The 144,179-nt window shown below is 39.6% G+C and overlaps 1 protein-coding gene across 4 annotated transcripts; it reads right to left on the bottom strand.

Moving 5' to 3' along the window:
- Positions 1-40,329: 40,329 nt before the first annotated feature.
- Positions 40,330-120,805, bottom strand: GOLIM4 (golgi integral membrane protein 4). Of its 4 annotated transcripts, none has more exons than XM_082839724.1 (16): positions 120,252-120,805; positions 77,616-77,690; positions 74,810-74,859; positions 73,110-73,163; positions 71,641-71,791; positions 67,501-67,583; positions 66,593-66,676; positions 63,030-63,188; positions 60,515-60,847; positions 58,410-58,651; positions 57,645-57,724; positions 55,679-55,788; positions 52,568-52,735; positions 52,173-52,241; positions 42,364-42,444; positions 40,330-42,024 (listed from the first exon to the last, which is right to left on the bottom strand). In XM_082839724.1, exons 1-16 carry the CDS (start codon positions 120,436-120,438, stop codon positions 41,875-41,877), a joined length of 2,076 nt encoding a protein of 691 aa, XP_082695850.1. In that variant the 5' UTR covers positions 120,439-120,805; the 3' UTR covers positions 40,330-41,874. The 4 variants fall into 4 exon arrangements, with proteins under 4 accessions (XP_082695850.1, XP_082695849.1, XP_082695852.1 ...); XM_082839723.1 differs by having other exon boundaries at positions 57,642-57,724; positions 120,252-120,804; XM_082839726.1 differs by lacking the exon at positions 66,593-66,676.
- Positions 120,806-144,179: the final 23,374 nt, after the last annotated feature.

The raw sequence follows: 144,179 nt of genomic DNA, 5'->3' as shown, positions 1-144,179 counted from the left end.
CCAGGGAAAATGGGAAAAGGGAAGTAATTTTCTTCATAACTGTCCTAGGAGCTAGAGGTAATCTTGTTGTTCTACCTAATGATTATATTAGACAGTTGGTAAATTATAGGTTACAATGAATTTGTTATCATAGCAGTAAAAAAAAAAAAAAAAAGCAAGTTAAGCAATAATAGGAAACAAGGATTTAACTTTGGGATCCAATTTGGAGCACAAATAAGTGACATATGAGCCTAATATTTCATTCATCTAGTAAAATATCTCCAGGCTTGGTAGTGATTAGACGCAGAGTCATTTCCTGGCCCCTGTAGTAGATAATAGCTCTGACACTGTGTCCTTTAACAAAGCACCAGAGGAACAGCTCAATATACTCCAAGAGGAACAAATCACACCTTGTCCAGCCTACACGTGTCCTGGATTCTGCCCACGAAAGCACTGACATAATCTGATCTTATTTTACTCAAGAATTCTCATGGGATCTTAGGATAAGAGGTTATTGTTTTATCCTGCAAACTATTTATATTCTTTAGAAAGGGAGTTATGCAAACTCATGTTAATGCATAACTGGGAACAAATTATGAGGCCTCTTAGGAACTCAATGAATCTTAGTTTCTCACAGAAAGGAAACCACTTGATTATCCAAAGAGATGATCTAAATGTTCTGTTCCCTGATCCCACTCTGATTTGTGACTACCTCCTAATTCCCTAAAGCTGCAGTTCCTTAACTGTGTGCCATCTCAAGGTGGCAGAAGATTTATAGGGGAGCTGTGGAATTTTTACATTTTTAATGGAAACACAGTGATACTGAGCATCTGTCAGACAGCCCATGAATGACAAGCTTGAAGTAATTTTCAGACCACACAACATTCCTTTGGATGAAATCATCTTTTAGAAGCTGGGGTTCTGCAGCAAGTACTGCAGAAAAACTAATGAGGAACAGGAAGTGAGGATAGTGGGATCCAGTCTGACTCCAAGGTTTGAGAAGTTGTGCAGTACCCCACAGATGCACACATCCCATTAGGAGGTAATTGTGGTTATTCAAGAATGATATAAAATAATTTTCTTTCAATTTATGTGTATTACTTTTTCATGTGGCTACTAAATTGCTAGGACATAAATACTTATGAAGTTGTTTGGATCTAACTACTTACACTTTGAACTCTCAGGTACTTATTTTGGCCTAAGGATGCTGTGGAAAAAAAGAAATACTGAGACACTAAGGGCCCCATGAGTAGAGAAAGTTTGGTAGCCTCTGCCCTGCAGCCCTCTTCCATCTTGTCAATATGGCTCAGGTCAATATTTTATATTCAAAGCCATATCTATCACAATACGCTGCCCGACGAGGTGGGTGTTCCCTTTCATCGAAGTAGAGAAAGTTAAAATAAATTTTAGGTCATTAAGATCTTGTCAGCCTACTGAGAATGCCTGCTATAGTTCGTGTTAAATATTTATCACCTGAGGACAGCCATCTGTTCTTTCCAATTCTCATTTGGCCTCCGTCTCCTCTCTTCCTGCCAAAAGTATTAGATGCTTGATGGTTTGATTTCCAAAATCAGGATGCTTTGGGGTTGCCTATTGTATGTTTATTTATAGCAATATTTATTCTGTCTGACTTGCTTTCTGCATTTCTCAAAACAAAACATCCACATCTCATAAATGTACTATTAAATTTCTAATCATGTTGCAAGCTACAAGCACTCTAAAATAATTATTTCTCCTTTCTGCTTAAACTGGAAAGCTGGAAAAGAAATATTCAGACTTTATCAGTCACACATGTTAGTAATAAGGCACAGAAACTCCAAGTTATAATTGCATATTGGGAATCTGGGGCTTTTCTCTATTTTCTCAATATTCATTCTCTCTGGGAGAACCCCTCTGACCTTACTGTTACCACAGGATAATATCTGTGAAGATGGCTCCCAAATCTCTCTCTCTCTTATCCCGTCTTCTGAATTGCAGCCACACATTCTAAATTGCCTAGATATGCCACAGCCCCCTACCAACTTTCCTCTCATACTGCTCTTCTTTCCTCCTTCCTTTGCAACCAACTCAGGCTCAAAATTTTGGTTACCTTTTCCTCCTTATTTCTCCTTCCCAACAACCAAAGGATTTCAAGTCTTAGCAATCTATCTCTTCATCCGTCCTCTACTCCCACGGCAACTTCCCTGGTTTAGGCTTTTATTGCTTCTTACGTCAGTTCATCCTCCACAAAGCAGCTAGATCATTTGCTAGATTCAAATCGGCCCGTGTCGATTTTCCCCGGCTTTATTGAGATACAATTGACATAAAACAGTAGGTAATTTTAAGATGTACAATATAATGATTTCGATATATGTATTTATTGCAAAACGACTACCACAATAAGGTTAATCCACACACGTCACCTCACATAGTTATAATTTGATGCACGCGTGCACGTACGTGCGCGCGTCTGTGTGTGTGGTGAGAAGTTTCAAAATCTATTGTCTGAGCAATTTTCAATACAGTATTGCTAACTATAGTCACCATGCTATACATTACATCTCCAGGACTTAAGTCATCTTATAACTGGAAGTTTGTACCCTTTGACCTTCACCCATTTCCCCCACCCCTTACCCCCTTGCAACCACCAATCTGTTCTTTGTTTCTAGGAGTTGTTTTTTTAGATTCCACATAAAAGTGTTACCATAAAGTACTCATCTTCCTCTGTATGACATTTCACTTAGCATAGTGCCCTCGGACTTCATCCATGTTGTCACAAATGGAAGGATTTCCTTCTTTTTATGGCTGAAAATACTCCACTGTTTATATATACCACATTTTCTTCACTCATTCATTGTCAATGGACCCATAAGTTGTTTCCATGTCTTGGCTATTGTAAATAATGCTGTCATATCACATTTATATTTTAGATTTTCTTGCCTTGATCTTGCATGATTTGACCCCTGCTTATCTCACATGTTTCATCTCACACCTCTTATCATCTCCACTACTAACAGCTCTGGCCTTTTTCCAGCTGCTCAAATATTCATCCTCCCAAACTCAGAGTCCATGTAATGATACTCCCTCTACCTAAAAAATTCCTACTTTGTTCTCCCTCACCTTTTCTTTGTGGGATAGTGTTAGGTTTAAACTGACCTTTGCTTAAATTCTATCCTCTTCTATAGGAGTTATGGATGCGAGGCAACGTAAACCAGCTCCCATTCCCCCACCATTGCCCCACTCCACCTCCAAGAAAGAAAAAGTGCTCTGTTTAAGTTTTGCTCCAGCTGAGTTCAAATTTGGAGGCCACCACAGCTTAAATATAAAGCTCTCATGGTATAATGACCCGAGTTAGCCACAACAACAACAAACCCAAGTGTAGGTTGATTGTAGAAAAAGAAATCTTAAAAGTACTTAAAGAAAACATGAACAAAATCTTTTACTAAGCTTTTAACGGGAAGATCTGCCTTACCATGCTCTGTAACTTAGCAATCAAAGAAGAAAATAACGACACATTGTCTTAGTGAAATATTTGCTTTGAATATATATTAAAGTATCTCCTTATTTATTCATTCATCACCTTATATTACTGAATCTCTACTGTGTTCTAGGCCTTTTGCTGGCTCCAGAGCCAGTTCATTTTGAGGCAAGGGAGCTGGCCCTCTGTATTCTAGTATCAGTCAGTGTGATTGGCTATGGGTTGCCCCAGGGTTGGAAGGCTCAAGTGTAACTTCCCAGACAAGATGCTCTTATATCTCAAAGGTCAGTATTTGGAGAAGGTTGCAGTTTTGAGTGCTTAGCAATCCAAACTCACAACAGCTGTGGGATGAACACACCAGCCTTGTAAAGGTACATGGGACACTAACAGCTTTCACTACAAGGTGTAAATGAAAAAGCTGAAATCTTGGAAGCCCCGAAACGGTACACTTCTGGGGTAGGCATGGGTGTGATTAACATAAGCATTACTGCAGGAGTAAGCAAGGATGTATTGTATTGTGCAGAACTAGTTTTAGCTCATTTTAACCCAGTGTGGCAGCAACAGGAGAGATGGCATCCCCAAATTTGAGTGAACTGTTTCTATGGTCGTCTCTCCTTGAGACATTTGGAAGCAAATCTGGGTTCCTTAGGTTGGGTAAGCTCCTGGGGTTCTTGATTCATTGGGAAACAGTTAGGGATAATAAACTTTTTGAAAACCTATTACATGACGGTTCAGATGATTTCATTTAAAAAAAGAGAAAGGGCATGAACATACTTGTACTCTTAAGCTAGAGAAGAGTGCTTACAAAATGTGGGTTGCAGAGGAGTTAGTTATGGGCAGGCTGCAGGAGCCGCCCTCTAAATTTCTGTTTTTCCCTTCCATGTGGGGGGGTAAGAATTAAAAACCTTAGGAAGGAAAAATAGTATCAAGTACCAGGAAGTGTGAATCTCCAGGCCTAGAAATAGTATAGGAAACGCACATGAAAAGGCTCACTAAGATAATTCTCTCCATTTGAGCCAGGACTGTTTACATGTCAAACAAAAACTAATGAATATTTATGTAATTTAATAAAGATGATGTTAAATATTTCAAAACTAGAAATCTCAGAACCTCTTCAAAATTCTCAGATTTACCTTTTTTTTTTTTTAGCACTAATAGTAATATTTGAAGTTTAGTGAAAAAATACATAATTTTTCTTAGGTTCATTATTATTGTTCTTGCTGTTACAAAGCCTTGGTTTTGATGTTTAAAACATGTGGTTACTAGATAACAAATAGCATGAACACTTAGATTTTAAATTTTACTTATTTCTAAATAGATCATAAATTCACATTGTTTTATGTCAACTGTATCTCAAAGCCAGTTCAAAATTCAGAAGGTGCAACATGGTAAAGAGTGAACGGCAGGGTTGTGCCCGAGATGGCTCAGGCTGGATCACAGGGCTGCTGTTGAGTATCTCCTCCCAACTCTCCATGTATGGACATCACATTCATGTATTGGAGTGGATGCAGTGGGAGCATTTACACTACAGAAATTGGCAAACACTATAAATCTAATCCCCCAACCCCAGAACACCAAGGTAAAAGACTTCCCCCCTCCTCAATTTTCTACCCAGCCTCCTAATTTTGCTCCCCACATACAACTAATATTATTTGGGATTATTGGGATGTCTTCCCAAACATAATTTGGAATACCAACAATATATTACATGTAATAAATATATACACTTACTTATTTCTCCTTTTGTAACACAAACAGTAACATTTCCTACATGCTGTTCTACCCCTTGATTTTTCACTTAACAAAGCACATTGGAATCATATTGTAGTGGTGCATACAGTGTTTCCACTCTTTTTTTATGCTAGCAAGGTAATCCACTCTATGGGTGTACCATAATTTTTATTTAACCCAACATATTGCATCTATAGTCATGTGTATTCTAAATTTTGATGGAGAATGCCAAATCATTTTCCACAAATGTTCCAATTTGCACTTGCCTCAGTGGTGTCTGAAGTATATATTTATAATTAAAATGCATAGCTATCCTGTCATATAGTCATATAAATGTGCTGTTCTGTGTTAGAGAGAAATACTGTTTTCTGTTATTCCTCAATAATTACAGGACAGATACAGATTGCTATTGTTTCAGTAAGTAAAAAGCCTTCTTTGACTAAAAATCTCTTCTGCAACTTCTTTATTCTCACTGGTAGGGCTTTGTGCAAAATGGCTTCACTAAAGCCCTTAGGAAAAATATTTATAAGATTTGACACAAGAGAAGTCTTTTTTGTATTCACTTCTCCGAATTCTTTTTCTATCTCGTTAATTGCCACACACACAAAAAGTATGAAATGATGTAGAGAACTTAAGTTAGGCAGTGATTTATCAGAAGGAGCAGAAACACACATTTAAAATGCTCATCTTTAAAGTAAAAGAAGGAACAAGTTTTTAAAAATGACTTTACTGACAAAAGAATCAACATCTGGCTTTTGCAGGAGCAATCCCATAGTGAAAATAAAATCACTCACCCTTTGTAGCTTTAAACAACAAGCTTCTATGCCTAGGGAGAAAAGGGCATTTTCTAGAGAAGCTTTAAAAAATAATAAGTGGAAATTACTCATGTTCCATTCTTTTAAAAGTCTTGTTTCTTGAAAATGAAGTAATTAATGCACCATTCCTAATATCCAAGACCTTAAATAATTCTTCACAAAGTTTACTAAACAATCAAGACTGAAGTGCACGTTAACCAAGAAAATTAAGAGAGAGAGAGAGAGAGAGAGAGAGAAAGTGGGAGAAAGACTGCACTTCATAAAGTATCATTTAACTTGAGGACCTCAAGCGGGCAAAATGCCAATGCAGTTGTTAGAATAAGCTTTTCAAAAGCTACAGGCAGGTAACCAAAGAAAAGATACACAAAATTTTCTTTAAATGAAATAAGGTGAAATGCAAAGAGGGAGAAGTCAACATTTCACAACCACCAGTAACCTTTAGCTTGTGTCATCTAAGCCTCTGATTCCACCATACTAGGTGCTTCAAAAATCTGCAGTAGCTATTAAAATGAAAAAGTAGACAACGATGCTCATAGCATTAGCTAATATAAGCTGCTGCATTTCTTGCATCTGAAGGCACTTGCATAGATGCTTAAATGAAACCCTCTGTTCTCACGATCATGCTTTTCGTTGCACTGACTCTGGAAACCTATGGTCCAGCCCTCAGGACAAAGGTTCCCTTTACACCTGTATCTCACAGGATTCCTTTTACTGCAGTGTGTGTCCATTTCTTGCCTTCTGTGTATAAAACTGTACTTATAAAAGTTTATTTGGAGCATCTGAGCCATCAAAAGAAGTTCAGAAGCAGCAAGTTGAAAATGCACATATGAGGCTCAGATACGCTTCACGGAACTCTTCAACATAAAGGTCACAGTTAAAATATGTGGTGAGGCAGGATGAGGGGAGGAGAATAATGAAATAAAAATTACAAGGGAGAGGGAGCCAATGAACAAACCAGGAGAGACCAAGGGGAATTTGCTACATTGGAAAGCAGCCGGCAGAGGCAGCCTAGCAGGGAGTCGTCTGTGGAGGCTGAGCTAGTGCTCAACCCTCTCTCTGCTTCAGTTCCCCCATCTGTAAATGTGGGGGGGGGGGCTGTCTAGATCTGATACCCTATGCGCTCTGATTCTGTGCTTGTGTGGGTGTGTGAAAGGGAGGAGGATGGAGCTGAAAGGCATGCCTAGGAATACTAATTTCCTCCTTCCCCTCTGACATGAGCTGAAGCATAAATGATGCTGCTCCCCAAGCCTTCGTCCCCATGTCCTAGCCTTCTTGCACTGAGGTGGAGCCACTGGCCTAGATCCGGCCAATGAACTGTGAACAACCCCTGTGTTACTTACAGGCTGAAGCATAGAAGAGCCCAAGGATGGCCTTCCAGTTGGCTCCCTCCCAGAACAAATGCCATAGCCGAAGTCCCTGAATGAGGAAGTTGGGGCAGAGGTCTCTACCGACCTATATGAGATATGCAGTATGAATGAGAATAAATCTTTGCTATGGTTGTTGCATATATATCAGGCATACCTCATTTTATTGTGCTCTTCACTTTATTGCATTTTTTATGAACTGAAGGTTGTAGCAACACTGCATCGAGCAAGTCTATCAGTGCCATTTCTCTGACATCTTTTGCCCACTTAGTGTCTGTGCCATATTTTGCTAATTCCTGCAATACTTTGAACTTTTTCATTATTATTATGTGTGTTATGCTGATATGTGATCAATGATCACTGATGTTGCTACTATGACTAGACAAAGGCTCAGATAATGGTTAGCATTTTTCAGCAATAAATTATTTTTTAATTAAAGCATGTACATTTTTTTAGACATAATGCTATTGCACACTTAACAGAGTACAGTATGATGTAAACATAACTTTTATATGCATATGGGAAACCACAACATTTGTGTGACTTGCTTTATTGATATTCACTTTATTTCAGTGGCCTGGAACCAAACATGTAATATCTCAGAAGTATGCCTGTATATATGCATATATATATTGTGTGTATATGTATATACATATATATGTATGTATATGTATTTATATGTGTATATACATGCATATATATGTATATAGGCAGACACTTATCTTACTTGATAAGACAGCAGAACAGTAAACAATGGATAAAAGAACTGTTTGAACATATGTGAATGAAGAGAAAGGAAACAGAAAAAGAAGCTAAGTTACATGGTAAATGAGGAAATGACTTGTAGAAAGAGACCATGAACAGAATATTCTAGAAAATTGGTCAGACCTGGTGGGAACCACTGTTCTGTATGCTATCAAGGGACCCCCAGGGTGGACCCCTGTAAATCCACCTTGGCAGAAAATCCACAAAAAATAAATAAGTCTGAGTTTAGTGGGGGAGGAGAACATTAAGAACATTAAATGGTTAATCATCTTGTGTTTCATGTGTTGGTTCAGAATTCAAATGTCTTTTTTTGTTTTTTTAAATGTTCATTCTTTCACTCATTTCCAGCTGAAGCACAGTAACCACGATATTGGCATTCAGGGGAACGATTGCACCTCAGGGGAACCTGTTCAAAATGAAAACTCAGAAATGGGGTGGTGAGAACATGTCTTCAGAGACCTCATCTAAAAATGCTAAATATAAGAGGACAAGGCTAGCTTTTGGGGAAAGAATCACTAAAAAAATTAGTGTTACTTCAAAAGAGGTGTTGCTTCCACACCGTGAGCAGTCATTTTCTCTGTCTAGGAGGAAGTTGGAAACGCAGATCTGCGGCGTAGATACAGATAGATCTGGAACTCTTCAACAACGAAGGTCACAGTGGGGCAGACGCTCTTGTTTATGCAACACCCATTCTGATACCTATCTTGCTTGTCTTGTGCTATAGACCAGGCACCCTCTGGCTAGCATTCCACATGCGGCCTGGTTCCAACAGCAACGAGAAGCAGCTGCCAGTCACAGGAAGAAGTTTTACTACAGCCAGGCATGGTGGAGAGGTCCCTGGTCTTCTAGGATAGCTGCAGCTGAGTTTCCGGCATCCCTTCCTCTGCATCCTGCAGTATGAGTGATAAGAATGGTGACTATGGCTGCTATTGGTCTTTTCTGCTGGCTTTGTTGCTGCTGATTTTACATCTCAGCCTAGTTCCCAAGAATCCTGGAGCTTCTGTGAGTTTCCCAAGACTGTTTTATGAGTCTCTTTATGTTTAAATTAGTTGGAGTAGCTCCTAGTCTGCAGCTAGGAATAAATTACCTAAGGAAACAGTGAAATGAGAGATCCAAGGTAAAGACATTGGGCAAATTGCTAAAGCAATATCTGAGAGGAGGAGATGAAGCAGAAAAGTCTAGAGTGCTTGTCCTATCCCCAGGTGAGATTCAAGTTTATACACTATTCTGTCATTAGAGAGAGGATGGGTGTCTGGTCCTAGTTGGTCTCTGGCTGGCTATCTCATCCTCTATGTCCCCTGTCCCCCTCGCTTGGCCCAGGAGAAGACAGTCTGCAAGGCTGTAGACTTGTCAGGTGCTGTCAGGTACCCTTCTGCACTTGTTACTGATAACAGCAGACTGGCCATCACTGCTGATTACAAGATCTCTGCTCTCTGCAGCTCCCTGGTCCCAGAACTACTCCTCTTCTTTTTCCCTGCTCCTCTGAGCATTTCTGAGCCTTATGTGGGTCCCAGAAATTCTCAGGGGCTTCTTCCATGCCTCGTTTGTGTGAGGGGTACCCTTCAAAGCTGCTCTCAGACCCAGAGCCCTGGAAACTCTGTCCAGCTACTGCCAGTGTGCCATGTGCAATCCAGAGCCATGGGAACTGGGAACTCTCTGGAGGCTCGTCACTTCACCAGGAAATGGTCAGGCAGTGAGCACCAGACTGGACATTCTGTTTGAATGATAATTCCATTGTCCCCACCCCTCCTCTTTCGTGAATTTCAAATCAAGTTGGAGAAGCCAAAAACTGATGCTTGATGTAGACTTTAAGAAGTCTCGGGGGCGGAGTCAAGATGGCCTACTAAGAGGATGCGGAATTCACGTCTCCTCACAACTAGGGCACCTACCAGGCACCAGTGGGGGACAGGAGGAATCCCCAGCGGCCAGGTAGGACGTGGGGTGTGGTGGGAGTGAAGAGGAAGAAGTGGAGGTGGGATGGGACTGGCGGCCCTAAGGGGCAGCTCGGGGAGGGGAAGGGATCCCATGCCCGAAGACGGAAATTGGGGAACCACTGGGAGGGCAGAGGATCAAAAGGGAGCGTGGCCAGGTTTCCCCTATCCACTTGGGACCCCAGGAACCTGCTCAGATTCCGGGCCTGATGCTCTACCCACCGAGGCCCCCTCCAGGCACGTGGATCCTGAGGGAGTGGGAGGGTGGGAAGGGGGAGCAAAAGTAAAGGCCAGACCTACAGGGACTGGCACCCCTGAGGAGTGGCTGGGGGAGGGGAGGAGTTCCTACACCCGGAAGGACCCACCCACGGTTAGGGGTCCAGCAGCGAGGGGGAGACCCTGGGGGAGATGGTGGGGGAGGGGTGGGAAGGAACGGAAGGGAACGGGGCCAGCTCTTTCCCTGTCCACTTAGGCACCAGGAAGACTGTTGGGCTCCTGGGCCTAATCCTCTGCCCTCGGAGCCTCCCTCCTGCCGTGCAGAGCCTAAGTGCCGCCCCACACCCCCACCCAGGGCCCCACCTCTACCCTCGGAGACCCCCTCCAACGCTCTGGGCCTAAACCCCACCCACACGCCCTCACTCAGGGCCCTACCTCCAAACTCCAGAACCCCACACTCCAGAGGCCCTCCTTTCCATGCACTACCTCTCCCTTCCCCAGGTCCTAAGCAGAGGCTCCACCCCCAGGACCTTTTCCAGCTACCTGGGTCCTGAGCCTAGACCCCACCCCACACTCAAATGTCACCCCCCCCCACCTGCCTAGGTCCCACCCCACCCTAAACCCCACCCCTGCCTAACTTCCACCCCTGCCTAAACTCCGCCCCCAGAGCCAAGGCTTTTTTTTTTCTTTCTTCCTCTTTTAGATTGGTGTTCTCTTTTATCTTCTTGATTCATTGCTATTGATTCGTTTAGTTTTATTTTTTCTAAGAAATCATTTATTTTTCTAATTTTATTTTATTCTTTATATTTTGTTATTGTTCTCTTCCTTTGTCTTGTTTCCCTCCTTTTCCTTTTTCTTTTTCTGTTGTGGTTTTATTTTACCTTGTTGCAGTTGTTTCAATTGTAGTTTTATTTTTCCTAATATATTTTTTTATCTTTCTAATTTTATTTGTTAATTCTTTGATATTGTACTGCTCCTTTTCTTCTTTCCTTCTTTTTCTTTTTCTTTTTTTTTTAACCATGCCATGAAGCTTGTGGGATCTTGGTTCCCAGGCCGGAGGTCAGGACCAAACTCCTGTGGTGGGAGCTCTGAGTCCAAACCACTGGACTAACAGAGAACCTCAGACCACAGGGAATATTAATAGGAGTGAGGCCTCCCAGAGGTCCTCATCTCAGCACCAAGGTTCGGCTCTATCCAACTGCCTTCAAACTCCAGTGCTGGACATCCCAGGCCAAACAACCAGTAAGACAGGAATACAGAACCAGCCATCAAAAAAAAAAAGGAAAGAAAGAAACTACAAAAAAATGAGTTACAGACGAAGGAGCAAGGTAAAAACCTACAAGACCAAATAACTGAAGACAAAATAGGCAACCTTCCTGAAAAAGAATTCAGAGTAATGATAGTAAAGATGATACAGAATCTCAGAAACAGAATGGAGAAAATACAAGAAACATTTAACAAGGATCTAGAAGAATTAAAGAGCAAATAAACAGTGATGAACAACACAATTACCAAAATTAAAAATACTCTAGAAGGAATCAACAGGAGAATAACTGATGCAGAAGAATGGATAAGTGAGCTGGAAGATAAAATGGTGAAAATAACTTCCAGGGAGCACAATAAAGAAAAAAGAATGAAAAGAATTGGGGACAGTCTCAGAGACCTCTGGGACAACAGTAAATGCACCAACATTCAAATTATAGGGGTTCCAGAAGAAGAAGAGGAAAAGAAAGGGTCTGAGAAAATATTTGAAGAGATTATAGTCAAAAAGTTCCCTAACATGGGAAATGAAATAGGCAATCAAGTCCAGGAAGCACAGAGAGTCCCATACAGGATAAATCCAAGGAGAAACACGCCAAGACACATATTAATCAAACTATCAAAAATTAAATACAAAGAAAAAATATTAAAAGCAGCAAGAGGAAAACAACAAATAACATACAAGGGAATCCCCATAAGGTTAACAGCTGATCTCTCAGCAGAAACTCTGCAACACAGAAGGGAGTGGCAGGACATATTTAAAGTGATGAAAGAGAAAAACCTACAACAAAGATTACTCTACCAAGCAAGGATCTAATTCAGATTCAATGGAGAAATTAAAACCTTACAGACAAGCAAAAGTTAAGAGAATTCAGCACCACCAAACCAGATTTACAACAAATGCTGAAGGAACGTCTCTAGGCAGGAAACATAAGAGAAGGAAAACACCTACAATAACAAACCCAAAACAATTAAGAAAATGGTAATAGGAACATACATATCGATAATTACCTTAAATGTAAATGGATTAACGCTCCAACCAAAAGACACAGACTGGCTGAATGGATACAAAAACAAGGCCCATACATATGCTGTGTACAAGAGACCCACTTCAGACCTAGGGACACATACAGACTGAAAGTGAGTGGATGGAAAAAGATATTCCATGCAAATGGAAATCAAAAGAAAGCTGAAGTAGCAATTCTCATATCAGATAAATTAGACTTTAAAATAAAGACTACTACAAGAGACAAAGAAGGACACTACATAATGATCAAGGGATCAATCCAGGAAGAAGATATAACAATTGTAAATCTTTATGCACCCAACATAGGAGCACCTCAATACATAAGGCAAATACTAACAGCCATAAAAGGGGAAATCGATAGTAACACAATAATAGTAGGGGACTTTAACACCCCATTCACCAATGGACAGACCATCCAAAATGAAAATAAATAAGGAAATACAAGTTTTAAATGGCACATTAAACAAGATGGACTCAAGTGATATTTATAGGACATTCCATCCAAAAACAACAGAATACACTTTCTTCTCAAGTGCTCATGGAACATTCTCCAGGATAGACCATATCTTGGGTCACAAATCAAGTCCTGGTAAATTTAAGAAAACTGAAATTGAATCAAGTATCTTTTCTGACCACAATGCTATGAGACTAGATATCAATTACAGGAAAAAAACTGTAAAAAATACAAACACATGGAGGCTAAACAGTATGCTACTAAATAACCAAGAGATCTCTGAGGAAATCAAAGAGGAAATCAAAAATTACCAAGAAACAAATGACAATGAAAACACAATGACCCAGAACCTATGGGACGCAGGAAAAGCAGTTCTAAGAGGGAAATTTATAGCAATACAATCCTACCTCAAGAAACAAGAAAAATCCCAAATAAACAACCTAAACTTACACTAAAGCAATTAGAGAAAGAAGAACAAAAAAATCCCCAAAGTTAGCAGAAGGAAACAAATCATAAAGATCAGATCAGAAATAAATGAAAAAGAAATGAAGGAAACAATAGCAAAGATCAATAAAACTAAAAGCTGGTTCTTTGAGAAGATAAACAAAATTGATAAACCATTAGCCAGACTCATCAAGAAAAAAAGGGAGAAGACTCAAATCAACAGAATTAGAAATGAAAAAGGAGAAGTAACAACTGACATTGCAGAAATACAAAGGATCATGAGAGATTACTACAAGCAACTCTATGCCAATAAAATGGACAACCTGGAAGAAATGGACAAATTCTTAGAAAAGCACAATCTTCCAAGACTGAACCAGGAAGAAATAGAAAATATAAACAGACCAATCAGAAGCACTGAAATTGAGACTGTGATTAAAAATCTTCTAACAGACAAAAGCCCAGGACCAGATGGCTTCACAGGCAAATTCTATCAAACATTTAGAGAACAGCTAACACCTATCCTTCTCAAACTCTTCCAAAATATAGCAGAGGGAGGAACACTTCCAAACTCATTCTAAGAGGCCACCATCACTCTGATACCAAAACCAGACAAAGATGTCACAAAGAAAGAAAACTACAGGCCAGTATCACTGATGAACATAGATGCAAAAATCCTGAACAAAATACTAGCAAACAGATCCAACAGTACGTTAAAAGGATTAAAAGGATACACCATGATCAAGTGGGGTTTATCCCAGGAATGCAAGTATTCTTCATTATACACAAATCAATCAATGTGATATATCATATTAGCAGATTGAAGGATAAAAACCATATCATTTCAATAGATGCAGAAAAAGTTTTTGACAAAATTCAACACCCATTTATGATAAAAAAAAAAAACTCTCCAGGAAGTAGGCATAGAGGGAACTTACCTCAACATAATAAAGGCCATATATGACAAACCCACAGTCAATATTGTTCTCACTGATGAAAAACTGAAACCATTTCCTCTAAAATCAGGAACAAAACAAGGTTGCCCAATGTCACCTCTATTATTCAACATAGTTTTGGAAGTTTTAGCCACAGCAATCAGAGAAGAAAAAGAAACAAAAGTAATCCAAATTGGAAAAGAAGAAGCAAAACTGTCACTGTTTGCAGATGACATAATACTATACATAGAGAATCCTAAAGATGCTACCAGAAAACTATTAGAGCTAACCAATGAATTTGGTAGGGTAGCCAGATACAAAACTAATGGACAGAAATCTCTTGCATTCCTATACACTAATGATGAAAAACCTGAAAGAGAAATTAAGGAAACACTCCCATTTACCATTGCAACAAAAAGAATAAAATACCTAGGAATAAACCTAGCTAAGGAGACAAAAGACCTGTATGCAGAAAACTATAAGAAACTGATGAAAAAATTAGAGATGATACAATCAGATGGAGAGATATACCACGTTCTTGGATTGGAAGAATCAACATTGTGAAAATGACTCTACTATCCAAAGCAATCTACAGATTCAATGCAATCCCTATCAAACTACCAATGGCATTTTTCACAGAACTTCAACAAAAAATTTCACAATTTGTATGGAAACACAAAAGACCCCGAATAGCCAAAGCAATCTTGAGAAAGAAAAACGGAGCTGGAGGAATCAGGTTCCTGGACTTCAGACTACACTACAAAGCTACAGTAATCAAGACAGTATGGTACTGACACAAAAACAGAAAGATAGATCAATGGAACAGGATAGAAAGCCCTGAGATAAACCCACGCACATATCGTCACCTTATCTTTGATAAAGGGGTAAGAGTATACAATGGAGAAAAGACTGCCTCTTCAATAAGTGGTGCTGAGAAAACTGGACAGCTACATGTAAAAGAATGAAATTAGAACACTCCCTAACACTATCCACAAAAATAAACTCAAAATGGATTAAAGACCTAAATGTAAGGCCAGACACTATCAAACTCTTACAGGAAAACAGAGGCAGAACATGCTATGACATAAATCACAGCAAGATCCTTTGTGACCCACGTCCTAAAGAAAGGGAAATAAAAACAAAAATAAACAAATGGAACCTCATGAAACTTAAAAGCTTTTGCACAGCAAAGGAAACCATAAACAAGACGAAAGACAACCCTCAGAATGGGAGAAAATATTTGCAAACGAAGCAACTGACAAAGGATTAATCTCCAAAATATACAAGCAGCTCATGCAGCTCAATATCAAAAAAACAAACAACCCAATCCAAAAATGGGCAGAAGACCTAAATAGACATTTCTCCAAAGAAGATATACAGATTGCCAATAAACACATGAAAGAATGCTCAACATCCTTAATCATTAGAGAAATGCAAATCAAAACTACAGTGAGGTATCAACTCACACCAGTCAGAATGGCCATCATCAAAAATCTGCAAACAATAAATGCTGAAGAGGGTGTGGAGAAAAGGGAACACTCTTGCACTGTTGGTGGGAATGTAAATTGATATAGTCATTTTGGAGAACAGTATGGAGGTTCCTTAAAATCTAAAAATAGAACTACCATATGACCCAGCAATCCCACTACTGGGCATATACTCTGAGAAAACCATAATTCAAAAAGAGTCATGTACCACAATGTTCATTGCAGCTCTATTTACAATAGCCAGGACATGAAAGCAACCTAGGTGTCCATCATAGGATGAATGGATAAAGATGTGGCACATATAAACAATGGAATATTACTCAGCTGTAAAGAGAAAGGAAATTGAGTTATTTGTAGTGAGGTGGATGGACCTAGAGTCTGTCATACAGAGTGAGGTAAGTCAGAAAGAGAAAAACAAATACCGTATGCTAACACATATATATGGAATCTAAGAAGAAAAACTGTTCTGATGAACCTAGGGGCAGGACAGGAATAAAGACGCAGACATAGAGAATGGACTTGAGGACACGGGGAGGGGGAAGAGTAAGCTGGGATGAAGTGAGAGAGTAACACTGACATTTATACACTACCAAATGTAAAATAGCTAGTGGGAAGCAGCCACATAGCACAGGGAGATCAGCTCGGTGCTTTGTGACCACCTAGAGGGGTGGGATAAGGAGGGTGGGAGGGAGATGCAAGAGGGAGGAGATATGCAGATATATGTTTGCATACAGCTGATTCACTTTGTTATACAGCAGAAACTAACACAACATTGAAAAGCAATTATACTCCAATAATGATGTTAAAAAAAAAAAAGTCTAGTTTGAAGATTTCCTATACATTTCCAGTTGGCATATCAATTAGTACCACCTCTGTGGGAGATAATTTAGCAATATTTACCAAATTTTAAAAACACATGACCTTGAATGGCAATTCTCCCTTTAGGAATTTATACTACAGATACATGAGTTTTTAATGAAATTATTCATTATGGGATTGCTTGTAACAGTGAAAATTTGAAAACCACCTAAATGACTATCAATATGACACTGGTTAAATAAAAATTATGGTAAATCATGAATGGAATATAATGAAAGTATGAAAAGTAATGATGTGGCTTTTCATGTACTGATGTGTAAAATCTCCATGATATATCTAGAGGGTTACACCAAAACCAATAACACTGATTGACTGTGCAGAGAGGAAGTGGGGGGATAATGTTCAGAAGAGGGAGGAAAAATTTTCACCAGATATTCTTTTATACTTCTTGACTTTTGAACCATGTGACTGTAAAACCTACAAATACATTCTTTATATTCAAAAACATTTGTTTAGTTTTTTAAATAAACCTTTTTTTCTAAAAAAAATGTGTATATATATATTATATAATTTTATTTAAAAATTGCTCCAAGTTGAGCAATTATTTTGGAGTATCTACCTTCCCCTGAAGCTACGATTGCTTCGGTTTTAATGAGAGAAAAGCCTCAGGGCAAAGAGAAGCAATTATTAATTCCTCAGAATAAGCACTTACTGGTACCAGTTTAATGTTTTTAAAAATGCCATCTCTTTTCATATGGTGACTAGTTGGGATTTGCATCACTCTTTACTCACATCTTTGTGTGTTAAGTGTTTCTCCTTAGTTCATCTCAATATTTACATTAAAACTCTTTCTAAACCTGTCATTCTACAGTTTTTGTAGATTCCACAAATTATATCACTTACATATTAAATGACAGCCACAAGGCAATCTTTTGGTGGTTTTCAGACAATTAATAGCAGCTCTCAGTTTTATAGAGTGTTTAGCATGTACCAAGCAGGCTCTAGACCTTTTGCTATATTTGTTTGTTTAATCATTACTATAACCGTATTAAGCAAGTACTGTTATTAACTTTTTCCAGATGAGGAAACTGAAGCACAGAGATGTTCACCAAGGTCCCCAAAATAAGAAGTGATGGAAGGAGGATTCAAACCCTAGATCCTGCTCCAATAATGATGATGGTTATGATAACTAATACCTACGGAGCACTAACTATGTATCAGGCACTGTCCTAAAATTTTTTCCATGGATTAATGATGTTTTGAGGAATTAACCAATTTAATCCTTACACCAGTTCTGTGGGTGGGTACTGTTATCCTCCCATTAGATATGATGGCATTGTCTTAGTCAGTTCTGGCTTCTATAACAAAACCATAGACTGGGTAGCGTAAACAACCAATATTTATGTCTTTGAGTTCTAGAGGCTGGGAATTCCAAGATCAAGGTGGAGGCAAATTTGGTGTCTAGCGAGAGCCTGCTTCTTGGTTCACAGATGGAGGTCTTTTCATTGTGTCCTTACATGGTGGTGGTGGGGGGCAGGGCATAAACATTCAGTCCATAGCAGGTGTCAAGGCACAGAAATTTATCACATCCTTAACCACTATGATATAGTGTTTCATCACAACCAAATCCATGAAGCAAATAAGTTTATCTCCATCTTTCAGTGAAATTTCCTAGTTCGCATGTAGTAATGAGTAATGGAGACAGGGTTTGAACCCAGCCCTGTCAGCCTTCTACAATCCGGGCTCTTCCCATGACACCACTGTGCCCTCCTTAAAGAAAGGTCCGTGGAGCGCACAGCAGACCAATGGGGGTCTTGCACCAACCAGCTGTTTGTTTTTTCCACGCTGTCTAACCTCTCTTAGCTTTAATGGGCACAGTTTTGAAAGGAGCGAGGAGAACCAGAAGGTCTCTACAAACACTGACAACCCCAGAAGTTTTGCTACCTGACTTTCCCACTCCATCCGTTCTCTAAGTTTAGAAATTCTATACAAAAACCATCTGCATTAACTTCATACTCTGACACTATGAGACTCGGGGAAAATGAGTTCTGAGCATTTAAGAGGAAAGTTTGAAGTTACAGAAGAGAATTAACATTTGGCCCTGGGTTCAAACCCTGATACACCTGTGTATCAGCTGTACCCTACTCAACACCCCTCCACCACCACAGTCCTAGGCCTCTGCTCATGCTGAACCTTCTGCTTCAGGCCTTCTGCCTCCCTTTCTTCTTTGAGGGCCCAAGTCTGTAGGATTCTTCTAGACCCTTTTAATTGTCTCCTCTGTGAACCCTCCCTGTTCTCTCCTCTCTCCATACTGGAAGCAATCTTTCTTGCATCTGGTTTAATTTTCTCTCTAAACACTAATGGAGGTCAAAAGCATAGAGATCACTGCCATTTCATTTATTTTGGGCTATCATTCAAACCCTTTTTCTGGTCAAAAAAAAATTTTCATTATCTCAGGTCATTTTGCCTGCTACTCTGGAAGCCCATCTTAAGTTTTTACGTGTGAAACCTATAACGAGGTTATTTCCTTAACAAGCAAAATAATCCCACTTCCTCTGACCTTTTCTAAAAGGGCATTTTCCCCCTATTAATATCTTGGTTGTCCTCTGCCTCTCTCCAACTTTTCTCTCTCCCCCTCCCTCTCAAACCCTCTCAATCTCTCTCCCTTTCTTTTTAAATCTGTAAATTCAATTAAATTTAGCAAGTATTTGTTGAAGTCCAGCTAGGTACAGGACTCTATTAGTGGTATTATAAAGATTAAAAAATTTAGAAATCATCTCTCCCCTCAGGGAATTTAACAATCTACTTGGAAAGAAATATGCAAAAACTAATTATGACACAATACAGTCTAAGACATGTTTGGGGAACTGGAGATTAATCTTTCAAAACAAATAATGCAATACACACACAAAAGCCATCTTAAAAACAAGCTAAAGAAATGTATAAAACATTGAAAAATAGTTACTAATTCTACTAAAAGAGAACTCAAGATACAAATTAGTTATAATTTGAAAGTTCTTCCAACTTTAATAAAACAGAAAACAAGTCCATTGGTATTGTTAGTTCAAAGAACTAATCAGATAAATTTATATCTAAAAGATAAAGTGCCTTTCTTCCATAGTTATTTAAGCAAAAAATTAGTGTAACTTTCATTTATGGCATAAAACTTCTTTGTTTTTAGGTTGGCCAGGAATTAAGCAGAATTTTAATGGACCGCAAGTGCTCTATGACTAAGTTCATAGTATAATGTTTGCTTCATATGGAAGGGCTTCCAAGGGAGCAGTACAGTGAAATGGTGAGAAGGTATTTAGCATCCCAGGGAGTCCAGCAGACATTCTTTACTCTAACAGGCCAAAGACTAGCATATTATTTCCCCAGGCTTGTATTCTCACATTCTAGAACAGGCAACTTTAAAATCTTTGGAATCTAAACAATGGTAGAGACTTCAGTGACCCATCTTGGCCAGAAGTATGCTCTCATACATCAGATGAACCCTCACTGAGGCTAGTCTCCTTCCCTGGCAGTGCTAAAGGCAATTTCATTCATTTCTTTGTTTCAAATGAGTTCTTCCATATTTTATAACCACCACCACCACCACAAAAAAACAGGTCTTATACACCTGTTAATATATTAGGTGAATGACATAATCAGTGTATTGATTTACTTTTGTATTGAAGAAATAGAAATAGTCCAAACGACATTGTCTAGCATTTCTAGCAACTCGTATTATAACATTTTTGTTGTTGTTGTTTGTTACCAAGATCAGAACATGTCTCAAACATTAGACAGTATGCTTATTGAAATAAATCAAAATAATACAAAAATGTGGTTCAAGCACACACATGTAAACATAAATAATTATACACATATATAAGTGGAGAAAGAAGCATCAGAAGAAGAGAGGTGGTCTTTCCACCCACCCCTTACTTTACGAACAAAATCCTACTATCGTATTGGCTTACATTTTTTTTTCTTAGCATAACCAAAAGCCTACATTTTAAAATATCTCACACATTGCAAAGTTACTTAATACAAAACTTAGTGTGCAACTGTTCTACTGAAAACAGTTTTGGAAAATGATTGTCACTATACCGGTGTTATTTACCTGTCATGTCAATAACACACATATTTATAATGTTCCAATTCATCAGCTTGGAAATTCCAAACAGCATTTAAGTGAAACATAGCAGAGCTCTCACATTATTAACAACAACAGAAAACATAAATATAACCCTCTCTTTCATCCAGGGTGTCCTTAGGAAGATTTGCAATGCATTTTATTATTATATTCACACAAACTATGCAAAAGGAAATTTAAAGTAGAATGTAGAGGTTTGATTTATTTCTACTCCTTTTCAACACTGTCTTCCGATGTGGTTTTGAAATAATGAGTAACACTATATTTTAGTCAATAAAACCAATATTCTGGTTTTACAAAATGAATTTTAGAAAATTTAAAAATACTCTAACAACAGAAAAAATAATACATTGGCTGGGATTCTGTGTGAGTTTCAAAAATTCTGTCAACAGCATAAGTATATTTTAGGACTATGACACAAGAAGAATTTTATTTGGCCTATGAATGTATTTTTATCTCTACATGTCTTATTTTGAGGAACATCAATAGAACAGTTTGCTTTAGCCAGACATTTTTTTAAAGAAAAATAAAGTTTGGGTTTTACCCTCTTTATAAATGAAAAATGCTAGCTGCAGAAATTTCGTATAATACAGAAAAGTAGAAAGAAAAACAATTGCCCATAAAACCACTATTAGTAATATTTTTGGTATAATTCCTTTTGGTTTTTTTAATGAATAATTTTTGGTTTGGTGTTATTTGTCCCCCATGGTTAGAATAATACAATTTGGTATCTTTTTTTTTTTTTTTAGTAGTTTTAAGTACAAGGAGAAGGACATTAGAATGATATTTAAAATCCCATCTCAATAAGTTCTGCCTCTGACTTATTTTTGTCACCTTGACAAATCACTTAATTCTCTAAGCCTCAGTTTCTCATCTATAAAATGGGGATAATACTGACATTTGTCTATTGTGATCTGACCTGAGTATATGTCCTCACAATTTTCAGGTTCTTTTTGGTGAATGTTGGTAATCTACCATAATTAGAACTCCTCACCAACATTCTGGCTGTCAAAAGATCTGTAGCAATGAGAGCAAAGCTCAGACTGATTTCTGTCAAACATACGAATATTTCATGATGACCAGGAATACCAGTTCTCTATCTCTTTAGGTAACCTCCCAGCAGTTTTCTTGGAAGTTACACTCCAAGGCAAAGATGTTAACACTATTCTAAGATGAGGATCGACTATCCTTCTAGTGGGAACAGATGATGACATCTAAAACACTACTCCGGAGATGTTAGGCTGCTGGGCTTTCCAGGTTTAATACATCGTTCATGCAAATTTACAGGTGAATATAAAGTATTTCTAACTGATCAACATAGTTGGAACACCACTCATTTCACCCATGAGAAATAAGCACTAATATTCCTTATGTTAACTAATGAACTCTCTAATAAAAAAATCACATAGTGATATCTGAAACCTGGTATAGATAGCCCTGCAGTAGAGATTCCTGGTTAACGTCTTTCAAATATTACCAATCACCTCTGGATTGTGTATTTCCGATCTGAATATTGAATTGTTGACCAAATGTCTTTGGATTAGAAGTAAAAACCAATATACACACTTACAGTCCACTGTCTAGGATAAAGTATTTTAAAGAAACTTAAGGACAATTAAAAACTATCTCATATACTGTCATAAAGATTGAATGAAATCACTTAATAAATACTTACTGAGCTCCCAAAACTGTGCCAGGCACTATTCTCGGCTTTGAGAATATGGAAACAAAGGAGAAAAATTCCACTGTCATGGATACTATATTGACAATTAGTGCCTAGGCATTATGTTATCAATAAACTATCTGTAGAATGAATAAATGATTGATGTTTTTGTTCTTTGTTGCTATCATGAATATGTTGATGATGATGATGTTAATAATTTATTATGCACCTATTGTATACATAGTATGACATATGTATATAGATATATATAGAGAGATTATATTTAGTAAGAATATATATATTTATTTTAACATGAGCATTTTTTCTAAACACTATTGTTAATTACTACGTAGTACCCCGAAGTCTGAAGGTGCAGCAATTTGCTTAACCATTCTCCTATCCTTGGCATTTAAGCTGTATTTAATTTTTTATAATAAAACTAGTATTGTTGGACTTCCCTGGCGGCACAGTGGTTAAGAATCCGCCTGCCAATGCAGGGGACACGGGTTCGAGCCCTGGTCCGGGAAGATCACACGTGCCGTGGAGCAATTAAGCCTGTGAGCCACAACTACTGAGCCCGCGTGCTGCAACTACTGAAGCCCATGAGCCTAGAGCCCATGCTCCGCAACAAGAGAAGCCATCGCAATGAGAAGCCCGTGCACGGCAACAAAGAGTAGCCCCCGCTCACCACAACTAGAGAAGGCCCGCACGCAGCAACGAAGACCCAACGCAGCCAAAAATAAATACATTTTAAAAATATTTTAAAAAACTAGTATTGTGAAAAACAATAGATTTACTTTTATTAGATATCCTATGAAAAGCTACTTAATAAAACTACTGTAAGTCTTCTTTCTTACTCTCAACCATATTTGAATTGACGTACTATTGATGTCTGAGGGCCAAGCAGCTCACCTCTCTGGAAATGTTGTCATGTGTCCATACTAGATTGATATTGCAAATTTTAGTTTGTAAAAGGATAGCTTTGGCAAAGCCATGGTGAGGAGTCACATGCGCGGACACTTAGAAAAATTAAAAAAAAAAAATATATATATATATGGTGAGAAACATCTAAGTATAGGATCCTCTTCTGTTGCTCTTCCTCTTCCTACTCATTCTTTTTTTATTTCTAAGTAGTGTTTCCTTAGAGAAGATTCCCGAACCCTAACTATCTTTTCCCACAGATGGTCCCTCTAATACCAAGAGGCTCTGGGTGGTGCAGCTCCAGCAGCAGACATCCTGTACCACAGCCTGGGTCTGCCGCAGAAACCTTTCCCAGGCCACGTTTCAATCAGTGCTCGCAGCCTTTTCTGTCACTTGGTAAGTAAGTGAGTTACAATCATTTTCCAACCTCGGAATATACTGCCTCCAGAAGCTGAAGTGGCTTACCAAGCATCACGAATCCTTCTAAATGGGGAGAGGTGCAACATATAACCATTTGTTCTTTATTTCTGAGAGGATATCGCAACATGCCCCAGGCCACTGGGGTCCTATAACCTACACTGATGAGGACAACACCCTGAACCTTCATAGGGTTTATTTCCTCTCTACCTTCCTTTTGGGTCTATTCTAGTTTGGAAAGGCAGATAATAAGTTTTATTTATTTGAAGATGCGTATATTTTCCATAATTTAATATCTCTAAAATCATCAAGCAGTTTACAGCAGATGTGATAAGAAAGCATTGAAAACAGACTGAAACATGCTAAGGATAATATCCAATTAACCACTGGAGGATTAAAGTCTGAGAATGGGGTCAATTTTGGTTTTTATCTTTCCCGAGAAAGCAAAGTCCTTATATCTCTAATGTGCTAGAAACCGTTTTTCCTCCAGGGGGTAGAGAGCCATTAAACTCTCATTATCATCTTATAAAATTGGGAACACTTGCTAGAATTATACGAGGGGTACTTCCAGCAACAGGGAAATCTGCACTTAAATGATCTTATACCCATAAATGAATGGGACTTACAATAAACCATTTTCCTGAAACAACCATAAAAGACTCTTAGAATCAAAAGTCACCATGATGAAAATGTAAGCAAAATAGGCAGACTGTTCTAATGATCTTTAGGGACAGACCTAATTTCCTCCTGAGGTATTGTAACATATTAAAACGTTAATGGGATATCAGTCACCCTTAGAAACCTTTAATCCCAAAGATTTGTATTACACAATTAAGGCCCTCAGTAAAGAATTGAACATCATCCATAGGCATTTAAATTGATATAGAAGTGATAATTCCCTCCTTTGGTTTTTATGTAGTTTCTTTTTAAATCTGAATGAGGATGGGGATGCAGAATCCATTGTTTCTAAGAAAACATTTAAATCCATTTCACAAACATGTTTTGTTTCACAAACAGTGGTCCACCTAGACCCTCAATGTGTTCCAAACATTTTTTGCAAGTGCTATACACTATCTCCTTCCTAAGCAAATATTTATTATCACCCTCAAGGATCTAATATGACATATAATAAGTTGGGTGACCATACATTCATGTTTGCCTGGGACAATATTGGACACTTTAGTCCTGTTATTTTTTTCATAGCAACTCTAAAAAGCACCTGCAGGAAGTAGATGTGGTAGAAGAAAATGAAGACACATTTAAGCACATAGGAGAAGGATGCAGTGTGTAGCCTTTTCCTGGTTGGAGACATTGTGAAACTGTAGCTCCGTTATTATCTGGCCCACCATCCTCCAGCGACTGGTAGAACCTGGCTTATCGCAGGTTTCCCAGCTCAGCGGCATCTTAACAAATATACAGAGCGGATGACAACTATAGCAGCAGGTATTGCATGCCTTAACCACCTCGATTCACTTCCTCCTTAAATATTGCTGGTCAATGCAAAACAAAATGCACTGCCCAACAGCCAATGGTGGAGTTGCACTCATGCAAGATTTATGGTCACTCAGCCTTCATTTCAGTTCCCCTACTAGTCTTGGCTGGATTTGGGGAAGAAAACATTAAAATCAGGGTAATTCAACTGCTCTGGTTCGGTATGTTTTTGTCTGTGGCAGTAGGTGTTCAAGGAAGTATAGCTGGTCTGAGAAATCGATGGCAGTAGAAGCTTCCTCTTTAGAGACAAGAACCCATGACCAGGGTATGCTCAAGGTGACTGTCCTATTTTGTCTTATTTCCTATTTCAGTGTTTTGTTTTTTTTTAAAGTGGGGTAAAAAACAGAAAGTCCAGACTTTTATCGTGACCATTGTCAGAAGACCTCACACAGGGAAATAAACCCACATGATATAAAAAAGAAAAACAAAACAATACAATTCAAATTCTTCAAAAGTTTTTCCATTTACTGATTTTTCTGATTAACTTTTAACAGGAAACTCAACTCCAGAATAAATTATTATACTATTCAAGCAAAAACCACTCATTACTTTGAAATAGACATACGATTCCTGTCAATAAGAAAATCAATAATCTTCACAAATAACTTATTACTACCAAGTTATCCAGTGTTCTCTGGAAACCATTTTCTGGAAAATATTTGGGGCCCAAAAGGCTTTCCAATATTGTCCCGCATTATTATTATTATTATTTTTTGCGGTACGCGGGCCTCTCACTGTTGTGGCCTCTCCCTTTGCGGAGCACAGGCTCCGGACGCGCAGGCTCAGCAGCCGTGGCTCACGGGCCCAGGAGCTCCGCGGCATGTGGGATCTTCCCGGACTGGGGCACGAACCCGTGTCCCCTGCATCGGCAGGCGGACTCTCAACCACTGCGCCACCAGGGAAGCCCCTGCATTATTCTTAAATATTTACATGTACTAGTTTTTCTTGTAACAGTAGCTAACACTTATACCAAGCTTCCTGTGTCCAGGCATGGTTCTCAACACTCTTCATGCATCTACTCATTTAATCCTCCTAAAAGTCTTGGGAGGCAGGTACAAGTATTACTGCCTTCATTTACAGATAAGGAAACAGATGCAGAGAAGTTGACTCACCTGGCTAGTCAGTAGCAGCCTGTAATGCCCCAACCTACCAAACTGCCCCTCTCCCTCTATAATATAGTATATCTTTATTTAAAAGCTTTTCAAGAAAAGTACTATATCTTTTCTGTTTTCCTTTTGCCAATACCTCATGTCCTTCTTTATGTACTGCAAGCAATCAAGAAGAGATATGATAAATATTTTAATCAATATTAATCATGTCTCAGATAAATGAAAGTGATATTCCATAAAATGGTGCTTTGAGCATAGTAAAAGTTCAATAAATATTTGTTGGCTCTTTCTAATAAAGTATATGGAGACTATGCCAATATTTCCTAAAAATAGTAAGTATTATTACTTTCTCATTCTTTAGCCTGATAAAATTCAATAAAAACTAAGCAACGCACTTCCCCCCAAAAATTACTTAACTGCCACTTCAAGTACATGAGCACCAAAAATATATTCTGAGCCACTTTTCCGTTGCGGAGCACAGGCTCCGGACGCGCAGGCTCAGCGGCCATGGCTCATGGGCCCAGCCGCTCCGTGGCATGTGGGATCCTCCCAGACCAGGCCACGAACCTGTGCCCCCTGCATTGGCAGGCGGACTCTGAACCACTGCGCCACCAGGGAAGCCCTGAGCCACTTTTTTGAACTGTTAATTTATTCTTTGCAGTTGTTGAGATATTGGGTTGAATAATTGAATCGTGTCCCCCCAAAATTCATATTTACCCAGACCCTCAGAACATGACCTTATTTGGAAATAGTCTTTGCAGATGTAAATAGTTAAGATGAAGTCATACTAGATTAGATTTGTCCTTATAAGAAGGTGGTGTGCCTACCCAGAGACAGAGACAATACAAGGAAAACACCATGTAATGACAGAGGTAGATTCTGTAATGATGCACCTACAATGTAAGGAAGGCCAAGGATTACCGGCCACCACCAGACGCCAGGAGGGAGGGAAGGAACAGTTTCTCCCTTAGAACCTCCAGAAGGAACAACCCTTGCAGACACCTTGATTTCAGACTTCTAGTCTCCAGAACTGTGCGAGAATAAATTTCTATTGTTTTAATCCACCCAGTTTGTGGTAATTTGTTATGGCAGCCCTAGGGAACTAAGGTAGACACTAAAGTCAAATTTTAGTATTTATTCATTATTAGATAGAAATTTGCTGTTGCTTCAATTGTTATCAGCAAGGAAAACTATTTTATAAATATCACTGTTTTTATTCCTGTTGTAAACATACATGGTCTTAATTTAAAATCTAAAATGACCACTTTTTGAAGCAGTATTTAAGTTTTTTAATAAGCTTAATTTCTGCCAGTTAATGATTTGTTGCTATATAGTGATGTGAACTAGTTCTATATTTTTTCCATTAACAATAGATTGTTTAATTCCTGCCTAACAGATAAAGCTTTGGGCTTCTCATATTTACAATTCATTCGATAGAAACTTTAGTCAAAGGCAAGTCAGACCTACCCCATTTTTTCTTCAAAATAATGACCTTTCCTTCTTGGTTGTTTTTAAAATATAATACAAGTGCTTTGGAAACAATTTCAAAAGGTACATTTAATCAATTTATTAATTAAATGTTAAAATTATTGAATAATGAATTTTGGGCAATTATTTTAAACTAAGTTGACAAAAAAATTGCTCAAGTCAGTTCTGACTACGTGAAGCCATTTGTAATTATACAAAACACTTTAACCATTTGTTCTATTTACTTGCACAAGTCCCAGGAATATTTCCAGTTTGAAATAAGGACAAAGAAAAATTATTCATATTTAGATTTTGCTTCTGATACTACTTGGCAAGTGCATTTAAATTCTGAAAATACAACTTAAATATACTTTAATATAATGACAATGTTAATTGAAACCTAGAACTACTAATTATTTTTCTTATTTTAGCAATTTCTTGGCTCTTTAAGAGCTACCACTTAAGAGGCTGAGTGCCATTTCCAAGCAACAGGGAGAAATACATGATTTTTCAATTGGTATAAAAGTAATATTTACAGCTGAAATTTTTTTCAAATTTTTCATTTGGGACTTAAGCGTGTATGAATCACTAGAAAAGCTTACTTGCTGTTGGCATCACCTATAGATTTAAAGACATACAGGCACTGTATCCCTGGGGAAATAACACAGAGAAAGTGATGAGAGAAGAGTGTGAGATGCAGGTGACAACTAGTTCTTTACTCTAACTATCAAAATATAAATTACAGTTCATTAATTTTTCATATGTAAGGTAAAGGAAGTATTAAAGAGGTAGTATTATAACTGAATGATCTCAAATTGTGGGCTGGTGACGTCCCTATGTGCAAAAGTTTTGCTCTCTAAAAATTTCTTCTCAAAAATCTGAATTTCCTTTTTTCCCCCTTCTATTCCTTTATTCCAAAATACCTGGACAAAGCCATGAATGAATAAATTTTAAAAGCAGGCTATACATCAACAAAACTGAATGAAGAACAATTATATACATCAATATGGATGAATGTCAGGTGTATAACATTGAACCAAAAAAGCATGTCAAAAAACTAGGATGTACAATCATTTTAATAAACCTCAAAATAAGTAGAACCAAACAATTACCATTTACAGACTCGTAATTCACAACAATACTGTTTTTAAAAAGGCAAAATAGTGATATATGTTCAAAAAAATTGTGGGCTGGGGAATATACAAAAGTAAATGTTGTAGTCCCTCTTAATTCATCGATTCTATATGTGGATGAGCTTGTCGAGTTACCTCTTCATTAAAACAGATTGTATGCTTATATCAGGCTCTCTGATATAAACAAAATTAATGCTATACTGTGAAGTTTTTCTGGAATATATTTACTAATGTCTATGGCCATCTTAAATGGCTATCGAGAGCTCTATATTAAATGAGGAAACTCTCTAGAACACAGACATCATATAAAAATTAGTACTGATCTCCAGCCATAGGATGTTTGTTTTTCTAAGCTATCTAAAAACAAAGAAGTATAACATTAAGATTCCTTCCAGAAGCCGGTTCCTGGCTTAATGCAAATTTTGTCTTATTTGTTACCCTTACAGTATCAAATTTTTAAAAACAGTACAAAGGTCAAGAAACCATGGGATGTTGGCCAGTGGTCAGCTGGTCCTTCACACTGAATCCTGCCTCACAGAATCTTGCCTTTACCAGGCTACGAGGTAAGAAGAATAGGTGGTGGGATGGCAAGGAAAGGGGCCTCAGCCAAGCTTGCCTCTGAACAGGAAGCAAAGGTCAGTTCAAGAGCTGAAAACAGGGAAATGCCAAAGGATTAAAGCCCACATATGTCCCTGCTGTGCTATGTGCATATGCACAGGTTTTTATTAATTCAGATGTCTGTCCTCAAAATCAGGAATATTTATAGACGTGGAGCCCAAGGAGTAAAAAGCAGAGGAAAGTATAAAAAGCTGAGGAAAGGAATCGGAATCATGGTCTCCATTCCATTAGCTTTGACCTTGCCCATGTGCCTTCCTACAGCTCTGAGACAATGGAAGCCAAGATACTATGAAGAGGCAGAATAGAAGAGGCTCCCAGGGGTTGTTAAAACCCACACCAAAGTAGGGGTGCAGGACAAAATTACTAAGTAATCCATTTAAGAAATCAAGGTCTGCAATCCACTGGGATAAAAGTACTACTCCTAGACTTTGCAAAGGGTTAGAATCTTTGAACTTTAATGCAAATTTTTAAAAAATTTTTAATTATTTTTTTTTTTTACTTTACTCACAGCTAAAGGCAAACAAGGCGAGCAGGCTTTAGGCAAATCGATCTGCTCCCTCCTTCCTCCTTCTCCAGCCTCAAGGCAGCCAGCATTCTCTGGCTGTTCACGTAGCAGCATTCCAACCCCAAACCACCAGGATTCAGTGACACACATTTAGTTACCTGAGATTTTGGAGGTGGATAACCAACTTCATCCCGACAGAACCCTGTACTAAACCACTCATTCCTCATTGAGGACTTGAAGCCTTCAAGTCCTCCTGTTCAGTTAAGGACATTTCAAATCTTAGTACGCTAGTTAGCAAAAAAAAAAAAAAAAAAGAAAAAGAAAACCAAGGAGGAAAAGGAAAAAGAACAAGTGAGGATTACCTGGTATATAGTTCATTGAAGTTATAGCAACGCTGTGAGATGTTGGACCAGAAAGACTCCGAGAGACCTGGTGAAGGTTTCCAGCGCTTTCAGACACAGATGTCCCTGACCCGGGCTGTCCTGTGGTGTAACCAACCGGCAGAATGCAAAAGTCAAATGTGTACGTTCATGTCAAACTCCAGTGCATTTTCAAAGTGAGAAGCCAAGATTTCATTTTGCAGTCCCCTCGTGCGTGGCCCCAGGCGTAATTTGAAAATGATCGTTTTCAGGTTCAACACTGACGTTTCTTCCCTTTCTAAATGTACGTTATAGCTAATTTTCCTCCCAATTCAGTTTCATTCTTATGAAGCATGGTTTGTACTCTTTAGCTCCCTTAGTAATTTTGTCTCACTTCAAAGAACCTATTGCTCCGGCTTTTGAAGGAGGTCGTGGGGAGGATGTGATCGCTGTTTGACCCGGAAGCTGGACCCAGAAGTCGGCGGCTCCTCACCCCCTCCCCGCCCTTGGAAAGTACCTTCTGCCCAGCTTTCCCACACAAGGAACTGTTTTCCAGGACGCAGCTTTGAGAAAGCAATGTGGTGTTGAGACCATCCGGACTGAAAACGTGACTGAACCCAGTTAAAGCCTCTATATAAACTTTTTTTTTTTTTTTTTGCTGTACGCGGGCCTCTCATTTTTGTGGCCTCTCCCGTTGCGGAGCACAGGCTCCGGACGCGCATGCTCAGCGGCCATGGCTCACGGGCCCAGCCGCTCTGCGGCATGTGGGATCTTCCCGGACCGGGGCACGAACCCGTGTCCCCTGCATCGGCAGGCGGACTCTCAATCACTGCGCCATCAGGGAAGCCCTGTATAAACTTTTAAGATTCTGGTGGTTCGGTGCCGAGATTGCTCATTTTGCGGCCGCCAGAGACAAGCCTCCAATGTAAGTTTCCTTGCTCATTAAAGCTGCCACTTACCGATCTGGAGTGGCAGTCTCTCCCCGCCCTCTGTGTACAGGGGCCAGTTTCAGATTTCACCCCGGGGTGGGGTGGGGCGATTCCCAGAATTGTGAACCAACACCTGCTTTTCTCTCAGGATTAGCAATCTTTTTGATAGTTTTTGCAATCTAAATGCCAGTTTAGAGATTTAAATGTATTGACCTACGCCAACTTAGCCGCGAAATTTGCATCAGGGTCACTGTTTTCCTCCAGGACGTGGAGAAGTTTCTGGTCTTGGCCTGAACAGACATTAGGCTGAACAGCACATGCTAGTGAATTAGATCTTGTGCCCAAGGTGTGAATTAAGAGCAGGACTGGCTGCCGGTGAGACAACCGCCATCTACCCACCCCCCAGCCCTTGCCCAAAATAACAGAAGTGAGAGGCTGAACGAAGTAGCTGTGTTGCCTGCCTTGTGATTTATTTCTTAGTATTCACTTGTATTTTGCATGATTTATATTTCTATACATATAGCATATTTTCCCATGTCTATAAAGCTTTAGGAAGTGCCCTGGTGAATATGTGAATAAACTCTGCTTAGACGGTTAGGTCCCCAGATGCCCTGGGACGCCTTGGGGGTGAGTGAATGGTGAGGAATTCAACCAGAACTGTTTGTGTGGCCATGCCCTTCCACTGAGACTGTTTGCACGCCTTTTTCTTTAGCTAGGATAATCATCTCATTTTCCCTTATAAACTGTTGGTTTTCCGTAAGGCAAATTCATAGAAGTGAAATATTCCTGGTTATTTTAACATAAGGATGTGGATGGTACAGATCAACTTAGATCACTGCTCAGTTCTCTTTGGCCAGAACAACTGCTTAATTTATTCTTCTTCCTCCAAGCAGAGTGCCAACCAGAGTGTCTCAAATCATTGGAGATTAAAGAATTCATGCTGGTTTTTAGACCTTTGGATATTTCACATATAAGACTTTCATCATTCATCAAAGGAAAAACACGATAAATTCAGGTTTAGCCTTCTGGCCTCCAAACTCAGAAATAGTTCAGGGTGTCCATGTCCTGTCTCTTTTTCCGTGAGTCTTAAATGTAGAGGGAGAGAAACTTAAGAGTTGAGTTTGTCAGATGAGGATTCAGTGATCGCAACCACAGCATGAAGTTTTCTGTTATTATTCCCATTTTGTGAGTGGGCAAATGGAGGCACACAAAGATCTAGAAATTTGTCTAACTTCAGAAAGCTAGAGAATGGTGCAGCCAGTGGTCAAATTCTTATCTGTCTCCTTGCCTGGTGGCAGGAAGAAGCATAGGCACCCGGTTATATTCTCCCAGTGTTTTAACTGTGATTTTCTCACCATTAGTGCATCATGATAGCAAGATACTGAGTCATGACCAACACTGCCATGGAATAAAGTAAGAGAGGCATGAGTTGTTTCTTGAAACTTTTGTTTCATTTATGTAATATAAACACACATATTCATGCATACTGTTTTGTGATAGAGACTGTCTCTATTTCTTCCTGTGATCCTACTCAGAAATGAAACTAATTAAACTGCCAAACTACTCTCTTTTGGGGATTCTTTGTTATTCTATAAAGACTGCAGTTTATGGGTTTGAGAAACATTGTTTTGAGGCAAAGCAATTGCATTATGAGTTTTTTTCTCCAAGTGCAGAGATTAATAGAACTATTAACTCATGTAATTCCGCACTGTAATATTCTGAAATTCCCCAGTGTGAATCTGCAAAAGACAGCTCTACCTCACTATTACAGTATTTATAATTTACTTTAAAATACTTCCGCATAGACAATGTGGTGAGTTTATATATGTGGACATGTGCATATGTACGGTGAGGGGAGGTTTGTTAACTTAAGAAATTAACGCTGGTGGTATGCTAACTGTGAATGCTCCTCTCAGAGATGGTGGATCCGCCCTTGAAAGAATCTAAGCCAGTGACTTCCAACCCTAGCTGTACATTAGCCTCTGAGAATTTTATAAAGAATTAATAGGTATAATATTTTATTTTTAAAATTATCATACAATAAGATTGACCTTTTCCTTTGTTGTTGTTGTATAGTTCTATGAGTGTTAATACATGTACAGATTTGTATACAACTCTCACAATCAGAACATAGAAGAGTTTCTTCACCCAAAAAACTCCCTTGTGTGTATTACGACCCCTTCAGGGTCCAGTGCCAATCTTGATTTGTTGAGAGGTTTTTAAAAAATACCAATGCCTAGGCTCTGCCCTCAGAGTTTCTGATTAAATTAGAGTGGGGTTGGTATTGGGGTCTTTATTTCAAAGTTTCTTCGGTAGCTCTAATGTGCTTCCAGGGCTGAGAAGCTGGTGCCCTTATCAGCCCACACTCCCGAGGCTGCTATCACAAGATCTTCCACTCACTTCAGCTCAAATCTGCAGTATGTGTTTAGTTGGGATCATGGATATTAAAGAATTTTTTTTTTCATTGTAGAAATGAATGGTGCTCAAAATATGTGAGTGACCTGGAAGAAGTCTTGCCCAGGCACCTCCCCCCACCCCCCACAGAGAGGACTGGGCACCTGGTGAGCCCATCACCCATTGCAGAAGACCATGGGCCTCGTCAAGGAAGATTGTCAGGTGCAGGATCTGACCAGACGTTTAGCTGAATTCTGTCCCTAGAGTATTATAGGATGTGCATGAGCAAATCCTTTATGCCTCATGGCTGTCTAGAGTGCCTAAAAGGATAGGTATCTGTGACTTCACTGAGACTTCAGAGAAGTTTGATGTCTGTCTCTGCTTACCTCTAATTGTTTGCTTTGCAAATTTGGTCTGAGACTTGATTTCTTTGTAATTTACCATCCGATACAGAGACGTTGGGGGAAAACATTACGCTTTCCAACTTCTAACTTTTAAAGCAGTAGTTCTCAGCCTTAGCTGTACATTAGAAATGTCTGGGGAAATTTTAAATCCTGATACCCAGACTACAACCTACTACAATTATTTCAGAGTCTCTGGGAGTGGGATCCAGGTATCACTATTGATACTTTTGAAATTCCTCAGATATGTAGCTAAGGCTGAGAACCACTGTATTAGAGGCCACTGATATCTGGCAAAAATAATCTAATAATTTTGAACAAATAAATTGGCTTAAATTTATTCAACTTATTAAGTTGAACTCTGTCTTCCCTCACCTGCACATCTGGGCCTGGCTTCCAGCTGAGCAACTGGCTGGATGTAGCTGCACATTGCCTTCACCACTGGCCTCTCTGCTTGGAGCCATAAATACCCTTAGAAGATGTATTAGTTGTCTACTATTGTGTAACCATTTACTCCAAAATCTAAAATGATAAACATTTATTATTTTGTAGTTTGTGTGAGCCAGGCATCTAGGAATGACTTATCTGGGTAGTCCTGGCTCAGGGTTTCTAGTGAGGTTACAATCAAGTTGTAATCTGAAGGCTTGACAGGGACTGGAGGGTCCACTCTAAACTCACTCATGTGGCTGTTGCCAAGAGGCCGCAATTTCTTGCCACATGGGCGTAGGTCTCAACATAAGGCTGTCTGAATACCCTTATGACATGGGAGCTGGCTTCTAAGAGACGGCACAGAGGAAGCTGCGTTGTCTTTTTTGACCAAATTTCTGAGTCACACACCATCAACCCCCTTTAATTTTATTTGCTAGAAGCCAGTAACTAAGTCTAGCCCACGATCAAGGGAAGGGAAACTAGACTCCACCTTTTGAAGGAAAACTGTCAGATCTTGTGGACAAATCTTAAAACCACCACAGAAGATAATTGGATAGGGCTAAGGGAATATAAAATGTGCTTACATTGCCTTTATGAAAAAAAAAGTCGAATTCCACTAGGATGCATCAACTTAACAGTAATCAGACACCTACAGAATGCAAAAAACTCTCGGAGTTGAAATCACAAATTTCATGATTGTTAATGTATTAATGGGCAGCCACGGCAATTGCTTCCCATACGTAAGTCTTAAGAAGGAGAAAGAACACACCAGACCAAAAGAAGTCATCTCATCTTGCTCAAACCCCGGTTTTACAGTGAATCAGTTCTTTAAGAGACATGTACTTTATGGGGAATGCTATGCATGTTGTTAACAGATAAACAGAAATGACGTTTAATTTCAGGCTCCATTAGTGAGAACAAGGGAATAGTGCGAATGGTAAGAACAAGGTCAGCCAAGATGGTAAAGGACAAAAGTACTTCATTTCCAATCACTTAAAATAGTGTACAAATGCAGCAGCTAGGATAATGTTGAGTGCTTGCCAACTTAAAATAGAAGGGATTATAGGAAAGAACTAGAAAGCCTTGATACCAGAAGATCTCAAAATGCTGTTCTCTATTGAAATAATTGTTTTTACAGCAAGCATTTGGATCATCTAGACTAGATATCTACAGTCTATAGGCTGAATCTGGCCTGCTGTTTATGTAAATGAAGTTTTATTGGAACACAGCCATGCTCATTCCTTTACACATTTACCCTGGCTGTTTTCACAGTACAGCAGCAAAGCTGAGTAGTTGCAAAAGAGGTTCTATGGCCCACAACACCAAAATATTTACTATTTGGCCCTTTACAGAAAAAGTTTGCCAATCTTATAGACTCAAGATGGGGATATATGAGCATTATTAACTTCATTACAGTAATCCCAAAGCTTTTATGATAGATTCTCTGGGCTTAGAGACAGATCTAAGAGAAAAAATGATGATCAAGAGACTGGCAAAAAGCCTGCCATTATTTATTAAAACTTGCTACATTTAGGGCAATATGACTAAAAGTTAATGAGAGTATTTCCTCTCATCCCATAAGTAAAAATGTAATCTGGAAGTAAGTCAGTACTCTTTAGTATGTAATTGATAGAAAAGAACCTTAAACTGGTTTCATGAAAAAGAGGGAGAGACATTTATTGGCAAATAAAATTAAAGGGAGTCAGAACCTGGGAATTTGAACACCATTCTTCTCTTTCTTTATGATTCTGTCTCCCTTTCCCACCTTTCCTGCGCTCCCCCCTACACCCCAATCCTGTTCCTCTTTCTCTGTTGGCTTCAGTTTTTCCGCTGCAACTGAGTTTTCTCCATGTCATAAGGAGTGTGACTCCTGGAAGCTCCAAATATATGATTCCTGTCATCACTAGAGCAGCCAAGAGATCATTTCTCTTATCTAACCTCAGTATAGAAATCCCAGAAGCTGAGGTACAATGATTGGTTTGGGACCCACTCCAGTGGTTACAGGGTTAAGCCTGTCTACAGATGAAGAACAGAAGAGGAAATGGTGTGAAGACAAAACGACAAGCAATGGATGGACACAGCCTACTCCATAGTACCAACTGGCCCTGCCGTAATAGTGACAAGACCCAAGGAAATTCTGAGAGGATATTCCATCTCTTCATTGGCTTAGGCATGGCTCTTGTAAATCGTAATTACTTAACATATTCTGATTTGAAAACCTCTCTAGGTTTCACAACTCCATTCACTTGTTTCTCAAGAAATTCTTTATTCTTCATGCTATACTTGATGCTTCATAGAAGATAGACATACAGTGTTACGTTTTCCTTTGACCATATCTTTCTCAGGGCAAATAATTCCAATTTCTTGGTTCTTCCTCAAGACCCTATGGCTGAGAGTTCACTCGTTTTTGTTTGTTGTTTATTTTGTTTGTTTGTTTTTTACTTCTGTAACATTTGTTTTTGCCAAATTTAAAACACATCTTCTTAATATATGAAACTCAGAATGTGACTTTGGGTAATGATCCGTACAACCCTGGCTATATTTAGAATTAACATTGGAATCAGATTCGCCCGGGAAGAAATCCCAGCTCTGTGACTTACGTGTTGTATGATCTTTAAATAATACTCTCATTTCATAGATGAGGATTATAAGATTTCATTTAGTTAATATTTATTGAAGTGCTTGGGATATCAACAATGAACAAGAGAAGTAAGTTCTCCACCCTCACAGAGCATGTATGTCAAGGAGAGTATAGACACATTGATAGACTATTTCCATGTACTGTGGGAGGTACTGCGATATGAAACACAGGATGCTATAAGGGGACATAGAAAAGATATTCAGCCTAGACAGGGATGGGGGTGAGAAGTAGACACTTCCCAGAATTGGTATTAAGGTGAGACCTAAAGCAATGAGCCAGGGAAAGGAGAGGAGAGTGAATAGTGATTGAACAGTGTTTGGGGGTAGCAAATTTATCATAATAGAGGAGAGCATGGTGATTTAAAGGAACTGAACGTTAGTCAAGTATTAGTCAGGAATCTTCAGGTGGTGAGTGGCAGAAATGCATTTCCAACTGGCTCAAATGAAAAAGCAGAATTTACTGGCTCATTAATCAACCTGTGGGTCTACTTGGCTGGCATCAGGGATAGCAAGATATAAAGACTAAAAAAATGACACAGTTCTCTTCATCTCTGCCCCTGCCTTTTGCTTGTCTTTGCAGGTGAGGTTTATTCTCTACTTCTGTAGATTATTTTCTCCACACAACTGAGAAAATAGATACCAAGTGATGTGAATTTACAAACGGTAGCTTTGCTATCGAAAAGGAAGGAGAGGTGCTATTTTCCATTTGCTCCAGGCTGCAAAGATGTCAGTAATTGTGCAGGGTCTGAGGTTTACCTTACAAGCCAACAAGTTAGCCTGTCATAGTTACATGGATGCTGGCAGAAGACTCTAGACTGCTGGCTCAAAGACATGTAATTCTCATGGCACAGCGGGACAACGTGTGAGCTTACTGTTCACATCAGTTCCCCCTTGGTCCCCTAGCATCATGGGGACGATGTGGAGCATCCCAGGTAGATGTTGCACCCACAGTGGGCCTAAGGATCTCTGATCTTAAGAAACTTTCAATCTTAGAGAGGGACTGCTAGCAAACCTGCTCAAATTTCACCCTGCAGGGAGACATTATCTTTATTATTCTAGCCAGGGAACAAAAATGTCCTCTGACCCACAGGGAGTTACTATCTCTAATGTCTGGCTGTTTGATAGGCAAATATCCTTGAAAAGATAGTCCAGGATAAAAGCTGTCACAGTATGTGTAGAAACACCACGGAGAATTGCCCTCCAACCAAAATCCCAGGGAAGGAATTGAATTGGTGTGTCTTGGGTCACCTGCCCATCTTGGATCAAGCACTTTGTCCCAGGATATGGGGTAATATTATTGGCTCTGGTCAAAATCAACTTCCCACCCAAAGACAGGAGTCAAGGCCGGTTACTAAGACAATGGTGCTTGACAAAGATGAGTCATATTTATTATGATTCAGAATTGGAGTACAAATTACAAGGCTGAAGAAGTAAGATGGGTTATGAAGAACTATGTAGTCATATTAAGGAGTTTGGAACCTTTCCTATGTGCAATAGGGATTTATTAAATAATTTTATAATGGGGGGTAGTGTTAGTGTTATCTTTAGAAATATCACACTAGTACAGATTTTAGGGATAGGAGAGGGTAAATGAGGAGACAAGTTAGGGGACTATTACAATAGTCCAGGTAACAGATAACAAGGACCTGAGCCAGGACAGTAGGGATGAAAAAAATGGGCAAATGTAAAGATATTTTGGTAGTATCAATAGGGAGAGAAGACAGAATCAAGGACAAACTTTGCTTCTGTTTTGGGAAACTTAAGTGAATTGAGATTCAGAACCTAGAAAGAGAAGTAAGTTTTAGGAAGGAAAGAAGGCAAATTCAACTTTGAAAATTATAAATTTAAGGTAGGATGGGTCATAGAAAGCTTAGGTTGAGGAGATGGATTGGGAGACATGTCCAAGACATGACAGAGAAGTAGGCTAGATAGAGAAAAGGCTCCAGGACAAAAGCTGAAAAACAGATATTTTAGGGGCAGGCAGAAGAAGAGATACCTGAAAAAAAAAAAAAAAAAAGTTGGGAAAGAGTAGCCAGGATGGTTAGAAGAAAACTAAGAATAGATAGTAGAAGGGAAGCCAAAAGAAGATAATTCAAGAGTAGAAATTGACCTTTTTTTTTTTTTAAATGCTGTGCAACATGCCACACGACAATGTACCACAAGGTAATGAGAATTAAAAACAAAACAAAGAACTCAAAGCTTCAGGAAATCAAAATTCTTTGGTTGTAAGATAAGGAAGGAATTCGATCAAACTTAAAGGAGCACTGAGGGGATAAAGTGGGTCCTTTTTTCACATTTCTCACACTATGAAGGCATTCAGTAAGTGTCCATCATTTTCCTTTATAACAGTGAGTCACTGTGACCTCCACGTGGCTCAGATTATACTCTTACTCCTAGATCTTACTCAGTCACTCATAAATATCCAGTCATTACATCTGTACTAATGCAGCATTTTTGTACTCCACTGTACCTGGCCTTAAAAAAAGTACTTTTTTTCCTTCTGATTATGTCACTGGTACCAAATCCTTTGACATACGGGTTGCACCAAAAGTCACAGATTAATTGGCAAGGTAAATACAAGTGACATTTTATTGCTGCTCATCTCATTAATGTAGATCAGTTCTGGGTGATTCTCTTCCACACATTAGGTTAAACAGCCCTATAACTTGGCGCCATACAGAGTAGAATGGTTTGCGATTGTTCCATTTGCTTTCCCAGGGAGGATTCAGTAGTTTTTTTGTTTTTTGTGTGTTTGCACATGACACTCTCTTACATTTCTCATTTTTCTTCCTCCAGAACTAGCTCAAATAAAATAAAAATTCTTAGCTCTTCCTTTAGAAAAGTGGGGGGGGGGGGGCGGAACTCGTGCCAATCCAAGTCGAGAAAGATTGGGAAAGGCATTTTATAATTCATTAATATACATTGGTTCCCCTCAAAATTTTTTCCTTTTATGAAAAAGAACTGAATAATGTTACAGGATCAGAAACTAATAAAAAATCACATACTTTCAAAGATTTATCACTTGCTTTTTATAGCTTTATTGACTATTACCAAGTTTCAAATAATTAAATACTGCAATTGGGACATTAAAAATACAAACTAATTTACCAAAATAATTGTATTCTGAATATTATGTACAATATTATACATTTTACATTACATAAAGGGTTTTTATACATAAAGGTAAGATTTGATTCATGATTACCGAAAACCCAAAATACATTTGAACAAAACATTCCTATGCATACATACATAATCACTCAACTGGGCTAATCAAAACCATACATGAGTGTGGTTATTAAAAAATAAAATTACATTCATACGATAATGGTAGAAATTGAAATCTGTTTTTATTGATTTGAAAGTACTATTATAAAACCACACACAGAAGAATGATATAACCTAATTCTATTTAGTTAAAAATCTTTATACTGGAGACTGCAATATGTCTCTATCCCATGGGAAATTTTTGATCTTTAATATTTTTATTTTAAGGGACTTGTATAATTCATAATCATTAAAAGTCTATCCATGGGCATAAAGTAGACCCATTCCCAGCACAGAGAAAAGTCATGAGGGTCAACCATACCACCATGTGTATTTGACCATATCGTTTTTGAAAAATACCCTATTCAGTTGTACAATTTGATATGTCTTCATATTCATGCTTGTCATCAGTGATTACATACAGAGGCACAGAGCTCACAGGGGAAATATATATTACTGTGGAGAATTAGATACTAAAACAAAGCTATCACTGGGTGACTACAGAAAAAAAAGGGGTGCTCACGTGGAAAATGCCACCCATACACACTAAATTAGTTATTAAACAAGGCATCAGTCCTTCAAAAAGGTTAATACGCTGATGTGTCATACCTTGTTTGAATCCTGAAATATCTAAGTCTAGAATACTGTCAAGTGAGTTTTAGTTCTATCTCACATGTAAATTTAATTCCTCTCAAGAGGAAGAGCTGTGATTTTAAGCCAAACATTTTTTCTAACTGATCTGAAAAGCCTGAAAAAAAAGTCTTTATAACAAAAACGTCTTTCTAACTGTATGTCACTCTGTCCATGAATCTTATGCTAGAGATACACAGACTGGTGAAAATTCTATCAGAACTATGCATAAGAACCTCGGAAAGGCAGCAATTAGTAAACTGGCCATTCTCCTTAATGTCTGTACAGCATTTTTCAGTATTCTCTATCCTGCATTTCATCAAAGGCAAACAACAGAATGCTTGGAACATAGAAGACAGAGAAGGAACAAGTTGAAACATATACAAAAGCAATGTCTTCTCCAACATCACATAATCTATGAAAAATGAGATTCAGAGCCTAAGGTCTGCTTTATTGTTTTTCTTCTCGTTCATGTTTTGCTTGAATATAAAAAGAAGCTCTAACCTAGGTTAACAAAATATATTCATATAAATGTATGAGCATTTCTAATACAAAAGTTAAAAAAGAAGTCTAAATTCTTAATTTTTATAGTTAAATATCCTAGAGTTCAGTAGGCAGATTTATTTTTGAGCAGCTTGAAAAGAATCCGTCGGCTGAGCTCTGTCTGTGAAATCGGACACGGCTACATTTCAGCTCTTTGCCGAGATTTCTCAGCAGCAGCGGCTCCGTCCTCCTCCTCCTCCTCTTCTTCCTCGTAGTGCTCCTCTCGGCCTTTGGGGTGGTTGTCATCTCGAACTTCTTGCTCTTCTCCATCATTGTTTTTCTCATCGGCCTTGAAGTTAAAAAGAAAAAAAAGGAAAACTAAGAGAGAGGGCACAGAGTTAGTGGTATAAATAATTCCCTCTAAAAAAACACCCCAAAAAACCAGTATGAAGTTACTCATTTTTGGAGAAAGAAAACAAGTGAAGAAAAGTGTTCCAACAGGCGAGAGTGCTACAGTCTTTTCTAATCTTCAGGTTGCCACAGATTTTCCTAGTTCTAGGTTGGCCTGTTAAACTCTACGGCACCTTAGATGTACCCACTGGTATCTTTCCAACTATACATACGTATCTCCCATACTTGCGCGCACAGGCACACAAGCGCAATAGAAATAGGTAGATCCTACGCGTACATTTTCATCATTTTCACCATAGGTCTCTTCAGCATTATGCTCCAATTCCCTTTTTTTCTCCTCAGTCAAATCTTCCTGAACCTAAAACAAACCAGAGACATCAGGTGACACCTTGATCATTTCAACACTTGCAACAACATGTTTTGATTTCCCAAAAGTTCATTCAAAGCAGCAGAGACAAAATCAAACTAAAAATAAATCTGAAAAGAAAGTCAGAGATTTGACTGGTCTATTAGCCATGAAGAAATGTATAATACACCTACTACAAAAAAATCAATGTGATTCAGAATCTAGGACCTTTGTGTTTCTGATTTGTTTAACACTCCAAGTATAACACCTGAAGAAATTCACCTTATAAAATTAAATGGGAGAACTGTTGGAAGTCTGAAGGCTCTGACAGAATGTAAGTTTTTGTGAAGACAGGAACCATCTGTCTTACTCAACTAACTGCCTTCCATGTCTACATGCGTACTTGGCACACTGCAGTTGCTTAATAAATACTGTTGAATGAAATGAGTCAATGCATGAATCAATGCAAAATATAGCTGCTCTGTAAAGGCACAGAAACCAGGCACCACTACCTATCTATAATGTAGTAGAAAACTGAGGAAAACCTGTGTATATACATTTCTATAATTAAGAATAAACTTCTCTGGCTAAAATATCTAGAACACAGAATACAATCATTTCAATTTCTTCATAAAATAGTTATTAAGCTACCTCAAATCCCTACATCTCTTTAGTGTTCTAACACATTTCTGTTTTAAGTAGTTTTCTTCGTGTATGCTACTACTATTATGTGTCATTGATTCCGATTGTTTTTTTCAAAATGCAAATCAAAGAAAGCATCCAAATATTTTTGCGAAATAATCTCTATTTAATGATCACATTCCACACAAATAGAGGGTAAAATATTTTCTAACTTAACGATTCTGAAAACTATACATATGCCAAAAGGTTTAAGTCATTTGAATACATTTCAAAAACTCGCTGACTGCCAATTAAGCATAATGCAGTGTCCAGGTACCAGAAAGAACCCTGATCTCTCTGAGGAGAGCGGCATAAAAGTAAGTCTTCTTGAATAACACACAAAATTACCTAATTTTGGGGGGTGGGGTGTATGTGTGATAAATATCCCAGAAATGGGCAAGGGGAGGAAAGTATAGCTTACAAAGATGACCCTTCAAAGATGCCCTAACAGAGCCCAGCCTTCACGAACCTCTTCTAACCAGTCAATTGTTGGCTGGACTTTCAGCCCCTACACCACGCTGGCACCAAATAAATACATTGTGGGGACAGGTATAGAGTATACTTTGTATTCATGTGTCCTGGTAGAGCGAGCTATAAAGAAGACACCTCTGTTTTACCTGCAGTTTCTATCAGTGGCCAATGACATCTCTTCTGCCCTTAGTCATGGAATCTCATCACAGCATTTCCCAGGACATTGTAACGAAAACAGTGAAGCACTTATTTCAGACTATATTAAGGTCTCACTAATTGAAAACTGCTGAAGTGTCCGCAGTCAATTTCCGTGAACAGACGTGTCTTCTACAGCCTTAATAATGAAAATATACTAGTGAACACTAAACATGCTTTAGTTGGGGTTGGGAGGGAACTGCCTTGAAACTGTGGTATGGTGAAAAGGACCAGTGTTGGCAAACTTTTGCTGCAAAGGGCCAGAAAGTAAATATCCAGACTTTCTTGGCCATAAGGTCTCTAGCAAATACCCAACTCTAGTGCAGCAGCAGCCTTAGACAACATGTACACCAAAAGGCATGGCTTGTGTTCCAATAAGGCTTCACTTGTAAAATAGACCCAGGCCTGTAGTCTGCCAGCCCCCTAACGCAGACCGTGGGGTCAGACAGACCTGTGTTAAAACCTCCGCTCCTCAACTCTCCAGGTTGTATGAACTATAAGGTCACTTGTTTTTACTGTGAGGATTTTCAGGCACACACAAATAAAGACAATAATTCAATAAACTCCGTACAGCCATCACCAAGGCTCAAAGGTTACCTCAGTGTTGCCACACTTGCATCACCTATCACTTTTCTTTATTTTCTGATGAATTTATTCTTAAAATTCTAGATAGCATGTAATTTCACCCCTACTCATCTCGGAATGTATTTCTAAACACACTGGACTTTTCTTATATAACCATAATGCCATTATCACGTCTGATAAATAATTCCATGGTATCATCTAGTGTCTAGTCCTTACTTACATTTTCCTGATTGTCTTAAATATGTCTATTTATAGTTGGTTTGTTCTAATCATGATCCAAACAAAGGCCACATCTAACACCATTTCCGCTCCCCTCTTTTTCCCTTAATGCTATCTTGAATTGTTGTCCAGTAAAATGACCCACATTCTGGATTTATTTGCTTCTTTAAGGTATCACTTAACTCATATTTTTAGCCTCCACATTTCTTATAAAAGGAAGTTAGCTTAAAGGCTTGAATGAATTCAGATTCAATTTGCAAAACAAGGACTTTTCAGAGGTGATGCTGTAGATTTCATATTTTCATCACATCAGGAGGCATATAATGCTTGTCCCACTTTTAGTGAAGCTAAGGTTGGCCAGTGAGCTCAGATAGCTACAGCCTGATCCCTCCATGGTAAAATCCCCTGACCTCCATCTATCTGGTGATATCCATTGATGACTGCTCTTAAATCAACTGTTTTAATTAGGAGTCACAAAACGGGTGACTTTCTAATTCCATCGTTCCTTCTGTATTGACTAACTTCTATAAAGAAAAACTTGCCCATATCAGCTCTTTAGTTACTGTGCTTAGTATATTTAATCATGGTAGCTTTTAAAAGCAGACCTGGGTAGGGTCTAATCATGGTTCTAACAATAACAAGTTGTGTGACCTCTGAAAACTTATGTAACCTCTCTGAAGCTCAAATGTCTTATCTGTCAAAGAAAGGGTTAGATAAAAAGCAGTGATTTTTAATTTTCTCTCCGTGTGTGTAGGGGGTGGGGGACGGGTAGGGGGAGTCATGGACCCTTTTAACACTTTGGTTAGGAAATCTTTAGTAAATGGGCATAGGTATACATAATTTTGCATGGAAGTTTCAGGAGGTTCAGACTTCCCAAAGTCTAGCTACAGACCTGACCTGTTGTAGGCGTGCTTCTCTAAACAGTGTGCTCCTGAAACATCAGTATCAGCTGGGGGGCTTGTGAAAAACTCCAACTCCTACACCCCACACAGATAGGATCAAAATCTCCAAGGGTAAGGTCTAATCCAGGAATCTGTACTTTTTACACACTTTCCAAGGTGATTCTTAGCCACAGCAAAGCCTGAGAGCCATTCGCTTGAGTGACAATGAATGTCTCTGGCTAGAGAGATAAACACCTGTTTATGAGTTCTGTCTTCTCTTCTCTTGGGATCTATCGTAGGAAATTTAGGTTGTTGACCAGTTGTCAATATAATCTGAGGTGGGAACCACTGATTTAAATTACTTTTTAATTTAGGGATTGCACAAAAGAAAATTTTGTAGTTTTTCAAATTTATAAATGTACCTTTTCTATTCTAGTAATATATGCTTCATGTTTGGGGCAAAAGTAATTCAAATCCATCTTAAAGGCACTGCTGAAATGGGACCAAGTGATATGGAGTTTCTCATTTTAAAATATGCTTACACTAATAACCAGAAGCCAAATGTGACTCTTTTACAATGTAGACACGCCAATTATGTCTTCCACACTTGACCCTCTTTACTATCGTGCTAAAGCTGACACAAACATTTTGTTAAATATATTCCTACACCGCTCCTCATTACTCATTACTGAAATCTAATGTTTTAGGCATTTTAGCAATGGTCCCTATGTGATGTGGCAAAGTTTAATAAATAGCGAAAACCAAACAAGATAAAACAGATCTTCTGAATCTGAAATGGGCTTTGGCTAGCTATCCAGTCCCCGTATGTATTCGCACCTTTCTCTGATGCATCAAAGGTGTTACGGGATGAGCCAGGAACCAGAAGGCTGCACCTTAAGTAGTCAAGAATCCTGGAATCCAAAGAAGTGTATGGGATGTGACAATGGAAGGGCCTTCCAACAATGTCCACTGTGGTGGTGAACACCCCTGCTTACCAGCGAATATTTAATAGGAGAGTTTCTGCTATCTGGACAGCTTCTTGATGTGGTGATTCACAGGCTGACATACCACTAAAGGGAGCCAGGAAACCCTGTACCTGCTCTTGCGTGAGTGTTCAGATCAATCTGTTTTCAGTTAGACGGGAGAAACTGAGCACTCGGGTTTTGCAAAGTGGTCATTTAGTCTCTATATATTTTTAAACATTTAAATAATTTTGGGAGAGGGGGAAGATGGCGGGGAGAGGGGGAAGATGGTGGAAGAGTAAGACGCGGAAATCACCTTCCTCCCCACAGATACATCAGAAATACATCTACACGTGGAACAACTCCTACAGAACACCTACTGAACGCTGGCAGAAGACCTCAGACCTCCCAAAAGGCAAGAAACTCCCCACGTACCTGGCCGTGTGGATGAAAGGCTCTTGGTGCTGCAGCCAGGAGTCAGTGCTCCGCCTCTGAGGTGGGAGAGCCAACTTCAGGACACTGGTCCACAAGAGACCTCCCAGCTCCATGGCATATCAAACGGCGAAAATCTCCCAGAGATCTCCATCTCAACACCAACACCCAGCTTCACTCAACGACCAGCAAGATACAGTGCTGGACACCCTATGCCAAACAACTAGCAAGACAGGAACACAACACCACCCATTAGCAGAGAGTCTGCCTAAAATCATAATAAGTCCACAGACACCCCAAAACACACCGCCAGACGTGGACCTGCCCACCAGAAAGACAAGATCCAGCTTCATCCACCAGAACACAGGCACTAGTCCCCTCTACCAGGAAGCCTACACAACCCACTGAACCAACTTTAGCCACTGGGGACAGACACCAAAAACAACAGGAACTACGAACCTGCAGCCTGCAAAAAGGAGACCCCCAAACACAGTAAGATAAGCAAAATGAGAAGACAGAAAAACACACAGCAGATGAAGGAGCAAGATAAAAGCCCACAAGACCTAACAAATGAAGAGGAAATAGGCAGTCTACCTGAAAAAGTATTCAGAATAATGATAGTAAAGATGATCCAAAATCTTGGAAATAGAATAGAGAAAATGCAAGAAACATTTTACAAGGACCTAGAAGAACTAAAGATGAAACAAACAACGATGAACAGCACAATAAACGAAATTTAAAATATGCTAGAAGGGATCAATAGCAGAATAACTGAGGCAGAAGAATGGATAAGTGACCTGGAAGATAAAATAGTGGAAATAACTACTGCAGAGCAGAATAAAGAAAAAAGAATGAAAAGAACTGAGGACAGTCTCAGAGACCTCTGGGACAACATTAAATGCACCAACATTCGAATTATAGGGGTTCCAGAAGAAGAAGAGAAAAAGAAAGGGACTGAGAAAATATTTGAAGAGATTATAGTTGAAAACTTCCCTAATATGGGAAAGGAAATAGTTAATCAAGTCCAGGAAGCACAGAGAGTCCCATACAGGATAAATCCAAGGAGAAACACACCAAGACACATATTAATCAAACTGTCAAAAATTAAATACAAAGAAAACATATTAAAAGCAGCAAGGGAAAAACAACAAATAACACACAAGGGAATCCCCATAAGGTTAACAGCTGGTTTTTCAGCAGAAACTCTGCAATCCAGAAGGGACTGGCAGGACATATTTAAAGTGATGAAGGAGAAAAACCTGCAACCAAGATTACTCTACCCAGCAAGGATCTCATTCAGATTTGATGGAGAAATTAAAACCTTTACAGACAAGCAAAAGCTGAGAGAGTTTAGCACCACCAAACCAGCTTTACAACAAATGCTAAAGGATCTTCTCTAGGCAAGAAACACAAGAGAAGGAAAAGACCTACAATAACAAACTGAAAACAATTAAGAAAATGGGAATAGGAACATACATATCGATAATTACCTTAAATGTAAATGGATTAAATGCTCCCACCAAAAGACACAGATTGGCTGAATGGATACAAAAACAAGACCCATATATATGCTGTCTACAAGAGACCCACTTCAGACCTAGAGACATATACAGACTGAAAGTGAGGGGATGGAAAAAGATATTCCATGCAAATGGAAACCAAAAGAAAGCTGGAGTAGCAATTCTCGTATCAGACAAAATAGACTTTAAAATAAAGACTATTAGAAGAGACAAAGAAGGACACTACATAATGATCAAGGGATCGATCCAAGAAGAAGATATAATAATTGTAAATATTTACGCACCCAACATAGGAGCACCTCAATACATAAGGCAAATACTAACAGCCATAAAAGGGGAAATCAACAGTAACACATTCTGATATTTATAGGACATTCCATCCAAAAACAACAGAATACACATTTTTCTCAAGTGCTCATGGAACATTCTCCAGGATAGATCATATCTTGGGTCACAAATCAAGCCTTGGTAAATTTAAGAAAATTGAAATTGTATCAAGTATCTTTTCTGACCACAACGTTATGAGACTAGATATCAATTACAGGAAAAGATGTGTAAAAAATACAAACACATGGAGGCTAAACAATACACTACTTAATAACGAAGTGATCACTGAAGAAATCAAAGAGGAAATCAAAAAATACCTAGAAACAAATGACAATGGAGACACGACGACCCAAAACCTATGGGATGCAGCAAAAGCAGTTCTAAGATGAAAGTTTATAGCAATACAATCCTACCTTAAGAAACAGGAAACATCTCGAATAAACAACCTAACCTTGCACCTAAAGCAATTAGAGAAAGAAGAACAAAAAACCCCCAAAGTTAGCAGAAGGAAAGAAATCATAAAGATCAGATCAGAAATAAATGAGAAAGAAATGAAGGAAATGATAGCAAAGATCAATAAAACTAAAAGCTGGTTCTTTGAGAAGATAAAATTGATAAACCATTAGCCAGACTCATCAAGAAAAAAAGGGAGAAGACTCAAATCAATGGAATTAGAAATGAAAAAGGAGAAGTAACAACTGACACTGCAGAAATACAAAAGATCACAAGAGATTATTACAAGCAACTCTATGCCAATAAAATGGACAACCTGGAAGAAATGGACAAATTCTTAGAAATGCACAACCTGCCAAGACTGAATCAGGAAGAAATAGAAAATATAAACAGACCAATCACAAGCACTGAAATTGAAACTGGGATTAAAAATCTTCGAAGAAATAAATAATTTTAAAGCACACATAGTACTTTTCGGCAATGTCACAGTTTGTCTCGTTTGCTCATAAGGATATAAAAAATCTGTAAAGTAAGCAACATGAGGATGGGCTCACCATATGAATGTCTTTGACTCTAAGGATCCCAAACAGTAAACAATGAATGTGTGTTAATAGCCATCCGTCTTTATGTCTCAGAAGGATAACACTGTTGCACTCAGATAAGAGAAGGCAGGGAGAATGCACACTTGTTTTGGGTCCTCTACTCTCATAGTTCAATCAGTCTGATGGGCTGTACCTCTGAACAGGTATAACCCTGGCAAGATGCAGCTCCTCCCTAGGAGCAAATGTGACAGAAGTCAGGCTGACTGTGGGCTGGAAGGGAGGGGACCCGACGGCAGCAATGGGCCTTACATCCCAGGGGTCAGCTGGGGCAGTGGAAGACTCTGAGGCTTAAGGAAGGTAAGAATGATGCAAATCACACAGCGTTTTATGGTTTTCAGTGCTCACACACACAGCACTTGTAAACAACACGCTATGTGTTCTCACGTATTGCATCCCTCTTTGTTTTTCTTCTTTTGCTGCAGTCTGCTGAGAACTTTGTCTCTGTTACTAGTCCTTGCCTGATATATGGAAGTGCTTCTCCCTCCTCAAGGGAAGAGCTGAGAACAATGGAACGAGGTGGGAAAATCCAGTAACTAATCACCACAGGAACTACCAGAAAAATATAACACAGCCTGAGCAAGGGGCGCTTAGTGGGCAGAGGGGAAAGGTACCCAGGGAAGAAGAGAGGCACGCTGGTCTTCTGCTGAGAGCTCACGTGGCAAGCACCCTAAATGAGAGGGCGTGGTGACCTGGAGCCTCTGTGTGAGGGTTAGGAAGTGGGAAGGGGTGCCACAGCTAGGAGCTCTGGGCAGGAAACTAGGGGTCAGGCGCAGGGAGGGGGAAGGGCTCCAGTCAGTCAGGCCCCCTGAGGGAGGAGGGACAGCGGCCTGGGGAGCAGCTGCCCGGCGTCGGGCACCAGGCTCTGCCTGGTCATCATCCTCCTTCCCTCCCGCCTCTCTGCCTTTGTTTTCTTTCTATCTTTGATCCCTCTTGGATCCCAGGATTTCTCTCTCCACCTTACCTGATAGAATATAGAAGTTAAAAAAAAAAATCAGTAAATACTGATTAAAATTTTATGTTTACCCTTCTGAATTTTTAAAAAGGAGCCAAGGTGAATCTCTTCTCTTTTAATCTCCCAAAGATTCCTGGCATCTGACATAATGAAACAAAGTAATATTAGTCTAGACATCCTGTTACAAGAGAGGTCCAGATAAATATCTTTCTCTCGCCAAACGTCTTAATATTCAAGGCTGCTGGGTTCTCTAACTGCTGGGCTCTCTTCTGATAACACAGCTCAGGGGCTTCATTAGGATGAACAGCAGGATGAGAAAAAGGAGAGAGAATACGAAGATCAAGCCAGGTAGACTGCACGTGACTAGAGGTGTATGTTGCCAATAACTGCAAAGAAGGAGGTTCTTTTCTGTTTTCCCGGTATAAACACAAATTTCAGCATCAGCCCTGAAAAGCTGATAAATGCAATCTAAACGAGGCGGCAGACCTAGTCAAGGGAACCATGCCCGTGAGTGTGGCAGCTCGTGCCTTCTGAGCAGGCTCTCGGGGGTTGGGGGGGTTTGTTCAGGCTGCCATTTGTCCGACCTCTCCTGCCGTTCCCCTTAGGGTCAGAGCCACACATCTGCAAGAGGCCTGGCTGAGAGGTGCCTCTGAACCAGGGCTTTAATCTGCTGGTCCATTTGCTGGTCCAGAGAGAGACTGAACATGGGGCCTTGGCCTCATCCGTATCATATTCCCGAGAACTGAGCTTCAGCGGTCCATACAGTACCCCGCCGTGACTAACCAGCTACAACCAACAGCGTTCATCAGTCAATTACATGATTGTGGCACCAAGGTAGATGCTCTATAAACCTAATTAACAATGATATGCCAGAGGTTTACAGTAAGAAGCAAACTCAAATGAAATGTTAAGAAATTCCACCCAAGTGCATTTTACTCAACAGAGCTCCTTACATATTTCTCCTTTGCTTCTTTGTTAAACTTGATTAAGATGCTAAATTCTTAGAAGGGCAGAGGCTAAAAGGAGAGGCTATAAAATTTTTTAAGTGTCTGGGGGTGCCCCTGTGACACAGGCACTGTGACCATGTCTACAGGGAAAGTCTCTGGGGATAGTCCAGACCCTAAGTGTGCAGAGCTTTGCTTTTCTTTCTTGTGAGGGAAAGAGACAGGAGAAAATATTCTTACAAAGATCACATAAACCTAAGTTCGCCATTTCTGGAAGGCCAAGTGTCTTCTCAATTCAAAATTTCTAGGGTAAACCAGAGAGGAGGATTTTATCACATTTTTGCTATCTTCTAACCAAATGTCTCCACAGCCTTGGTCCGTTTCCCCTTGAAACCACCCTTCCTTACCCAGCCTACGGCTCTCTGAACCTTTCTACAGAAGCCCGCGCGGCCAAGGTTTGTTGCAGGCGAGCGTGAGGCCCCAAAGAGTCTGGCCTCCTGCCCTCCCCCTTCCTACCTCCTCTTCCCCCTCTTCCTGGTACTGGTCATCCACATTGTCCTCCTGCTGGTCTGGATTTCCTGCCATCTGTTGAAACAAAAGGGGAGGCTCAGGTTACCGAACACTGGAGATGGGTTGTCCAGTCCTCTGGGACAAAGAACAGGCAGGCCACCATGAACATTACACTTTCAATGCATCAGGGGCCAGGAAATGACGACTAACCATTCTCAACACAAAGCCCAGGATGCCCATCACCCGCTCTCTCTGAGGGTGGGCATTTCACATGATGACCCCCCCAAAAACCCAAAGAGGTGAACCTCCTGTCCATGAGGTTATGGCTACTCTTTTGCGTAAAACCAGGCATTGTTAAAATACCCGAGTTAAAACCACCCTCCTTCGTGGCATCTGCTTACCACCAAATGCTCCTCCATTTCTGCATTCCCTTGCTTTTGGTGACTTTGTTTCTGCTCTTCATTTTCATCTGGCAAGTTTTCTTCCCTCACTTGCCCGGCTTCCTCAAATTCATCCTCCCCTTGATTATTAGGGTCGTCTGCTGGGTTTATATCCTCTACAGCTGCCCTCTGTAAAATTTTAATGAAAAGCAACCACCACTTCAAATTCCAGGATCAAGTTTAATTTCATTTGAAAGGCCAGACACTGGCAGAAAATGAAATTGTCCTTCACCAGATTGTTCAGATCTATCCTTGCCAAGACTCACAAGTATTCGTCCCACTGTCAAAAGATAAAGCCTCTGCTTTATGTGTCAGAGACTGATGCGTCAGAATTAAGTTCAATTAGCATTTCTTTCCTGCAAGCGATTCCAAAATAGTTCTCAAAACTCTAATTATCGCAAGGAATATGAACATAACTAGATGACAAGAAAAACAGTTAATGAAAGCCAAAGGACCAAGTAGGAGAAATAATTAAAATGAGAGATTTAGATAGGCAAATAGTAACTTCTTTCACTGGTATGTTGATTTTTTTGACAGACGAGTTATCCTTTGCAAAACCAGCTGTTACATGTAAGTGAGTGAAAAGCAGCTGAGGAGAGAGGAAGCCCACACCAGAAAGGACCCAAGAAGAGGGCCCACGAGGAGACAAGACGAGGCTAATTCACAAGTGGACGATCACGTTCTAGTGTGGATCACGTTTATTTATTTATTTATTTTTACTTTTTTCGGCACGCGGGCCTCTCCCTGTTGTGGCCTCTCCCGTTGCGGAGCACAGGCTCCGGACGCGCAGGCTCAGCGGCCATGGCTCACGGGCCCAGCCGCTCCGCGGCACGTGGGATCCTCCCGGACTGGGGCACGAACCCGTGTCCCCTGCATCGGCAGGCGGCCTCTCAACCACTGGGCCACCAGGGAAGCCCCCACATTTCTTTATAATGAACACTACCATGAAGCTGAGAGAGGCTGCACTGGCAAGAGACAGGAGAAAAGGGACTGGGCTAACCCAGCCTCCGGCAATATAGTTTGAAAAATACCTCCCCCTCCCCACCCCACCTCTCAAGTAGTGATTCTGTTATTGTGTTCAGTGAATGCCCTTCACATTATCAACTTTAGGATTATCTGGATGTCCCACATATGCTCCCAAAGCACCTTTCAAAATAACATATGCCCTCATAAAGATTCAGATCTTAGAGCCTGAGCTGGGCAGAAACAGCGATGCTTACAAGAGCTTCCCTGATCACACCAGGCTCATCAATAGGGCACTTCACTGAAGCAGCAAATGCTTCCCAGAGACGGTGAAGCCTCAGAGTGAGATTTAGTCTCCAGACCACAAAATTCTACTTCAATTCACCTCAGAGCCTTGACCATGTACAAGAGCTCGCTGCAGTCTCAGCTGATGTATTATCTGCACATCCCTGGCTATGTACTTTGTTCAAGAGCAAAATCACACTTTTCTTGGGAATGTGACAAATCATAACCTTCACACTAAACTCCAATTACTCCACAATCTTGTTATATGGATCACTTGTTGTACGTTATCAATAAACTGTGTGGAAATATAGGAAAAATGTAACACATTTTCTTCAGAAAAAAAGTACAAGATGTCTTTTGCAAAAGTACGTGAAAATGTACACATTAGTTCCAACTCTAACCAAGTAGTAAAAAACATTTAATAGGCACAGTTGTTACGTTCAAAAAATAGTTAGATGATCAATTAAATCTCAGTAAAGCTGGACAAAAATGTTTTTACTTTAAAAATAAATGGATAAAGTATGAGACAAAGAGAGGGACAAGCAGGCTAATAATTTCTAATTAGGAGAAGGCACGGTAGAAAGGCCAGCGTTTCCCAGCGTGTTATCTAGAGCAAGTCAACTGATGAAAGGAGAGTAAAGAATTATGCAGTCAGGTAAGCAATCGAAACACACAGCGTTTCCCAAAGTCAGTGACTGGAACACCCACCCTTCCTCTGTCCCCTCCATTGCTCTCAGGATGCTCTCAGGCATTTGCACACTCGCTTTCTTGCTCTCTCATGGACACTCTCTTGCTCTTTCACATCCTCTGGCTCTCTCACACTCTCCTGCTATCTATAGCTCTTGCTCTTTCCTGAAAATATTTCAGGGCTAGGGTTCCCTGGAGCATACTCTGAGAAATGCCAATTCAGGGGCTGGTGGGTAAATGTGTTCTGCCACCGCTCAGTGCAAGTTATGTGCAAAAGCTGCTTCCATCAGGGTGGCTTCAAGCATCTGTCAGGAAGACCTTCTCAATGTTTATCAAGGAAGAATATGGACAGGCAGGGCCCACAGGATAGCACAGACTGAATTTTATTAACATGGTGGTGGATTTCCTAGAAAAGATGACAGGAGAGCTAGGATTTTACACTGTGAAAATCACCTACACATAAGCATAAGGACACACTCATTTGCAGGCAAGGCCAAGGCCACAGACCACCCAACTGAATTGGGAGTCTTGGTCCTTTTTGAGTAAACAAAAAGAACATTTCTGGTTACTGTATCTCTAACTGCTAATATTCTAACTTTTCTATAGCATCATGGTGTCTGGGAAATTTTTTTCTTTCATTTCTCAAACCTCACAATCCTATCTGTGTATTTATTAAAATAGTCACTGGACTGTTGGGAGATTACAGAGAGTCACATAACACACATTCACACCCTAGCAGACTGCTCAACATGCTTCATAGTGGTTAATCTCCTTTCTCTGGTTCTCTCTCCAACTCCCACACTTGCTTTTTTTTTTTTTTTTTCATCTTTCAGAGCTACTACATATCTCAATGCCTCTTTTTTGCTTTTCTATTTTAATTTGACTAATCTGAAAGTCCCCAGAGGGAAACTCCTTGGATGTTTTCCCAGAGCAACCTTTAACCTATTCTCATCACACACACCCCCCATGGTTTACAGTTAACAACATTGCTCAGATAATTGTGTAAGCCACCTTCCTTCTGTGCTGATGAAATAACAGACATATCTGGAGCCAGAGTCACGGTGTCGGGTAAACCTTCACGTTTCCTTTCTGCCTTGTGAGTTCCCAAGTGTCACGACCGGAAGAGAGGACACTTACATCTGCCTCGGATTCTGGGTCAGCTTCGTGGGGCCCTTGTTCTTGAAGCTCATGTCCATTCTCTGGGTCTTCTTCTGCCTCGTCTTGGTGCTGGTTGTCTCTCTCATAGGCTAGCAAATCAAAGGAACTAATATCAGTCCAAACAAACCAGACAGGATTCTCCCTTTGAAAGCAAAGCAAAGTCACCAGCAGGCTTTCCTGCAGAGCACTTCACCCGCTCTCTCCTCCTGCTAGGTTAGCTCGAGATAAGGTGTATGTTTCAGCTTTTCTGGAAAAGTTATGCCCTTTCCCCAGGCCTTGTGTCTACAGAGATAGTGCGGAAAGGCCTTGTGCCTACAGAGACAGTGTGGGTAAGTGACACCATTCTAACTCTCCCAAAACAAATGTTTACAACAAAAGCGGCATTTTCCCCCCCATTATGCCAAAAACAACGATCAAAACTTTCTTGATAAGATAAAGCCCAGTCAATTGGACATCGCTAAAATTATCAACTAATTTTTGGTAATGTCAGAGAAAATGGCAAGGCACTGAAAGAAGAAACTGATGCTATTTCAGGAAATGAAAGAAATAACAACCCCATTTGTGGAGCTAAAAAAACAAATTCAGCCCGTCGTCCTGTGTTCTCTGAATTGGCGGTAATGACGATGCCACAAGCACTGCATGCTTATACTCACACACACATTTACTTGCTACGTTTTGAACAAAATTATTTCAATTAAGAGAACGTATTGATAGATAAGAGCACACAAAGAGAGGAACAAATAACTTCTTTCGGTAAGATGCAAGAGGAAAGGTTAAGTATAGGGAGAGTATTCAGCCTGTAGAAAATAAAGATGCAGGTGACTTTCCATCAGGTTTCAAGCGCACCAAGGGATCCATTAAATAAAAGAGAGAACAAATGGTTCTCTAGTCTTACTGATAATGGAACAAAAAAGCTTAAAGTGCTGCATGGGGGGACATAAGGAAAACAATGTCTTGACGATAAGGGCTATAAAATATCAGAACAGGCTGTAGAGGGAGTTTGGGTAATCACCTTCCTTTAGATTCTTTAGGAAAGGATACAGAGCTAAGTGTTAGTGTTGCCAGGGAAACGGTTACTGTCTAGTCCTATCATCACAGTAAGCGGTATTTGATAAATGACACATAGATGCGCCCTGCAAATGAAAGCTACTACTGACTTAATTTGAAAAACTTTCAAGGCAATAATCTAAACACCTCCAAGGTAAGAAGAAAATGTAGAAGTTTCCCAAAGTATAACAGTCCTATGACAATGTGTTAGAAATAAGTACTTAGCATACAAAATGCTTAAACTACCATTTCCTCTCTAAAATGTCAGAGAACAAACGGATTATCTTGCGTGATTTAGGCTACCAATGTGAACTGTTAGGGAGGATTAAGAAAAGCATACCAACAACAACAAAAGACAGATGGTAGTACGTACAGGTATCCTCCACTTTTTGAAAGTTCGTTTTATGTCACCTCACTTTTCCGAAAGACCTACATTAGTACCTGTTTTGGGTAACCGAAAGAATTCAGAAGAGGATTTCCAATTTTATGGAAAAAGGTGAAAAGCAAAAATAGCGACTAGTGTTGGTTCTGCAGCGAGAGAGAGAGAGAGAGAGAGAGTCTCGTGGAGACCGTACACACCCAGAGCAGAGCAGTAAGAGTGGCATCGTCCGTCCAGCTCCTTCCCCAGGACCTACACTCAGCGGCTCAGCATCAGCCCCCAGAGCTCCGAACTGTGCCTGTGAGCACCTGTGCTTTACCTCGATTTACTCTGTGTATCCCTTAGCAAGATGTGTCCTATGGTAATGGCTTCTTTGCTTTACACCATTTCAGTTTACAAAAGGTTTCACAGGAACGCTCTACTTTCAGAGAGTATGCAGATACACATATAACTCTGAGTTGATATTATATATTACCAAGCAGTTTTATTAAAACATTCATCATCTAAGAAGCTCACCACCTCCTTCCTCTTCCTGGATGCCCTGGTCCTCTGCTCCCTGAACAACATCATTATCTACAGCATCATAACGAGCGTGCTGCCTGCAAGGGAAACAAACAATCATCACCTCAGGGACACAACTTAAGTAGCACAGTTTGACATAAGTCATTTATCTTTAAAGAGAGTTATCAATGAATTTTTCGACACTTTTTGAAAAGCCATAAAAATATTTCTTAAACTTATCCAATTAGGTTTAATAAAGATTCCAGATACTTTCAAAACATGCCTTATAAAAGATAAAATACCTTTCAAATGATAAAATAAAATGAAGTTAGCACAAAACCTGATAGGTTATTTTGAGACATACACTGTCTTTTTTTTTTTTTTTTTGGCGGTACGCGGGCCTCTCACTGTTGTGGCCTCTTCCATTGCGGAGCACAGGCTCCAGACGCGCAGGCTCAGCGGCCATGGCTCACGGGCCCAGCCGCTCCGCAGCATGTGGGATCTTCCCGGACCGGGGCACGAACCCGTGTCCCCTGCATCGGCAGGCGGACTCTCAACCACTGCGCCACCAGGGAAGCCCTACACTGTCATTTTTAAGCAGGGGAAAAAAATGTTGATTATTCTGAAAATTCAATGTTTGGAATGTAGTTTTCAGGTAGTGGTTCTGCCTCAGCTACATGAGCAACAGGAGCCCCTCAAGTTCACGGGTAACAAATACAGGAAGCCGTCTCTATCCTGCTTGAAATGCCAGAGGCGGGCTGCCTAGGCCCATCAGGAGGCTACCGTGTCTGCTCCGGGCGCTGCGGCCGGCCCTCGGCGAGCCCAGCCTGCCTCTGCTGGGCCGTCTCCCTGGCGAGGAGCTGCGGCTGGTGCTGGTGCGGCAAGGGCCCTTGCAGCCTCTGCTGGGGCGGGGCCTCGTGGCGCTCCTTCGGCCGCTGGGCCTCCTCCACCCGCCGCACTGCCAGCCTCTGCTGCTCCTCATACGGCGACTGGAATTTGGCGACCGGCTTGCCCGAGGGATACACCTGGGGAACAGAGAGTCGCTGCAGAGCGAGAACTGTCGGGTCCCCTGGGTCCTCCCTTCATCCCTTTCGCGCGACACGCGCAGAAGGCAGGGCTGGTTTGTGAACACCTGTCAGGTCAACTGTCATAATTGTCCAAAGCCACCCCGCGGCTGGACTCCACTCCTGTCTCCCAACGCTCTGAATCACCCTTGGCTTCTTTCAGCAACTGGTCTCCATTTGTTGGCATTAAGGCAGATTTTTAATGTGCTCCCTCTCAAATGGAGGAGGACGCAACAGAAGAAATGTTTCAACCCTAATTAAATTTATGCTCAGAAGGCTCTGGTATATGTGGGCACGTAATAACCTCAGACTAAATGGGGCGATTTGTGAGCTGAGGCTGAGGCTAAGTCTTTCCCATGAAGCCTAAAGACCTAGGGAAGCTAATTAACTCTCGCAATGCATATACTAATCTCAGGCTAAGTGGAGCCAAAACAAGTCAAATTTCAGATTAGGGTGGAAAAGCAGAGAACCGTTTTTCTTCAAAGAAACCAAAAATGGATGAGAAGAGAGAACTTTCTGATTAAAGGAAAACCTGATACAGGAATTCTTAAACTCTGCTTCCATTAAGCCGTCTACCACTCCCTCCTCCGCCCCCCTCTCCCAACTAATACAAGTCCACACAGTTCTCACCAAAGGAAACAGGGTGCATGGTTGAGGGAAATTAAACCTAGTGGGGAATTACCTTTGAGGAAAGCTATGAAGGACCCAAGACTAGGAGAGAGGCTTCTTCATGCCACCTTTGCAACAATTTAAGAGTGCACCCGCAGGGGGGCCTTCACACCTGCCCAGCCAAAGCCTCTAGCGGCTTGAAGTCTTGGAACGTTCGAGGCCAAACAAAGCTTCAGAGCTATAAATAAAAGGTGACCAGCGTCCACGTAAGGGCCAGGTAGCCTACCGTCAGGTATCACCTTCGAGGTTGTGTAAGGAAGGTACACCTGGCTGCACTCAGGGTTGCTTTCAGTTCTTTAATGTCTCATTTATAATAATAATGGATGCTTTTATGAGTCTTACTTATGTGAGAGGGGAGTGCTCAGTGGTGGAGCCTGAGCAGAGACTGGTTAAACACACTCACTCAGCTACCGGCATGTCCTTAAGTCAGCTTTCTGATGACTTGCTAACCACCCTGAAGGTGAGCGTGCAAAAGCCAACATAGGATTTGACAGTAAGTAAGTGAACAGGGAGAAAAGTACCCTTGACCACAGAAAATGCGTCACTTCTCGGCCTCAAGATGCCCACGGGGCTCGAGCACAGACTGGAAGGTGCGGGATGAGGTGCCCATCTACTCTCCTACTCGGTTAAAGGGGTGTGACTGAGTCTCTCTCACTGCGCACTCTTGACAGAGACAATACATACACACGTGCGTAGCACCTTCTCTTTTCCCCAACCGTCTTTCTGGGATAAGGTAGCTATGCTACTAACATCACAAAAGAACATTTAAATAGGTACATGTAACATTTAGCAAGATCACCCCAATTTTATTTTATAGACTGTTATACACGAGGGCTTTTTCCTTAACACAGCTGACCCTTGAACAGCGTGGGAGGCTGGGGCGCTGACCCTCCGTGCAGTGGAGAATCTTCTTACAGCTTTCAGTTGGCCCCCTGTATACAGGGTTCCTCCATAGCCTCCCTCCCTATAGGGGCTCCTCTGGGCAGTTCCCCACGTGCAGGTTCTACTAACCGCGGATCTTGCAGTGTTTACTACTGAAAAAATCCTGGTAGGAGTGAACCCGTGAGGTTCAAACCTGCCCTGCTCAAGGTTCAACTGCAAGTAGACACAAAGGCGCACCCCTTATCCCAGGCAACTGGCTGGATGACCTCGTACCCCAGCGCGAGCCTGCCCTTCCAGGAGCCTGGCTTCCTTCCGCTCACGCCGTTCCGCCCACTCCCGATTCCGCTGCTCCTCCAGCGATGGGTCGTGCTCCTCCGCGAGGTGCTCGGCCTGCCCGACCTGCTCCATTGCCTCTTCCTCCAGGGCTCTCCTGTGCTCCTCCTCCGCCGGCCGCCCCTCGGGCTCCTCGCGGCCCGCTTCTCGCCGGGTCAGTTCTGCGGGCGCCTGGAATCCTGCCTCCTTCTGGGTGGGAGGGTAAGGTTCTGTTTCCTCCGTTCTTCCAGGGACTGCTTCATGGTTCTGCCACAATTCGCTATTTCGGGACACCTAGGCCAAGCACATCACTGGAAATGACACTCTTCTATTTCGAAAGCAGTGATAGAATCTCTTTATTACCATGTCTACGGGGTTACAACATAAGCAAAATCCTGGAGTCTAGAAATATAGAGTCCTGACTGAAAAATATGGCTGCAGTGGAGTCACTTAACTCTTCTCACTGTGTGATCTCACCTACAAAATAGAGACAATGTAAGCAAAATTTCATCGTGGAAAGAATACCGTAAATAACCTAAAAGTAAAGCCTATAAGTGACCACATCTCAGTAGACCCTACCCTCAAAAGAAATCTAACTCCTGTTCTCCCTTAGAATAAAAAGGGAAAAACCCTCATACTTCAAGTGATCAAATACGTAATTTTCTTCAAGGTAAATTTTGTTTTCAATAATTATATGAAAAGAAAAGGATAAGATCAAATAGAGGATGAGCTAACTTTGTTTTCTGTTAGCAAATATAAAAAAAAGAATGCCATTACTAATGGACACCCATATGCTGGCTATGATAGTGCCCATTAAATCAGGTACAATTAATCATTTCTGACGTATTAAAGTGGTATTTCTTTGTAAACCAGAGGAAGTCTTTTGTGAGTACTTTATATTATTAACACAGAAAACTCTGAAGAAAAAAAAAAAGATGTGTCTTTTCACAGAGAACTCCTCTTCTAAAACTGGTTGATTTAAATCAGTTTTCTCTGCAAGTTTCAGAGATTTCTATACGGTCTTCATTACTTAGAAAAGAGAGGCAAAAGAGAGATGGTATAATATCAATAGGAAAATGTGTCACTGTCCTCCCTCCCACCAACCTTCTTTAGAGGAAAGAATACTTTCTTTGGTCAGGTTGCTGTCCCATAATTGAAATAAGTGTGAAGCCCTGTTCTTAAATTAGCAGAAACATAACTCAGAAACTGGATTGTATACATAAACAAATAAGCCAAGGGAAAAAGTCCTTTCTCAGACATCTGAGGATGGCTTTTGGAGGTGTACATTTTACCAAGTACTTGCATACCTGTCAAGTTTGAATTGATACTGCCCTGGCTTTACAGGAAATATTTCTCTGAAGGGCCCTAAGTGCTTTCCAACACCTGTCACTTATCGCCACAACATCCCCGTGAGAAAGGTTAGAGCAGATGACTATTATCTCCACCTCCCAGATGGAAGAACTAAAAAGTCTGAGTCTTTAAAAGATTAATCCAGTAAACTGGTAGTTAAACTTAGATAGAGAATAGAACCAATTTCCACACCAGGGCTCTGGTTGTGTTTTCTTAAGTTAGGAGCAACATAAGACCCAGACAAAGAACAAGCATCCAGGAGGATACAGAACCTGTGAAGGAATGCTTTGCTCAGACTGAAGATTCAAACGAAGTCCACTCACTTCAACCTAATTATTCCCATAAGGTGATAAGAAGGTGGGTTGGGGAAAGTCTTCTCACACATTCACTGTTTAAAATGACTTTGTCGGGGGAAAGATAATCATACTTGCCATTTTTATTACAGGTGTGATTGCATAAACAACTCTGTAAGAATTAATCATATGGGCGACACCACTTTTGATGTTTCACTTGGGAGATATTCTTAAGCAACAAGGCTTAATTTTATGAAGAACAGGAATACAAAAAATGGATTCTGTGACTAGCACTTATACTCTTGTAGTTTTATGAAGGCTATATAATACAAACTTTGACATATTTTGTATGGACCAAGTACAGCATCAAGTTCAAATATATTATCAGCTTTAATACTTAAGTGGGCTGATTGTCATATAATATCCTCATGATCATTTAACCTTCTCACTCTACCCCCCCCAAAAAAAAAACCCCTAAAATATTCAGACATGACAGCTCCTTTCAAACAAATATACCCACATGAAGAAAGACAAAACTAGTTCAGTCTTTTCCAGGAAACAGAACAGCAGTTCTCAAAGTGTGCGTCCCCAGCCCAGCGAAATCAGCTAGAAATGCAAATCCTCAGGCCTCACCCCAAATTCACTGAACTGTAAACTGTGGGCTGGGGCCCAGTTATTCCTGTTTTAACAGCCCTGCTAGGGACTCTGATATATGCTAAAATGTGAGAACCGGTGTTCTGCAGTTAGAGCTGGCAATATTTAGAGCAGTTCACCTGAGGACAGCTTGACAGGGAAAGCGACCTGACCACAGATGACCAGTTCATGCCTCTTACCTCCCGAGGCTCTCCAGGTAACTTGTCCCTTGTTGCGCTGTCACCTTGTGGAGAATGTGCCACCTGGGTAATATTCTGCTGCTCTGTTTGTTCTGGTTTTCGAAAGCTTGGAATCCTATTCAGAGTGTCTTTCAGTTGTTTATATTCTGCAACTTGAGTCTGCATACAAATTGCACAATTGGATGCAAATTGCACAATTTGAGGAGGGAAAAGGATATCATTCATAGATGGTTCACTGGAAGACTGGACAAAAATATTATACCTAAATGCAAGAAAGGAAAAATACGCAGACTGTTTCCATGCATTAGCTATACTTACTTGGACATGCTCAACCATTTATAAGCACATGCAAATTAGAGTTAAAGGGAACAGAGAAAAAGTATCTAAGACAGATGTTAGTTTCCCATGCTACATTAAACTAAGTCAGGATTTTTATATATAAATTTCTAGTCTAAATATCATTATTAAAAGTAAGACAGCTATGCAATCAGTTTTATGACATTAAACTCTATTTTAAAATTGCACAATTATGTAAATATAAGTGCAGATTATCTTTTACCAATATGGTCTGAGTAACACTTTTCAGCAGAAAAGAACCATAGGCTTCAAATAAGTAACTGAATATATATGTAAAATCACTCAGGCCACCCTCTTCTTCCAGTCAATACGTGCTCACAAAGGGTCCCTTCCTCTCCAGAGCGCTTCCTGTATTGTGCTCTGCAGTTTTGGAAAGCAATAGCATAGGCATGAAATGAGGCTGAATTTTTATTCTTCAATTCCGAATGTCCTTTTCTTCTAGAGCAACAAAGGCACTAATGAAGGCATAGGTCTAGAATATACTCATATACTCATATGTGTGTACCCGTGTGTATATGTGATAGGGTGTGTGTGTGTGTGTGTGTGTGTGTGATATTTTTAATACAAGAAGCTAGAAAGACGGAAAAAATCAAACACTTTAAGTAGGAAAACCAAGAGACTATACTTAGCTCATCATATGCACCAACACCGTAACCCTAAAACAGAAATACTGTGTGTGTAAACACACACTTCCATGAACACAAAGAACCCAGAAATCTCTTCTGAAAGAAAGAGGCTGCTGGCCAGGGCCGCCGCCCTCAGTGTGCACAGCAGACGGGGAGTCGAGGCTGGTGAGTCGTGCTCCTGCGGCCACAGCTGTGCACCTGTACAGTGCTCTCCCACCCCCTTTCTGCCTTTTTCTAATTCACACAGAGGTGAAGAAGTCTGCTTGCTAAATCTGTCTCAGGGGAGTGCTTCTTTATCATTTGAACAAAGGCGTGCCAAACGGCTAACAATGGCCCTTAGCCCAGAAATCTACCAAAACATTTGCAAACCAACTTTGGAGGTCAAAGAAAAAAAGATGACATCCACACAATGATACTTTTAATAAGATAAATATTCTAGTCTTTTTTTCTTTCTCCTCCTCCTAGATACATAACCTTTGAAGGCAGCAATGCTGTGGTTCTCAAATACTAGCGTGCATTAAGAATCATGTTAAATTATGGAAGGATCATGTTAAAAATGCAGGCTCCTGGACCCCCCACCCTAGAAATGATGAGTCAGTAGGTCTGGAGCAAGGCCCAGGTAACTGTGATACAGGGAGTCTCCACAAATTCCAGCTGAAGAGTTAAGTGTGACTTTGATGTCCCTAAGCTTCCAGCTTGGTTCTGGGCAATGATTTGGGGCCAGCTACAGTACTCCTTTTTGACCTTACTTTATTTAGATATAAAAAGGATACAGTATTATATAACTCAGTAGGTTGTGAATAGTAAATAAAATTCTGTACATAAAGTTATTATGATAATCCCTGATAAATTGTAAACTCTCAAATTCTACTCTGTTCCTGCTTTCTCCCGCCCTTAATTATTCCATTTAAAAATCAGGTTGTCGGGCTTCCCTGGTGGCGCAGTGGTTGAGAGTCCGCCTGCCGATGCAGGGGACACGGGTTCATGCCCCAGTCCAGGAAGGTTCCGCATGCCGCGGAGCAGCTGGGCCCGTGAGCCATGGCCGCTGAGCCTGCGCGTCCGGAGCCAGTGCTCCACAAAGGGAGAGGCCACAACAGTGAGAGGCCCGCGTACCGCAAAAAAAAAAAAAAATTCAGGTTGTCAAGACAGAATCTCATAAGATGATTTACATGAGACGAAGATGCCTGAAATAGCAGTTGTTTTCTGAGCAGATCTGGGGAAAGTTTTAATACGGGGGTAAAAGAGCAGGAGAAACTTGGAGGCCCCACCCAAAAGAACCAAAAAGCTATTGAAAGAAATAGAAAATTATATGTCAGTTAAATAAAAATATTTTTTCTGTTGCAAAACCTTGTCGGCAATACTCCCAGGATGCTTACGACAGAATCTGGCTTTGGTCATTAAATGAACTATTTTACTTATATTTTTCTGAATTTTCAAATTGTTGCTTAGTCTAATATTTATGGCTATTATAGTACATAGAATATTCAAATTGGTTTGTCACATTTTTCAGTATGAAAAGCAGCCTCACAGAAAATAATAATACTTGGTAAAAATTTTATAAAGAAGGTTTTGAATGTAATAATATCCTCTAAAGTCAATTTAATTTATACCCATGGAAAAAAATTACCACACAGCTACAGTTTTGTAGGGAGATAATCAATGACTGCCTTGAAAAAGGGTCCCAGAGACACAGATGCTACAGCCTCTGAGATGAATCAGGGCCCAGCATATGATTCTATTAATAATTTTATAAAGACAAAAGATAATACATGGTCTCCTGGTAAGCACAGATAGTTGGTTTTCCTTTGCCCTTTTCTTTTAATTCTTCCAAGAGAAGAAAAGTGAAGACCGGTGATTAAGAAGACATAGCAACTAAACTAGCCATTCTTATTTCTTTGCTTCGACTAGAAAGCTGTATAACACTCAATGTGATATTACTTTAATAAGCTCTCCAACACTTGGATTTGTTCACTTGTTCATTCAGTAAGTGTCTACTGAGGGCCTGCCTTGTGCCGAGGACTGTTCTAGGCTTTGAACAAATGAAGCTTACGACTCTCGTTTTCCTTCTCTATTGACTTGAGAGCTCTTCTTATTTCCTGTAATTTGACCAAACAACACATAAGCCTAGTCCCCAAAACAGTGTGTGCAGGCTGTAAAGCTGGGAGCAAGGGAGGGAGGAATAAAATATAGAGCTTGACAATAATTTATTTAGGTAGCTAGCATCATCAAATCCTACAGATCATATAGCAAGCGTCAATACAGGTCACACGGTGGCAAAAGACCACATATGTGGGATAATTTCTGTGACTGAAACAAGTATTAGACTACTGCATGCAGGGGCTGGAGGAGGGTAGAAAAAGTAATATGCACCACACTGCCAGTGCAAAAAAAAAAAAAATCAAAGGTTTATTTAATATTCTCTTGATCGAGTTTTGAAAGCATGCATGATCTTCAGGATCAGGAAAGCTCTGTCCTAAGGAACTCAGTGAAGCCTGGCCTTTAAGAGACTACACGCACAGAGGAATTCAGAAATGTTAAGCAGACTTAAAAAGAACCCAGAGAGGCCGCTACCCTTCTAACCTGTGCAGCAGCTAGTGCACTCTTGTGGTCTTCCAAAGTCACTACAAGTTGTTCATGCTCGGAGAGTAAATTCTTATGCTGTTGCTACACAGAAAAGAATTTTACAGGTTGAGTTTTAACATTCTAGGACAAACTCCTCTTGGGCAGACAGTGGCATGAGCACCCAGATGCTGCTTGATTGCTGGTTTGTTTGTTTGTGCAGTATTTGTTAAGTTCCAAAATCTTTGTAGAGGGAAGATTGTGTAATGTATTCCACAATCTAAAATGTGCTACCCAAATATCACAATCACTTACAGTGAAATCAACACACAAAGAAAAATACCTGTTATTAATAAACCTTTGTAAATAAAAAGCTTATTAATCTAACAAACCTGCAACATTACAGCCATACTGGAAATAAGTGAAAAATATTATTAATAATATTTGAATTAACATTTTTATTATAAAAACATTATAACAACAGTGCAGAATATTTGAAAAATAGATGGGGAAATATATAATCCCACTATCCTTAAATAAGTTACAAACGATTTTATATGTTTCCTTTCGGTCTTCTCTACATAATTGTATATAGCTATCATAATAGCCTGAATTCTACTTCATGTACTTATTTTTCACTTAAGATATTAAAGGTATTTCTGTATTGTCAAAAAAAAAAAAAGCTTATTAAGATTGAACCATCTAGCAAAAGAATCATTTCAGTACTAATGGAAATGTTGGGATTTCCAGACCATCGTTTAGCTTATGATACAGAAGTGGTAAAAGTATTGGGCCTGGTCCGGTTTATGCAAAGCCCAAAATAACAGTGTGCATTGTAAAGCATGTCAAATAGGGAACGACTTTTAAGGTCACTCTAAAAAGTAAAGCAGGCAAACACTAAACAGTCCAATGCTGGGTGTTTTTTTTACCTTGACATCTTGCAGCTGTGTGTGCATGTCCTGATGCGCTCTCCTCAGCTGTCTGTTCTCTTCTCTCAAATTGTACACGGATTCTATTTTAGAAAAAGGGAAATCATGCGTAAAGCCCTGGGCCTTTTGGCTCTTGATTCTATTATTTTCACATCTAAAGCCTCACATAACTTTTTCTAGGATTGTTTTGACCTTTGACAGTACCATATTCCAAATCAACAAAACCTATACCATTTTGGGATGTGGCATGGATTCAGCTGGACAACCCAATACAATCTGGTTCAGTGGTTTCAATACATTTAAACAAGCTACACGTCGTAGAAGCTAAGGATTGTTAATTAGTCCTGTGCTAAAAATGAAATGTTTCTGTTAATAAGCAAACCCTTAGGAATGAAATGTAATGGGTAGGGGTCATCTAAGATTTTGATCTCTTCACAAATTAAAAACAGGGCTATCAAAAAGCAAAACCACATTTCTCATAGCATGAATAATTTCCACAGTCCCCAAAAGGTATTTCAGTTACAAAAGCAACTCAAGAAATAAATAAGAGACAGAGAGACACCCCATCTGCTCAAAACTTCTAAATATATTTTCTTTCTCCCACCATTGAGTTCTTGACGGATCCAAATTCTCCCTCCAATAGCTATAGGACAGTTCTTTCCAGGGCTACCATGTGAGACTGTAGCAATCAGAGTGAAGTCTTAAAACCTCCTGAACAACAAGCTCCACTGTTCGGGGAACAACCTCTTGCTAATTTTCCCACATTTTCAGTATCTGGATGGTACAAACTGGCAGCGCTTGGGCTAAACACAACACACAAACATTTTTTTCGGCCCCTGCAGTGTTGGCCCACACATAGTGTCTTCCACATTTGAAGAGCTGTCACCATTTAAAAATCAAGAATCTGGGTCTAATAAGATTCTGGCAACATTAGGCCAGTTCTCATGTGACAGCACTCAGCAGAAGTTAAATGGTGGCTGTGTGACCATAATGACTCATCTCCAACGGGAGATACTGTTGAGAGTGAAAGGGGTGCTGTTAAGAATTATGCTGGGACAGCAGCAGGTGTGGACCTGCACTGTGTTGGGCAAACCGTCCCCAAAGTGGCAGCCACTTGCTGCAGGCAGAACTTTATGTCTCCAGGGTGGCCCTCAGCACAGAAGGAAAGTTCCAGTCACCATCCCGCCTCATACGTTCTGTCCACTTTCACTCCACTAGAGTCCCTGCTTGATCCCCGGGCACTGGCTTCGTGATTGGGTTTGGGGAGAGATCAAGAACAAGGTGGGAAATGTGGCCAGTGGTTGGGTTGTCCACCTACATGTCATACCGGATTTTCTCAAAGGTCAAAACAGGACACTGCGGGGGCTTCCCTGGTGGCGCAGTGGTTGAGAGTCCGCCTGCCGATGCAGGGGACGCGGGTTCGTGCCCCGGTCTGGGAAGATCCCACATGCCGCGGAGAGGCTAGGCCCGTGAGCCATGGCCGCTGAGCCTGCGCTCCGCAACGGGAGAGGCCACAACAGTGAGAGGCCTGCGTACAGCAAACAAAACAAAACAAAACAAAAACGGGACACAGTGGCAATTGAAGAGGACCACAAGTGTGTCATCGGCTGGATGGGCCCTCAGTCTACACACAGGCACACATGCACTTGAAATACCCGAACTTGGCTGACTTTTAAAGGACCTCAGTTTATAACCTTAATGACGGTGTCTCCTGTGCCTTTGCTGTGTGACCCTGAGCAAGTTACCTAACTTTAGCAGGCCTCAATTTCTTCACTTGTTAAATTAGACTAAATATAATGCCCACCTTGCAGGTTGTTATGAGACTTAAATAAGATACCTGTACAAAGAATTTCCCCCAGTACTGGCACATGGAAAACATTTGTTAAGTGTCAGCTATTATTATAACGATAATGGGAAGAATAATCATCTAAGTTTATATATGCTATCAGCTCACAGCTATCCATATTCTAAATTCTAAACTCCCTCCTCGTGTCATAGTAACCTGCCAAAGCCTACTCGGACTACACACATGATAGGTTTGCCACTACAGACCCGCGTCTACCATGATGCATCTATCTTTAATTTACTAACAGGGACCATAATCAAACAAAAGTGCTGATGTGAAAATCACTTATCAAAGTGTCATCAAAGGCACTGTCACATTAAGTTGTTTTAAGTCTCTCTGAGAAACTTCTTCCAAAAATTAATTGATATCAAAAATACCGTTCTCTCTCTCTCTTGCCCTCTGTCTCCATCTCTGTCTCTCTCTATCGCTCCCTCACCCACCAAGGTATTGGTAGATTCTCTCTTCTGATGACAAGAGCCCTATCACTTGCTGTATTTCTACTTTTGTTCTGGGTTCCAGGCCATTAGGCTTGAACTATCTGAGTATGCGGAACTCACAGACAAGTTTTTTCCATGGTTCTGATTTCTTGTTAACATTTTACTATACATGGACTTGGTTTCAAAGAAAGGAGTAACTATAGAGTAGACACAAGATAATATGCCTTTTAGGGCTATTACTAAAATTGAATGAACTAAATTATGTAAAGCATGCCAAGGTCAGACACCTAGAAAATTTTACTTCTCACTCCTTAATGGATCTCCTTCATATCAATATAATTAAATATATTTCCTCAGCTTGGCTCAGGTTTGAAAATGCTAAACAGTGGATCCTACAAGTCAAATGTCCTCCTTCACCACACAAAGGTGTAGCATCCCCAGGGTGGCAAGTGCTGTCTGCGCACTGGAGTCTTCTGGTTCTCTCTTCCTTTTACCACCTTTGTAAGGGCTTTCAGTGTTTAGTCTCTTCCTTTCTCTATTTTGTTATCTTACTGGCTCCTCACCACCCGGCTCACCACCAACAAGCCAAGGCCCCTACATGTCTACATCTCTTGGGTATCATTCTGCTGACATCTGGCTCCATCAAGACCATCTCAACCCTTTGTAAACTGCCTCAGTGGCTATTTAACTCCCAGGTGCCTTTTTGGAATACTTACAGACAAAGTATTCCTATTATTTTGGAATACTGTTATTAGCCTATTATTTTGGAACACTTCGAGACAAAACATTGCAAAAAAAAAGTACAGAAAATCCAAAGGACCCTTCACATGGTTTCTTTCTATGATGACATTTTATATAAAACCAGGAAATTGTTCTTCACCCATGTTTTTGCAAAGCACCAGGATTTCACCCGTGTTTTTGCAAAGCACCAGGATTTCACCCGTGTTTTTGCAAAGCACCAGGATTTCACCCGTGTTTTTGCAAGCACCAGGATTTCACCCGTGTTTTTGCAAAGCACCAGGATTTCACCCGTGTTTTCGCAAACACCAGGATTTCACCCGTGTTTCTGCAAGCACCATGTATGCTTTTAAACCAAATCTCACACTTCAGACTTATTTAGTACCTGGATAGGTGATTGTAGAATATGCTATTGCCCTTTTCCAGAACTCACATGTACTCAGAAGTGATATATTTTGTTCCACATTACTATGAAAATACCTGATGCTGATGCTGGTGGTGGTTAATATAGATTGAAGGTCTACCACGTACCAGTAACTGTTCTAGGTGCTCTGCATAATGTAATGCTCATACCAACTCTACAAGGTTGATACTTTTTATGAATATCCCGCTTTTACAGATGAGGATGGTTTACGCTACACAACTTGCCTGTGGTCATACATAAACTAGTCATTGAAGAGGCCAAGATTCACCAGGGCAGCCTGACTCCAGAGCCTGAGCTTTTTGAAGCTACTATTAGCGGTCAACAGGGAGTCTTTATGCCCCTGTGGAGATTTGGAAATGCATCACTGTAACTGGGGAGCACTGAGGGCATTTTGTGGGTGGGGTCAGAGATGCTAAATGTCTCACAACACACTTAAAAAAAGAGAACTGTCTTGCCCAACATGGCCAATGTGCCCCGTTGAGAAACACTAAGTATTCTATTCTGTTTCCCTAAACAAACCCAAAGAGATAAGTGTGAAACTTCATAAAGAAGTAAGAAGTAACTGGTAAAGGACCACATGTAAGGTAATCAATCAGCAAGCAACAAACAAGATAAAACAAAAGTCTATTGTTCTATTCAAACGTTAATATGAGTATTCATTTCCATGCACACTGACTAATTAGGTTTCCAAATACCTTTTAGCTTAGAAAGCTCTTGTTCTTTCTCTTGCTGCAGCTGCAGGTATCGCTGCTTGTGGTCATTAAATGTCCTACTGAAGTCTTCTCCTTGCCTGCGGTGTTCCTCTTCCAAGTCGCTGTGCTGTTTCTTTAGCTCCTCATGTTGACTCTGCAAAGATGAAAACTTTAGCAGGGATGTACATTCTCTAAATTATATCAGAATCTGTCTCTCGATAGCGTAGCCTTTCTCTTGCCAGAAAGTCAGCACAAATGAAGAAGCAGGCTTCGTTTTCCTCAGACTGCTTTGAATTTGTGCAGCTCCCTTCCATTTCCCTTCCATTCCAAATGAATAGTTTGGGATCATGGCCAAAAATAATTTTCTCCTGAATTTTTAACATTAACGGGAAAAACAAGAAGTTGGAAGTTTGCATGAGAGATGGAAAAGGAAGGGATTTGGGGAAATTCCCAGGGACTCAAGTTACTGTGGAAACAGGGTAAAGCTAACGAAAAAATTACCCCTCCATGGATACTCTAGACTGCCTCTTTCAATCTGATGTTTTCCCAGCAACATTTTTTATTTCCTTTCTTTGATTTTCAGCCTTCCTGGTAACCCAGTTTAAAGAAGGGGGGAAAAAAAGACTTTTTTCCGTTTGGGGGAAGTAATAAATCGACTGTTTATAGAATGATTCTTACTTATACTACTCCTGATTATAACACTGTAATCACAATCTAGATAAATTCTACAGTCTCCAAATGCTTAATGTGAAAGGGTGGTCTGCTTTAATTCATGTATTGCTTTCTTGATAATAGGAAAGATGCCGGTTTCAATAAAAAGCATATGTCCTACTGATATAGGAGAAAACACAACACCAAACAAAAAGCTGGGGGGTAGGGGCTGAAGACAGTGGCGTGGTTTTTTTCCCTGCTGTGCAGGGTGGCATAATGTCTGCTGCTCATCTCTTCTGGCCTGAACAGAAATAATGCATCTCTCTCTCTCTCTCTCTTTTTCAATTTTCCTGACACAATAATGAGTTTTATCCAAGAACCAAGGAAGGAGAATCTTTAAACATAAAGTGTGCTCCTGTGGTAGGCAGAACATTTATTGCACATTAGTAACAGGAAGGCAGCATTTTAATACTTCTACTGCCTCCAGCGCGACTAAGATAAAAGAAAATCTCTAAGAAAAACGACTCTGAGAAATTAGATTTAAAAAACAAACAAAAATCCTTAAAAGATAGAGAACAAAATTAAAAATTAGGTGACCAGAGAGCCTGATTTATAAAAAATGTGTAATGAGCTAAATATGTTCTTTGTAATCAGGTGATAAACATGATGGAGCATTATAATTATATATCACTTTTAGCCAGAAATGACTTTAATATACCATATCACAATACAAATCAACTTTCTGTAAACTTTCCTTGATCACTTAAGTTACTTAGTTAATCCTTTGATTCACTCACGAAGAACAACTTTAAATTACTCACCTTTAACATCTGATGTTGGACATTCAACGCGCTGTACCTGCTATTAGAATCTTGCTGTAAATTGAAAAGCAAACAGTTAACACAAAAATAACAAATTTGGCTCTTTTGCTAACCAGAGCTTAAAGGTCTTAATGGAAGGATTTCACTCATTTCACTTGTGTTAAGTGAAAATGAACTCTAAGCTCGAAACAGGACAATTCTGAGGCCATCTCTTTACTTAATAGCAGAAATGAAGTTTTCACATTCCTCTAAGTTTGCTAGACTTTAATAATGAAAAATCAGGACATGGAATTATGAAACAGCAGCTTGACAGGGCCCTTGGAGGTGATTTACTTCCACTCTCATATTGAGAAGAAAAACTGAGGCCAGAGGCACAGGGGAACTTGTCCTGAGATGCAGCACCGCACATGGCTGATATATTGTGCCCGGTGCTCCAAGGGGAACAGGAGATAAACCAGGCCTCACAAGCTTCGCATGGCTTCCGGGAAGGGAGAGAAAAGGCACTTTCCTGCCTCGAGCTTCAGCGGGTAAGAAATTCTACATACGTGACTTTACCCCAACTAGAATCCAACTCACAGAGTGAGAAACAGAAAGGCTAAGGAACAGGCCAGGGCAAACATTTCCTTTAGTAGCAGAGCCAGGACCAAACCTTGAGCCTACACCTATGGCTGCAGCACGCGCTCCAGGAGTGTGTCTCTGTGTGCCAGTGGAGCATCTTCACATTTGGACCTCACACAAGTCCAGCCATGGGCAACCATAACCAGTGAGTGTGCAAACCACAAACCACCTGAAACTTTTCTCTCCCCAGGCTGCTGTGTTGTTCTATCTTATGTGCCCCACTCCTTGCTTTACCCGTCACCGGTATAAGCACAGCCTCAATTCTTTCTTTCTTTCATATTCTTGCAGCTTCTAAAATGAACTGCATTTTTGCTTTATCATTTTATTTTATCACTTTACCATTTTAATTTGTAATAAATTACATTACAAAATGCACAACAGAATACACACAATTCTGGCTAGGGCTTTTAAAAGCAGGTAAGAGTCGAAAGCTGACAGCCTCCTAGTTATTCAAGGAACAGACTCTTCTCAGTTTTAATACCCCAAAACACCAATACTTTATTCAACCAATGCTTACATATTTTTCTTAGAGTAAGAGAAAAACTTGTTTTTCTCCAGTTAATTTGGACTTAAAAACTTTTTAAACTGCCAATATCATTTATGTATTCATTCGTTCCACAAATGTTTTTGAACATGGGAACTCTAGGCCAGGTACCGTGTCAGACATTACCCAGCAATGTCTATGCAAGTGACAGTAACGTCCTGCAAAGGCAAATTAAAATAAATATCACATTCTATAGAAAAGAGAGACTACAAATGAATAAATAAGTGAATAAAAATAATCTTTTTATGAAGAGATTATGTTATGGTTGAACATTAAGGCTATTTCCAATTTATCACTATCACAGTAATGTGATAAATAAAGGAAGGTAGGTTTTAAAAGAGCAGTTTTTAGGTCTTCCTCTGAGAATCTCTTGGCAAGGAAGGAAGGAAAGGAGAGAGGAAGGGAGGGAGGGAAGGAGGGAAATGTATTTCAGCCCTTCAATCCTAATGATCAACAGAGTAAAAGGTTTTGCGACCATATTTCCCCCTCTTGCAAGTTTCGTGAAATAAAAAATTAAGGGAGAAAAAAAAAAACTCACCCTTCCCTTATTTAGTGTTTCTTGTGCTTCTAATTTATAAACCAGAAAATCTAGAAAATACAAAATGGAGAAAATAGAGTATAAGTTAATTCACTGTGGCATTTTTAGACATCTAAAAGAACATAGGCGTACTTTACTCAGACCTAAAAAATGTTTCAGGTTTAAGACAATCTACTTGGTGACTTATATACTTTGTCTTTTAATGCTTTAGCAAGAGTTGAAAAAAACTGTTATATAATTTTCCTCTTTACCTTTAAGTTGTGAATCTTGTATCAACAAAATACACACTATAACCAACTGATTAAAAGTGCATTTAGAATGTGTACTTGGTGATGAACTGTCCTTGAAATTAAGGAGAAAAAAAACATGAAGTGCACCTAAGGACAGAGATGGTTTATTGCCAGCCACTAGATGGCACACGAAAATCATTCAGGACCTGAAAAGGAAATCAAGCCGTGGAAACCATCTTTAATGCTCTTAAGGCTTTATTATCCACTAGATGGCTCTATAAAATCACTCTGCTTTTGAAGACAAGGGAAATCCAAATCCTATCAAAGCATTTTAATGATCTGAAACATCTCGGTAAAACATTCTAGCCCACACTGCCCTCCTCTGTTCTCCCTCCTTCTACCTCACACCAAGGCAATCAGACGGAACATCTCACTTCAATCTCAAGATTTACCAAAAAGATGAATAAATAAAAATAGAATGCAGGAGAAATGTCTATTTAGGTCTTCTGCCCATTTTTGGATTGGGTTGTTTGTTTTTTTGTTATTGAGCTGCATGAGCTGCTTATAAATTTTGGAGATTAATCCTTTGTCAGTTGCTTCATTTGCAAATATTTTCTCCCATTCTGAGGGTTGTCTTTTCGTCTTGTTTATGGTTTCCTTTGCTGTGCAAAAGCTTTGAAGTTTCATTAGGTCCCATTTGTTTATTTTTGTTTTTATTTCCATTTCTCTAGGAGGTGGGTCAAAAAGGATCTTGCTGTGATTTATGTCATAGAGTGTTCTGCCTATGTTTTCCTCTAAGAGTTTGATAGTTTCTGGCCTTACATTTAGGTCTTTAATCCATTTTGAGTTTATTTTTGTGTATGGTGTTAGGGAGTGATCTAATCTCATACTTTTACATGTACCTGTCCAGTTTTCCCAGCACCACTTATTGAAGAGGCTGTCCTTTCTCCACTGTACATTTCTGCCTCCTTTATCAAAGATAAGGTGACCATATTTCTCCAAAGAAGATATACAGACTGCCAACAAACACATGAAAGAATGCTCAACATCATTAATCATTAGAGAAATGCAAATCAAAACTACAATGAGATATCATCTCACACTGGTCAGAATGGCCATCATCAAAAAATCTAGAAACAATAAATGCTGGAGAGGGTATGGAGAAAAGGGAACACTCTTGCACTGCTGGTGGGAATGTGAATTGGTACAGCCACTATGGAGAGCAGTATGGAGGTTCCTTAAAAAACTACAAATAGAACTACCATATGACCCAGCAATCCCACTACTGGGCATATACCCTGAGAAAACCATAATTCAAAAAGAGTCATGTACCAGAATGTTCATTGCAGCTCTATTTACAATAGCCCAGAGATGGAAACAACCTAAGTGTCCATCATCGGATGAATGGATAAAGAAGATGTGGCACATATATACAATGGAATATTACTCGGCCATAAAAAGAAACGAGATTGAGCTATTTGTAATGAAGTGGATAGACCTAGAGTCTGTCATACAGAGTGAAGTAAGTCAGAAAGAGAAAGACAAATACTGTATGCTAACACATATATATGGAATTTAAGAAAAAAAAATGTCATGAAGAACGTAGGGGTAAGACAGGAATAAAGACACAGACTTACTAGAGAATGGACTTGAGGATATGGGGAGAAGGAAGGGTAAGCTGTGACAAAGTGAGAGAGAGGCATGGACATATATACACTACCAAACGTAAGGTAGATAGCTACTGGGAAGCAGCCACATAGCACAGGGAGATCAGCTCGGTGCTTTGTGACCGCCTGGAGGGGTGGGATAGGGAGGGTGGGAGGGAGGGAGACACAAGCGGGAAGAGATATGGGAACATATATATATGCGTAACTGATTCACTTTGTTATACAGCAGAAACCAATACACCATTGTAAAGCAATTATACTCCAATAAAGAAGTAAAAAAAAAAAAAAGAATACAGGTAATTTCAAACCACAACCTGTATAAGCTCCATGCTTTATAGAAAAACTCTGATAAAAATCAACAGCATTGCCTAATACCTGTGCTAAATGTTGATCTTTCAAACCAAACCAATCAGTTGTGCCAATAAAGCCTTTACCACAAGATGAAAACAGGTGTATAACCTAAAAGACATTGTAAAATAAGATCAATTCATTACGTTCTAAATGTACATGTATACGTATACGTTTATATAACGTTTGTCATATTCTGGACAACACATGCTGTTACTTTTCCTGGATGCCTGTGGACGGAAGTCAGGCGTTAGTAACGTATGCATTGATAATATTCAAAGAAAAACTGTGTGTTATTTCCAAAGCAATACATATAACCAATATATGAATGACCTCAAAGTGGCACCAACTGAATGAAAGATTCTAAATCTAGTCTTGAGCAGGAATTATTTTGTCGCAATGTATAGCATATTGCTTGGTATCTCCTTCTCCATCCACCAAATAAAACTGACTTTGGGTGATCTGAAAAATTTCTTAGCAAAAAAATAGTAAAGCAAGTACGTGATGCTTCAAAGAAGAGTATGATAAAAACACAGAACATGAATTACATTATTTATTTACCTTCCTTTGCTTTCTTATGTTCAAGTCTTTCCTTTTGCAAGGATTTCTCTAATCTTGATCTGTGTTCATACACAACTGGAAAAAAAAAAGTTAAAACTTATCTTCAAAGAATTAGAAATTCTAAGGTAAAATTAACATCAATTTTCAAAACAGGAAGAAGACAGTTTAGAGTCCTTTCACAATTAAAATTAAAACGTATGCATTTTAAGTTCCACATTCTTGGTAAAAGATGGACACGATAAGAGGCATAATTCTGGGCTGACTCCTATGCAGTCTGCCCCTCTGTAAAACCAACACTCTGGAAGAGGCTTCCACCTTCTTGTCCTCATGCTTCTGGAACATGAGTCTGCGTGAGGCTCCAGGTCTCTTCCCGGACAAGTGAGTCCACGCTCACGACTTCAGCCAACATCTACACGGCACTTACCCTCACATCTGTGTGTCCAGCTCCCACCTCTCTCTCAGGTGCTAGGAGAGGATTTCCACCCAGATATCCCATAAGTACTGCCAAGTCAACATGAGCTGCGTGAGTCTCAGTGAAAGATGCCTGGGTGGGTGAGGAAACCTCAGCAGCATACTAAGGCTTGCTGAAAGAAGGGGTGGATTCCGCCATGTCAGGAAAAACTTAGGTAAGATAGCCACAGAGATGAAGGAGGGAGAGACTCTCCGCACTAAAGAACCTATACAAGTGCCCACAAAGGAACAAGTCAGGTTTACATCTGCCATGGCAGGAAACCCAAGGCAAACTGATGTCCTGCTGTAGGACCTTCCTGCACTTTACCAACCCCACCTCCCCCATCTACTCTGCAGTAGCTGGAGTTGCCTGTGGAGTGCAGGAGAGAGAGCAGATGTGTTAGGGGGAAAATAGGCAGAAGCCCATCGGGACTCTCTCCCACACTACAGGCTTCACATCTACAGCAAACGGGAGCTGCAAGAGTGGGAAAAGCTTTACCTTTAAATGAAAAAAATTTGTATTACTACACTGGACTAGACCAGACACGATCCTTACTAAACCAAGACTGTGTTTATGGATAAAAGTTACCGAAAGATTTTTTTCTTTCTTTGATCTGAGAGAAGCTGTAAAGTAGTGAAGTCTGTCTTAGATTTCATGCAGGGACAGAAAACCCAGCTCCGCAGAGTGGTTGGAATAGGGGAGAGAAGGAGAGAACAAAGTTACGTTTCTGACGCGCCCTTTAATCCTGTTTGTTCAGCATTACGGTCCCAAATGATCTCATTCCCTGCAAGCTCAGCCAAGTCTGTCACTTGGTTCTGTTACCAGCCCTAGCTCCCCATGACTACCTAAGATACAAGTCAATCACCAGCCGCTGACTGTCCGTCCCGTGCATACAGCTGCCCGACACTGCCAGCCGCCTAGAGTTGCCATGGTCGCAGCAACTCCCCTCCCTGACATCTGCTTGTTGCTGCTGGACCCCCTGCCCCGTCCCTCCCCCCGCCCCTTCCCCACTGCCACCCCTGCCAGTTACCAGCTATCTCTGTCCTCCTTCCAACACGCCCATCATCTCCAGGGTCCTTCCCCTTCTCCCAACACTGCATCTCTCATCTTGGTGTCCCATAGAAACCTGCCATTCCCAGGGCTCCATCTACGACTCCCACAGCCCCTAGCTCTCCTCACACCGCTGCTAACATCTCAGTCCAGAACTCCTAGAAGGCCTGCCACCAGCCAAACTGGTATGGTGTCATCCCCTGATGGCATGCCTGCCCCAAACTCATCTTTCCCCTCAATTCAGCCTCCCATTAGTCATCAAAATAATGAGCTCCTCCATTCCCTTTCTCCACTTGGGTTCCTATTCTGTTCAACAGATGATCCCTCCCACTCCCCCAGTGCTATTACTACAAAGGGATCTAATCCAACTCCCCAGTTATTGAGCTGCTGCGATGTACCTGGCACCATATTAGGAGCAGAAATGCAAAATGAATAGACATGGGCTTTGGCCTCAAGAAGCTCTAGTCCAACACAGGAGATAGATTAGGTAATTTTAAATAATTAGAGCCAAATGCATTTGGCATACTAAAAGCCCAGTGAAAGAGAGGGGTGAGCTCTGGATGGGAGAGGAGTGAGGGGAGATTCTCAGAGGTGACAATCTCTTGGCTGGCTTTGGGAGTGAAGAACAATTTGGTAGATGGGAGCCCCACAGGAGAAGGGCACTGCTGGAAAACATCACAGGGACAAAGACACAGAGGTGTTGGAACTGGACTAAAGGCAGCTGTGCTTCAAAAAGCTTGGCTCCAAGTGCACTGTTGAGAAATTAGACTTTTTTCAACCATATAGGTGTACAGTAGATAAGTCTCTCGGCCAATTCCTGAAAGCCTATTAACACCAAGAGGTTCCTTGGATTGGTACTAACACTACCATCTTGAATGACATTTGGAATGAGGGAGGGAAAACAAAGACTAGAGCTGGGGAGCCTCACCAAGCCAGACCCAGAACTGCCTGCCCATAGTCTGAGAATTTCCACCAGGTAGCGGAGGCTCGCAGGGAAATAGATAAATTACAGTGTGATCATGATATACACAGGCAAGAACAGGATGCCATGGGAACACCTAAGCTCCGCAGCTGGAAGGAACAACACTCCCTCATCTCCAATCCACTGGCCAAAGTTCCCACGGTCTGGGAAGAAGGTCAAAGGAACATAAACATGCCGGGTAACAGGGAATCTGGGTGCACTAACGGGACAATTTCAGCAAGCATGTACATCACTTTCAAAGAAGGGTCAACAGGCAAAGGAGTCAAGATCTTGCTCTAATGGAGTCAAAAGTGGCAGCAGGGGTCCTGAGTCTAGGGGGCTCCTGAAGGGAGGTCAGGACCCTTATGGGGAGACAATCCAGCCTAGCAACACCCGAGATAACAACAACAACAAAACCCAGCAGCAGCACAGCCAAGAAAACACATGTGGGGGGCTGCTTCCCACCATCCCCCCACCTCAGACTCTGGATGTTAACTATTACCATGGAAGGGTAAGGATGGCGGCAAACGTCGTAGTTACAACTTGTAATCCTGTGAAATTCTTCCTGACTTAATAAAATATGGCAGCAGTCACTCAACGTCACGTGGCACGTCACGAGAGAATGGAGCAGCAGTGGCTGACCGCGGAACGCTTACCTTTGGTTTAGGCAGCAGAAAACTCATCTGCAGGATTTCATCCTCAATAAGGGCGGAGGGTCCACTAGATTCCACCTAGCGGAGAGCGGGTGTGGGGACTGGACTGAGGAGCGCTCTATGTGGGGGGCAGGGGAGACGGTGCTCCGTGCTTTACTCTCTTCCCTGCGATTCAGCCAGGAGGATAACGTGCCACCGGCTGGTCCAAAGTCCCCATCGACCAAACTGTCTTTGACAGTTGTAGGTATAATGGGGATTTAGACATTCGACATCTTAAGAGCAACGTGTCTCAAGAGCTAGAAGATCCTAGGACACACAGTTAGAAACTTTCGTAGATCACCTAAAGAGATGCTATACGATGTCCACAAAGAGGAGAGCATGTTTATGGATTACAGTCCACATCCGAAGGTCTTGGGAAATCCGAGACTATTCATGAATCCATAAAATGGCATCACTCATAGCATGACCTAAGGCATGAATAACGTGCTTTTGCAAATGCAGCAGAAAAAAGATGTGGTAAACAGGAATAGAGGCTATATGTGAGGAACCGTGAGGTAACTGTACTATTAATATTATCTTACTCAGAACTGGTCATTATGACAGCCACCAGCTTCTAGTCCTGACATATAACCTAAGAATTCAGAAATGGTTTGAGGGTTGAGAACATCACCGAGGAGGAAGGTGAGAGAATGGAGCAGCAGTGACTGACGGAAAGCTGGAGAAGTGCTCAGAAAAAGAAAAAAAAAAAAAAAAAACCCAAACCGAAAAGGAACCTTAAACTATAGGCTGAGGAAACCACGTTAGATAAAGGAAAGTGAGAGTAAAAATTAACCCTTAGAATTAGAAACTCTAGAAGGAATGGGAGAAGGAAAGAGGCAGGCGGTACGTAAAGGTCGAGAGCACAGACTCTGGTGTCTGGGTTCAAGTCCCAGATTCATTCCTTATGGGGAGAGTTGCCGAACTTCTTTGTGCTTCAGTTTCTTTATATGGTACATGGGAATAAAAACAGTGCCCATCCCTTTGGGTGGATGTCAGGGAGGGCTAAATGAGTTAATTGATGTGAAGTGCTTCAAACACGGCAAGGTACAGAGTAAATGGCAGAAAAATACTAAAATATTTTTTCAGCTACCTGTGATGGCTTCAAAGTGCCAGAGAATCAATCAGGTGATTCCCTGAGCTCTTTCAACCCTACAATTAAAGTCTAATAATAACAAAGTAATACACATATACATTGAGAGAGAGACTTGAAACAGCAATGAAATACTGATCTCAGTTTCCTGTTACTTAAAAAAAAAAAAAATTCCCTTAAAAAGGGGGGAGGGTTGCGAAAAATCATTCTAATAGCTTAGTAAAACCTATAAGCCTATTTTCTAATAAAAATTGAAGAACAGCAAAAGGGACCAGATAGAATCTTTGTGTTCTTGTGGCTCTTCTAGAAAATTTCCCTATCAATTAAACACACACACACACACACACACACACACACACGCTACCCTTAATTCTTTAGCATGCATTCTCCAGGCTTTGGGGCTGGTGATTTATCTAGATAGGTTTACTGCTTTGCTTAGAAGGAGGATTGCTAATCAATCCCTGTCACCTATCTCTTTTTCTATTGATACTCGGAAGTCAAGGGCATCAGTCAAGATGAAGCCAAACTGCTAGAACCTTTGCAACAAAAAAGGTATATAATTAATATCCTCAAAGCACCCATCAGGTTAAAGAAAAAATAAGTATAAAAATAATGGTTCAATCTCAGCATTCAAGATCGTTAATGCAGACCAACACTGCAACAGGGATAGGATGTGAATCATAAGAACTCGTGAGAGAAGGATGAAAATCCACAATACTCATCATCTCCCCTGCTTACTGACAAGGAGTTTAATATTTTCCATGCAGTCAAGGGTGGAAAGAGTTTTTATTCCCCCCTTAACTCACTCAAGAGTTTAAAAATATGCCAGCTTCCGACAGCAATTTTCCACTTTAACTCTGACTTCCATCCAAAAGGCACAGAGAAATTAGGTGCAGGCATCCACTTAGGGGTAAAATATATATCTATGACATTTCATCTATGACAAACTGCTCCAATTCAGAATTAGAAAACAACAGTTTAAAATTAGACAGAAGGGCTTCCCTGGTGGCGCAGTGGTTGAGAGTCCGCCTGCCGATGCAGGGGACACGGGTTCGTGCCCCAGTCCGGGAAGATCCCACATGCCGCGGAGCAGCTGGGTCTGTGAGCCATGGCCGCTGGGCCTGTGCATCCGGAGCCTGTGCTCCGCAACGGGAGAGGCCACAACAGTGAGAGGCCCGCGTACCGCAAAAAATAAAAAATAAAAATAAATAAAATTAGACAGAAAACACTGCTAAGTGTTTTAACACCTTAAGCCAAGGGAGGGCAAGGTTTCTTTGGCAGAAGCAACAGCCTATGAAATTTTGCTTTCAGTCCCGACGACAACACAGGGTTTTATCTTTAAAAAAAAAAACACACAACCGAGTCTTGGTATGAAAGGCACACAATTCAACTTGTGAAAACATTGATTTGTGAGTACCTTTATCATTTTACAGGTGATAAAACTTAAAATGAACAAATTAGTGTTTTGATAATTGTGGCTGAAGATACTTAAGTAGGACAGCAAGAGCGATGACAAAAAAGGAAAATAAATTGAAATCACTATAGTTCTCAGAAGATAATATTCTTGAGGTTTTGCTTTATTTTGGTGTTTTAGGCCTAAAATCGTAGATATTTATTATGTCTTTACGAACAGTTCTCAACTGTGGTTCTAACTGGCCAGAAGTGGGCTGGAGGCCAGCCACTTGTCCACCCACCTCCTCCGCTGCACAATGAGCTGGTAATTAACATGAAGACAACATCATAGATACAGTTTTCCAATTATCTTTCCTTCCTTCTTTCATCATTTCACCTCATAAGAAGTCTGAGAAAGAATACCAAAGATCTTCTTAGAAAACAACCCGTATAAAACAAGTAAAAAGACAAAAGAAGGGAGACACCTATTACCATTTTGAGGATCACACTGGATCCCCCTGCAGCCCCCGTGAGTGGGCAAAGGCACCCCTAAGGCTCTACTTTGGTGTCTCCACCCCACTCTTTCCACAAAGTCTGCCCCATCCTCCTGACTCATGGAGCGTTTTTCTCACAGGTAACTCCTAAACCATTAAGTCCAGCTTTGGCTTCTCACCCCCTTCCGGTTTTACAACTTCCAGTACAATTCAACCTTTCCGGTCTGCTTGACCATTGATGGCTGAATTTGAATTATGGTTAGTTCCCTTGGTCACATCGCAGGCCTGGGGGCAAAACCTCCCAATGGCTTCCCGTCACGACTTGAGCGAAACCCACAGCCCTCACGAGGCTTCACCCCATCGTCCATCCTGCTCCAGCCACAGCGGCCTCCTCAGCATCCCCCGAACATGCGAGGCGAGCTCTCACTTCAGCGCCTCACACTGCCTCTTCCTGGCAGCCCCGCTGCTCCTCCTCCAGGCATCTGTGTGACTAGCTCCCTCACTTCCCTCAGGTCTTTACTAGAAAGATACCTTCTCATCAGATCCTTTCCTGGACAACCTAAGACTGCCACCTGCTTCCCACCCTCAACACTTCCAGGCTCCCTCCCCACTTCATTTTTCTCCTTAGTCCTTAACTCTTTCTATTAATTTTTTTTACTTTTGGGGGCCTTATTTATTGCCTTTCTATCTCACTAGAATATAAGCTCAGTCAGGGCAAGAATTTCTCGTTTGATTTATTTCAGTGTTGTATCCCTGTTACAGTGAGTTACAGGCATTCAACAGATAATGAATGAATGAATGAATGAATGAACTATGTGTGCCATGAAGACTGGGATTGGCTAGCTCCTCTTTCCTTCTCTTCTATATTCCCAGCCCTCACTACCACTTCAGTTCCAATCCCCCAGCTCCTAATATCTAGTGGTATTCAATAATACTTGAGAAATAAATGAATGCATTTAGAAGATATTTCATTCTCTTCCTCATTTGCCTGCCATCCTTTAAGTCCCAGCATTTTTAACTGAATTTCCATATTTGTTGGCTCATTAGTACGCACATATCCCAGAGAATAGACAGATAACAGAATAGAGACTAAATATAAATTTATCTGTTGATGTATCGGCTCATAAGATTACCATTAGTTAAATCAGAGCCCTGAAATATAGAAGTTTTCAGAATGCTGAGAGGAAAAAAAGGACAGTCTGATTAGGTATTTTTCTACTTCATGGCAATTGCTGTATTTTTTTTTTTTTTTTTTTTTGTGGTACGCGGGCCTCTCACTGTTGTGGCCTCTCCCGTTGCGGAGCACAGGCTCCGGATGCGCAGGCTCAGCGGCCATGGCTCACGGGCCCAGCCGCTCCGCGGCATGTGGGATCTTCCTGGACCGGGGCATGAGCCCGCGTCCCCTGCATCGGCAGGCAGACTCTCAACCACTGAGCCACCAGGGAAGGCCCTGCTGTATTTATTTTTTTACTGCACACTAAAGTTCCTATAATAGTTCATAAAGTGTCTATTTTTAAGTTTGCTAATGCATACAGTTTATGAAGTCATTTAAATGGAATTTTAAACATGATTTGAATTGGTGCCTAACTGCCTTTCTTATTTTGGATAAAACTATACAAAGGCTTTCCCTCATGACACTATCTAATTGAGATGTGGCTTTTTCAAACAAGTATTATATTAGCTGACTTAAGATATATGTCTTCACACAAGTCTTCTTCTTGGCATTCTTTCAAGTGGTGAGCTACTAATAATCATTCTTATTATTAGAGGAAATCTATTCACTCCTCATGAAATAATTCTACTCTTAGCTGCTCAGAGCTATCATAGCACCAGCAGTATTCCAGGCCCCTTGGGAGACACTAAAGTACAGGCATTACTCTTATAAAAAGCTTCTAGTCAACAAATTTGGGTTGCGAGAGGAGGCTAAGACAGTAAAAACAGTAAGAAGACAATTAGAGATCACCAAAGGTTAGGTAAGCCAGGATGACAGAATGGCCTGCTGAGCCAGCAGATTTTTACATATAATCTCTTGGTAAGCTAAGAGAAAAATTATCCTCCTGTCCCATGAAAATATGGGACTCAACAAAGTAAAAGTTACATCCTCAAAGGCATGAATAAGTACATATGTGTATATATTAGAAACTTAGGAATTCACAGTAAGAGAAGTAAAAGTTATTCTAACATCAGATGTATATACATAGACCCTCTAGAGTAATATGCTTATCTAGCAATCAGATTTCAGCTGGACTGCATCACAGCATTTCAAGAAATAATGCATGAGAGAGAGGATTAGGTTTCTGGTCACCCAAAACTGATGCAAGGGTATATAAGAATGCTCTTCAGATGGGCTAAAATAGGCAAAAGCACATTGGTTCTATAATGGAACTAAGAATTTATGCATAAACTTCTCAAAATCGATGTGCTTGATCCAAACGTAAAAGACATTTCTTAAGTTACCTGATTTCTTCATGGAAACCTGCTTCTATGGACACTTCAAGGAATGCCAGCATCTTTGCTGGCATTTTTTAGAGAAAAACCTAAAATCCAGGACTCAAGTATCAACCCTGTTGTATAAACCTGTATCTCAGAGAATACACACAACTCAGGGAGCATGAGCTGGGCTGCAACTGGCTTCTCCTTCAAACCAATGAAGCAGTACACAAGCAACCCCATCTTCATCCAAACTGCCAGTGTCAAGTTTTCACTTCAAAATGTGAAGGTATGCAACGTGTCTTGGAAATGGCTTCATAAAAAACCTGGCTTATAAAGAGATATGTAAAGCCTCTTCTCTATTGCATCCTGAATATTACATTCTACAAATCAAACAAATATTCACTGAGCATTTATTATATGCCAGGCATTGTTCTGATATTTGAGAATATATTGTGAGCACTACAGTAGAAAATATTGCCTTTGGGGAACTCATATTCTGCAGAAAGATGTAAATGATAAACATAATTAAGAGTACACTAGAAGTTAGTGAATGCCACGGTGAGAAAAGAACGGAGTATAAGAGATTGGAGTTGTGGGAAGGATGGATCAGGTTTCACTTTTAAATAGGGTGGTCAAGACAGGATTCACTGAGGAGACGTTTGAGCCAACACTTGAAAAACGTGGTGAAGGAGTTAGTACTACAGACGCCTCAGGTCAAGTGTTCCAGATAGATAGAACAGGAAGTGCAAAAGCCCTACAGTGCAACCATACCTGGGATGTTCTAAGAAAAGCAGGGAGGCCAGAATAACTGAGGCAGAGTGAGCCTAGAAGGTCAAAGGGTGAAGGTGGGGAAGGGGGCAGATGGCGATGGGTCTTGTAGGACCTCATGAAGACTTGGCTTTTACTCTGAGAGAAATGGGGAGCCACTGGAGCGTTTTGAGCAGGAACATGTGATGTTAACTTAGATTTTAAAATAATGATCACTCTGACCACATGGGTGCAAGATGCAAGTGGGAAAGCTAGCTAGTAGCAGGCATGTGCAGTCACGCAGGCCCGAGCGTAACGGGAGAATAGGACCGTGTGCAAGCTGCAGCCGATTCTGAATTTAAACTGAAGGTAAAACCAGTGCATGCAATCAGCTGAGATGGGGAAGGCCACCGTGGACTAGGTTTATGAGGAAGACCGGGGGTAAGACTTCATTGACTACAGAGTGATTTACTCAGCCGGCAGGAGTCAATCTGGATTCCCAGAGGCAACATTTGTGAGGATGTTTCCTTCCAATGGAGGAGAATAACCCAGACAGTGGACAGAGAACATGTAAGAGCACTGAGGCAAAAACAAAATCAACCTGTTTGTAGTATTCCTCAAACTTCCCTGAAAATAAGAGAAACCTGGAGTGCTTGTTCATCACACAGATTCCTGACCCCACTGGAAGCTACTGAATCAGAATTTCCAGGGAAGAGCCTTGATAATCTGAATATTTAGCAAGTGTGCCTCGAACCCGCCCAACTCCTCCTCCCCATGACCTTTCAAAGGCAGGTTCTGGAAACACTCTGTTTAGCACAGCGTCGACAGGAAGGTAGGTAATCAGGGAGGGGAGAGAATGAGTGGGATAGGGCTACAATTGACTTGATCAGATCTGCGTATAGAAAATAACTTTATGGGTAGTACGGAAGATGGAGTAGAGCATCTGAGAGAGAGCAGAGGGTGATGGATCAGTTAAGAGGTCACCTCAATGACTTCCATATTGCCCCAATATAAGATGATCTCCAGTTTTGCCAATAAGATAATCCAATTAAAAAAAAAGTTGATTTCTTTTCCAACTGGAATATACAAAATTTTAGAGAAGTGAAAATGAGTGGGGAGTGAAAAAGAATATGAACAGACACTTAAGGATATCCTGATGGTGGTTAGATATTTGAAAAAGTGGTCAGCTGGGTTAAGTCATCAGGAAAGTCAAGTTAAAATTATAAAGTAATACCACTATTCTCCCATCAAAATGACTACAATAAAAAAGACAGAAAGTACCAAGCTGGCAAGAATATGCAGAAAGGCGCCCTCCTACCTTGTTGATGCGCGTGGAGCTTGGTACAACCACTTCAGAAACCTGTTTGCCAGCACCCGTCGGAGCTGATGAGGGGTATCCTGTGTGGTCTATAATCCCACTCCTACATAGGTACCCAAGCAAATGCTGGCATGCGGTCACCAGAAGTCACAGAGGAGACTCGGAAGAACGAGACTCTTCACGACCCTCCCCAACTGGAAACAACACAAACATCTGTCCCCGGAGAATGGATAAGGTGTGGTTGTTCATAAAATGAAATACCACTCAGCAACGTGGAGAAACCGAATGAAGCCACATGTGAGTTTCACAAACATAATGTTGAGACAAGAAGCCAGACAGCAAAGTGGCGCTTACTGAATAAGTCTACTTACAGAAAATTCAAAAATAAGTGAAAGTATTCCGTGGCGAGAGAAGGAAGCACCTGTTCACACCATGCCTATTGGCAGTGGGAGGTGGACAGGCAGTTCCTGGAAGAGCGCAGGAGGGCGCATTTTTGGGTGCTGGTAACTGTCTGATTCCTGGTCTGATTCCACACTGTCTGCTTTGTGAGAATTCACTGAGCTCCATACTTAAGATTCATGTACTTTTCTGAATGTACAAGTGTTTACATAAGATCATGGTCCTTGTTATTTTCAGTTACATAAGTGAAATTAATAGTGAAATATAAAACATTTAGATAGGTCACTTTTGTCCCTCCATCCGCGTCTCCCCAATTTGATTCAAACTCTTCACAGGCATGTCTGACATCTGCGTCTGCATCACCTCAGGTCAGCATCTTAGTCCTCTGACAGTTTTCTGAAGCATACCCATCTTCACTGGAATACAGCATTAGTGGAATCTCTGTCTGATGCGGTCACTGGAAATGTCCTAAGTCACATATATTTGGTAAAAATTAGGATAGCTGACATCTCCATTTGTCTTGGAGGTGCAGATTCATGCTTTCGGTAGCCCTAACTCCTGAACGTATTGGGGGTGTTTTTGTTTTCTTTTGTTTTTGCAGTGGGGGGGGAGGGTAGTGAAAAGGCTTATTTATAAAGATATTCTGCATTTACCATTGTGAGATCACATTCCTGGGAATAAATACCCACACTATCTTAAATGCTGCCACATCCTTTAAAACCAAAAAAGAAGATTTTTGTCAGGTGCCCTTCATAAATATATAGTCGCATTAAACGAGGCCATTTTGGGCCAATGTGTCTCCTTCACACAGCGCTCTGCGGTTTAAAATGAAGCAATTGGGAGGGCTCCCAGAAATAGCAGAGGCTTTATGCTCACTCCAGTACAAGACCCCCTCTTTTCTGAGGAGTACTTTTGCAGGGGGAAGGGAATCTAGCTTTATAATATGCAAGTATATGCCGTAATCATTGATGGAGGGAGGGGAAGGAACAGAAGCAAAATGTATTTAAGCAATAAATGCAAAATGCCTCAGTGACTGACTCAAAGTACGTTACGAAAGTGGATCCAAGGATGGTGCAAAGATTTCCGGTTTATGCTACCGCGTGAAAGGAGGGTCCAGGACCAAGGAGGACAGTGGGAGCTCTGTGGGTGGGGGCAGGGCATCATGCACCCTGCATCCCACGTTGGACACGTTTAATGCTTGAGAGGGATACCAAGATAGTGCAGGGAAGTAGGAAGAGTAATCTAAGAAACACTCAAGTTGCTAGTAGCTAGAAGGTCAGTGCTGGGAAGGTCTATTTCATTATCACTTACAAGTCTAAGAAGACCCAACACAAGGACCCCTTTGAGGTAAACACCAGCCTACCCTCCACAGCCACGTCGTACGCTTCCTGACATATTTTTTTGTCGCACAACTAAACTGCTTAACCACCTACACCAGTTACCACTGAGGGAACTTAAGAAGATAAGATACTGTGGGGACAAAGTCAACACCAGATGTCTAAAACCTGCTTCACCAGTTTGATTAAAATTCTTAGTGATATCCTGCATTCTCTTTCCATTTTTGGACATTTTAAGCTCTCCTTTGAGAGAGGAGTATAATTAGGTATGATTTCTTTTCTTTCCTTATATTTGCTACAGAACAATGAATATTTTCAGTTTGCTAAGATCATATGTGACTCTAAATAAGAAAGTCTCCTGCATTGAAATCCTGGGCACTGCCTGATTCGGGGCAACGGTCATATTTTAATCTCCACTCACTGCACGGCCCGTCAAAGACCTTAAGAGTAGAAGGCTGAGCTCACTGATTGAGACCCTCCAAGGTCAAATAAAAATATTATCTTTTCTTCATCCTTTAAGGGTAGGACTTTCCTGGTGGCGCAGTGGTTGAGAGTCCGCCTGCCAATGCAGGGGACACGGGTTCGTGCCCCGGTCCGGGAGGATCCCACATGCCGCGGGGCGGCTGGGCCCGTGAGCCATGGCCGCTGAGCCTGCGCGTCTGGAGCCTGTGCTCCGCAACTGGAGAGGCCACAACTGTGAGAGGCCCGCGTACCGCAAAAATACAAAAACAAAAACAAAAAAAAGAAAGGGTATATTACGTATCAGGACGTGTGGATTTTAGGGTGACAGCAGGAGACTTCTGATGATGATGTGACATGAGGAGGACACAGAGGGTTTTGTGAAATTCTGGTGAGTAGCCCTTGAGGTACTGCGATTGTATCGGCCTCCATCACGTAAACACAGTCATCCACGATGTGAAACCCGACATGTGAGATCAGCCTCCACCTTCACTGTGGTCTCCAGAGGCTTCTCCAGGCAGTATGGATGCCCCACGTCTACTCTTCCATGGGGGCCTAAGCAAATCCCTATCTGTGGTCTTATTATAATACTTTACATACAGATTTGTCACTCCTACGACTTTGTGGAATTACTTATGAGAGAGTCACATCTGTGCAGATTGTCACCTAGCCTTGGGTCTGGTACAAAGTGGATACCTCTGCTGATGGTTTATTAAATGACTGATCCAAGATAATCAGCACGTGACGTTAACAATGTACTCTTCATACCAATTATTTCACAAAATTTACATATAAAACTTGTAATTGGTTACATATCAAGATGGATTCCTAAGAGTCCAGCTTTAAGAAACTTTAAATGTGATACAGCTGACTTATACCAATATAAGCATAGAAATTCATTGGCAACCTCTAAAGGTTTTCTATGAAAGGTAGAGACAATATATCTAATATCTATATTGTTTAAATTGACAAAGCACATGGGGATCTTTGAAAGCAGAGTAAAATCAACAGACAGTCCAGATCTGTAGAAAGGTGCATATATAACTGGATGCTAAAAGAAAGAAAACAATCTTTGATGATACCAGCATTCTAATTAGAGTTAAACTTCCAGTTTTTCTTTTCAACCCGTTCCATAGTTAGTATTCACATTAAATCCACTGAAAATGACTTACGAAGAACTGAGATGGATTAGCCTGGAAGAAGAAAAAAAGAGAGAGAAGGAAAAAAGAGACAGACTGACAGAGAAACAGCCAGAAACAGATGGAGCCAAGAGACAATTTAATGAGAATTTTTCAAGTAATTTAGGGGAAATAACAGTGGCCTGAGCCAAGATTCCTGAGCTCCATGCTACCAGACACTAACCAGTTCTGTGCTCACATCTAAGAAACTTCACCTTTCAAATTCTGTTTCCTCAGCAATAACATGAGGTAGTTGGACATCTGAGTCATCAAGGTCCTTCCAATGCTAAAATCCTAAATATGCATATTTAAAGCAAAGGAGAAGAGTAGGTGGCATCAGCGATACACTAATCATTTCAAAGTGGATTTGTATATTCTCAGTAAAATAAACCTAGGGACTTCGCTGGCCATCCAGTGATTATGACTTCACCTTCCAATGCAGGGGGCGTGGGTTTGATCCCTGGTCGGGGAGCTAAGATCCCACATGTCTCATGGCCAAAAAACCAAAACATAAAACAGAATCAATATTGTAACAAAATTCAATAAAGACTTTAAAAATGGTCCATATCAAAAAAAATCTTTAAAAAATATAAATACATTTGATTAAGAAAGATTCAATTTAGCAGAATGCTGGGAAAGGCTGATTTTTTAGGAAAAGTTTTTGACAAAAGAATACTATTTCAGATTTATCTTTCACCTATGATTTCAATAAGTTGAAAACCATTATATATAAACTAAGACCTGTGTCATACTTAAGGTGTTCTATGGTAGGGCTCTCCTTTTCTACAGGTACCACTCTAAAAGATACAGACACATTATCCTTCTTTGATACTGAATGAACTTTGATACTGAATGACTAATAAAAGCAGTAAAGTGCATACAATTACAATTGCTACTCCCATTGCAAACAGGTCTAAGGAGCATGCTTGCTCCTTTTTTTCCCTGCCTGATTCATGTTTCAATTTGCTCTTTCCCATACTAGGGCATAACCAAGCATATGTGGTGAACAGCCTGGACACAGAGGTGGGAGAATGCAAATATCAGGTATTCTTTGGAATAGGCAGATTTTTGCATGTGTCTACTTGCACATATCTGCAGGCAACATTTCCTGGTGGAACAGGCCAAAGGCTAGAAGTCCAGAGATTTGGGTTTAATTTTTAATCTGAAAGGTATTTATTTAATGTCATACATTTCATCACTGGTAAAATAAAGGGGCTTAGCAACTGATTTCTGAGGCTTCCTCCAGCTCTAAGATTCTCTGATTCTCTGATGTGGTTTAACAAGCAAGGACACAAAATCAGAACTGTGGAATGACCTGGATAAATGTTTAAGATCTTACAGCATAATAGTGATGCTCAGAAAGAATGCTGGCCTGACTAGACTAGGGGGACCCAGTGGGGTTATAAAAGAAGACCACAAGAGGAGGGGCAACATCTTTTTTGGCTGAAGGGCTTAAGTCCCTTTTCTTCTGCAAAGTATCTGAAAATGATTAAAATTATTTTGACAGCTGCAAGTAATTGGGAGGTGGGTGAAAACAGGAAGTGCAGGCACAGAATAACCTCACTGGTTCCAGATTCCAACAATTCGATATTTATAGTAATTTGGACAAGGGTAGCTGACATTTATTATTACACTACATTTTGATTTTCAAGTAATATAGAATAAAACTAATTATAACCATAACTTAAAACAAGATTCATTAGCATAATAAACACTTCACCTCTGATGCTATGCTATTTCCCCATTGACAAAGTGTAAATCAGAATTTCTCTGGAAGAGCAAACAGTTATTCCACTAAAGATCTCGGTTCTATTCTTTATCACTCTGTAGATAAACCTGTCACTAAGAGGTTAAATACATTTGCAGATGAGTGTTAATATATTCAGGGGAAAACAGTGTCCTTTAAAAAAACCCACTTTTGGTAGCAAAACTATGCTTTTATAGTCCTTTACAATTTATATACAAAGAGCTTTTTTACACCCAATTCACATGTAATTTGTGGCGGAACAGGTGCTAACTAGAAATTACTCCTATCTATTCATTAGACGATCCAGCGACCTTTCTTTAGCCATTAGCTCAGTACTGAAAAGACATTTACTTAAGAAGCATTAAACTTTTTAGTGATTTAGTGTACTCTTGTTCCATTATTCTGAATTTCTGGGGAGATACTTCATAAGAAAAGGAATCCATTTATTACGGTAATTTTTTGATTGTCATTCAAGAGATTGTGAGAAAGAAATTATTATCTGTAAATTCACCTTTAAATCATTGATACAACATGCCCATCGCCCCACCATAAAGCTGTATGAATTTAAGTATATAGATAAAAGAAATGTTGTGTTTTTTTTGTAATTACTGCTGAATATGAATTATCATAGGAGAACTGGGACAATTTTTAGTTAATATTCATGCTTGGTTCTTTCATCTTTGCTTTAGCATCTTGGGAACTCACTAGGTAAATTTTTTAACATTTTAAAGGACCCACTTTTGAGTTCTACTTTTAATGAAGATAATTTTGTGCTATTTTGTTACTTACTCAATGCCGAAATAAAAACTACAGTACCCAAGCAGTCTATCCCTTCAACACCACAAATTTATCAATTAGGAATTGTAGCTCTTGATCCAAAACAATAAACCTAGAAATACACATTAAGCATAAATACCTTTAGCAGTATATGTAGGCAAACAAAAAAATAGCACTAAACAGTCATTAAAGTTTTTCTTCTGAGGCTATCAACACACACACACACACACACACACACACACACACACACACACACACATACACACAAGCACACGATATAAAAAACCAAAAAAAACCCCCCAAAACAAAAAAACCCTCTGATCTAAACATTGTTGCCAATGTACTGTCAGAACTCAGTAAATCATCCCCATACTAAAAGCATGAGAGAAAACAACACAGGCATTTGAGGGGGAAAATAAGGCCCTTACCGATTCCTGTAAGGCAGAAAGGACAATTCTACATTATCAACATGCCAAATATACATGATATTTATCTGAGGTGCAAAAAGGGAGTATTTCCATTATTTTGTCTTTCAGAGTTCATGAATTTGAAAAGAACATAATCTAACAAGAGCACATTAATATTTTCTGGCCTGGTGTTTCACTAGGAATATACAAAAATAACTTTTTAATTCCTTAACTTCATAACTAAGAAATAAAAGATGTTATTATGAGCTTAATTTCTCACTCTGAATTTAAATGAGTTTATAAAGTATCACTATGTATGATATATATCTGATGAAAATATGTATCTGATAATACTGTATTATAGAATTGAAAGAATTTTCACAAGATTTTCCTTACAAAGTCAATTATCAGAAATTAACCCATGTAAGATAAAGAAAATATTGATAATTCATGGCTGCGTTTTTCTGTTAGGCTTACATTCCTTATTGTGATGGAAAGACCTGAAAGCAAGCCAACAAAAAATTACTGTGATTAAAACTTTTCTTTCAATACTCCAAGTCAGAAAATAAGTGGAAAAAAACCTCTTAAAATTTGGCTTCTGAATGGTTCTATTTTTCAGAGAAACTTTTTTCCCGAATTCTGAAAGCAGGTACCTGATTTACTATTTTACATGTCAACTTCTTGCAGACTAAAAACCGTTTAAAAATAATCTGTTATTTTTTTTTCTGTTTCCCCAATGCAATATTGATTAAGGACAGATTTTTTAAGCCATGAAGGGAAGTTTCATTTCTGTTCTTTTCATCCATTTGTAAATTGTTCTAAAACTTAAAAGTGGAAATATGACTAGATAAAGCAAAACATCAAGTTAAACAGATTTTAAAAAGCTTAAACTAGTCAAAGAAAACTGCACATCCATTTGTCTTTGATTCTATAAATAAAGACTAAACACTAAAACTTTAGAGACTGTGCTGGTTGTTAAGAATTATGAGTGACTTTGTCTCAAAATTTTTTCTGCACTTTTCAAATTTCTACACAACCATAAACTACTCTTAAGTTTATATCATAATAATTATGTTAATGCTCATTTTACCATAACTTAAGTGGAATTTTTTTTATTGTATTCATGTTCTAAAAGAAAGGGAAAGATCAAAATCTATTGATAAGTTCACTGCCATGGCCAAGGGACAATATACATCTAGTTGAATCTTCATATCTGATCTACATTTTCATCCATAGAGGAGAACTATTGTTTTTAATGATGGCCATTCTTAACAATGAAGTAAAGCAACTAATACAGTTTGAAATGCTTTTCAATAATATAACATGAAACAAAAAGTATTTTCTTTAATTGATTTCTCTTTTACCAGAAAAATAACTTGGTACAGAGTTTTCAATACAACCTCAAATTCAATAGAATGATTTAAATACAGACACCAGAAAACACATGGGTGGAGAAGGTAATATGTTTTCTATTTAGCACTGACAACTGAATTCACCAGAATATTCTATTTCCTGACTCTTCCACTTAACTGAATTTTATTGCTTTGATGTGCACAGTCTCTGAGTAAAATGAATTAACGATTGAAGCAGCAGCCTTTCAAAGATCGTTCCAAAATATGCTTCATGAGAGAAATAAAAATGCCTGTTAAAAGCATCATGTCTTTTAATATGCTAAACTTACTTTCCCTAATGGAGATCTTAAAAGGGTGTCATTAGAAAATAAAAATAGGACATAAAGCTCTAAGTTGGTGTTATATGAAAACTTTGATGTAATATAGCTAGTTTTCAACTATGAAGCCTTTGTATAGAAAGATGAAGTTACTAACTCACCACCAGTAAGGCGAGTATTTTAATTTGTTTTTCTAGAAGTCGTAATTTATCAACTAATTAAAGGGGGGTGGAGTTGACTACCTTTTTCAAAATATCTACTGCGTACCAGGCACAGAATAGATGTTTTCATTAGACTCATAACTTCAGAGAGCAAGTATAATCTTTGTTCAAACAGGCAATGAAACAGGCTGAGTGGCTAGGTAACCTGTCAAAGATCATCCAAGTATTTAATTATGGAGTCCAGATTTGAACCCTGGTCTACACTCACTCCAAATTTTGGGAAAGTGCATAGTTTCCTCATCTTCTTGAGTTGGGTGCTCACACTGTAGCTTCATTAAAGTCTCTGACGTAATCGTCTGCCTCATCAAATACAGATTCAAAGGACCTCTAAAAACACATTATAAAACTCAAAATGAATTATTTTTAATATTCTCTTCCAATGATAAAATTAATCAATAATGGCCTAATTTTCAACTCACGGAAACAACCTTCATTTTCATTAGGGTTATTAAAGAAGTAATTTAAAAAAAGAAAATAGTTTCTGTGGCCTGCCTAGACAGAGGCACATGGCTTTATAACCTGAAAGGGAAAGCTTATCTATTCAATATAACACCTTTCTGATTAAAGATTAAAACCATACTCTGAAAAAATTGAGGTCAGGGAGTTCCCCGACTTCTTTACATTTAATAAGTTCGCTCCTCTTAGTGAGTGGAGGTTTTTTTACTCTAAATTGTTAAATCTACTTTTAAGACCAGTTCTTAAAAAAAAAAAAAAAAAAAATCAACACTGAAAACAGCAGCTTTCTCTTCATCCTACAGGCCAGGAGCTGGCATTACAGACTCAAGGTGGACCCAGATAATGGTGCCCAGGGCACATCTGCCACATGTGCTTCCAGCAGCCTCCTGCGTCAGCAGAGGGATGATGGCCAGCGGCACAGACTTAAGCATGACCTAATGAAGCCTTCCAGCTCACATCATCAGAGTTTCTCAGTGCCCTGGCACACCTAGAGAAAATGGGAGTTGTGCTAAATTGGAAAGAAAACTGAATTTAGAGTGGGCAGATTTTCATTCAAATTCCTTCTCTCATATACCACCTTTGTCATTCTGAACACAAAACCTTTCTGAACCTCACTCTTCTATTCCATAATGTAAGTATTAGGGCCTATTTCTACGTATGGTACAAAATAGGTACTCAGTGAATTTCAGCTGAATTTAAAGCAAGAAAAGGGCAGAATCTTGGCAGGACTCTCAAGGCATGAACGATGAATAAATGCAAGAAATGCAACATTCAGAAGGGAGCAACCTGGAGTGAAGAAACCGGTCATGGTGAGAAGCTCCTGATGGTCAGTGGAAACCACCCAAGAGGAAACAAGGAAATAGAGCAGCAGGAAGAGGCCTAAACTGAAATGAGATTCTCTGGGGCACACCAGACAATCCAGCAGGCCAGGGAGATGACCCATTTTGCTTGATGACTAGAAGAGAATACTGATTTCACTGATTTTGCTACTGAATGAGTCACAAGGGTGGATAAACTGAGAAAATATGTGAGGGAGTGGAAAAATGTAAGTAATTACATGATGTCGTAGAACTTAATTAAAAAATTCCTTGCTCTGACTGTTTTGTTAACTCTGAGTATGTACAGGGACTGATACATCCCCCCATGAAAGCCCCACGGCCTTATACTTCTCAAGGGCTGAGCTGCCTCTGAATTCCACTGCTGTAAACCCCAGGCAGGGAGTGAAATACCGAGTAGCAGCTAATACCTGCTTCAGGGTATCAAATCTCTAAAGGATACTTAGAGAGTCAGTTTAATTTTACAGTCAATCTTGGACTGCGAATTTTCCATAGGGCCAAGGTACTGGTACCAGTCTGCCATGAAACTCAATCTTGGATTGCTCCCCAAGTTGTGCTGACAATCTTAGGAAAGAAAGCTGTCTGCAGGACTGGTCCTCCGAGTCTAGCTCTACACCACTGGGTATAAGCTAGGACATCCTTGTCAAAGTGGCACGCATATGGATACTGCTTACCAAGGCATTTGTTGCCAGGCACCAGGTGGTGGAGTGTGAAGCCCATTCAACCTGGTGGGGATGACTGGGGAAGGAAGAGAGGACGGAAGAAAATCCATGCCAGTAATGTTCTAGGCCTTTAACATATTTACTCTTTACATCGACACTGTAAGATACAACTTTTTAAAAATCAGACTCAGAAATATACAATTTAAGGACGTAAAACTAAAATTTGGCAGACTTATGAGTCAGTCTGACTTCAAAGCCAACTGTGATATATTGAACAGAGACAAAAAGTTCAACAGCAAACGTAAGTAAACCAGCATCTTGCCTATTAAGAGAAGTTGTTAAAACACAGATGAGTACCAGAAAGATGAAAAAATGAGCCACAAAGAGCTAAACTAAAAAGAAAACCTCCCTTAAAACTTAATTACTTGAAAACTCTTTCATAGTCTCGTTTATTCTTATTATACATAATTCTATCAAGCGTGGTTACTGGGCTTTCAAGTCCACAGCAAAATTAGACGAAGCAACTTTTTTTTTTTTTTTTTGCGGTACGCGGGCCTCTCACTGTTGTGGCCTCTCCCGTTGCGGAGCACAGGCTCCGGACGCACAGGCTCAGCGGCCATGGCTCACGGGCCCAGCTGCTCCGCGGCATGTGGGATCTTCCCGGACCGGGGCACAAACCCGTGTCCCCTGCATCGGCAGGCGGACTCTCAACCACTGCGCCACCAGGGAAGCCCTAGATGAAGCAACTTTTAAGACGAGGGAGACAGAATGACTACCATAAGAAGCTGATACAGTGAAGAATACTATACAAGAATACAATTGTTACTTGGAGAACTAATTGCAAAGATACACTGATTGAAGGCTATTTAAAGTATGGGCAACTGCTCTATATATGATGACAACCACACATTATAAAACATGATTTCCTTTATTTTTAGTCATTTCAGCAAGGTGATCTTTAAAAATACATAACTAAACAATTTACCATATCTATAATACTCTTGTAGACCAGGCTTCCTGACTTTTTAGTTGTTCAGGAAATATGGTTTCTTTCCTTCTTACATTCTGAGAATGCTAAAAGAAACACAATATTACAGGACAAAATAATATACTGACCTTAAGACATCAAGAGGGCCTTCTATCGTGAAGCCTCCTCCAATTCTCACCCTGCCTCTTGCACTGCAATTTTTTCCCTCTTCTTTATTTTACTCATTCTTTACTTTGTTATTTCACTTGTTCTCATATGGCACATACCCTTCCTTACTTAAAGGACTCCTTGGGGGTAAAGACCATTTGGGGGTAAGATTATTTCATTTGTAACTTCAGAGTATCTAGCACAGTGCCTTCTACATAAGGTAAACTCAGCAAATATTACTTAAACTAATGAAATTTATGTTCAGTACGCTCAATTTTAGAATACAGGGATGCCTGTAGAAACAACTTCCATACGAAATGGTTGAAAAGGTAACCTATGTGTTCATTTATCACAAAATGATCTACTACATTTCAGGCATTGTTCTAAGCCCAAGGATTAAAATAGTGGACATGAAATACCCGTTTTCTGAATTCAAGGTCTCATACTCTCATAGAGAAGACAGACAAACAAGATACAATTAACAAGGAGATACAATATGGGATTTCAGATAGTCATCGGTGCAAATAAGATAATAATGTAGGATAATGGGATAGAGAGTACTTAGGTGAATGAACTATCATCATTTTTCAGCTTATTCCCTTATATCAAGGAAGAGACGCAGCTATGACTTCCAAAGATTGTTCAGAGGTAAAAAATATGAAAGATGCAGGCTTCTCAAAAGTAACCAGTGAAATTCCCATGGGCTGCTGTAGTAGCCAGCCTTCCAGATGGTTCCCTATGATCCCCATACCGCCTGGTACTCATACTCTTGTGCACTCCCCTCCTACACTGTACCAGGGTTGGTCTGCGTGATTGACAGCATCCAGTGCAAGTGGATTCAATTATAAAAGCCTGGCTTCTGTGTTGGGCTCTTCCTCTGTTAGATCCCTCACTCTGCGGGGGATGCCACATCATGAGGACACTCAGGCAATCTATGGAGGGGCGTTCTGTAGTGAAACAGAGGTATCTGACCAACAGTGAGAAACTGAAGCCTGCCAGCAACCATGTTTGGAAGTGGATTCTCCCCCCAGCCCATCGTGAGTCGACTGTAGCCCAGCCAACAGCTTGAGTACAGCCTCATGAGAGACCCTGAGCCAGAACTGTCCAGCCAAGCTGCTCCTAGATTCATGACCCTCAGGAAACTATGTGAAACAGTTAATGGTTACATATGTTTGTTACTTGAAAGTGCTAAGTTCGGGGGTAATTTGTTACACAGCAATAGACAGCTAACACTGCTGCCTTTGTAGGAGCTGGCATCTGAGCTGAGACCTGAATAAAAGGGAGTCAGTCAATGATGAAGAGATCTTAGGGAAGAAGATTCCAGGTAGAGAGAATAGCAGGTTTAAAGACTCTGAGAAGGCTGTGAGCTTGGGGTGTCACTGCAACAGCTAAAAGGCCCATGTGGTTGGAAACTTGGTGAAGCACAACCAAGTGGTAAGAGAAAAGTGAAATTTTCCTTAAAGAGAGATAGGAAATAACATTACCTACCCTATATTTTACAATGAATAATCTTTATAGACTACTGAGCTACTATGTGGGAGGTAAGGGTGGAAGCAAGAAAACCAAGCAGAAGCTTACTGCAACTAGCCCAGTCAAGAGATGACAGGTAATCAGACTAGGATGTTAGAAATAGAAATATCACAGATTGGTAAGATTCAGGAAATGTATTTTCAAAGTGGAGTCAACACAACTATATAAAAAGCATCCACGTAGTCTACACCATGCCAATAGGTTTTTGAGTCACCTGGATAACACCAGAACAGACCTAGAAAGAGGGGAAATTAGATATGATTGAATGAGACACAACTCAAAATTCAAGACATAATTCTTGGTGTGATGGTTAAAAATTGTAATTTCTTGCAGTTAAAATGCTGTGGGGGCCTGGTAAGACTCTTCCCTTTACAAAATAATTAAGCAGTCAGTAGAAATGTTCTCTTTGGCATCTGGTCCAACTGGTGCCAACCAGAGTGTTTAAAAAAAAAAGTATTTAAGCAATCAACTAGTAGAGTTTAAAAAAAATTAAGTAATAAAACAGAGATAAGGAAAACCAAAAATAAAGTCAGATTTTCCTTCCACATCAACATATTTCCAAAGGGACAAAGTTAAAGACAGGAAGTATTTCTTTAAGTTAAAGACCAAATACATGGTAACTGGCCAATTATTCACTGGTTTCATAGAGTATTAGAGTTTTACTTACTGGGGCTTAACAAGAATCTACATGTTCCTACTCTGAAAATTTTCTGAGCAGGCACTGTTCACAAAAAGTACAGAAGTAATTTGTCGAAAAAACCTGCCTTTCTTACTGCTTCTTCCATTGTATGCACAAAAAGCATGTCAGGACGACTCACAGGAAATATTTATTTCCAAATCAAGGCCATATTTTTGTACCTGGGGACCAGCCTTCGGCTTCCCTTTTCTGGTAAAAAAAAAAAGTTCTGATATTCTCAAGCCGAGACATGAAGAATAAAGCTTTAAAAAGTAAAAATATAAACAATTATTAGGATTATCTTACTACAGAAGACCAATTCTTAACTTACTAGTCATACACACACATATATACTACATATATATACATATATATACATCTCACATTAAATGGAGGCATTAATAAATATGCAACTTGAAAAATAAGGGTGTTTTAAAGAAATGCTTAAAATTAGATAAATCTTTAAAAAGACAGAAATACTGACAAAAAGACAGGGCACCCATCTCTCTAAATTTTCCATATTTTTTCCCCAAGACCTTGGGTATAAAAATATATAGCTGCTGTAGTAGGCACTAGAACCTTCAAGTAAATACTAATGGCATAATTTTTTAAATTTATTTATTTTTGGTGCCTTGGGTCTTTGTTGCTGCACGCGGGCTTTCTCTAGTTGTGGCGAGCAGGGGGTTACTCTTCATTGCGCTGGCTTCTCTTGTTGCGGAGCCCAGGCTCTAGGCACACGGGCTTCAGTAGTTGCAGTGCGTGGGCTCAGTAGTTGTGGTTCGCGGGCTCTAGAGTGCAGGCTCAGCAGTTGTGGCGCACGGGCTTAGTTGCTCCACGGCATGTGGGATCGTCCTGGACCAGGGCTCGAACCCGTGTCCCCTGCACTGGCAGGTGGATTCTTAACCACTGCGCCACCAGGGAAGCCCTGGAATAATTTTTTCATTTAATTTTTTTAAAGAAAAGAATCCCAGTGAATATATAATGGATATTTTAAAAAAGCCAAGCATTACTTGCATATTCATGAAAAGTCTACAAAAAAATTAAAATGTCCAAGCCTATCCATGGGTCCATGTTCTATATTGTTCTAGTTTTTTCTTAACCCACATAAATCAGTGTATTAAATTAAATCCTGTATTTGATCACATCTGCTTTTGCTGCTAAAATCAGCATATTAAATGTTGAAATACTTCAGTGGAGAAGTTCTACTTATTCTGTCACTGAAAGAGCAGTCATAAAAATCCGATAGAAAAGCCTTCAGCTTTAAAGGATACTTCAATTACGTTCTATCTCTCAATGGCAGCACCTGTAAAATTATTATATCCCCCCAAGAGAGCCTGTGGACAGCAGGTGCTTCAGAAAAAGTTTGTTGATTAAAAGAAAATATATACTCGTTGTCTTTTGTTTATAACTTAGGCTACATGCCTTTTCATCATGAACTCATCTCAAATATGACTAAAATTATGTTAACCTTTTTAAAAATCTATGTCAAATCACTGTAAAATAATTCTTCAAATGAAGGAAGCTTTCTTCTTTTATCTCACACTGTACCAATTTTGAAATTGACTATGGTACATAGGGTCATCACTCCTAATTTTTCACCCCTCACTACTGTAATTATATACTCACACCCTGCCACATAGGCAGTAGTGCCTAGCTGTGCGCAGACTGTTCTTCCACGCCCCAATCCATCAATGTTGGCATTGACCACGTGTCTTATCTGGTCAATGGGATAACAGAAATGACAGTGAGCCAGTTCCAAGCTTGTCTACGCCTAGATCCAGACAAATCACTCCCAGGCAAGCCCAGTCCACAATGATCAAATCACAAACAAACTACAGACCTGTGACCATGAATATGCTTGTTCTTTTAAGGAACTGAGATTTTGAAATTGTTACAAAACAAAAATATATCAATGCTCAGTATCTTTATATGGTTACTCATGTAACATTAGCTGTATCAAACCACACCTCCTTGGATTACCTTCCTAATAATAGTAATTTTCTTTGACTATCTTCTATTCCAGAAAACAGAATCAGAAATCTTTTTAATAAAGGAATTTTTAAAGAAAAAGTTGTCATGGAAAGACATTCTATGAAGTTTAATTTTCAGAAATAAACTACGATATACCAAATAAACTATATTTTAACAAACTCAAGTTATAATTTTGTAACCTCAGATGTGTCTACAATTTACCAAGCAGTTCTCTAAGTGAAATGAAAGTAACCCATCTCCCTAACTATCTGAAATACTCCAGAACCGCTCATCTGGTTTTTTGAGCAGTTCCTGAATAGCTTCCCTTCAAAACCTCACAGGTGTGAACTAAGTAGTGTTAGGAGGAGGAACCAGTATAAATTAGTAAAAATCTTCAATTAAAGAAGAGTTTAGTAAGTACAGTTTTATTAATTTTGAATACTAATACTTTTAGGGTCTGCCTGAATCACAAGATAGGAATCATCTGTTAATTCTGTGGCTAGGAGGATGTTTTTCCTTTTTATGCTAAGTGATTTAGAAATCTATTCTTTTAAAAAGTAGGGTAGATTTTTGTTTACACAAATATTTTATTAATTTTTTTCTGTCATAATTTGTATGAAGACAAACAGTAGCCTAAAACGATTCAATTAAGACAAGTTATAAAAGCAATGAGATTTTCATGAATCACTTCCAAGAACGTCATTGCCTTTTTAGCCATTTATATATAATAAGGCAAAACTAATATACAGTGTGACAACTGTATATTAATAATTTGCTGAGCATGAGTCACTACAAATAATTCTTATTTTCATTATTGTGCACTAAAGCTAGCATCACAGAATATAAAAACAAGATTCTTAAGGCTAGTTCAACCACCCACCAGATACTTGAGTTAACTCTGTAACATTGCTCCCAGATGCTCAGTTATCCTCTGGACCCTTCCAGTAAGAGGCAGTGTTCCCAAATCAGGGGGATTGTGAACCTGTTTCAGTAAGTTAGCAAAAGGCGGTAATCAGGCCTATTGTAATTTCCACTTTTTAAATAAAATAATTACTTTAAAAATGACCCTTTTACACAACACAAATGGGAAAAGAATGTATCAAAAGAGCACGAATGATGGTGAACAGAGAACAGACAAGTCAGCTCACATCTGGACGGACCCTTGGGCAGCTTATCCTTATCCTTGGCGGAGCAATGACACCAATACTTGCATTTTGAATGTTAGGTTTTAGTTGTTTTTATTTTTGCTCATATTTTTACATTTGCACTAATAATAGTCCAGTGCATACAGCAGGATGCATAAGGATATTAAATTAGCACTCACTAGTAGAAGGGAAATAATAAAATAACAATTTTGCAAATGCACTCAAAATAGTCCTTAAGTTGCATTATCTTACTCAAAATAGTCATCAAGCACATCAAGAAGTCGCTAGCCCTTAAAAAAAAAAGAAGTCAAAAGGAACTAGAGCATTCATAGCAGCAGATCTATTACTCAAATGCTTATCAATAGTAGAATGGATAAATTGTGATAGACGTATAAGATGGCACACTAAAAGAAGTGAACAATCTATAACTACATGTAATAGCTTGGATGAATCTCACAAACAACGTTAAGAAAAAGAAGTCAGGTGACCTCCCTAGTGGTGCAGTGGTTAAGACTGTACGCTCCCAATGCAGGGGGCCCAGGTTCGATCCCTGGTCAGGGAACTAGATCCCACATGCATGCCACAACTAAGAGTTTGCATGCCACAACTAAGGAGCCCACATGCTGCAACTAAGGAGCCCGCGAGCCACAACTAAGGAGCCCGCCTGCCGCAACTAAGACCCGGCACAACCAAATAAATAAATAAAATAAATAAATATTAAAAAAAAAAAGAAAAAGAAGTCAGAAACAAGATTATATATTGTTTGATTTCATTTATGTAAAGTATAAAAACAGGCAAAATCAATTCACAGCAATTATCCTTAGGGGGTGGGGGACAGTTAGTGACTGAAAGGGGCTCAAGGAAACTTCCGGGGTGCTGGTATTGTAATGTGTTTTGATCAGGTTGCTGATTATACAAAGGTGTTTGTGAAAATTCATCAAACTGCCTTGCTTACAATTTGTACACTTTTATGTATGTCACAATTCACAATAACTAAAATGTAAAAAAAGAAAGTAAACGTTAGACTTGATTGGGCTATTCACATGCCCATTGTTTTATTTGTGAAGTGTTTGATTTCTTTCTTCTCATGTCAAATATAGGAATGCAATATATTAAGTCTAAAAGTAATTTTGTCGAGTTTTAAAGTTACAATATGTAACTAATTTTAGACTATATTTTAATATACATCTGTGTCGAAAATCAAATACAATGTTATTTTGAATGTGTTGAAAATTGTTTTCTTAGACAAATAATTCAGAGACAACTAAATGGTCAGTGTCACTTAAAATAAGAAAAATAATTTTAGTCTTTATATATCATGAATATTAATTATATTATCTTTAAAATTACCTTTATTATATGATCATTGATAATACACAAAGCTAAACTGTCATTTACATAAAATCATTTCTGTATCACGTGCCATGCAAAAATGAGGCAAAATAAACTCCTACAGGGGTTTATGAGATTGTCTGGTATAATGAAAAGGTTTTGAGAATTAGAAGGAAAGTTGGGCAAGAGTGTAGTAATAGAGAAAAAGAATGGTTAGAACCGTGGATATCTGCTGACGAATTCCAGACTTTCCACCAACAAGCTGTGTGAGCTCTGTCAGGTCAACACTGTCCAACAGAAATACACCGTGAACCACGCTTGTAATTGTTAGATTTCTAGCAGCCACATTTTAAAAGGTAGGAAGTATATGTGCACTGCAATACACCAATAAGATCTAATGCGACCCAAGACTTCATCGAAATGTAGTGCCACCAAGGCAATAAAGCTGTGTTTAACAGAAAAATATTTCACAATGCTTTGGCTAAAAATTTTAAGTTTAAATTAGTTAAAATATGAAATTCCAGGGCTTCCCTGGTGGCACAGTGGTTGAGAGTCCGCCTGCCGATGCAGGGGACGCGGGTTCGTGCCCCGGTCCGGGAGGATCCCACATGCCGCGGAGCGGCTGGGCCCGTGAGCCACGGCCGCTGAGCCTGCGCGTCCGGAGCCTGTGCTCCGCAACGGGAGAGGCCACAACAGTGAGAGGCCCAAGTACCGCAAAAAAAAAAAAAAAAAAAGAAATTCCATTCCTCAGTCACACACTAACTGCACTTTAAGTGCTTCTGCCACACAGGACCAGTGGCTACCACACTGGACAGCACAGCTGTCAAGTCATTCGATCTCTCTGAGGTTCGCTTTCTTCATTGATAAACTAAAGGAGGTATTCAAGAGGAAGAACTTCCAGCGGAAGTGTCTGCCAACGGAAGCCCACATGCCCCACTCAAAACACAAGCCACGCAGGAATGCAGCGCAGTGCCGAGGGATCCTATGACTTTTCAGACAAAGTTGGAAATCCGGATGCTCACATAAAATATCTTTCTTTTTCCATGTAGACAACTACCGTGAAATTTTTCCGAGCACTGTGTGGGCCAAACCAAAACATATCCATATGCTACTCTTTGCAACCTGGGTTCTACAAAGCTTCTTTCCTGTTTTTCCAATCTGTGATTTATTTAGGAGTGATTTGGCTTCTACATCTGGAAACTAAAAAACACAGCTGGAGAATCAGTTGAGTGGTGAGCTTCAAAGCCCCCCTGTGAAGTCAAGGTGAAGCTACAGAGCCTGTGGTGAAAGTTAGCAGGATGCTGGTGTGGGCCCGTGCCATGTCTACACCCCAGGTTGCAGAGGAGTCTGAGAAAAAATCATCTGAAGGTTAGGGACAGCCCAAGCCCCTAATTTTGGATCAAGGACAATGTGCCGGAGAGAGATGGGAAGGGCGGTGAAGCCAAGTTCACCACACTATCACTCTTAATACCCTGGGATCCAATCCTGTGGAGCCTGCCTCCATCCTTCAGGGCATGAGACGCAGAGAGGGACACGGTGAACATGCTGGTGGCAGTAGAAAGCTGCAGAGGTGAAGCAGCAAGTGGTAGCGTGAGCAGCCAGCAGCACCTTCCGAGGACACGGAGATGGGAAGTGGTGGGGGATGGCAGTGGACCCCAAGGAGGCCAGTTCTCAAGTCCAGCTGCGTCACCATCTGGGAATACTCTTAACTCTGAGGAGGCAAAGTAAAAAACTCTGTTTTGGAATAGGTGCTGTCAAAACCTCCTTTTAGTTCCAGGGTGAGGGAGCCTTGGAAACTGAGAATTAGTAAGAGTCCTGAGTTAGGATTCAAGCAATTTGAGCATTAATCCCAAGTGTGTCACTGCCTTGCTGTGTGACTTCTGTTTCCCCAGATTCAAAATGGTAATAATATTGCATATTGCTTTACTCAACATCACAGGTTTTCAGAACCAAATGATATCATGAATACAAAGCAATTTGAAAAGCATAAATGTCTCATGTGATAGCAAGGCATTTTTATTTATTATTTACTAAGCAATTACTAGTGGATTCTAGGAATGCAATTTATTAGATGTCATTTAAATCTCTAATCAGGATTCTTACATTTGAGGGAGGTGGAGTGGGTTTGGGCTTTAGAGGAATAGCAGTCAGCACTGATGACTCCATTACAAACCTGGCCACTTTCTAGAGGGTTCATGGCGTGGAACCAGGGGAGGTCAAATTCCAAGATGGACTTAAAACAAACCCCAGAAAGGGGAATTTGCCCGAAAGCAGGGGTTCTTAACCTTTTTCAGGTCACTGATGCTTTGAGGATCTGATAAAAGCTATAGAGTCTGTCTTGGAAAAAGGCACTTATACAAAATTGACATAAATTTTCAGAAAATTCATAGACCCCACAGATCCCAAATTGAAAATGCCACCCTCAGGGAAGAGAGGGTCACAAACAAGACACACGACGTGGTCTTAGACTGAGCTGTTGCCAGGTAGGAGGCAGTTTTGAGAACAGCTGGAGGCCTGAAATAAAAACAAAGCAGTCTTTCTTTAAAGGCTCGGTCTCTGCTCAAAGTATTGCTACCGTGGGGCCCTCAGATGAACACTTCTCGGGGGCTAAAAAACGGGTCTCACATGTGTTCACAAATACCATCATTCTAGCTAACTGGGTTAGAAGCTACTGCTTCCTTGGGCAGTTTCAACAGAAAAGAGCATCTCCTAGCTTAATCCATATGGACCCTGACCAACCCAGGGAGCAAAAGGTAAACGAGACAAAGACAATATGCAGCCTGTTAAGTGTCCCTAAGAACCACACTGCACATGTTAGAACTATACTGTAGAACACGTAGGGAATTTTCCCATTTTGGTTTTTGGGACAGATAACAGAGACCACATGTCCCAAGGGACTTACAATCACTGAGAGTATCACCAAGAGAAGTCCCCAGCAACCTAGCCTAACAGAGAGGATCACGGCCGCAATCTGGCACCCACATAGATAGCAGGAGAGCAGGAAGAGAATCACTGATTTCCTAGAAATTCAACAGCAACTTCTCACTGACAAGAACAGAACTCTCCCTGATCTGTGAATCAAGTATGGCCTCAAACATTTTGACAAAATATTCTCTACCCACTTCCCGATCTAATTTCTTACAGAAATATGTTTAGGAAAGTACAATGGAAGCCAAATGGAAAACAGAAATATTCATCTCATGTATCTCTAATTATTAAAGTATGTTTGGAAGAGTGAGGCCATACTGTGAATTTGAAATTACAATTGTTCATAAAACATTTAATGACGTTTTCATAATATGCTCATATGCTCTATTTTTTATTTTATCGACATCACAAAAGAATACCTCATGTATTGCAATATTTAAAACCTGACTTTCAAAATAGGGATGAATGAACAAGTTGAAATTACTAGTCATGCAATGAATGCTCTTTCTTTAAATCAAAGATATTTATCTTTCTAAGACCACTTGAACTCCATTAAAAAATATATCTTCTGATCATCAAATAATGAGGTCTTCACCAAGGACTGCAGGCTATATGAAATCAGAAGGAACGTTCAGAAGCAAATGAAAATACTGTATGAACAAACACACTGCACTGCATTCCCATCTACTTGCCAAAGAAATACAGTCACTTGTAGGAGTAGGAAATTTTCACAAATTGTCAATGGATTTTGAAACTTCCCAAGGACAGGATGGCTTCCACTTTGGGATTTCCCCTAACAGCCTCCTAGTTAGGTTTATACTTCAGAGAGATACCTGGAAATCTCTTCTAATTTTAATTCTTCCAGGTCAGATGGCTTAAACAGCAGATAATTTCCCTCTGTAGTTCCATGACTTCAAATGCCACTTCTCACTAATATATGTCAAATTAAATGGTAAAGCACGTTTTAATATATAGTAGAACAATTTTTACCAAAGTATTATGTTGGATATTCCAAGAATATAATTTAGAACAGTGCCTGGCACATAGCAAGTGCTCAAAGAATGCCAACAATGACAATGTCCTTTTCACCTTGTGGGAGGCAGCTACTAAGATGGCCCCAGGTGATCCTTATTTTCTGTTATTCTTGCCCTTGAGCACAGGCTGGACTTGGTGATTAGATTCTAATGAACAGAATATGGCAGAAAGTGATGAGGTATCACCTTCAAGATTAGGTTATTAAAATACTTTCACTTTCATCTTGGGTTCATACACACTCTCTCTCTAGCTTTCTCTTGGATCTCTTGCCCCGAGGGAAGCCAACTATTATGTTTTAAGTTCCAGGTTGGAATCATGGGCCTTCAGAAAGGCCTGGATGAGTGAGATTGGAAGTGGATCTTCTGAGGCCTGCCAACAACCACATCAGTGAATTCTGAAGCAGATCCTTCAGTCCCGGTCAAATTTTGAGATGACTACAACCCTGATCAGCAGTTTGACTGCAACATAGTGAGACAGAGATCTTCAGAGAATCACCCAGCTAAGTCGATTCCTTTCCAGCAAAAACTGTGAGATAATATTTGTCATTCTAAGCCGATTCAGTTTGGGGGTAATTTGCTATGCAACAGGATAACTAATCCAGATTTTAGAAGTGGGGTGCTGCCATGACAAAAACCTAAAAGGTGGTAGAGGCTTTGGAACCATGTAGTGGGCCTAAGAAGAGTGCCAGTGACAGTGTAAAGTGCCTTGGACACATTGTTCACAGAATTTTGGACTTTGAAGAGATTTCTATTAAGGGCATGAATGAAGGTGAGGAAAATCTTATTGGAAACTAGAAATTACACAGTGGCAAAAGGTTTAACAATAGGACACTTATGTGTAGTTACGTGACCTGCAGACCCATGCATTTATATGAGATGTTTACAAAGTGCCAAATGAACTGGGTGATTTAGTTAAGGAGCTTTCCCAGCAAAGTACTGAAGATGCTACCTGGTTCCTTCTTCTTGCTGTTTATAGCAAACTATGAGAATATAAATCGGGGGAGGGACTACCAAACAAAAAAGGAAGCAGGACCTGAAGGTTTTGAAAATCCTCAGTCTCTCTAGACAGCAAACAATGCTAAAGTTAAGAAACAGTTTCCAAGCAAAGATCATTTCTAGGGAACTGTCTGAGAAAACATGGTCTAAAATGAGATCAACGGTGCAGCTTCTGAAATCCTTTTGGTAAGCCCTGGGAAACGTGGCATCTCAGAGTACTATTCAATCAGACCACAGGATCTCCTACAACTTTAAGGGTGTGACTCACAGATACTCTCAACAGGCCTTTGGTAAGTTAAAGGGCATTGTCTCTCCCTTGCCTCTGCAGAAACTCAAGGTAGAGAAGGAATCATCTCCAAGATGGGTGTGGTGTTTTGTCTAACAGAGTAAACCTCAACAAGTTTCACAGGAGACCCACAAAAATTTTGAGAGGATTTTACCAGCAGATACACTGCCAGTTTGGACTGGAAGGAATGGAGATGGTCCTAAATGAAGAAAGGCCATAGATCCCCCAAATTCTACAGGCAGGAAGCAGACAGAAAACTCAGCTGCCGACACATGGTACCTTTCATGAAAAAAGGAAGGATGACTCAGTAGTCCATAGGGTAGAATCAAGAACCATGGAGAATTATTCCCAGGCCTGGACCTAGTTGAGGAACATTTGCCTAACTGGATTTCAGAATTTTCATGGACCAGCAACTCCTACATACCTCGCACTTTCAGCTATTTTGAATAAGAATATGTAGGTATCGTATGCCTGCCCCACCGTTGTATGTTGCTTATATGTTGAGGTTTAGTTTCACAGATCTACCAATGAAGAGGAACTATACTTGAGAAGTTGTACCTGAGGAACTATATCCAAGGAGCCACACCCACACCCGGATAAAACTTAGATGACTTCTGGATTTTGAGCTGATACTCACCTATCTAGTAAAGAGGATATAGTTTTCATCTTCTAATAAAAGTGATGTTTGACATCAGTACTATTTAATGTGTTTTACAGATTCAAACCTTTAAAAAGGATACAAAGTCCTTTTAAAAATTACCTCTAAATGTTTGTTAATAGGTTGAGAGATTATTGCAGTAGGAAGCATAGAGTTACAATATTAAATCTCACTAACGTAAAACTTGATAAACTGTTCTACACTAACCAAACTAATCAAGCAATTTATCAGCTGCCCAATATTAATCTACATTTAGAATACTTATTTTATAGTATCATAGCTATTGTCTAAAGCATACAAGCAACGTCAGAGTTCTCTTACATACCTTGATTTGTAGAATTTTCTTTTTTTTACAAAAATTCCACTTAAAGAAGGGCTTTAAATGAGAGGTGAAATGGGAAATAGAATGTTTGACTCTCCTAAAATGATTATATATTTTTCTTAAGTTCACTTACTCGCAAAGGAAAGGACATGGTGTCATTCAAATGTTCTAAAATGCCTCATCCTTCAGAATGACAGCACATCTTTCACTTTTCTATTCACTACGTATCATATTGTGACATTTTATATGTGAAAAATAGCTAAAGCAATATTTTTTTAAATGTCATACTATTATAATGAGCAATTCATTTCATGCCCATGTCCCTCCAGGCTATGAGCCTATTTAGTGAGCCTTATTAGCGTGGGGCAATGTCTGGCATGTCCTCTGGAAAAGCACCCACAGGCCAATAAAAACAAAGAACACAAGTGTGCCATTCAGAAATACATAGCATTGTTTAAAAATAGCAACACCCATGCTGCTCAGACCAAGAGGAGGGTGCTGCCAGTCTGCAGACGCAGCTGAGTGCAGTGAGGAGTGCTCCGCTGTTCTGGAAATCAGCGTATGTAGGCTCTGGGCTTAGCTTGAGACATATGCTAAGTGATTCATCCTCTTCAGGATTGTTTTCTTAACTGTAAAATTCAGTGTCTGTATCACCAAGTGATGCGTTCTTGAACGTCAGACATGCAGGTACTCATAACATGAGTTCTTATTTTATACATGCAAAACCTGCATAGGTACAATGGGTGGCCAGATGTTCACTTTTTACCCTAACATAAACTTCTAAAAAGGAAACTTTACACTACTATTTTGTAAATGAAAAATCTGACTTAACGTGCCATTAATGGGTAGTAACCGTAAAATTTAAATACAATAAAACAACAAAACAATTATTAAAGTCTAGCTGTCAGGCTGTTGGCTGCCTGAAGTTGGCTCTCTGAAAACAAATGAGCAACTATATCTAGGAGAGAGGCTCTAGTATCAAACTGAGAGTTTCTCCTTGACTCGTCAAGAAAACACTGAAAGGGAATTCAAAAGGGCAGAAGTTTCTCATGTGATTTGATGTTATTTTATGCAGCATCTGCAGATCACCTAGAATCAACTCCAGTATCAACTAAAATCACCTTTTTCAACAGCACCGAATGTCCTACACTCTGGAAACGCAGCATCAAATAATCACACCTGTTACTTCTGATTCTAAATTTTATCTTGAATCCTCACATGACCCACCTAACGCACTTTCTCAAAACCTTTAATACTGTCACAGAGACACTAAAATAATTTTGAGGGCAATGGAGTACTGTGGAAAGAACACAGGCTAGGAAATCACATTGGGGTTCCGAGTGCAGATTCATTAGATTCGACCTTGACACTGGCAACTTAATTTACCCCTCTGAGCCGCAGACTACTCCTTCACACCAAAGTGCTCAGTCAGGGTTAAGTGAGAAAATGCGTGTAAGTGTTTAAGCCCAGCACCTGAATGTGGCAGACACTCAATAAATGGTATGTATTTAACATAATTTAATTCTTTCAAGGAAATTTTCAAATTTCTATCAAAATAAATTTGTTTCAAATAAGAGTGGCTCGAAAGAAAAAATACAGTTGGCCATTTTTATTTTACGGTAAAGTTATACATATTTCACTTCCAAACAAAGCTACAAAACCCATAAACCACTGACTGGCAAAAGTAGCAAAAACATTTTGTCCTCAGTGATAAAATAAGAACACTTATTTGTCAAAATGAAAAACAGGAACTCTTAGCTGCTACCATGCAAAGCGTTCTCAAGTCCTTTCTTACCAAAAGAGGGTCAATATAGTAGAAAAGACAGAGTGAGAGTGTCTTTAATCAAGTAAAAGTTTCAGCCAAGGTGGGCATATGGCTCTGAAAAGAGCCACAATTAGACCACAGATAATGACTCTATTACCTACTAGATGTAATACACGGTGGGCAAAATAAAAAGTAGCCCAATATTAATCCTGCAACAGCAGTCCTGGTTACCTAGTAAATGTCATAGTGATGCGCTCTGGGATTTGTGCTAGTCACATTAGATGTATTATTTCTAGTGCATGCAAGTGTGCAAAATATCCCCAGCGAACTAGGAAGAAAGCGAAGTTCAGAGGGGTTACCTGCCTGCTCAAGGTCACTCCATTGGTAAACACCAGAGTTGCATTCTAACAGTATCTGATGCCAAACCCACTCCCCCTTCGCTAGTCCCTGTTTCTTTCTTTTTAGGACATGCAGATGTGGGCAAGAATCATCCCCAATGCTTTGAAATGTCATAAACTGATGTTAGTCCCCTTCTCTCTCTCTCATGTCTTCTAGTTTCTCTCAAATCATTTGCATTTTGGTCCTCCCGGCTTCAGTCGTCATTCTCAAACTCCAATTCACTCATTCCTTAAGTCTCTAAAACCTGGTCTCCTGTCCCAGCTCTTGGTAAGGCAGGAGGGAATTTTAAAAGGTCAAGGTAAGTTTTCCAATCTACTTGGATGTAGTGAACTGTATAACATGCCTGGGTCTTCTACCTCAGACTTAAACAAAAGGCTCACAGATACTGAGCAATTCTCTTCCCTGGTGAACCAATACTGGCGAGTTCCAATTTACAGGGACGACTAAGGCAGGTACAGTGTGTGGAGTCACACATATTCGTGCATGTCACATATATTTAACAGAATGTTTAAATGAGTCATATTTTCAAAAGTTATCTAGAAGCTTTTATCTTTTATTCAGGAAATAAATCTTAAGGCAGGGTTTTACATAAAGAGTTTTTATGTCTGTTCCATTTTTAAAATAGAACAGAATTAAACAAAAACAGCTTGATAAATTTCACCTTTTAACTGCACGATGTATGTACTTCAGTGAAAATGTCCATTTAATAGACAACATCTAATTGATGTTTGTGTGTCCTAACTTTGCACTTGAAAACGAGTATCCCTACTACGCATTGCCTATACCCGTGGGGCTAAATTACTGAGGTCTGTGAACCACTCTGTTGTACATGAAGTTCCCCAGTATTCCAAAATGCAAGTATCACCCTTCTAAGCACTGTACACCCGCTAACACTATTGATCCTATGACAAACTATTATAAACACCATTATCCTGATTATTACATATGATGAAAGCAAATCACAGAGATGTTAAGTAACCCAAGATCACCCAGCTGGTAAAAAAAATATACATATATATATATATATATATATATAGCAAGACATCAAATCCAAGAGCTCTGACTCCTCAGCCCACATCCACTACATTTCACTGCTCACCATATAGAAGCACATTCATTGGCAGAGAGCCAATGAATATATAGGTATAGACCTATATATTTATTGATCACCTACTACAGTATATGCCAAGCACTTAGCACTGGAGTTGAAAGAATTTTTTAAAAGCCTGGTCCTGAGCTGAAGGAGAACTTTTTTTTTTTTTTTAAAAGCAAATTCAGGGTAGGTTGAAAACAAAGAAGAAACCAGATACAATATGTTTTCATGCTCAGGCAAATGGGCCATTCTATGTCTCAAGGGAACATAATGCAAAGGACAACTAACTTGAATAACAATGTCACCCTTAGAAGCACCAAACGTGTTTGTTTTAAATAACTGTAATACACTTATCTGGAACAGGAGCATAGAAGACATCATATGAACCTTTTCTTTTTTTCTTTTTTTTTTTTTTTTTTTTGCAGTACGCGGGCCTCTCACTGTTGTGGCCTCTCCCATTGCAGAGCACAGGCTCCGGACGCGCAGGCTCTGCGGCCATGGCTCACGGACCCAGCCGCTCCGTGGCACGTGGGATCTTCCCGGACCGGGGCACGAACCCGTGTCCCCTGCATCGGCAGGCAGACTCTCAACCACTGCACCACCAGGGAAGCCCTATGAACCTTTTCTTGATGGTTTCTGGTCATCACTGGGAAGACCAAGAGCACTGCAATAATGTAATACAATGTTTTAAGAATGAGGGACTGTGGGAGGGAGGGAGACGCAAGAGGGAAGAGATATGGGAACATATGTATATGTATAACTGATTCACTTTATTATAAAGTAGAAACTAACACACCATTGTAAAGCAATTATACCCCAATAAAGATGTTAAAAAAAAAGAATGAGGGACTGTTTGCCCCCCCCCCCAAATTTAAATAGTTACATCCCTCTCCCAGATCTTATTGCACAAGGTTACTGCCTACCTCTGGCAATCACACCCTCTCCTAATCTGACATGATATAAAAAGAGAGTTAATTAGTAACCAGACTTGAATTCTAAATTTAAATTGTCAGGGAGGGTCCCTTATCCAGAGTAAAGTACTTGGATTTATTCCAGTCTGCCTATTTTCTTTGATGTTCATTTAGGTACAACAAAAAAGGAGCTAATTATAAAAACAAATTCTGCCAATTTCAAAATTTTACCCATGGCAACCCTGGGAAGAGAAAATGATCAAATATCTCAAACAGGGACTGCTATGATAACAACAGCTAATGTTGAATGAGCGGTACCTACTATGTGCTAGGTATGTGCTAGGAGCTTCACAGGTATTAATTATTTTATCCTCACAATATTTTATAAAATAGGTCACTCTAATCTCCATTACATAAATAAGAAAATGAGGCCCAAGATCACGCAAAAAGTTGCAGGGCTAGAATTTGAATCACATGCTTGGGGTAAAAGAAAAAAGCCTCAAATGTCTTTGCAGCCAAGCCAGCGAAGTAAATGTGCGAATCAGCTCAGTCTTAAGATTACAGAGCTGTGGTTCTCGACCTCAGCTGCACGTTGCATTCACCTGGGGAGATTGCCAGGTGGGTTCCACCCCACAGATTGCGACTTAATTGGACTGTGAGTTGCCCCCAGGTAATTCTAATGGGCAGTCAAAGCTGAGAATCACTGTTTATAGACACAGAAAATGGAGCATGGCCCCAAAAGCATTTTTGCTTTTTTTGTTTTGTTTTGTTTTGTTTTTGGCTGCTTGGCGAGGAACGTGGGATCTTAGTTTCCTGACCAGGGATCTAACCCGCGCCCCCTGCAGTGGAAGCTCCAAGACTTAACCACTGGATTGCCAGGGAAGTCCCAAAAGCAGTTTTTTTAAAAAAATTTTAAGTTAACTAACACTGCGCTGGTCAAAGGTGGTTACTACTGCCTCTGCCACCAGAGGTAATCTCTGCCCCACTCCTCAATATAATTAAGGAACACTATGGATGGAAGATAGAGAGGCTGGCAGACACAGACATTTGTTTTTAGTGGACGGAGCATTGCCAAAGTCTGGAACTTTCCCCATGTAACCCCTGCCATTTCCTATTTATGGAACTGTTCTACTCCAAAATACACTTGGAGTTAGACATAACCTACTTTCAGAATAATGTCTGGTGACAATCCATTATTAAACTGAAGATGACCTAAATATGTTCACTTAACAAATGTATACCTTCAGATTACATGGCCAAATTACTTAACATTTTTCAAGAGGCATTTTTTAAAAAAAAGGACACTCATAATTAACTCTGATTTTAATCCAAGCCAGGTCAAGAGACCTCACATAACGAAACAAGTCTTAAGAATGGAGAGTTTAATGTCCTAAAAACAAATCTATATGTGTACATAGCACCGCTGAGTAAAATGTCATTTGTCATTGGAAAAGGGAAGCAAAAGCTGCGTACCATCAGAAAATCTTCATTAAATGGCCTGCAGATGTGAAATCCAAAATAAATGCTACAGAACAGAATTGTGAAAAAATAAGAATTGTAAAAAAAAAAAAAAAAAGAAGAAGAAGAAACTGTAGCCTGCTTGGAAAATCATTCTTCACACATAATCATATTGCAACTGTGCAGCACCACAATTCAAGAGGAAATGGCAAAACACTAAATTAAGAAATGGACTGTAAGGCCACTTGTTCAAACTAGCTACAACATTTTTTTTCATCTCCTGCAGCAAAGCAAATGTTGTGTATTTTAATGGTCTTGTATTACCACTTACCACCCCTCTCCCCCACTACCACCACCAAAAGAAGGCCAATAAAAGGGGAAAAAAAAAACTGAGATGGATTTTCTAAATGGAATACTGCAAATAAAGGCCATGACTCAGAAATCAGGGCCTCCTCAGTCAATGAGTTCCAGCACTGGGAGTTTAAGCAAATGTGCTACTTGGGCAAAATATTTCATTGTTGTTACTTGGTTTTTTTCAAAAAGCAGACAAGGAAGTGAAGTCTGAGAAAGCAGACAAAAGTGATTGGAACTAGTTTTCTCATCACAGTTAAACTTTGTTTGTTGACTGAATAAATATATACATTGACCCCCTCCTGAGTGTCAGGCACTGTGCAGTGCTGAGGATGTATTGGTGAATGTGACAGCACCTGCTCTCATGAGTCTCCTGAACTAAGAGAACAAGGCACCAACCTTGCATAATCCACCATATACACCCTTCCAGTCACGTGTGTGAAAATCCAGTCCTGCCATTGTACTACTGGATGGCAAGTTTTTCCCTTGGTCTAACTGCCGCTGGTGTCTTCTAAGTAAACAATAAATAAATATCCATATTTTGCATACCAACAATAACTCATGGGTAAATTTCAACAAGTTTTAAAAAAAACATTTTTAAAGTAAGACTGAATCAAAACAGATTTTCCTTTTGAACAAAGCCCAGCTCATGTATTTTCATTGCCTGTGGCTATACAGCTTCAGTAAGCTAAAAATACTTCCTTTGTTTCTAAGTTGGGAAAAGCAAATAAGACCAAGAATCAGAAAACATTCAAAATAGCTAAAGCAACGAAAAGGTATCTGTTTTATATTTGTATAAATATACAATGACAGAAACTATCCATGCAGCTTGTATCTTCCTAGAAATATGAAATAAGCTATATTTGCATGATCAACAAGGACTATCAACATTTCACTACTCAGAGCCCTTTACTATTATTACTTTTTTTGGTGGGGAGAGGACTGCATAAGTATTGAAAACTAACCACAAGTATAAGAAAAAGCTTTCAAAAAATATGTAAAGGATGACTCTGCTCTTAACAAGGCCACATGGTGCTTACTTTGCAGTGACGCATCATTTATGTTCCTGAAATTTACGTTAAACGGGATTCTAAAATAGAAGGATAGGAGCTTTCCGTCTTTCTGCAGGTATTGCTCACGTTGTGTTTGCTGTGTGTCTGGCAAAGTGAAAAACCAGGTTTCTCCTCTTGCACCTCTCCCGGACAAACTGAAAGTTACTCAGTTTAATAAAGTTTTTTTTTTTTTCTTTTTCCAAAAACATACCTGCAGTATGGTGAACAGTAGCGTGGACTTTTCCAACACATCCAACATCTCTAAAGTCACACTACTGAGTTAACAGAGATAAGCAACTAGCAGGTCTAGGCTCCATTCGACTGGGCCATTAGTTTGGACCACCAGGTCATGGCTTAATTTCCCTTGAAGAAACAGCAGTTTGAGAAATCTCGGCCAAACTCCCCATCTCTTAGGCTACTGACAACGTCAACTGGAAAGCAAATGCCTAGAAACCAGGAAACCATGCCCCTCCGGATGGGCTGGCAGGAGCGGAGGCAGGGATCCTGGTTTGTCTGCCCGGGTTGCAGCCGGGCCTTTGACAAGGGCTGGGGTAAGACTCAGTGTGTACCCGCCCATCCATCGCCCAGTGGAACCTGGGCTGGCGCTGCCAATTTCAAATGTAACCACCGGAGGAAGCGGGAGGATGAGGATGTGTCATCTCTGACACTCCGGGGTCCGGCGGGGCTTGCCTCTGATGTCCCTGAAGGTCAGAGGTGGTGCCCGCGGTGCCAACAGCTCATCAAAACCACTTTTCCAGTCGGGGCGGGAGGCGCGGGGCAAAGTTGGCCACCGGCCGCGCGCGTCCCGTTAACCGTACCTTGTAACTGGGCGGAAAGGGACTCCTGGTGCTGCTGGTACTTGAGTGCCACCGCTTCGGCTTTCCGCAGTTGTGTCTGCAGCTCGTAGTAGAGCATCGCGCCATAGAGAAAGCCGAACACCACGGTCAGCAGCAGCAGCGTCTGGAAGATCCGCTTCTGCTTTCGGGAGCACATCCCGTTTCCCATAGTCCCGTCGGGACCCCGCGCCGCGGCCGTCCTCGCCGCCGCCGTCCCTTCCTCCCCTCGGCCCGAGCGGGCGCCTCAGCAGCGGCCGCCGCAGGAGGTGGCCGGACGCAGCATGAGGAGGAGACGCGAGACACAAAAGCTGGGCCGGAGTGGTAAGTGGCGCCCGCTCAGCCTCCGCGCGCCGCGGGGCGTGCAGCCATCGACGCCGCCGGGGCAGCCACCGCCGCCAAACTTTGGCGAGGCTGACTCTCCTTGAGTGCCTGGGCCCGGGAGGGGGCCCTCCGCATACTTCTGAGCGGGCTGTCCTCGCGCCGGTCCGCAGATGCCGCCTGCCTTGTTCCCTCCTCTCCACTTTTTGGCCCGGCTGCCCCCGGCGGCGCTCGGAGTCCCGCCCCTGCCGCTCCCCGCCCCCTCGCGGCAGCTCCCACTGCGCGACTTTGTTGCCACCAAAAGGAGGGGGTGCGCGCCCAACAAAGGGAGCCGGGCTCCAGGCGGCGCCTCAGCGCGCGGCCCGCGGGGGTGAGTAGTTGGGTGGGGGCCGGCTGCCCCGGCCGGGTTTGGGGGACGGCGGGCCGGTGTCACTGACGGGGCTGCGGAGCCTCGGCCGCCGCCGCCTCCCACTTAACTTACGTGTCTCCCACGGCCCAGCTATTCTGGCCAACGGGATTCCGGGAGGAAGTCCCACTCGGGCTCCCCGCTCATTGGGCCCGTCAGAGCCGCCCCTCCCTCCCTTCGGGTAGGCAGTGCCGGGCTCGATTGGACGCCCGCTTTGTCCGTCCGACCCCGGGGCCGCGCCTTCTCTCGAACGCGGGGGCCGGCTAGGGCCTCCGTGGGCCGCGCGGCCGCCTGGCGCGGGGTTACGCCCATGTGGAGTGCTGGTGGCTGGGAGAGGCCGCGGAGCCAGCGGCGGGGAGATCGGAGTGCGCGGGAGACGCGTCCCGGGTGACGGCTGGGAGAGATACGGGTGTGTGTGTGTTTGTGATCCTGCCCTTGGAACGCACGTGGGGAGAGGAGTACAGTGTATAAAGTGGGAGAGAGTGGATAGGAACAGCTGTGTACACTACACCAAGCACCCTTTCTTTCCCTGTCCAGTGGGCAGATGCGGCAGGCACACGGGATAGCTACACGGTCAGCACAATTTTCTTGTGAACCGGAGATGCCTTGCCTACTGAGTCTTGCCCCATCCAGTGCACTATCACGGATGCGTGTGTCCCCATAGATGGCAAGACACAAGTCCGGAGACTCGAGCGCGCTAGCATGCTAGACTTACTGCTCAACTGTACACGTGGGTTGGGGAAATCAGCTTGTCTTTGGCAGAGGGGAAAGAAATGATCTCATATGTTTCCCCTGTCTGCAAATAAAATAATTTTAAAACAAATCTTACGGGCTGAAATAAGTATGCATTTATTTTGTCATATGTATTTGTTTTATTGTTGGCAAAAATACATCAGTTACACTGCTAAGTTACATTTTAAAGGCCAACAAAGTTTCCCTATGTAAAAACAAGTAAAACAAACATAGTAACTACAAACCTCTTCAAAGAAAATCCGTAGTACATTTGTTCTTTCTATGTACTTGAGGGAAAAAAATTGAGGTTATGCATAAATTATAATTTTGTTTCTGCTCTTGACCTAAATTCTAAAAAAGTAAATATTTCTCAAATGCCTCAGTCATGTCATGGAATTTATCACATACTGCATACTTTTTAAGATACTTCAACCAGATTTTAGTTATCACTATTAATAATGGCCAGTGAGTACTCAAAATGAGGGTAGATCTGTTTAGCCACAAATGCAACTTAAAGACAGCCCCTGGTGCAGAAATTTTTTAGTGTTAAAAGCCATAAAAGTAACCAAATTTACAACCTAGCCAGCCTGTGACGTTTATATTACCATGAAAACTAAGTGTGCCTGGCATGTGCTTTTCCCTAATAAATAACTTACATTATATTTTTTAAATGCTTTCATTTACTATCTCATCACAGCCAGGTTAAATATTTGGCTCACATATTGGTAAATAAAGAAAGCAAAGCTTAACAAAGTACTGTGATAGCTCTAAGACCTTCTAGAAAGCTAGGAGCGCAACAGGATTATAACCCAGGTCAGAATCTTCCTCTTTCGATCTCTTTCTCCTATAGAAGCCAGGTTCTCATTCTTTTTAAGCAAGTTATATAAACGAATTATATCTGGTCCATTAGCGTGAGAACCTAATTTAAAGAGAAAAAGGTCTGAAGTTTTAGTTTTTGTCCTGTCATGTAAATATTATGTAACGTTACTTGTTATTGAATTTACCACTGTTTAAATTTCACTCTTTCAATGTGACTCAAGACTGGAAACTGAGACTGGATAATTCCTGTGACCTTGTCAGAATTCCTCGTGACTAAAAATTCCTCACCGTTGTCAGTGTACAGTTTGCTAAACAAACTCTTCCTCCAAAAAAAACCTACCAAAACTGCTCTGGAAGAAATTAAGTTTTATAGCAACAATCCTTGCCCGTACATGAATAGATAATTATCCTAGCCACAAAAGAAAAAGAAGCTGTCTAGAGGATTGGGAAATTATTGCTCATATATTACACAGTATGTAGTATTTGGTTGTTTTTCAAAATCTTTGGAAAATTCCTATGCTTCCAAAATACATGATTACTCATTTTAAACCTCTGATTTCTTCCCAAAGTCTGATTTCAGACTCCGAAGGTATTCTTTGCATAAAGCTGCTGGCTGACTCTACAGAATATAATAAGTGTAGGTCATAAAACACAACTCAATATTGAAGTCATAAAATTTGAAAGAGAACAAAAATTATTACCTGAACTTATCCATTATTTCAAATTCAAGAAGGGTATGTAGAAGTACACAAAATCACTAATGGCAGCGTCTTCATAGTATTACTTTTTCAGGTTGGAGTGTGCTGCTAGTTTCTTGAAAGTATCAGTGTAATGCTTTTCAAAGGCCAACATTGGGGAAGCTATTCAACGTCTATAAACTGAATTTACATGACATTGCCTTTGGGCAGAGCTTGTAATAGATGAGCTATTCATTCTGGTCTTGCTAGCTCTGTTCTATGTAAGTTCTTATCTTATTTTTGTTTCTAGCATTTAAAAAATAATATTATATAATTATATTTCTATATGCCATATATTTAACAATATAGTATGTAAAATTTAAAAATTGTAAATCTTGAGGAATTTCACCAGTTTAATGTTTTATTCCTAAGACAGGAAGAAATTAAACAGATTCAAGATCTTACATTTGAGAAGGGCTAAGGCAACATTTGGGAACCTTAGTATTCTCTCCAGTTTTAGTAAATTTGTCATTCTAACAAAATTTGTTCATTTTCCAAATAAGGGAAGGCAAGAAAATTATAGTCAAGAGATACAGCTAATTTATAAAAATAGACGACTTTAAATTAATAATGTTCAGGATCCTAGAGCAAATTTTTCATTTAAATCTCTTTACAAATTGAATTCAATATTTTTTAATTTGCAAGAGAAATCAACACTTAAGATGATGAATTTTAAATAATATTTTAAAAATATATAACTAGGTGTGGTGATGGATGTTAACTAGACATTGTAGTGCTCATTTCAAATAAATGCATATATAAAATCATTATATTGTACCTCTGAAACTAATATGATGCTGTATGTCAATTATACTCAATTAAAAATAAGTAAATAAAATTTTAAATGGTGTTTCGGTATTAATAAATGAGTTTTAACCTTTTCATGTGAAAATTGCTGAAATCAACTATCTTTTTTTTCTCTATAGGAAACTTCACTCTATCTCTGCCTTTTGGCTATCACCTAATTAGCACACAGGCTTCCTGCATGCCACCTATACCTGCCTGTTTCAAGGGGTAAAGGAAGCTACATTCAAGGTATTCTGTCTTTTTGAGGATTCTGTGAGAGATGTTTTTATAACTCCTTTTTACAAGATTTTGCTAATGACCTGGTGGCAATTGTTAGCAGATTAACAAGGTAAGCCTGTGGCTAAAGGCTTAACAAAGCAATTGAAACCCCACTCAATGTGTCTTGGTGCCTTGCTTTGGTCTGTCTCTAAGCTGCCACGTGGGTAACTTTGAACTATTTAAGGAGTTAGAGGAGAGTAAAGGGGAAAGTAGATGATTAGATGAAAAGTAAAATGCTTTTCAATAACAGAAACCACACCATCAGCACCACTGGTAAATACTTTGTGAACACACTCTGATAATGGAGGAAAATGATTTAGAAGGTTCTACTTGCCACCGATGTGTAGCTAAAGAAACAAATTATCATTTCAAACTTCTTTAACCTTCTAAAGCAGGACCATCCAACATACCCTAAAGTCTTCCAGATTCTAAGATGGCACAAGAAATTATTTTGAATTTGTTGCTTAACATTTATTATAGCTAACATATTAATTTTAGAAAGTAGTTTAGTTCCACAGAATGTTAGAATGAATGGAAAGGGACTGTGAGACTCAGAAGTGAAGTGAACTTCCCAAATCTGCTGCTGCCTGGTTCAGGCAGCTTTTCACTAGCTCACTGCCTTCAGTAACTCAGACACTTCAGATAAGCAGATGGACCACAGAAAAGATCAGTGGCCAATGAAACATACATCTTTAAATGTTCCCCTCTAAACGTATAGTTTGTTGGAGTCCTTTGTATTAAAGAGGCGTTTGGTTTATCCATGACCATTTTCTAGAATTGGTATTTTAATTTTATATGTTATATGTAGGTATTTATAGTAATTTCTTAATCGTCATTAGACATGGCTGGTCATATTTATGATGTATCTAATGCTGAGTCCTGGGTCAGATATTCTATATTCAGTTTCAGAACTGTTCCTAAAGGAAATCATAACTTGCTTCATAAACATTCTTTATGCTCTAATTTCCAGGAATATTTTGAGTCAAGACAAAGAGACTATCAATGTTTTTACTTAGAAATAAAGTAGAGCAAATTTTCAAATAAGAAGAATCGAGTTACCTCAGGATTAAGTTCAGCTTAAATTAAAATTGTGAAATAGAAACATTTGTCTTGTGTTATTCTGCTCCTTCTCTAGTTCAACTCCAACTCCTGGCATCCAACATCCTAATGATTGCCTTTAGTTTCCCAGAATCCTTGCCTTTGACTGTGCCCTTCACTCCTCACCACCCACCCATGTACATATAATACATTGGACTTTCCTTCTTGAAGACAAAGTATATTAATCTAAAATAATCCTTCCACAGTCTTGAGAGAAAGTTCAAGATGGCTGTGTAGAAGATCTTGAATTCGCCTCCTCCCATGGACACACATATGGAACAAGTCCCTCTGAAAAAGACTTGAAAACTAGCTGAACAGCTCCTCCACAACAAAGGATAAAAGAGCCACATCGAGACAGGTAGGAGAGGGAGAGATACATTCTCACCAGAAACCCCACCCCCTGCACAGAGAGCCCCAATCTGTAGGGATCTCACAAATATGGAGCTTTTCCCTGAGAAATGAAGTGCTCATGCACCACATCAGGCACCCTAATCCCTGGGACCTGCACCAGAGAGAAGAGCCCCCCAAACGTCTGGCTGTGAAAACAAATGGGGCTTACATCCAGGAGACCCAAAGGGCTGTAGGGAACTGAGATTCCACTCTTAAAGGGCTTGTGTGCAAACTAACGTTCCCAGGGACCCAGCGCAAAAACAGCAACTTGAAAAGCTTGTAGGCTGAATGTGAAGGAGGTTCATTTGCTAATCTTAAAGCATTAGGGTCAGGGGCCTGACCCCCCGCTCTCTGTTTTTGCACCCTCCCTCTACCTTGCTAGCACCACAGGCATGTGCAATCACAGCCCTCTGCAGCTTCCCCACTAAAGCCTGAGGGTGTGTCCCTTGCCTGTGCTCTCCCACTCCCTTGCAAAAAACAGTGGGTGCTCCCCAACCCTGTGCTCTCTCACTGCCTCGATAAAGCTGGTGGGCATGCCTTGACCCTGCACTCCCCTGCTGCCTCGCTAAAGCTGTAGGCAGACGTGATTCACACAGGAAACGATCCTTGATTGCCTGGCTCTGGTAGCTGGAGCTTGCATTTCTGGGCCCCACAGGACTGAAACAATTGGAGAGACAGTTCTTGGCAGGCTACCAGTCCCAGGGCACTGCACAGACATCAGACTGAAACACACCCCAAGTCTGCCTGTGAAAAAGGCCTGTTTACTTGTCCCAGAGCGTCAGCTTGTGGGTCAGGCTTCATGTTTGCCACACATCTAGAGGCTACAGAGGAGCTCTCAGGAATGAGGCTGGAGGAGCCATCTTTCCGTTCTCCCTTGGCCTCACTACAGCTCACTAGTACGTCCCAGAAAGGAGCTTATACACTCATCCAGAGCCCCAGTTTTTGCAACTGTAACCCATGGGACACTTCCAGATCACCTGGGCTGGAGGCCAGCAGGGCTTACGAATGAGGTGCCATTCATAAGACTGTGTATGTTGGCATACTTTAAAAAATGCTGCCTGAGTGTCTGGCTTCCAACAAGCTGACTGAGATTTCTCCTTTCCACACATGCTCAACAAATGGGACCTATCAAGAATAAATAAGGCTGCTCAGACAATCAAAATGTTTGAGAGAAAGCCAAGAGCTAGGACAAGGTTGAGCTAGAAAGGTTCATCTCCTATACAAGGCCAATCCTTAAGACTGGGAAAGGTAGTTGTTGCACCTAATACATAAAAACCAAGCAAAATGAGGAAACAGAGGAATATGTTCCAAAAGAACGAATAAGATAAAACCTCAGAAAAAGGACTGAAATGGAGATAAGTAATCTACCTGATAAAGAGTTCAAAGTACTGGTCATAAAAATGCTCACCAAACTGGAGGGAAGAATGGATGAGAACAACAACAGTGAGAACTTCAACAAAGAGACAGAAAATGTAAGGAAGTACCAAACAGAAGTCACAAAACTGAAGAAAACAACAACCGAACTGAAAAAATACACTAGAGGGCTTCAACAGCTGACTAGATGAAGCAAAGAACAGAAACAGCAACCTGGAAGACAGGGTAGTGGAACTAACTTAAACGGAGCAGCACCCTCCCCAAAAAAGAAAGAAATTTAAAAATTGAAGATAGCCTAATGGACCTATGGGACAACATCAAGTGGAATAACATTTGCATTATAGGGGTTGGAGAAGGAGAAGAGAGAGAGAGAAAGGGGGCAGAAAACTTATTTGAAAAAAATAATTGTTGAAAACTTCCTTAACCTGGGGAAGGAAACAGGTATGCTGGTCTAGGAATCACAGAGAGTTCCAAATAAGATGAAACCAAAGAAATCCACACCAAGACACATTATAATTAAGATATCGTAAGTTAATGATAAAGATAAAAATACCTATTACATCCAAGGAAACCCCCATAAGACTATCAGCAGAAACTTTGCAGGCCAAAAGAGAGTAGCATGATATATTCAAAGTGCTGAAATAAAAAAACTTCCAAGCAGAATACCTTACCCAGCAAATTTATCATCCAGAATTGAAGGAGAGACAGAGTTTTTCAGACAAGGAAAGCTAAAGGAGTTAATAATCACTAAACTGACCTTACAAGAACTTTTAAAGGGGATTCTTTAAGCTGAAAAGAAAGGGCACTAATTCATAACAAGAAAACATGTGAAAGTAAAACTCTCACTGGTAAAGGTAAATATATAGTAAAGATAGTAGATTAATCATATAAAGCTAGTATGACGTTTAAAAGAGAAAAGTTATAACAATAACAATAACTACAATAATTAGTTAAGGGATATACAGTGAAATGTGACATCAAAAACAAAATGTGTTGGAAGAGAGTAAAAATGTGGAGTTTTAGAATATGTTCAAACTTGCTATCAACTTATGAAAGACTGATATATATATATATATCTCAGTATATACACACACATACACAAGCACAGGCTGTCATATGTGAGCCTCAAAGTAAAAAACCTATACACACAAAAAAATTAGAAAGGAATCTTAGCATAACACTAAAGAAAGTCATCCAACCACAAAGGAATAGAGCAAAAGAAGAAGAACAAAACAGAGAGGAACTTCAAAATAGAAAACAATTAACAAAATGGCAATAAGTACATAACTATCAATAATTACTTTAAATATAAATGGACCAAATGCTCCAATCAAAGCACAAAGTGGCTGAATGATTAAAAAACAAAAAAAGATCCATCTAACTGCTGCCTACAAGTGACTCATTTCAGATGTAAGGACACACAGACTCAAAGTTAACAGATGGAAAAAGATGTTTTATGCAAATGGAAACTAAAAGAAAGCTGGGGTAGCTATAATTACATCAGACAAAATAGAGTTTAAAAGAAAGGCTGTATTGAAAGACAAAGATGGGCATTGCATAATGATAAAGTGGTCAATTGAATAAGAAGATATAACATATGTAAATATTTATGCACATAAAATCAGAGCACCTAAATATATAAGTAAATATTAACAAACCTAAAGGGCAAAATTGACAGCAATACAATAAGAATAGAGGACTTTAATACCCCCTTATATCGATGGATAGATCATCCAGGCTGATAATCTATAAGGAAACATTTGTCTTAAATGACACATTAGACCAGATGAATTTAATAGATGTATAGAGAACATTTCATCCAAAAGCAGCAAAGTGCATATTCTTCTCAAATGTACATGGAACACTCTTTAAGATAGATTATATTTTAGGCCACAAAACAAGTCTCAATAGATTTAAGAAGATCATTTCAAGCATTTTTTCCAACCATAATAATTTGAAAGCAGAAACCAATTACAAGGAGAAAAGTGCAAAAACTCACAAATATGTGGAGATTAAACAACATGCTACTGAACAACCAATACGTCAATGAAGAAATCAAAGGAGAAATTTAAAAAAATACCTTAAGACAAATGAATATGGAAATACAACATACTAAAGTCTATGTAATGCAGCAAAAGCAGTTCTAAGAGGGAAGTTCATAGTGATACAGACCTACTTCAGCTAACAAAAATCTCAAATAAATGAACAACTTTATACCTAAAGGAACTAGAAGAAGAAAAACAAATGAAGCCCAAAGTTAGTAGAAGGAAGGAAATAATAAAGATTAGAGCAGAAATAAATTAAACAGAAACTAAAAAGACAATTTAAAAAAATCAGTAAAACTAAAAGCTGGTTCTTTGAAAAGATAAACAAAATTGACAAACCTTTAGCTAGACTCACTAAGAAAAAAAATAGGGCCAAAATAAATAAAATCAAAAATGAAAGACGAGAAATTACAAATGATACCACAATAAACAAAGGATCATAAGAAACTACTACAAGCAACTATATGCCATTAAAATGGACAACCTAGAAGAAATGGATAAATTCCTAGAAACATACAATCTTCCAAGACTGAATCATGAAGAAATAGAAGATCTGAATAGATTGATTACTAGTAAGGAGAATGAAACAGTAATCAAAAACCTTTCAAAAAACAAAGTCCAGGACTAGGCAGTTTCACTGATGAATTCTACCAAACATTCAAAAAAGATTTAATACCTATCCTTCTCAAATTCTTTGAAAAAATTGAATAGGAGGGAATGTTTCCAAACTCATTTTACAAGGCCAGCATTACTCTGATACCTAAAATGGACAAGGACACCACAAAGGAAGAAAATTATAGGCCAATATGCCTGATGAACATAGATGTAAATATCTTCAACAAAATACTAGCAAACTGAATTCAACAATACATAAAAAGGATCATACATCATGATCAAGTGGGATTTATTCCAGGGATGCAAGGATGATTCAACATCTGCAAATCAATCAACATGATACAAAATGGAGGATAAAAATCATATGATCATCTCAATAGATGCAGAAAAAGCATTTGACAAAATTCAAAACCCATTTATGGTTAAAAAAATCAGTCTCAATAAAGTAGGTATAGAGGGAACGTTCCTAAACATACACATGGCAAGCCCACAGCTAACATCATACTGAAAGGTGAAAAGCTTTCAGCTCTAAAATCCAGAACAAGAGAAGTGTGCCCACTCTTGCCACTTTTATTCAACATAATATTGGAAGTCCTAGTCACAGCAATTAGGTTAGAAAAGGAAATAAAAGGCATCCATACTGGAAAGGAAGAGGTAAAACTGTCACTATTTGTGGATGACATGATTTTATATGTAGAAAACCCTGAAGACTCTACCAAAAAAACTGTTAGAACTAATAAGCAAATCCAGCTAAGTTATAGAGAACAAAATCAGTATACAAATATTGGTTGCATTTCTATACTCTAAAATGAGTTATCAGAAAGAGAAATTAAGAAAATAGTACCATTTACGATTGCACTGAATACCTACGAATAAAGTTAACCAAAAAGATAAGAATAGATAAAAATAAAGATAAAAATGTTAACAATGTTAACATTTAACATTGTTAAAATGTCTGTATTACCCAAAGCTATCTACAGATTCATTGCAATCTCTATCAAAATTCCATGGCACTTTTTTTTTTTTTTGCGGTACATGGGCTTCTCACTGTTGTGGCCTCTCCTGTTGTGGAGCACAGGCTCTGGACTCGCAGGCTCAGTGGCCATGGCTCACAGGCCCAGCTGCTCCGCGGCATGTGGGATCTTCCCGGACAGGGGCACGAACTCATGTCCCCTGCATTGGCAGGCAGACTCTCAACCACTGTGCCACCAGGGAAGCCCCCATGGCACTTTTTACAGAAATAGAGCAATTGTAAAATTTGTATGGACTACAAAAGATCCGAGATAGCCAAAGCAATCTTGAGAAACAAGAACAAAGCTGGAGGCACCATGCTCCCTGATTTCAAACTGTATTGCAAAGCTATAGTAATCAAAGCAGTATGGTATTGGCATATAAACAGATACATAGATCAATGGAACAGAATAGAGACCTCAGACATAAACCCATGCATATATGATAAATTAATTTGTGACAAAGGACTAAGGATACACAATGGGGAAAAACAGTTTCTTAAGTAATGGTGTTGGGAAAATTGGACAGCAACACACAAAAGTATGAAACTAGATCACTATCTTACACCATATACAGGAATTAGGTCAAAATGGATTAAAGATTAGAATGTAAGACCTGAAACCATAAACCTTCTAGAAGAAAACATAAGTGACATTGGTCTTGGCGGTGATTTTTTGGGTATGACTCCAAAAGCAAAGGCAACGTAAGCAAAAATAAACAAGTGGAACTACATCAAACTAAAAAGTTTCTGCCCAGTAAAGGACACCATCAACAAAAGAAAAAGGCAACCTATGGAATGGGAGAAAGTATTTGCCAGTCATATATATGATAAGAGGTTAATATTGAAAATATATAAGGAACTCATACAAATCAAGAGCAGAAGAAAATCCAATTAAAAAATGGGCAGAGGACCAGAACAGACACTCTTCCAAAGAAGACATACAGATGGGCAACAGGCACATGAAAAGATGCTGAACATCACTAATCATCAGGGAAATGTACATCAAAATCACAATAAGATACCATCCTACACCTGTTACAATGGCTTTATCAAAAAGACAAGAAATAACAAGTATTGGTGAGGATGTGGAGAAAAGGGATGCTTGTGTACTGTTGGTGGAATGTAAATTGGTGCAGCCACTATGGAAAACAGTTTGGAGGTTCCTCAAAAAGTTAAAAATAGAACTACCATATGATCCAGCAATTCTACTCATGGGTATTTGTCCAAAGGAAATAAAAACATTAACTCAAAATATCTCTGCAACCCCACTATAATTGCAGTATTATTTATAATAGCCAAGATATGGAAATAATCTAAGTGTGCATTGATAGATGAATGGATAAAGAAGATGTGGTATCATATGCAATGGAATACTACTAAGCCCTAACAAAGAATGAAAACTTGCCATTTGTGACAACATTGATGGACCTTGAGGGTATTAGGCTAAGTGAAATAAACCAGACAGAGAAAGACAAATACCACGTGATTTCACTTACACATGGACTCTAAGAAATAAAACAAATGAACAAACAAAACAGAAAAAAAAACCAAACTCATAATACAGAGAACAGATTGGTAGCTGCCAGAGCAGAAGTGGGTGGCAGGTGGGGCAAATGAGTAAAGAGGATAAACAGGTACAAACTTGCAGTTATAAAATAAATAAGTCATGGAGATATAATGTACAGTATGATGACTGTAGTCAATATTGTATTATTTATTTGAAAGTCACAAAGGGAGTAAATCTTAAACGTTCTCATCAAACGAAGAAAGAAAAGTTTGTAACTTTGTATGGTGATGGATGATAATTAGACTTATTGCAGTGACCATTTCACAGTATATATAAATATAACATCATTATGTTGTACACGTGAACCTAATATAATATTATATGTCAATTAAACCTCAAAATTTTACATGAAATTAACACTGTTTATTAATTTAAAATATCAATAAAGCTAAAAGTCAAGCAAACAGAAAACAAAGTAGCAACAATAATAATTTCTGAAAAAAATTTTCACTAACAACTCCTTCATTTAGCACAGCAACTATTTCCACTTTTGCGTGTTACCATCTATTTCTGATCTGCATAGTTATATTTTATTTAATTAAAATTATAAAACAGCATATTGTTTTATATAATGCTTTTTAATTACCACCACATTTATAATATTTTGGTTTCCTATATAGTCTTAATCATTATACTTTTAAATGTCTACCTGTCTATCCTATTCAACGATGTAACATGTACTTAGCTGGTCTCCTATATTTGGACATTTGGATAGCTTTTTTAAAAAATAATTAACAGTGAATATTTTATAAATGCTGTATTTGGTTTTTTGTTTGTTTTCACATCTGCTAATTATATTTTTTAAGGATAAATTCGCAGGAATGCTATTTCTGAGACAGTGTATAAACAACTTCGTAGTCTGAATAGTTATACTAATTTTTATGTGCGTTAGCAGAATTTTTCATTCAACATCACATAATTTCAGAAAATATGCTAATTAAGTTTGGCTTGTGTGATGTATTTGTTATTCTAGCACAAGTGATAAGTAAATTTAGGTTTATGAAATGGGGAAGAGTTGGATTAAAGGAATGCCAGAAAAAAGGCGATATGTGACTAGGAATTGTATTATGATGATGAGAGTTCCCTGTTGAAAGTATGAGAAAAACATTCATGGACTAGGGACAGAACGATAGTCACAAACAGGTATAGGCAAAATGTAAATAGCAAGAAAAAAATGAAACAAAAACAGTTTCAATTAACATTAGTTTTCTTTGTAGTAAGCACGTTGTTGATCTTAGATGGAGAATGATGCCTGGAAGCCAAAGATGTCTCCATCTTCAACAGGAGATCAGGATAAGGGTTTGAAAAGAAATGGGACAAGAAACCTCAATTTTTAAAAATGCAAAAAAAAGAAACAAATTCTTTCTCAAAATACCCATTACTTTCCTTTCCTTTTCCTCAGGTAATTACTTAATCGAAGGAAAGCAAATTGGATATATTAATTAATGGAAAGATGTTAAAGAATGAATTATTAACTTATTATTCCTCCCAAGAATTTTGTGGGAAAATGTGTTAAAGGACTGAACTCTAAAGGCATAATCCTAGACAGCCTGGTAAAAAGAGGAGTGATAATTGTGGATAGAAAAGTTTGGCTTTTCACTATTTACTTCCTGATTCTCCTGCCCAATTACGAAGGAGCTTAGGAAAAATTAAAAGGTGACTCAAGATGCCTAATGCCTGGGTACAAATCCCATTTAAGTCACAAACTATCTATAAGGTCAAGGGTAAGTCAGGAACCATTAATTCTCTCATTTGTCAAATGGAAGAGATAATCATATCTGTCCTATCTAGCTTAGAGGAAATTGCTTCAGAGAGAATAAACCCACAGGATTCAAGAGATTAGCAAAACTTTAGCCTTCATTTAGATAAAATTGAAAGCTGTAGTGGTACTTGTCATTGTCCACCAAATTTGTTTGTACATTTCTGGAAAACTGTAGTTGATTTTTAAAATTAGCTTCAGCTACCCAATTAAAACTGATAGTTTTCCGATTGTAGTTATCGATTGAGTTTCTTTCCTTTAATTGTTGAGAGGGGGTAAATTATGACTTCAAAACAGAGGAGTTTTCTTGTAATACACCAATTTCAACCAGATTTCTAATTCTTGGGTTGTAACTTATGGACTAACATTTTCATTATGCTTTAAATCTCAATAATTTTTGAAGTAGTTACTATGTGCAAGACACAGTGCAGTGAGGGCAGCAGAAGGTGAAGGTGTGATGATGAATGAATCTTGGACCCTCTGTGAAGAGCTTGCAGATGTGGTGGATATTTGTCTAAAGGCTCAGCTGAAGCTCTGGCTGGAAATTAAATTTCTCAAGGAGACGCAAAGCAAGGAAAGAAGAGGCCTCGTGATGTAATCAAGATATTTCTAACGAATGCCTCTTAGACAAGGCAACTGGGACAGGTTAATCAGTAGAGTCAGTTACAGCTGGGAAAAATAAGCGATGCATAAACATCTTAAAACACATAAATCTACTTTCCTTTAATTCTCTCTTGATGCAGGGTCAAGGTTTTTGCTTTGTGTGTGGATCTATCGTTGGTTGGAGCTCACCTTCGTCTGTTAAGCCATAGAGCATCATTCAGATTCCAGTTTTAGCTTTGTTGAGTGGTGCAAGAGCTTAAAGACACATGCATGGTAAGGTCACTCAATGTAAAATATGTCTAGATTTGAAAAGTATTTTTCTTGGCCGTGTTTTTCACCTAATTTGACTGCAAATTTTCTTGAAGCTACCAACCATTATGAAGCTTTTCCAAACCACTCATATTAATTTTCATAGAAACAACTCTTTTTTACTCTCATATCTCATTAGTTTATATAACATTTGATTAAATTACATAATAAAAACAGCAAGTGTAATTGCATAAACAGTTTTTAGAATAAACTATTTGTCTCTACTGACTGAGCATATAGGTCAGTAAGTATACACAGATGGATTGGAGGTTCACTTTTTTGTGCCAGGAGCCTTCAGCCCTGAAATGTGGTGGGGAAGGAACCCATTTACAGAGAGAGGAAGAGTCTCCTCTAATCCTGTGAATTAGTTACCTGGAGTTAAGGGCTTCTACTGTACATTCAAAGGCTAGTGAGATAAAAGGAGGAATTGGTGATTAAGAACAAGGTATGTGAGAGAAGTAACAGTGAAAGCAAAGGTGTTGGGAAGAGAGTACTTTGAAGAGAGAGGGGAGTCTTTCTGATTGAGTTACAGAGAGGTCAAGTAAAGTTAACTGATTAGGGGTGGGGTGGAAGATTGCAGTACTTGGGGAATAAATGGGTGATAGATAATTAAGGGAAGAGAAATAGTAAGAGTGGACTCTGCTTTTGTTATGTTTGTCTGAGAAGGAATATAGATTGGGTGGAGTTTGAGGAAGAAATTAGGTTGAGAAGAAGTTTGGTTTTGGAGTTTGGGGTTTTGTTTTTGGATTACCGTACACTTAAAAATTTTAGAAAGGAGCTAGTAGAGAGGAGTAGGTTAAGAATGGAAAGGGCTACATTTAAATATATTAGAATATATGGAACATGATTTCTTAAGGCAGTGCCCTATTATAGATCATTTTGCATTTTAGAGGCTCAATAAATTATGGAATGAACGGTCTTCAGAGTTACCAAAAAGAAGAAAATTGAAAACACTGCCTGGCTAAAGGAAAAAGAAATTTGCTTGAGGACGTAAGGTAGTGTGTGCTTATATTAATTCACTTGGATTAAATGTGTACACCTGAAAACATGGGCATGGTTGTCTGATAATATCTCAAGTAGAGAACCTGTAAAAATGTCTACTTATTTAAGAAAAGAAACTAACTCTGCTTTGAAAAGAGTAATTTGTCCATTGAAACCTGTTAGGTATCACTATCAGATATTATGTTTACTAAGAAGCGTATGGCATATGCAAATATTTTATAATGTTAAATGGAAAAGGTAGAACATAAAATTGTACAAACAATATGATTATAACCATGTTAAAATACTTATAGAAAAGGTAATTTGTTATATCTTACTACTTTTGAGTGACTAAATGAAGCAGTGGGGTGGGGGGGAGCAGATATTTTTACTTACTCCTGAAAACCTATTTATTCTTTTCAGGATAATTATGCTTTTGACTCATTTGCAGTTTTTAACATTATTGAGCATATCCCCTGATCATAAGATCTGTTTCTCTACAAGGAGTGAGTTGATAGCACAACATGCAAAAAGAGGGCAAAATCCCTAGCACTAGGCTACAGGGCCACACATTTCCCCTCCCTCTTCTCTCTCCCATTGGCAATCAGTTAAGTGCACTCTCCCACTGAGTGACTTCAAATGTGACTTCAGTATCCCTCTCAACATTTGCCTCTAACAATGGTGCCTAACACTGTGCCTGGTACATAGTAAACATTGAATACATTTTTATTGAGTGAGTGAATAAACTTGGCACACAAGATGGAATCAATTTTCGATCTCTGCCATGTGTCAAAGTAAATAACAGAGGGATTCACAAGATAAATGTTAAAGAGAGACATAGGAAAGAGAAAAAATTCGAGAAAAAAATGTAAGGTAAAATTTATCTGATTTTAATTGCAGGACAACTTTCTGAGTAGGGAAGCATTAGAAGAAATCACAAAGGAAAACAAATAGATTGGATTACTCAAAAATCAAAACTATTGTATTTTAAGCAATTTTTAAAAACTTAAAAGCAAACAGAATATTTGCATAGATTAAATAGATTGCATGAATGACATAGATTTAACAACTTTAAGTAATATAATTATATGTATATTGTTAAAAAACACTAGGATAATTTAAAATTGCAAAGTTTATAAACAGAAGGTAAACAACCAGTAAATATGTAAGAAAATATTTAATCTCAGCGATCAAAGAAATGAAAACAATGCTAATAATCTCATAACTAATAAAATAAGTTTTTAAAAATGTTTACATTAAGATTGGCATATTGTGGTAAAAATATTTCTGAAAGCAATACAGATAGATCAAGCACTGTAAAATATGCCTTCATGCCTTTTGATTTAGTAATTTCCCTTCTAGGAATATATCCATGGAAAGCAATCTAGAACACATGAGAACATTTTTGCATACAAAGATAATCATTACAAAGCTAGTTATTGTAGAAAAAATAGAAACAATCTAAACACTGAACTATTGGGAAATAGTTAAATTCTGGTATAAATGGTATATAAAAATATTAAGCAGCCATTAAAACTTGTTGTTCTAACTTGGAATCCTCAGAAAGGGACCTTGAAAAAAGGATTTGTGTGCAAGAGTGTCATTAGGAAGAATTCCTATGAAAAATCAATATAATTTCAGGAAGGATGGCAAACATGCAGCCCCATAGAAAGTAGTTTTGCTCAATCTACTTTATTCAGACTACCAATTTAAATTTTAACGTCATCCAGAAACACCCTCACAGACACACCCAGAAATAATATTTAATCAAAATCTGTGCACCCTGTGGTCCAATTTTGTTAACACATATAATTAACCATCACATGGAGGATGAAGAAGAAAGGAATCAAAGACAGTTCTCTGTGTTCTACCTTAGATCCTTGTGTGAACAGTGGGTCCATAATTTCTGAAGAGAGCATGGAAAGAAGGACAGACTTGAGGTACCGGTGAGAAGTCTAGTGCTGGACATGTTTTGTGGAGCATATATGGATCATCCAATTGTAAATATACTGCTTTGGATTTGGATTGGAGATACAGAATTGACAGTGGTCAGTATATAAGCTTTAGAAGGAGAGGATGAAATTCCCCAGAGAAAGTGTGTATAAAAAGAAAGGGTAGAGGGTGAAGGATGGAACCCTGGAGGATTATAAATATGAAAGGACAGGAGAAAGTCAAAGTCACAGAGACAAGATAACAGAATGAGACCAGGAACCCAAGGCAGGAGTTTCAAGAATGAAGAAGAGGAAAACTATCATCCACTGCCAAGAGGTCAAATATGGTAAATACTGAAAAACGTCCAACAAAAATAGCAAATAGGAGGTTTGTGTTATCTCCAGGGAGAAAACCTTACAGAGGTGGGATGGATTGAGAAGTGCCAGTGCAGAGGAGGTAGAGACATGAAACATACACTTACGCTGTCAGCAGCTTAGATTGATGGAAAGTGAAGAGATGACTCAGAATGGAAAAAGGTTAAAGAATATTTTTCTAAAATGCTGAAGGGAAGATCAGGGATGGGAAGAGGAAAGACAGGGAACAAGGACTCTGAAGAAGAATGAGATCAGAAAGAAATAAGATCCAGAGTACATGGAAAGTTTGGTTTCAGACATGCTGGTATTACTGCCCATTCTTTTCTGGTCCAAATAAACACATGGAAGTTTGTCATTGCAATATTAAATTGCATTCTATCATAGGTGATGGATAAAAATTTCTGTAGTTTAAATGTTACCTTTATATATAAGCTTAGGACAGTGCTTAGTTTCATGATTTCAAAAAATATCTTTATCCAAATGGAATAATATATTTGAAATTACTGTGTAAACTCTAAAGAACTATATAACTGCCAACAGTAAAGTCACTGGGAGCGATTTGAAAGAAACGTAATTTCTGTTCTTTATTCTCTACCTAAATAATAATAATATGTCCCAGGGCATATGTTTCTTTTGTGAGAGGTTCACAAAATTCCACTTTCTTGCCTTTCTTTCTTTTTATCTTTTTTTTCTTTTTAAAATACCTCCCAAAGATCTCCTTTGCTTTCTATCTTATGGTCCAGTTTTTTCCTGCACTGCTCTAATGATCTTTTCATAGTTCTCTATTTTGCTAATTTCTGCCCCCTTGAATCAATCCTGGACCTGTAGCCTAAATTTAATTTTCCTCAAACACTGATTACTACTTCACTATTCTAGTCAAAATCCTGCAATAGCTCCCCAATTTCCCTGCATTAAACGCAGAATAAAGTCTGTATTTCTTAGCCTGGAATTCAAGGCACTCCATAATCTGGTCTCCACTTTTCTCTTCAACCTTCTCTGTAACTTCTACCTAGTACCTACCTATCTTCTACCCCCTTCAAATTGATATGTTTTGTTTCTTGAAGTCATCTAGATGGACCGTATATTTTTATAAGGGTAGTGTATTTCCCAACTTTCAGAAGCACCGTTCACACTGCAACGTGGTTGGTGCCCACTAGCATTGTACAGCTTACAACCTGCATAAATGGAAGTGACGGCCCCTGTCTCAGAGCAGAAATATTATTCCAACCTCTGAACTCCAATTATATCATGACCTGCAGCTGGATTTCCCTCTCTATTTTTCTGCAAACCTACATATCAAGAAATTATAACTAGTTCAAATTCAAACCCAGTATTTAAAATCTTCCGTCAGCTAACTTCACTGTAACCATCTTACCTTATCCTCAACATGAATTCTCCATTATGAGTGGGCTGTTGTCTACCATCAGGTCTCTACATATAGAATGCCCACCTCGGAGCCATTTCATTCTTTTTCCTTCAACCCTCACTCTTTCCCACCCTCTTCCAACAATGACAGTCCATCTTTCATGAAATAAAATAGTTTTCACCATCTCTATAAACTTTCAATGATTGTTCTACTCCACAATCATCCTTTCTTTCCTGAATTAATATTAAGGTTACAATATGTGCTGTAATATTTAGCACTTGGTTAAAATCCCATCTTCCATTCATTCGTTTGTCATGCATCAAATTTTGTCAACCACCAACTAGACTATGATTCTTCAGTGGTTGAAACTTTGGCTTTTATAACATTTATATCCCTTGAGCATAATACACAGTCATATAATATTTGCTTGTTGATGTGATATTTTCACTAAAATTTAAAAATGATAAAGCTAACCCTTATGTTTGTCTGTAAGATTCTTAAAAAGTTAATTTGTAATTTGCAGTGTAATTTCGTAGGGTTTTTTATTTTACTGTCCAGCATGCTTCTTTTGTCTTTGAGTTCCATTAGGAAACTATGCTTTTGTTTCTGTGTCTGGTATGACTTTATGAAACCCAAGAAGAGCCAATGGTTTTCTTTTCTGGAGTTTGTGACCTGAGGCTGCTGGTGCCTTTCTTGACTGCCAAGGGGAAAATATCTCCTTAAATAATGAAGACAAAGAAATATAGAAAGAGTAGAGAGATGGAGAGAGAGAACTGTAATGAAATTCTTTGAGCCCATAAATCCTTTTATATTTGAGGTTTGCTGCATCCCTGGATTGGCCGTTTATATGAGTCAATAAATTCCCCATTTAGGAACTAAGCCACTTTGAATTGGGAGGGTTTCTGTTATTTTGCAACTGAGAGACCTGACTCTTACATTTGTAATATATAAACTTAATAATGCTAAAATATGGGCTTCATTAGGAAAAAGGGAGTCATGCCAGAATATTGAAGAGGATCAAAGTATTGTAAAATACACCTACTATTAAAAAAAAATTGAAGCTAGCGTATAATGAAGAAACTTGGGAAAGGAAGTGTATGAATTATACTTGAACTATAACATTTATACATCTTTTTGTTCATAATGTTTTCTTAAGTATCTCTATCAACATCTGTCAACAAAACTTATTTCTAGCAAACTATATCCAAGTAGGCAAAGGGGTTTGAATTAGTATCTTTCTTATAGATATTTTAACCATTTATACTATTGGTATTCTTCAGAGATTAACCCTTTGCCCGAAACATAGAAAAATCATTGCTATGACTGAGTTTGAATTATTTTACAACATGTTTATAACCTTTTATTATCCATTTAAAAAATTCAAGGGTAGTGATGACTACATTTATTTGAACTAGCCGTAGGCTTGAAGGTAGAGTGCATGCTTTGGGTTGTATTACGCAAGGTACTTTTAGAGAATAGACGATCTTATTCCTTCGTCCTTTATTCAGTTATACTTGGCACTCAGAAGCCTAGCTTTTGCATTGCATGTACATGCTCAAAGAGGAGCTTCGAGGAGTTCTCTTTTCACCAAACTGTGGGCAGAAAATGACATACTGTGCAGCACGTGCCAAGTAAAGAAGCAAATTTCCCACAGAATCACGAGACAGCCCCATCTGTAACTCTGGGGTAGCTGTGGTCTCATGCCAAGTCTTTGCTCTGGAGGAGTTAAATAGGAATCTTTCCCAGAACTTCTGAGAATAGTCATGTCAGTTGAAGGTCCTGGTGCCAAGTATCTGATAACCACTGGCCTAGACTCATAGGAGTCCTTTCTACCTAGCAGCTGCCTGGCTTGCTGCAGTTCACTTAAGAGAGGCCATGTTGCTCTTTGACAAAGCAGTGTCTTAATCTGGAAGACTAGGACCCACTTGGATAATCCTGAGATTAGTAACAACTTAAATTACGTTGTATTTACCCTATTGGTAGAGTTGTGAAAACTTCTTACGCATTTTAGAAAGATTTCCACTTAAAATGTGTTGAAATAGAAAATTTTGTGTGGAAATTATAGTTGTCCGACATCTGAGAAAAAAATAGCTGGGCTAATTTTCTCTCCTTGGTGATTGATGAGATATGAATCACCAGATAGGCATTTCTATATTGAATTTGTATTGCAAGCTGAAAAACTAAACCAGTGTTAAATTTGATAATCTTCAGGGAGCAATTATGTCATTTTGAGGTGAGGCAGTAAATAACCTATTTTACATACTTCTAATTCTAATCTTCTGTTGTGACTGACCAGAGACTGCCTAGTTCACCTAGGAATAAACTGGGGCACTGAGAAAAAGCAGTAGAAGGTGTGAAATTTTAGAGACAAGGGCCTGATAGAAAATACTGTTTCTTAGGGTGGCCCTTGAGGGAATAGTGCTTTACTGTTGCAAGCATGCCTAAAGGGCTTCTTCCTTTTGTTTATTTCTTTTAGCGCCTATGTACTCATCTGTGTTAGTATTAATAAATTACTCTTTGCTTAAGCACTTAATGTAAGAGCCTATTTTCCTCGTAGCCTGGAACAACGCCACCACTATCACAAGATGAAACAAACATGAAAGATTGAGGAGTGCCTTGGTGAAGCAACATTCTGCTTTATTTTGTTTGCTCTTCAGATAATGACTCTGGGGAAGGAAGAGAAACTCCAGAACTACTTTGTTCTCTTCAAAGACTGAGCCTCAGGAGAAAAAGTAAGAAGACAAGACACCTTTCAGGCTGAAGGGCCACAAAACACGCCAGCCCTGTGCCTTTATTTTATTATATTGATGATACTAAGTTCAAAAATTACTTACTTTAAAAAAAAAACAGCTATGAGTAGTCGATAGAAGAAAACTAATGGTAGTGTTTAAATCAAACTTTAGTTTGTTCATATACATTCTCAGTTATGTTTCCCCTTGAAGAGTGCACAATTTTAATGCACAGGAGGAAAGAAAAGCAAATGAAAAACCTCTAGATTCTCATCACGCAATCAAATAAATAAAAGAGCGTGTCTTCATAATTGTTGGACATACACAGATGAGTAAAAAATTGCTGAGATTTACTGTTAGTTGATATGCTAGTTTCCACTAAAAAAAAAAAAAACAAATATGAACCCTTGCACCATCAGTAAGTACAATGTGGAGTGAAATTAAGTGGCTGGTGATGTAGCTTTAGAGGAGCACGTAGACCATGGAAGGGAGAAAAGGAAAGAGCAGGGGAGGATTTTCTCCAGGAGCATAATCTTTCCAGGTCAGTCCCTCTTCTCCAAGCTCAGTGACGTCTAGGCTCCTGTCCTAACATGGGCTCTTCAGGTTTTCGCTTGCCCACCTCCAACCAACTGCGTACTCTGTGACCTTGAACAAGCAATTTCACCTTTCCTGCTCTTGGTTACACACCTGTTGCTATGGACTGAATGTGTGTATCCCCTCAAATTCATAAGTTGTGCCCATAATCCCCCTCGTGACTGTATTTGGAGATAGGGACTGTGAGGAGGCTCATTAAGGTCATCAGGGTGAGGTCCTAATCTGATAGTGCTGGTGCCCTTATAAGAAGAGGAAGAGACAACAGAGCCTTCTCTCTCTGCCCTGCAAGGACAGTGAGAAGGCAGCCTTTTGCAAATGAGATGTGGGCTCTCACCAGAACTGGATCTGTAGGTGCCTTGATCTTCGACTTCCCAGTCTCTGGGACTATGAGAAATGTTTGTTGTTTAAGCGACCAGTTTATGGTAGTTTGTTATAGCAGCCTGAAATGACTAAGACGACTGCAAACTGAGAAAAATGAGGTATATAGATCACCTCTTATACCTTTTCAACACTAACATTTTATAACTGAAGCTAGAGGTTTGAAACAGTAATTAGATATCATATTTTGCCTCTTAGCTGAATGTATATATGTGTGTGTATATGTATATACATATGTCTCTAGATCCTTCTACATCCTGTTGTGATTCCTTGCGATTTCTCTAAATGTCCATATTCTCTTACACACACTTGCCATCTCTGAGTAGAATGTTCAGGCTCTCAAATTGTCTCTTGTTGTTCAATCATATCTTTCCCATATTCAAACCCCATTTGCCCACTTCAATTTCAGCTGGACCAGTCAACCCTATGAGAAGCGCCATGGAAGTGTTAAAGAAAAGGATCTAGAGGCCAGAATATACGATAGCAGAAAAGCTTCAGAAGTATGGATGATCTTAGGGTAATTAATAAATATAATTGAGATATTTTAAGGTAGATATAATTATAACTAAAATGCTATTCATGCTGCTATATTTTCCTCACAATTTTTTGATGCCCATTAGGCGTATGAGCCTTGTTAACTAGAATTCCCTCAGAGTCCATGAAACAAATCTCTTCTTGCTGATTAGGTAGTTTATTTTGAATTATTG

This window comes from Leucopleurus acutus (genome assembly GCF_964270905.1).
Source record: "Leucopleurus acutus genome assembly, chromosome: 5".
In the NCBI taxonomy this organism is placed as follows: domain Eukaryota; kingdom Metazoa; phylum Chordata; class Mammalia; order Artiodactyla; family Delphinidae; genus Leucopleurus; species Leucopleurus acutus.
Note: the sequence above shows the minus strand (reverse complement) of the source record. Positions and strands in the feature narration are given on the sequence as shown.

Excerpts from the sequence above, each read along its gene's own strand:
- GOLIM4 (XM_082839723.1), bottom strand. The coding sequence starts at position 120,438 with ATGGGAAACGGGATGTGCTCCCGAAAGCAGAAGCGGATCTTCCAGACG. Across the intron at positions 55,789-57,641 it reads CCAGGAAGAGGAAGGAGGTG|CCTATGAGAGAGACAACCAG; the intron begins GTGAGCTTCTTA and ends TTGATTTGCTAG. Across the intron at positions 52,242-52,567 it reads AAATGGAGGAGCATTTGGTG|ATGGCAGGAAATCCAGACCA; the intron begins GTAAGCAGATGC and ends TTGTTTCAACAG.